This window comes from Paroedura picta, chromosome 2, assembly GCF_049243985.1.
Source record: "Paroedura picta isolate Pp20150507F chromosome 2, Ppicta_v3.0, whole genome shotgun sequence".
Lineage (NCBI taxonomy): Eukaryota > Metazoa > Chordata > Lepidosauria > Squamata > Gekkonidae > Paroedura > Paroedura picta.
In genome coordinates this window covers 62,059,073-62,180,968 of record NC_135370.1, presented here as the reverse complement: position 1 = coordinate 62,180,968, position 121,896 = coordinate 62,059,073, and the positions used below count along the sequence as shown (strand labels likewise).

The window sequence follows — 121,896 nt, the reverse complement described above, 5'->3', positions numbered from 1 at the left end:
TTACCAAGGAACCCAGGGCAAAGGAAAGCCCACCAGCCCCAGACTGCGTACAATCCCTCCCCCCCTGCCCAGAAAACTCTTCTGACTCCAACAAACACCCAACAAAAGACACGTAGAATTCTCTTGGATTTACACAACATCTAAGTCCCATTGTGATGAGTGGAAGTCCTGTAATTGACAGGCAGCAGGACCCATCAAACCTTTGGAGAATGCCTCTTGGTGTTTCCACTCCACCTCTGCTGTTGTCTAGCAGTTCCATGCCGGCTTTAATCTGCTTTGTTTTTCTGAACTGCACCCCAAAGCTCAGAGATTTTTTCAGACACAACATGCGTGCTGGACATCACGTCCCAAGTCTTGGTGTGGTTCATGCCCAAGACATTCGGCTGAATGCAGCATGAGGCTGGCTTCAGGGGCCCTCCACTTGACATGAGCCGCTCAAATTGTGTCCTTCCAATCCCCAGCGTCAGCAGCTCTGGCTGTAGCCTGTGAAATACTGTGGGAAGCTTTGTCACCTTCCCACATAAGTGACCCACATAATATAGAGTTTAAGGCAGTGACCATAAAAACAACAGTACAGATGAAAGCAACAAAAGAGTATAACGTCTTATCTGAATTTTATTTGAAAGCAATCATGTTCTCTGTACATAAAAGGATATAAAAATAATCCTATACAGTGTACATGTATAGACATGCAAGCTAAGTAGTAAACATGTATATATAAAACATATATACATATCTACAGAAGAGATCATCAGGAATAACTTCATCACATATGAAATATTAAGATATAGGCAATCAGTGACATTTATGGGTCACTCTGGATTTTTTTTCACCCAGTAACCATCCTTCCCAATCCTTTTGGGCAAAGTTGACCCCCCCCCCCCAACCTGCTGATCCATAAACAAATTTCTGAATTTCTCCCAACTGCATAGTTACATGGGGGGATGCAGATCCAAGTTCCTGCAGAGTGGATCTTCCTTCCCACAAAGTTCTCTTATCACACCCCCTCCCTCCACTGTCGGGTAACACAAATGGTGGTATATTTGAGTGGCATATGAAAAACGTTACACAAAGCTACCAGAGATACAGCACTTAATCCAGAATTAGATGTTTCTGAATGGCTTTTTCTTTCAGTTTCTCCAGGTTTTCTTGCATCCTTTGACCATATAAGTCATTCTGAGTTTGAAAATACCACTCCAGAACCTCTCTCACGTCTCTGAAAAAGGATAAAGAAAAAGTTCAGCACTAGTTTCTGGATTAGCCTGAGGAAAGAGGGTTCTCTTTGCATAAATGGACATGACCTAAATGGGTAGCATTACTTTACTTCCACTGATTTTTTCCTAATATATAGGTTACAGAATTGGAATAGCCATACAGATATCTACACCTCTGGTTTTAAATACTTGGGATCTAATGCACCCTCTTGAACTATTTATAAAGACAAGAGTAGCTAACTTTTAGGGTCCTCCTATCTTTCCTTATTCTATGGGTTCTATGCCCATCCCCTATCATAAAGCCCAAATAAATGGGAACCCTGACCGTACAATCCTGAACAGAGTTGTACCCTCCCAAGGCCAGTGCCTTTAGTTTAGCATTGCACTATGAGTAAAGGTAACTGCAAAACACAAATTACTATCAATGCTATTTTGATGTCACATAATCACTTACCTGGAAACAGGTGCAGAAATAGTCAGTGACGCGCAGGAACCAGGCTTAAGGTCTGCATTTGTGTCACTAGAAAGAGAAAGTAATTTTAATTACTAATGGCCCAGTCTATTGGTCTGACTGTACATGGAGTACTGTGTGCCGTTCTCAAGATCACAGGATGTGGACAAAAATGAGAGGGTGCAGAGGAGAGCGAAGAGGATGATCTGGGGGCTGGGGACCAAGCTCTATGAAGATAGGTTGAGGGACTTGGGAATGTTCAGTCTTTATTTATTTATTATAAATTTTATAGTCTGCCTCTCCCCGTCATACATCATGACATACATCATACATCACGCTTTAAAATTACAGTTAGAACATTGAATAAAACCTTGCAGAACTCTGTTTTCCTGCCCATCACTCCAATCGGTCAATCCACCTGTCAGTAGATTTATGGGATTAATGTTATTTCTCCCTTTGAATTCACCTTTGAGTTTAGTGGTGGGAATACCCTAGGGATGAATGGAGGGAGGCTTATAGATTTTGTTAGCTATATTAGCTCATTCTGGCCACAACTATACACCTGGTGGAAGAGTGCAATTTTGTAGGCCCTCTAGAACAGTGGTCCCCAACCCGTGGGCAGGCCTTGGCGCCGGGCCGCAGCTCCTTCTTCCCTCCCTCCCCGAAGCAAGAAGCTTGCCAGGCCGCAAGCAAATCGGCCGCCAAAGCGGCCGATTAGCTCGCAGCCTGGCAAGCTTCTTGTTTCGGGAGGGGAGGGAAGAGAAGCTTGCCAAGCCGCAAGCTAATCGGGCACTTTAGTGGCGGATTTGCTGGCGGCCCAGAGGGGTCGGGAGGGGGAGCCGCGGCCGCCGGCATGGCGGCGGCGCAAACGCGCATGCGCGGACTGCCGCACACGCGCGTTTGCACCCCTGCCGGGCGCAAACGCACGTGCGCGGCAGTCTGCGCATGCGCGTTTGCGCTGGGGCTGCCACGCATGCGCGGGCCCCTGGGCCGCCCTCTCCCCCCACTCCGGGGCGGCGGTCCGCAGCGCGTGAACGCTTGCGGGCCAATGCTCTAGAATTTAGGTAGTTCTGTCAGGGCCCAGATCTCAATTGGCAGCTCGCTCCACCAGCTCGCTCCCAGATGAGTTGAGGCCAGATGCGCTTCTTTCAGGCCAAGGACCCCCAACATGTTGGTATTTGAAGATCTTAAAGTTCTTCTGGGGGCATACTAGGATGCACTGGGCCCAGACTGGATAAGAGAACGTTGAGAGGGGACATGATTGCTCTCTTTTATGTATTTGAAAAGTTGTCATTTGGAGGAGCGCCGGGAGTGGTTCAGTTTCCATCCGCAATTCAGCTACTTTATTACAGTAATCAGAGCCAGCTTTCAAAGTGCACGGACCCTTCTTCCAGCAAAGTAATCCTGTGCAACATGAAATCTTGCCTTTCCCTACCAGTAGTTCATCCACTAAATTTTCGGATTTGGATCCCAGTTGTTACTTTGCTGCAATTACAATGCTCATAATGATTATGGAGTAAATCATTCATAGGATGCTAAAGAGATGACCATTTGCAACACACAAGAAGTAGAAGCACAGGTTACCATAGAGGCTGGTGCCAGAACACAATCTGTGAGAGTATCTTAGAAGTCACAGCACAAGTTCTTTGCCTGTCTTTTGAGCATTTTCTCTTACCTTCCCTCTTTTTGCGTTTTATTTTTATCATCAGTTGAGTGGTCAGTCTGTGGAAATTCAGCTTTTATCATCTCTGGCACAAGTGACATAGCAGCCTCCCAGCCAGTATCTCTGCAAATCAATCAATCGACATCCATGTTATTTTGAAGCTTTTTTAAAAAAAGGACGCTGCAAGAGAACTTCTCCCATATACAAGTAACTTCAGGGCAAACCAAAACAATCCTGCATGCTTTTCATCCTTTGTATCATGAGGTCTCTTGTATGAGCCTCTTGTGGCGCAGAGTGGTAAGGCAGCTGTCTGAAAGCTTTGCCCATAAGGCTGGGAGTTCAGTCCCAGCAGCCGGCTCAAGGTTGACTCAGCCTTCCATCCTTCCGAGGTCGGTAAAATGAGTACCCAGCTTACTGCTGGGGGGTAAACGGTAATGACTGGGGAAGGCACTGGCAAACCACCCCATATTGAGTCTGCCATGAAAACGCTAGAGGTCATCACCCCAAGGGTCAGACATGACTCGGTGCTTGCACAGGGGATACCTTTACCTTTTATCATGAGGTCAGCTGTGCTAGTTTGTAGGAACAGAACAAATGCTGAGGTCATTAGCCCCTTAAAGAGCGTCCGCCCAGGTTCTCAGTCGTCCACCAATCCCAGAAAAAAAGCCAGGGGACGGGCGTGGGAATTGTGATACAGGTCTGAGAATCCTTTTCCATGAGGACACTACCCATTCCAACAATCCCAGGAATTGTATGTGTGGGCCTAGTGTGTTCAGCAGTGGAGAATTTGGCTATCTGTCTGTTATGCTGACTGCTTAACGCATCAGCGGATGCCCTGGCTAACTTCTTGGAGCTATTGGCCAGGTGGGAGTTGCAGTTTCTTAGACTATTAGTTTGGAAGGGGGGGGGGAGTTTCAATGTATACGTGGAGATGACTGGCTCCTCCCAGAATTCAGACCTAGCGTCACCACTGCACTGGCTCCAGATTGGAGACCAAATCAGGCTCAAGGTCTTGATCCTTGCGTTCAAAGCCCTAAACAGTCAGGGACCCCTGTATCTATGGGACCACCTCTCCTGCTACGTGCCCCCCTCCAGGAGCACAGCTTTTTCAGCCTTGGCCTGAGCTTGGTGGAACGCTCTGCCAAGTGATATCAGGGCCCTCTGGGATTTTGAACAATTCCTGAGGGTCTATAAGACGGAACTGTTTTGCCAAGCCTATAGTTGAGGCTAGGAAATCAACACCAACAAAATACTGACCTCCCTATCTGAAATATCATCTGTAAATTTAAGAACCATCAGAAAAAATCTGACTTAATACTGACCAAGCCCCTCCCCTCAAAAGGTTTTTTAATATGAGATAGCTTTTATTTAATTAATTTTAAAACCTAGTGGATGTATTTAATTTGTTTTAATGTTTGTTGACTGAAATTGTATTATAATATTTCGGTGGATTGTTACCACCCTGCTCCTACCAGGGAAGGGTGGGCTATGAGATTGAAGATTATTATTATTAAAAACCAACAATGTTTACCAAGGTAAAAATTTTCATGAGTCAACACTTACTTTGTCCAATCTGTGTGATTGTGTGTAATCAAAATGCAATAACTTCTTGTGGACAAACCCCAGAAAGCAAACTTACTCATCCATGACGTTTTCTTTATCTTGCTCCGGCAACTTATCCACAATGGGAGGCATTTCTTTTGGAAGCATGTCTGTATTATAAGGATCAGTGCTGTGAGAAACGCAAACATAACACAGGGTCAAGCAGAGAATACCACAAGGGGCACCTGCATACTTGCAATTCTGTCTCTGTTGCACTTCCTTTGTGTTGGATTAGGTCAAAAATCACCCAATACATATACATGCAAGCAACAAGGCATAAAGGACTTTTTATTATATGATGATGTCAGCAGTTTTCTAAGAACCACCATTCAGTTTTTTAACAAGAAAAGGCAAAACAAAAACAAAGATAATGACATGCCTATTCCGTTACCTTCCCAATACCCGCCCTGCATCCATCTGTGTTTCAGCCTCCATCTAAGAGTGAAATTTTTATAAAGCTCAGCAAGTGGTGATTACACCCCTTCGTCCCGAGGACCTGATTTGGTCCAATCATCTTTCAGCACAAACTGATGAGCAATGGCTTCATTCTGCTCAGCCAAGCTTTTCCTTGAGCTGCTCATCAACTATCCCCCCCTTCCCTCACCTCTATCACATTTTTACAGTTTTCATCCTTTCTCCAAGGAGCTTCAGACGGGACACATGGTGATGGCATACCCTTTTCCATGTTATCCTCACAATTCTGTGAGGCGATAAAACGAGAACAACTATGGGCCTCCCTCCACCTCCCTCATTTGAGCTTGTCTAGGTCTAGTGGTTTGCCCCGCACAGAAAGATCTCCCGCCACAGACTTGAATAACCAATACAGAATGCCAGTGGAGCTATGGAAGGGGAAAGAAGTAGACAATTTTAAATTGTAATTTAAAAAAAACAGATTAATTGATGTTACTATTCAATTTACTGTAAGCTGCACTGAGCCTGCTTGCAAGGAGATATAAACAACAACAACAGTCCAACAATAAGCTGGACATGGGTTTTCCCTACCATGAGCTAGCTGGAGAGGGGGGGGGTACAGCCATCCTGACCACCAAGCACGCTCCTGATGCCCCATGCCTAAATCACTAAGTCACTTCCAACTAATCAGCTTAAATACATTACTAAACCTAGCTTTAAACTCATAGCATCTGCCTGGGCATCTCACTGGATAACTCAGAGAAATTGCTTGCTAACAGCCAGAAACTTCTCACTAAGGTTCTTCCACTCTCCATCCGGAAGCCAGCCATTCCCAGATTTCATTTTTGCTTTGACCAAGATAATCTTTCTTTCTTACCAGAATGGTACCAGTGTGCTGTTCAGAGTGGGGACATTGGGCAAGGTGGAACGAATAACCGGTGGGAATTTTCTCCAACTAGTCACGCCACTAATGACTTCCTGGAATGACAGCAATCACACCCATCAAAATATGCTGCTGGCCATTTTTGCTGGTCTAAAGAGACATGCTTTCAAGGCCCCAGTGCCATCCTGGGCTTCAGCAGATCTTACCCTAGGATGGAGAAATTTCTTTTGTGTAGTCAGGACACTGGACTTTATTGGGTATTTCCTGGTAAGGGCATATTTTGGATGAGGACAAAGGTGATAGTCCATGCTGCTTTCTGAATAAGGGAGTGGCCGTTTGATTTCATACAGTCCTGGGCTAGGGTTCTAGAACAGAAAATAAAGAGTGAGACTGAAGCTCAATGAAGGTATCATTTATCATACGCTTGTGTAGCATACACAGTCCTCGCTTCTTTTGAGTGGAGTCAGGAAGCAAGAAACTGACAGGCCCCAAGAGATGAGCTGCAGCCCCAAGCTACATTCCATGGTGATGACAGCGGCTTCCTGTATGAAGAATCTGTAGCTGTCCACATTCAGGAATGGCAAGATCTCAGTCCAACTTCTGCCATCTAACCTCACCCTACAGGAAGCCTGGCCAAGATGCGCATCCTAGCAGGAGAAGGACCTGGCCTTGGAAAACAGAAGCCAATCACTCCTGGGTGAGATGGACCACTGAACTGATTTCCCTTAAGGCAGCTCCTTCTGCAACAATCTGTGGTACTGACAACCTTTGGTCCCAAGGGTTGACCCCAATGATCCAATCTGTGGTAGAAGTGTCTTCAAGTTGATATATCATTAGCGAGCGGGTTCCAGGAAAACACAAACGCCTTCACTCACCTGGATTTTTTTAAACTTACAAAAATCTGAAGAGGATGATCTTGTGGTGTATGAAGCAAATTTTCAGGAGCCTTAAGGTTTAGGAGGGAGGTCTCTATTTCCAAGGAGTCGTCCTCTTTGGGCTGGAACAAGGCAAGGCGCAGCCTCTCTTCTGAAGCAGGCAGGACCGGGATCAGCTCTTCCTGATGAAAGGGAGAAAACAGATGTTTTGTTTTGTATTTGTTCCATCACTTGGGGGAGCACATTGGGCATCTTTCTGTTACCTTTTTTTTATAAACCTGGGCATGGCTGGAGATGGGAGCCAAGGAGTCTTTTCGTCCATGGCTCTCAGCCTAAACTCCTGAGTGAACCAACCCAGTGGATCCGTGACTAGCTCAAGAGTCTGATGTTGCATTGTATATCTTTTCCAGCTTGTCTAAATTGTATTTGTTGTGTTTCTATTTAAGCTGCTTCAAAGTCCCCAGTGTGGGGGATTGCAGGGTATCAGTGCTTAAAGATAAAATAAATGATGAAGTAGATTTTTTTTAAAAAGCAAAGAAATTATGCTGGACCAACTAGTTACCTCTGCGCCCTTCCTCAGAATTGGAGAATACTTTGGAACTTTGTAGCTGGTTGCTGCATGATGTATGCAGAACGGTTGATATGCCATAAGCCTGAAATGCTGCGGCACCTGGGGGCAAAGGGGAAAAAATATTGCAGGAAGGTAGACATTCCTAATAATCCAATGAAATGCAATGCTCAAAAGATGCTTATCCACATTTCCAGTTCCCTAAAACTATTCAGGCTATATCTAATTGTATTATATATATATATGCTACTGAAGAGGTTGGTTCTAAAAGTTTCCTACGTATCATGTACAGATGTAAGAAAACTGAAAATCTGCCGATCCAAATCTGTGCGTCATAATAAAGTGTCGACAGCTCTCAGATACAAAGATACTGAGGCAATTCAAGCACAGGAGAGCAATGCTGTAGAGCTAAACAGGCCACAATCTGTAACCAAATTAAGACAAGGTATTAGTGTGGAGACCACTTTATTCCAATTATTCTCTGGACCAGAACTTAGTCAAATCGTATCAAGCAGGCCAATTAGCCAGGCAAAGAGGAAAACTTTCTGTACCACACCTCCACCCAAGTTTTGTCTTAAAAATAAAAAGAGATCTCGGAACAAGCCACAGTCACTAATGCTGCTACCAGCTGTGTGTTCCATCCTTTAAACTAGCGATCCCCAACCTGTGGGCCGCGGACCACATGTGGTCCCATCACTCCCAGATGGGACTATCTCGTTGCAGAGAAACAAGCTCAGGGTTCCCATTGATCTGTCGTTGTCATGAGTTAAAATTTCCATGAAAATAAAATGTTCCTTATGTTCATTGTTGTGGCGTGTCTGTATCTTATTTTGAAGGGATGTTTAAACATTACCATAGCGATCAGAGAGCGTTAGGGCAGTGGTTGAGAGTAGAGGAGTAAACTACCCCCCTCCCCACCGGGCCTCAGTAAAAGGTGTTGAGTGGTCCCCGGTGAGTGGTCTCTGGCGTTGAGTGGTCCCCAGTGATAAAAAGGTTGGGGACCACTGCTTTAAACTATGTCAAGTAAAACATTGATGGCGGGTTGGACTGAGACAGAATTTCCTCTCAGGGCAACAGAACTTTCCGGCCATCTCCCCTCCCACTGCAGCCTGCTGAGTTTCTGGGGAACAGGGAACCCTGAGGAATGACATGAGGGAAGAGGGAAGCAATGAAATTTCCAGCTGAGTCTGGATCTAGCCCAGGGATTCGAGAGCCATTGTGTCTGACCTTTAGTTCAAAGAAATGGTGAAGGTGTTTAATTTCAGCTTCAGTGCACTTGACAGGAACGGTACCAAGAGCCTCAGGTAACTGGGGGGGGGAAATACAGTATACATGTTGATAACCAATTTGTGCTGTTATTAAGGCTAGTATGCATTTTTGCACAGTTATTACCTTTGTTCGCTTTATTTACTATATATTTATTATTACTAGGCAAAATAAATCCATACGTATTGTCTAACTAGTTTACTTCTCATTGGAAAACATGGTGGGATGCGCACAGTGGCTGAGATAGTTAGGAGGTACAAACAACGGGCTACACCACATTGCATTGGCCGCTGTTTCCAACAATGCCGCGGGTTAGAGACTAGGGCCTGCAGTGGCAGATGCAGAGACCACAGTGATCTAATTCACTCCTACCAGGAATGATCCTAAATATCTAGAGTTACCCACCCATTGGTGTCCCTTTGAAGGCTGCAAAGGTGAGAGGTGAGCAATGGAGTGCCACAGGGCTTGGTACTTTTCAACATTTTTATCAGTGATCCAGATAAGGAGGAAGAGGGATTCATTTAATTTACAGAGGATGCCAAATTGGGAGGAGTAGCAAACACCCCAGAAGACAGTATTCAACGAGATCTGAACATGCTGGAAAAGTGGGCAAATAAGAAAAAGATGCAATTTAGTAAGGAGAAGGGCAGAATTCTTCATCAGACTTCTTCATGAGAAGTATGCATACTGGATGGGAGATATGCTGCTGGGTAGCCTTGTGTGTGAACGAGATGTTAGGGTACTTGTGGACTGTAAGCTAAATATGAGCAGACATTGTGATGTGATGGTAAAAATGGCAAATGCATTCTTGGGCTTTATCAACAGAGGCATCACATCAAAATCATAAGATGTCATATAATCCCACTGTATACCGCATTGGTCAGACTGCACTTGGAGTACTGTGTTCAGTTCTGGAGGCTTCGCTTCAAAAAGGGAATGCAGAGGAGAGTGACAAGGTAAAGGTAAAGGTATCCCCTGTGCAACCACCGAGTCATGTCTGACCCTTGGGGTGACACCCTCTACGTGCAGTATAGTACTGCCTATATATCAGGGAAGAAAATTCACATCAGAGTAGTTCAGCAGTCTTCTAGCAGTCTTCAAGCAATGGCTGGACAGAAACTTTTCATGGATGCTTTAGGCTGATCCTGCCTTGAGCAGGAGGTTGGACTAGATGGCCTGTGTGGCCCCTTCCAACTTTATGATCTTCCACACTTCTCTTTCCACCCTATCCTTTCTCTTGTGCCCCTTTGAGCCCTTAGTCCAGTTACTGCATCTTGTTTAGTTTTAAGTTTTTTTAGACTCAGAGAACAACCTCCCCCCCCCCAAAAAAAAATCTGGGCCTGACAATTTGGATTTGACAGTCTTGTTTATGCTAGATTTGTAACCACTGTTAGTTAAGTGAAAAGACATGCGGGACTCTGTTTCTTTATTTAGATATTTACACTTTTTCCCGTCCCCAATAGGGAATCCAGAGTGGCTTACAACAGCAGTCTCTTGTCTGCTTTGTCCTCACAACAACCCACCCTATGAAGGAAGTTAGGCTGACTGGCCCAGTGTCACCCAGTGGGCTTCCACAACAGAGCAAAGACTCAAAGTGTGACACTGTCACCGCTCTGCCATTAAAAAACCATTGGTTTTTAACTGATGACATCATGGTGGAACATACCAACTCGTCAGCCCACCGAGGGGGGCTGAAAGTGGGGAATTGAAATGGTAGGATGCGGCGTGCAGTCAACAGAAAGGGCACTCTCTTCTCCAACTCGTTGATTGCGTTACTGTTTTCTGTTGAATGGAGACAGACAAGCTGTTGGTATGAGCACTAAGGTCATGGGTAGCCAGCATGAAAGACTGATGCATCCCCCACTGAAGATGAGCCAAAGAAAACCAGCTCATCTTGATCCAACCGACTAGAGAGAAAAGGTCCCCCAACAGCAACCCTTGTAGACCTCTGCAGGAGCTAATGATTTTTTCTGGGACCACAACATATGGCTCTGCTTCCATATTGATTTATTTCACAGTACAACAAAGTTGGAGCCCAGTGGCACCTTTAAGACCAACAAAGTTTAATTCTGGGTATAAGCTTTCGTGTGCATGCATGCTTCATGAAAGCTTATACCTAGAATTAAACTCAGTTGGTCTTAAAGGTGCCACTGGACTCCAACTTTCTTCTATTTTAGGGTTGGGCGCTTCGGCCGCAAGGCCTTGGATGGCCAAATTACAGAAGCAACCTTGTGGGAGGATTTTTTGAACTATGGTAGTACAATGAATACTAAGACTTTACCAAATAAACTCCCTGCATTAAAATGGCTCTAGGTTGTGATTATTTTTCAAAATCTCAAATTACATTTGTTTATAAGGAAAATTAACATTTTCAAATACCCGAGGGTTTACCTGATATGAATGTTTCCTCTTCTTGATTTCTAGATTTCCATATTTCATCGAGTACATTTAGCTGACGTTTTAGGCGACAAGAAAACAGAATCTGAAAGATTGAAGAGAGACTGTTAAATAAGCTTTCAGCATTCGTTTGGCGCACAGAAATGCAAGTTCAAAATCTATGCAAAACTTTGGTGTCTACAAATGACAACATTTTTTCACATTCATTTCATTGATCCAAAGATTAACTATTTCTCCTATAAAGTATATTTAGAGACTTTTCAAAACAGAGGTGCTTCCCCATAAAAATTTATTTGTGGGCAGGAAAAAGTTTGAATGTAAACCAGGGCTACAGTTCCACAACAGAGGCTAGATAAAATGGATTTTGGCTTTATTTTAAAGAATGCTATGATTTACAAAAAGAAATATGACATACCCTACCCGATTAAAGAAGATCTTGGAAACGTAAACTATGCCTGCACACTGTGTATAAGCTAATATACTCCCATATATTTACCTGAGGGAATTTGTTTCAGTACCTTTCGAGCAGCTTGCTGGAACCGCCGCAGATTCCAGTGCCTGTGGTCCCAAGGGTTGTTAAGCAGGAGATCAAATGTAGGCTCAAATTTTGTGTACTGCACAGCATGCAAAAAGTGGAGGTGAGTCTTTGGAATTAACTCAGTTTCTCATTAACAGCATATTTAGACTGCTGAACACTATCAAATTGCATTTATATATACACACATACACTTCTCTGGTTTCAATGGAAGTTAATTTGACATAAGCATACCTAGGAATGCGGTTGTAATCAAATGATCAACAATATGGGTTTTTGTTTCCTCAATCAGTCAGCTCTCAATGGCAACTAGTTATGAACTCTACTTAATCTACAGCTGTGTCCCAGGCCATCATTTAAGCCAGCCTTTCTTAACCGTGACTTTGCCTTTAAATAATCTTCAGGCTTCAAGACTCCCCGGAAGTGATGTCAGCAAGCCACACCCCTAGAAGTCACTAGTCACCAGAAGTGACAGCAGGCAGACACTGCCACCGCATGCAACATCACTTTCCATCACCCTCTGCCCCCCCCCAACACCAGAAACAGCCCAGTGGTCAACTCCACTGGGCCAGGGGCAGAGGTGAGGCAGGCATCCTCCACCCTGTTGCTGCCTGCTGCTCCCCCAAAGCAGTTAAGTTCAAATGAGAGTACTTACCTCGCAGGACTCCAATCACTACAGTATATGATAAGCCTTGGCTAGCAAGGATTTTTATGATTGGGGCATCTCCCCTTTCCACCCCTTCCAGGCCCATCCTTGGCCATTTGGGGGGACCAGGTTGACATAACCATATATGATCCCAGAAACCATTCTGGGACTATCAAGAAACCCCAGGGTTTCATGAAGCCCCCTTGGTGTAGTGGTCAGGAGTGTGGACTTCAAATCTGGCAAGCTGGGTTTGATTCCCCGCTCCTCCACATGCAGCCAGCTGGGTGACCTTGGGCTCGCCACAGCACTGATAAAGCTGTTCTGACTGAGCAGTGATATCAGGGCTCTCTCAGCCTCACCCACCTCACAGGGAGTCTGTTGTGGGGAGAGGGAAGGTGAGAAAAGCAGCACATAAGAACAAACTCTTCTTCTGTTAAGAAATCCTGATTTAAGCTGTGCGCACACTTATGCTCTGCCACATGTAATTCCCTTGTGCACAGGCACACTTTCCACCTACCCTCACAACAGACAGCAGACAACTTCGTTTGGATTGCATGACAAGGATGTGAATAGCCTTCTGCTGGAGTCCCCCATCTGCCATTCAACTCTGGCACAATAACATACCTCATCGACCTTTCGGATGATACGCTTGACAGAGGTTTCCACTTTCTTCCTTTGAAACTCCATCTCCATAATGGGATCTCCTCTTTTAATCTGTCTTAGCACCAATAAAAATAGATCTGTGTTAGTATATGAATTGATCTTTAATCAAAATCTTGCACAGACTTGCAACCTTCCAGGTCCATCAAACTTAACGGGCTCAGAAAGTTCTCTTTAGGATTGCATTTTGAACATTTTATTTTATTTATTTATTATTTTATTTATTTAGATTTATATACCGCCCTCCCCGAAGGCTCAGGGCGGTGTACATTAAACTAATCAACAATACATGAAACAGTCTTCTTTTCTGGGATGCTTTACAATGCAAGTAGAACAGAGCAGTAAGATATTCTATGCCAAGGCTTATGAACGCAATTCTTTCAACCCCTAACCCTCCCACCCACACCTCCCAGAACTATTAAAGGGTATAAAAGCATGCGTGAGCTGCAGTACCAGATCTTAAGGAAGCAATTATTTAATATGCAAAGTACTTAAAAAATTTAATAGCTACTCAATAAACAATTCCAAACAGTAGTTTTGTTTTATAGAAGGGGAATTAGAGTTGAGTGCTCAGGATCTGAACAAAGCCTCTCAACTGAGTTGATAACTGAATCAAGATTTGAACAAAACACTCCTAAGATCCACAGTTCATCATTGGACTATGATTTATATTTGGCAAAGAGACTGCTACTGTCAAATAGTCAAAGGCCATGGAACTGTAACAATGAGAACCAAGTCATGAGAACGGATGAGCCATAACTGGTTCGTTTTCATCACATCGCAGGACACTTTCTCAACCGATAGTTAAGATGGCCTTAAACAGTCAACTCCCCCCTCCCATGAGCTTGTTTTCTTTAAGTATGACATGTGAACCCTTAAGGCAGGGCCTGAACTATTCAGATCATCAAAATACTGATAACGATGCATGAACCTTACTGAGTTCAAATCTCAATGCAAGTGTTTTTAAGCACCCCTCCCTCTCCAGCAGGCCTCCTGCTGCCTACCACAGGCAGATGGAGCTGTTCTCCTGAAGAGGGCCCAGCTATTGCATGACATGTACAATCCTATCTAGTAATTTAAAAAATGAAGAGCACATTCTAACCTGGTACTGCTTTTCATCTCTTTGCCGATCTTCCAGAACCTGGTTGTGAAATGCCAAAGACATGGAATCTTTCCCTAAATGAACTTGCCTGCATTCAAAACAGAGAATTAATAGTTTCATATACAGTTCAGGCAAAGTGGGGTCAGGTTTGCTCTTTAAAAAATATACTAATTATGCTTCCACATGGATGAAATCAACCCAGTACAAAACGGAGGTAGATTTTGTATCTGTAAGGCCAAAGCAGATTGAGAGATCTTTACTCAGGGACAGAGAGACAAACTGGAACAGCCATTTAATCCCTTGTCCCAGACCATTTCCTCAATTGACAGCTAGATTTAAATATGATTCTTATGAGGAAAAGGTGTGCTGAATGGCTGCTTTGCATGGGTAGCCGTCCAGTTTAAGAGAGATGTTGCGCAAACACAAAAATCCCCCATTATTGTTTTGCCCCAAGTCCCCAATGAGTTCTTTTGTCACCAGAGCTTGGAGGCTAAGCAGGGTTCACCATGGAAGGGAGATCATCCAGTTAGACTAGTGCTGCTGTGCAGAGGCTGGTAAGAGCCAATCACCTCTTCCCTTGAAAACCCCAAGGTCCTGTGGTTGCCATGAGTTGGTTGCAACTTGGCAGGATACAATTGTAGAAAATATATAAATGGTTACTTTTATAACCCTCTCTTCCTATATAGCTTAGGGTGGGTGACATGGTTTATATGACCATCAACTATTATTATTATTATTGTATCATTATAGTATGCACATGTTACAGAGTAAATATGATATGAGCAAGAGCCAGTCAAAATTAGAAATGCTTAATTCTTATAAATTTGAACAGCACAATTAAGAGTGGGTTGGATGTCACAACCGTCTCTTGCCAAGCGAGGAACCAGGCTCCAGAAGATGTAACGAGATCATCCACCAGAGTCAGATTCTCCACTTGACAGAGGGAGTCACAGGATCCAATGCCACATGCTTAACTTTTTCCTACTCAGCAAGAGTGCAGTAGAACTGCAAAAAAAATTATTCAAGCAAAGCTTTTGTGAATCAGAGCTCACTTCATCAGATGCGTGGAGTACCCTCCTGAAACCAACAGAATTTCAAACTGCTTAATTTGGGCTGGACTGCATTGTTTGCAATGGAGCCCAAAGCTATTTGTATTAGTGCATGAACAATCTGTAGATCTGGGATTCAAATGTTTTATTGTTCGGTATTTGTTGTTCAGCTGCAGAGGAAGAGAACATTTTAAAAACCCTAACCAGTGTGAACTACTTTGTACTACTCATAATCAGATACAAGCAAGATTACAAAATAATACAAAGCAGTATTCAGTGAGAAGAATGGGAGGAGAAGGGGAAGAAGAAGAGCCGTTTTTTGTACCTTGCTTTTCATTATCCAAAGGAGTCCCAAGGCAGTTTACAAACACTTTTCCCTTCCTCTTCACACAACAAAAGTGCTATGAGGTAGGTGGAGCAGAGAGAGCTCTAAGAGAGTTGCTCTGCGAGAACAGCTCTAAGAGAGCTGACTGGCTTAAGGTCACCCAAAATAAAGACTGCTGCTCTTAGCCTCTACACCAAGCTGGTTCTCCATTACACTAAGAATAGGTACATTCCACATGAATTCATTTCTCCCCTCTTGCATAAAGCAAGACATCACTTACCATTTAAGCTGATTCGTTTCTTCTTCCTGGATGTCCTGCTTGACTTTCAGTTCAAAGACGGCTTCTTTTACTTGCCTTGTTCTAGCTCCTCCATCATTCTGGCCGCCTAAGACTGCAAGAGGCAAATATCAATTGCTGTTAGATGGGACACTCAAGAGGTGGCAAGAAATAACCCCTTCTGTTATCACCAATAGGGGCAGCTGATTAATTATAAAATTTAGATTGGCCTTTAGGGGGACTTGGAAATATGGAAGCTGCAGAGATCACACTGTAAAAAAAATCCATTTAAAGAAAACAAGTTCATATCATAGGACGATGCCTCAACCAATATGGGACTGTCTAAACTGAATCACAACTCAGAACCACTAAATGGAATGAAGACTGTGGTCATCATTCCTAATGAGGGCCTGGCATTATCTGTCTTGAAAATGTTTCCAGCTTTCCCCAGTTCTTAACACAAGCTAAACCCACAGGGCAGAGCGGGGCAGGGCAGGACAGCAAAGCAGCCTTTATTGCCTTGGAAGGTATACAACAGTTTCTAGGAAGTTGGAATGGTTTTCATTACATGTCATAGAAATGAAGTGGAATGCTGGTATTTGGGGAAACAGTTAAAATTGTAAGTCATTTTTAAATTTAAAGTATTTTTATGCCACCTTTCCACTCAGTCAGAGCCTACAAGACGACAAACATAAAAACAATTAAAATACAGTCCCAGCCTCCCCCCACCGCTGTCTCTGCTAGCTGGACCAATGGGGCCAGCTTGACTTTTCCTGCAGCATGCCGCAGTAGAAGCTGATCCCAGGACCTGTGGGCAGTGTGGTAATCTCTCCAACTATTGGCTTCTGCTGCCCTGGCCAGCCCTAGACTGGTGTCTCTTGAAACTGTTTAAACCAAGCTGCAACAGGAGTCAGTTCCAGCCAAGGCAACACACGGCTCTCAGTTTCCACTAGCCTCGCTGATTGGTTTAGTGGAATATCAATGAATAAAAGCCCACCCACCCCAATTGAGCTCAGCTATATTGGTAGCCTGGGGGATCATTGTCCATAGGGTTGTGATGGGTTGGACACGACTTCGCAACTAACAACAACAACAAAATATTGGTAGTCAGATTCTCTGTCATCAGCTTAAATAATACCCCCAAAATACCAGTACAGTATTTTTCCAGTCTAGATTAAGGAAATGCTGAAAGCAGCAGGAGACCAGGAACCAGTGTAGGGGTTTCAGGAGGGATGTTAAGTGGTCAGATAGATGAGAATTAACTTTATGGCAGATGGATAGATAAAACTGAGGGAGGCCGAGGTTTGACAGTGGAAAACCAGAGAGGAGAAGTCAAGTCATTTGAGGACTAAGGATGCAACAGCACATTCACTCCCACCTTTTCATATGTAGGCTTTCCCTTGACCCTGAAAGCTGGTATTTTCCCATCTAAAACTCAAGCATTCTGCATTAAAATCATAGCAAATGTTAAGCTTGCTGCCATTTCTATCAGATCAAGAAATGACAGCCACACAATCCACACAAATACCTGGTACTCAATGTTGTTACCTTCTCTTATCTGTTTTATCTTCATTTTGCCTGGCTCCTGAATTAAAACAGTAGCCACAGCAGAGGGATTTGACAGATCTGTTGGGAACTGTAAGCTTTTATATTCAATGGTCTATGAAAGAAAAGACAACGTCAAAACAGACAATGGGTGAAATTTCAGTTCCACAAGCTTTGTTGGGTCTTCCCCCTCCCTCCCACTAGCAACCTTGTACCTTTAATTTCTGTGGGGGGCGTTTACACTTTGGTGGTGCCATCCGCTGCACTAGGCAAGTCGCTGCTTTTTCTGGAGCCATTGGTTTTTTCTGGACATGTGTCTCTTTCTTCTCAAAGTCTCGTTTTCTGGATTTTGAAAAAGCCCCACAAGCAAAAGTATTGGGGATGTAGATAACAAAAAGGTGGGCGTCTATAGCTTATCTTTGCCTGGCAAGCAAGAGACATCCATTTGCTCTTCGTCCCTTGGTTGATGCTAAACCACAGGGAACCCCAACCAACAGACTGTACCTGTAGTTATTTTATAGTTCCTTGAGCTAATGCCTCACTTCCCTATGGCTCTAATCCAAACACTGTTTTTGCACCTTCTCTTTAAATGTGTATGGCTTTCAGTAGTCCTAAGGTTGATTTTTTTAAACTTCTAAAATTTTCTTTGGACACTCTGTGATTTACATTTACTGCTGGCAGACAGCTTCATCTGACTTTTGCTACCACTGCCTCACAAAACGATTTTTTTACTCAAATATATCCTGATGTGTTTGTGTTTGTTTCCATGCCCAACTTATCTATGTTATTTAAAGACCAATTTTCTTACTAAGACTCAAGATGGATTCCAGTCAATAAAATCAATGAGACAGGACATTCAATGAACAATGTAATAGGATTAGGATGGTAAAAAAACTTGGAATGTACATCAGGATATAACTGTCTCAATGAGAAATACTTAGTAGGAATCATTATTTTTATCATGTCAGAGAAACACAAATGAGAAATGGCATTCGGTAACACCTACGTTAAACTAGGGTAGGGTGTTGATGTCCCAGTGAATACACATACATAAGGCTTCGAGTTAAACTGTGAAATCCACAACTGGATCTTGATCTGGGCTGTTCCATATTCAAATGGCACAAAGGAAATGACCACTTCTGCTTTCCCATTGGCTGGGATTATTCCTGTAATAAGTGAAACTATGAATTAAATGGTGCAATCACCAGTAATTCACACAGTCAGTGTTTTGGCCAAAAGAAATGCAGTGACAAAGATTTAGGAGTTACCTCCAACCCAATGCCATGAAGGTAATGTGATCGTGACCAGTTGCCAGAAAGCAAGGTGCGTGTAGTATATGTAGCTGAAAAGTCAGTGGCACTTACTGGCAAAAATACAGATAACTGTACAGCTCATTCTTTTTGGAAAGCTTCTCACTGTAACTGCTGCAGTTATTTGTCCCAATTATATTCTCATATCTTCAAAATATTGCATTCCACCTGTATTTTCCCCTTTGACCACCTACCACTTCTGGGTAAAATCCAGAGAACCACAAGTGGAGTTCTGGTTGTAGACAAAGTCTTCCTGCCTCTTGGCACCAGCAAACTTGTACACACTTCTGAAAAGCTAACCCTGAGGGTCATGAGGCCTTTGGGAACAATGTGGAATGTGCAGGGGGCTGCAGCAGGAGGGGAGAATCAGCAGAAATCATAGAACCCCTTCCTTACATGACCCAAAGTCTCTTTTGCTCATGCAACCAGGCCTTTGAGTTCTTTCTATCACTTTGCTGGAGCATAAGAAGGCATTTTTGACACACAATAGTCACTTCTGCTACTGGAATAAGCTGCCTAAAGAGGTGGTGAGCTCCCCCTCACTGGCAGTCTTCAAGCAAAGGTTGGATACACACTTTTCTTGGATGCTTTAGGATGCTTTGGGCTGATCCTGCGCTGAGCAGGGGGTTGGACTAGATGGCCTGTGTGGCCCCTTCCAACTCTATGATTCTATGATTCTATGATTCTATGATCAACAGTACAAGCAAACTTGCACACTAACCTTGAAATAAGTCCCACTGCATCTGGTGAAACTTACTCCCGAGTCACCATGTTTAGAAGCAGGCTGCCACAGAAAGAGAACTGGGCAGCTTGTAGCTGTAGCCATGGATCTACCTTGATGATTAGATCTGCTGAACATAGTGCTATTTCTCAATTTGTTTTCACACAAAATGTTTTCGTACAAAGGTACTAGATAGATAATCTTAAAGAGTAATGAACCAATGCTTGCAGTTTTAGTCATACCGGTGGTGGGATGAACGGTAAAGGCTTTGTGAGCCTGAAGATACTCAATGTGGAACTCAAAATCGATGGGACAGCTGCACTGCAAAGGGATCACATATTCCTTACTGGGGGGAAAAGGATGAAATGAAAGAATTAGAACAAATTCAGTTTGTATGTGTTGACATATTTATTATAAAGGTAAAGGTAAAGGTATCCCCTGTGCAAGCACCGAGTCATGTCTGACCCTTGGGGTGATGCCCTCTAGCGTTTTCATGGCAGACTCAATACGGGGTGGTTTGCCAGTGCCTTCCCCAGTCATTACCGTTTACCCCCCAGCAAGCTGGGTACTCATTTTACCGACCTCGGAAGGATGGAAGGCTGAGTCAACCTTGAGCTGGCTGCTGGGATTGAACTCCCAGCCTCATGGGCAAAGCTGTCAGACGGGTGCCTTACCACTCTGCGCCACAAGAGGCTCATATTTATTATTTATATTTATTATACTTATTCTTATATTTCTAGGCCGCCCCTCTCCAGGGGCAGCCTTGGGGAGGCTAACAACAGTTTAAAATGCCATACCAAAAATAAGCATTTACCTTTAAAATCCATATCAAAAATAACGATCTAAGAATATGCTCTCTCACTGTGACCTGGGGGCAGATGGGTTGGATTAATCAACCAGGCTTAGATGGTGGAGGTGGAGAGGGTGTGGGCCATCTGCCCCGTGGAAGAGTGCCACTTTACAAGCCCTTCAGCACTTTGACAGTTCCGAAAGGGCCTGGATCTCTGCTGGCAACTCATTCCACCAGGCTGGCACCAGGGCTGAGAAGGCCCTGTCTTGGATTGAGTCCAGGCACACTTCTCTGGCTCTGGGGGCCACCAATAAGTTGGAAGTAGCTGAGCAAAGTGCTCTTTAGGAAGTGTAATCGAAGAGACGGTCCCAGCTACATCACCACAGAAGGATACTGAATAGGCAGCTTAAAACCTTATATCCTGAAGCAACAATTGTGCAGTCTCTTCCGGTATTTAGAATTCTGCACAGCTATACTAGACCTATGGCAATAACAACCAAAACACAAATGTATGTTCTGTCCCCTTCATATCCACTTTCATTGTGGAAGACCTGATCTACATGTGCAGCAAAATCAGGTGGCAGAACAGTGCAAGTTGCAGGTGGTTATGGTTTTGAAATGCTCCCTCCCATTTAAAAACACAAAAAAATGACAACTTATCACATGTCGAAATAGCCTGTAAAGAGAAGACAGCTCCCTGATGTCTAAATTCAGACGTTTTCTATACTCCAGAGCACTCAAATGCACATTGCCTCGCATGCAGTCTGAAGGAGGAGGATCTAGGCAAGGTTCTTCAATGTAATGCTGAACATCAGCTCTTATTTGGGAACCGCAATCAATACAGCATCAGAACTGTACTCCTTAGTACACAATATGTTTGACTCTCCAACTATCTCATCCTTATTGGACACCCTAATGCATTTTCCAAAATCTCTGTGATGGGAGCAATCTGCCTGTGTCTGGATCTAGCTAGTCAAAACAGAACAGCTTAAAAAAACACTGCATATTCCTGAACATGATAAAAAATACAATTTATTCAAATGACTCCTGCATTTTATAAACTGTTTGACTGTAATCCCATCCAGCCTGATTAGCAAGGAATGTTGTTTATGTACATCATTTCTTTGAAATGTATTTTGAAAAATGTAGACAACATGGAACAGAAACAAGGAGGTCCACTGGGTGTGTTTTTTAAACATTTCCAATTTGGGGGTAGCCACTGTGTTCTTGATGGGAGAGGGATGTGTGGATGGGGTGAGATTGCTGACAGGGTGAGATTGAAAGGTTAATCAATGGAAAATGGGATTCAGAAATGTAAAAAAATAATATACGTATCCTGAGAATAAAGGCAACATTTGTGAAAAGACAGGTTGGATCCAAGCAGCTTTTTAATGCCATTGTGGCTGATTCTCCATTACGGTCCCGTCCCACATGTCTTTTGAGCATGCATATCCCTTGATCCATGGCACAACCTTTTGGGCAGCTAAAAAGATTTTAGCCTCCCTTTTCACCAGTTGAAAAGTTGTTTGGATCCAGCCCACAATTCTAAAAGCAAAGGTGGTTCTATGAAATCCCTGCTCAAGGCTTCCTTTGTAGTAGCTTTTCGTGATGTTAACAAAAGGAGCTTTAGAAGAATGATAGGCCTGGATCTCATAGGCTGCTCAAGCCTGCTGTAAATTTCAGCTCTGACTCCCACCCCATCAAGACATATCTACAGTCTTTTAGCATAAATTGAAAATCCATTCAGGTCTCATAGATCTTTGCTTCTATTATAATAGCAGGAAAATTCAGCAAACTAAGGCTAGCATTGTGTACTGGAGACAAATCAGCTGCTATCATCAAGTAGGTGACCATTTTTATGTCTTCCCAGTGCCAACAAATGTCCAGCCTTCAATCTGTCATTGTCATCATCATCATCATCATTTATTTAGCTTGTATGCTACTGCTCCTGTCCAGCCAACTTGCGGTGGCTCACAACAATAAAATTACAATAAGTAAAAACACCAGCATTCAACTACCCCAGCTAAAAACCACCCCCAACCTACCAACCTCACCTAATCCCAACTACCCATCTCCAGGTTGTTAATACTAAAGAGGGGCATCGGAGGAGAGGCAAGATCTTCTGTCAGCTCAGCCTCAATCAAATGTCTGATGGAAGAACTCCGTCTTCCAGGCCCTGCGGAACTGAGTTAGGCTCTGGCTTTGGTCACAGCTAGGCAGACTTCACATGGGCCAGGGATCACCAATCTATTAAAATTCATAGAGTGAAGAGCACTGCAAAGGTCATAAGGAGTTAGATAGTCTTCCAAATACACTGGGCCCAGACCGCACAAGGCCTCAAAGGTCAAAACCAAAGCCTTGAACTTGATTGGTATTCAATTGGCAACCAAGTCAGGTGCCTTAGCCCTTCCTGGCAACTAACCCCCTACCCTTCCTCCACCTGCATCTAAAGGCTTGAGAAAAACTGTTTGTATATGTGCATGTACATGAGAGCTTATACCCATAATTAAATTTTGTTGGTCCCAAAGGTGCCATTGGACTCAAACTTTGTCCTATGACTTCAGACCAACCCAGCTACCCCCTGAATTTATTAAAATAATTTATTAAAATATATAATGTGAGCACTTAACCGTGAAGATAAAATAATATCTAACCTACACATATTTTACAGTCACTGTTTCTAAATCCAGATGTTACCAGGCAGATTGAGTCCAACACAATGTCAAAGTCCAAAGAGCCAGCACAGCCCTCCCAGAATCAAGAAGAGGCGTCCTCAAGTTAGTTGTAATCCAAAAGACGATCTCATCAGACTGAGCTTGCACTCAAAAGCTCACACCTTGCAGAAATCTTTGTTGGTCTTAAAGGTGCTACTAGACTCTGATTTTATTGTGCTACTTCAGACCAACACGGCTACTCATTTGAGTCTAGCAAGTGACAACTGTAGATAATCTTGCAGGATGACCTAATGTCACACTGGGCATTGGGATGAAAAGTGTATCTATTCTATGCCAAAGCCAGATCAAATTTTATATCCTGATTGAATAACTTAATATTTTCAGCAGAATTACATGATCCTTATATATTTTTCTCCAAGTTCTTATTATGCAGATTGTTTTAGCAATGCATGAGGAACACCTTCTAATAAGAAATCATTGTTGTAATAATGGCTTACCACTCTCCCAGTGAAACATCAGAGAAACTAATATAGGATGGAAATTCTACAGCATTCATCACAGGATAGGCATGTATGGGAACCAGTAAAGTATCATCTCCCTGGGTGGAAAATAAGAAGAAAATTACATAGTTGCTCAAAAGATGGATAGTGTTCCACATGCAAGGAGTAGCTCCCTGTTCCTTCCCATACAAGCAAAGGGCAATGGCTGAAATGAATTGAATTTTAGACTTTGGACAGATGCCCTCCCCCTTAGATGGTAATGTATACTCAAAAAGAGAAGGTACAGCCTGCTTAGGGGGACTCCCAAACAAATTATTTGTGAATATTGTGAACTAGGACATATTTTCCTGCCCAGATGCAGAAGGTAAGCATACAAGCTCTTCTTTTGGGGTGCCTCACCTCAGAATGGATTCGGATGCAGTCATAATAGTATCGCCACTCATCAGGACAGAAGATGACTGTAATTGTAAAAGACAAGCCAGGTACAAGTCGTTGCTGTAAAACAGAGCAGAATGTTTCCCGGACAATGCTCCAAAGTCACTGGCATGTAATAGGATGACAGTCAAAAAGGAAGCAAAGAATGAAAGGTGAACAACTTCAAAGGCTGTTGCTGACACTTACTGTTTTGTTGTATTTGATCTGGAAGTACTTTGTTTGGGGCGGAATAATGTGAACATTTATAAGATTGCCAGAAATATTCACAAGTTTCTGTAGAATGAGAGAGGATTTTTCAAAGAAAGTCAGAACGTACTTATGGCCTGTTTTTAATTTGAATTGGCCTTTTCATACTGAACAAGACCTACACATAAATGTACCTAGTCAAGCAAGAACAGTCAGTGGGTACTTGTCTTATTATGCCAACTAACTAATAACAGCTTAATTACCTACCAGAGTTTGTTGGTGATGTTTTTCAATTTCATAACCTCCATAATGCATTATGGCAGGCTTAGCCTGTATCACATTATTTCTTAAGAGCTTTGAATAAATTTCTGAAATTATAAGAAAAAACAAAAAAGGCACATTAATGACCTTCATTCAGCTAAAGCATGTTGCAATTAATTCCCACACTAAGTAAAGGGAATATTGGCATGACTCACTTATTCTGTTGATTTTAATTGTACCGTACTTAGCCCTGACCAACATTAGCCAGTTTTAGAGTCATGTCAATTTAGCCAACTCTCTTCTGTGCACAAGAGGTTACTACCTATTGCACAAACATTGTAACAAAAACCAATCCCTAATTCTCAATTGTTTATATTATTTCTTCTACCAATAAAATGTTACTGTCATATATAATATATAATACTAATGCTGTATTCATTGAACTTCTACACTGATAGGCCTCATCTCCAATCATTTGCATGCCTGGTTTCCAAGTACAGACAGATAAAACTCTTTCTACTCTCTTTCAAAATAAATGCTGAGCATGCCAAGACAGACTGAAGTAGGAGCATGAATGTGAATCAGAAGGGGGAGACTTGGATTCAAATCCTCATAAACATGATCTTCATTGTGGGAAAGTGAACCAGTCTTCTCTGTTCGTTCAGTTTTCCTCAAATTGTTGTGAGAATAAAATGGAAGAGGAAAGAACTACTTATGCTGCTCGGAGCTTCTTGGAGGAAGGGTGGGCACAAACGAGGCAGACAGACAGGATAAAGATATGGACAGTCTTCCAGCAAGACATGGTCCTTTAAAGAATATACATAGAGTTGAGTTGCCATGTTCAGCTGCAACTAAGATCATCTGTAGGTTATAGACTTTGAAAGGGGTTAACCTTTTTCCCTGGGGGGGCACACAGTTAAGCCCTCCAAAAGCCTAAAATCAACAGCTCTTTTTGCCAAGTCACTTAATCACTTACTGGACTCCAGGAGGTAATTAGGGACATCAGCTCTTCTCTTAGGCTCTTCCACCAGGCTGTCCAAACGAAGGGATGATAGTTCCTTGAAAGAGCCCTTAGTGTTATTGAAATCAGAACCAACTGCATTCACCACTTCCATCTTCTTGTGGGAAATACAGCTTTTTGGGCATCAAAATGGTCAATCCCTGTTGTCAAATAAAATACAAAACATAGCAGGAGATATGGAAATTCTCGCTTGCACAAACATACCTGCTGTGTAGAATTATTTGAAAGGTCAAATAATTGCAGTGGATGACATGGTGTTGTGCATGAATTGATCAGGAATGCCAAGAGAATGATTGCTATCTAAAGCACAGATGGACTCTCATCACTACAATTCAATCAATAGGTCAGTAAAAGAGATATCAGGAGATATAGTGATTTGTACAGGAATTCTTTCAGTCTTCTAGAAATAGACTAAAACTTACTTGTCAGTCCACTCTCTGACACATCAGCTTACCTCCAAGTTTATCTTAGATCCTAACAGTAAAGTTGAATTCTTAAGAATTTCAAAACAGCCAGAATGCTCACCCAGGCAATGTTACACATTTTTGTTATAGAAATGTAACTATGGATCATAGTTCAGCCTAAGTCTTACTAAATTTATGTCTAGGAAAAACGACTAAATAAATGCACACAGAGAATTTTCTTTCCCCAATTTTAGAAGAAGAAGAGTTGGTTCTTGTATGTCACTTTTCTCTACCTGAAGGAGTCTCAAAGCAGCTTACAATCGCCTTTCTCTCCCCACAACAGACACCCTGGGAGGTGGGTGAGGCTGAAAGAGCCCTGATAGTACTGCTTGGTCAGAACAGCTTTATCAGTGGTGTGGTGAGCCGAAGGTCACCCAGCTGGCTGCACGTAGGGGAGTGGTGAATCAAGCCCGACTCGCCAGATTAGAAGTCGGCGCTAACCACCTCACCAAGCAGGCTTTGGGAAACAGAATATGACCACATTTTCTCAGAATCTGGTAAACTAGCCTTCTCTGGCAGTCATCAAAGTTATCTTTCCAACTTCTTTAACTACTAAATATTAATGGATGCAGTGACAGCCACAGCATTTCAATTCTTTGCTCCGAATAATTTTAGGATAGCTTGTTTATTTAATAAAGACAAATGCATAACACAGCTGGGCTAAGAGGGATTACTGGGCCAACTGAAGCACGGTTATCTAAATGTAAATACATCTTGAAGCTTGTCACAAAATACTAAGCAACAGACTGCACTATTTACAAAACCTAGTCAGTTGGATTCTGTCACAATTGTCTCCTTCACAATGTCAAAAAGGACTAAGACAAGCAAAGATTACCGAAAAGGACCAAGACAAATCCTGTGGCAAAAGCAAGGAAGAGAAGACCAACAAACCTGTGAAATGGTCTTAGATGGTACAACCAGTAGGATTGTCAACAAGCGTGGAGTAAAATGAAACCTTGCATATAGACATAGGCAGCCAAAGCTTTTTCTGGCAAGGTCAATAACATCTCATTAAACCAACTTTTTCTCCAGGCAGCTGGCAACTCTAACCACTCATTGTACTTAACACAGACCGTTTACGCACTGGGAACTTCACTGCCCCAGCTTCCATGCAGGAGCCCAAATTGGGGGCGGATGAGGTGCACCAGGTCAAATGCTCCCCCATGTGGGTGCAGGAAGAGGTGGGGCAACCTGCCACGACTAAAACTCCAGCCTGCAGCCTGGCATGAAACCTCCAGCGCGTAAATGGTTATGGAGCTGCTGTTTAAAGTGGGATCGCATATAGTTTTCCTCCCCACCCCCCGCCATGTAGCCATCACTCTCCCTGGTTCTTGATGGATTTCTGTTTTGCCCTATTCCTGTTCAAGATTGTTGGTTGCTGCTGGCAAGAACTGGGTAATTCAAAAATTGATAATATTATAAAAGACCATGCGGGGAAAATGTTCCTGTTGTTGGGGAAATTCAACATGGGGGTGCAGCTATTGGCAGCAGCTTTATGCAAATGGCACTGCTGAACTATCCCCCCCTCTAATATTCAGCTGGCATGTTTAAACCCATTATTTCAAGTCTTATCCTCTGTTGTGCACCTATGCACAAGGAAAGTAAATCAGGGAAGGCCTCAGCCTCTATGCCCTGTTGCTGGCCTTCCAGAGGAACTGGTTGGCCACTGTGTGTGACAGGATGCTGGACTACATAGACCACCGATCTGATCCAGCAGGGCCCTTATGTTAGAGTTTTGGACCTCAGAAATTCAAAAACTTACTAAATGACCTGGTAATCTTATGAAGCCACTTATATCTGACATAGTTTAGGGCATCTGTATTTCTTAATCCAGTCCTGAGGATGACAACAAAAACTATTGTAGACCATATGACTTCGAAAAAGACACAACTGCATGGCTGGGAATTACATCCACATCAAAATGCAAGGAGAGGTAATTCCTGAAGTGGCATTAACATGGCATTTCTCGAAAAAGGTCAAACATAGATGATCTTCCTGTTGTGATTCTAGAAGGGTCATAGCGAGCCATTTGGGAGATGCATATCAATGAAAATTCAAAGTATGATGAGGGAACCAGCCAAGAATAGATGAATTCAAGAATAATTCCGGTCCTGTGCCTGTCCCTGTCTAGGATATTACAAATGCTTATTCATGCACCATGTGGGTCACTCTCACCACAGTTTGGCCATTCATGCTCTAGAAATGGTTGTCTAAAAGCAGCATTGGCATTCTCTTTACACCTGTCTAAAAGTACAAAGCCCAAGCATTTGAATATGCTTTTTAATTTTTTAAATAATTTGGGTTGTGTTACATAAAGTTGGCTTGCCACAGAAATGTCCTTTCTATAGATTTAAACACAGATGCCATGGCACAAATGCTGCACACAATCTACGCTTCCCCCAATCTGCTTCAAAGTGACCTCCCCTTTCCTACCCTACAGAGAGACATAGTAACAGGTTCTCCAGTGGAACCACAACATATTCCTTCCTAGGGTTGTCAGCTGCCCCCTGGCCACAGGCCGCGGATGGTTGCCAGATCCAGGTTGGAAAACTCCTGGAGATCTGGGGATGGAGGCTGTCAAGGTCTGAGACCTCAGTGGAGTCCAATGCCACAAAGTTCGCTCCATAAAGCATCCATTCTCCCCCCCCCCCCGCCGCCCGGGGAATCAATCTTTGCAGTCTGGAGATGAGCCATAATTCCTGGGGATCCCCAGGTCTCACCTGGAGGCTGGCATCTCTATTCCCCCCTCCCTTTTGCCTTACTCGCAAACAAACCTACCGTGTGTGGTCTGTGTGCAGTTTACTCCACACAGACTTGCGTGAGCCGATGCAGTTTGGGAGGTTGGGGAGCTAAGAAGAAAGGGTGTAAACGGGGCTGGGGTGAAGTGTCTGTGCGTGTGTGTGTGTGTGTGGGGGGGGGGGGGGGTAAGAGCAGTAGCCACGCTGCTCCCTCCGCCCGCTGCCTCGGTTGCTAGGAGAGCGCTCAACTCACAGTTCCAAGGCACAAAGCAGGCATTGGACCGTACCATTCTGGGCACTTTGGTGGTGGGAGCTGCAAAGTGTTAACTGTCCAGAAAGACCGGTTTTTCCTCCTCTCGCGGGCAATATGGAAACACAGATTACCATTTCAAATCGAGGTGTATGCTCTGGTAGCTTTAAAAAAGGTTTTATGGGGCAGGTAGAATAATCCCAATGGGACTGTTCCATTAGTTAACTGGGAGAGGGGCGAATTCCTTGTTGGACAAGTTAGGAGCGTGGTTGTCAAGGAAGAGGGTAAAAGCCGGAGCGGATAAGACGGGCATTAAACAAACAAGAGAACTGCAAAAAATGGGACATACCAAAACTAGGGACAGCAACTGTCCATAGACAATAATGGATTGCCCATAGAGAATACATACCTGCCCATAGGGAATAAGGGAATAATGGAAAACACGCCTGCCCATATGAAACAAGGCAAAGCACGCCTGCTCATGGGGGATATTGGAAAGCTTGCCTGAGGAAATGTGAGGAAGAGTGCTTGCACTCAAAAGCTCACGCCTTGAATAAATCTTTGTTGGTCTAAAGTTGGCACTGGACTCTGATTTTGTTTTGTTGTGCTTCTTCAGACCAACACAGCTACCCACTTGAATATGCCCATAGGGAATAATGGGAAGCGCGCCTGGCCATAGAAAGAAGGGAAAGCATGCCTTCCCATACAGAATAATGGAATGCACGCTTGCCCTTAAGCAGTAACAGTCATCATGCTTTAGAATAGGACAAATGCTAATAAGGTTGCTTATTGTAGTAGAGATGAATATGTGTTTTTATTGATGATGAAAACAAGGAATCAAGAGTCTTGAACAATTTGAAATTATTGTTCCGTATTGTCAGCCTTTCAGTTGATAAATTTCCCAGTAGTCACTACTTTTGTCTTCTCAATGTTCAGCTGTAGTTATGCTTTGGTGATCTCTGCACTGATTTCAAATCTTCAGTTGTTTCTCACAATAGTGTAGTATCATCAGCATATATGACTAGTTCCTTCCGCCAACTTTTTATGTAATCCAGTTTTCCTTATCATATAATCTGCATATAGTTTGAAGAGATAAAGATATAAAATACATCCTTGTCTGACATCTTTGCCAATACCATTTTGTTTCTCCCTATTCTGAACTAACTGTACCCTCTTGTCAAGAGTACAGGTTGCTCATTAAAACAATCAGATCCTGTGGCACATCTATTTCCTTTAAAACCAATCATAGATTTTCATGATCAACATATCAAAAACTTCTGCTACAATCTCTGATTTACTGATTTCTTCTGAAACTCTTTGTATGTTCCAGCATCTAGTGTAGATTTGTAGTATAATCTCTAGTTCATAGAATCGTAGAATCATAGAGTTGGAAGGGGCCATACAGGCCATCTAGTCCAACCCCCTGCTCAACGCAGGATCAGCCCTAAGCATCCTAAAGCAACCAATAAAAGTGTGTATCCAACCTTTGCTTGAAGACTGCCAGTGAGGGGGAGTTCACCACCTCCTTAGGCAGCCTATTCCACTGTTGAATTACTCTGACTGTGAATTTTTCCCCCCTGATATCTAGCCTATATTGTTGTACTTGAAGTTTAAACCCATTACTGCGTGTCCTCTCCTCTGCAGCCAACAGAAACAGCATCCTGCCCTCCTCCAAGTGACAACCTTTCAAATACTTAAAGAGGGCTATCATGTCCCTTCTCAACTTCCTTTTCTCCAGGCTGAACATTCCCAAGTCCCTCCACCTATCTTCATAGGGCTTGGTCCCTTGGCCCCAGATCATCTTTGTCGCTCTCCTCTGTACCCTTTCAATTTTATCTACGTCCTACTTGAAGTGAGGCTTCCAGAACTGCACACAGTACTCCAGGTGTGGTCTGACCAGTGCCGAATACAATGGGACTATGACATCTTGTGATTTTGATGTGATGCCCCTGTTGATACAGCCCAAAATGGCATTTGCCTCTTTTACCGCTGCATCACACTGCCTGCTCATGTTTAGTTTACAATCCACAAGTACCCCAAGGTCTCATTCACACACCATGTTGCCTAGAAGCGTATCCCCCATCCAGTAGGTATGCTTTTCATTTTTCTGACCCAGATGCAGAACTTTACACTTATCTTTATTAAATTGCATATTGTTCTCATTTGCCCATTTTTCCATTGTGTTCAGATCTCATTGAACTCTGTCTCTATCTTCCTGAGTATTTGCCAGTCCTCCCAATTTGGTGTCATCTGCAAACTTGATGAGTAGTCCCTCCACCCCCTCATCTAGATCATTAATAAATATGTTAAAAAGTACCGGACCGAGCACCGAGCCCTGAGGTACCCCGCTACTCACCTCCCTCCAGTCTGATGAAACATCATTGCAGTGGAATAGACTGCCTAAGGAGGTGGTGAGCTCCCCCTCACTGGCAGTCTTCAAGCAAAGTTTGGATACACACTTTTCTTGGATGCTTTAGGATGTTATGGGCTGACCCTGCATTGAGCAGGGGGTTGAACTAGATGGCCTGTATGGCCCCTTCCAACTCTGTGATTCTATTATTCTATGATTCTACATCCATGGGTAGAATTTTGAGAATTGATTTTTGAATTATTTAAACTGTATTTTAATATATTGTATTAAAACATTTTAATGTATTGTGGGACTTATGAGTGTGTTCAAGCACAGAAGGGGGTCTATAAATTTAAATAAATAAAAGCTTGAGGGACCATATCAAAACATCAGTGCATTACAATAAGGGGATATAACCAAATTCATAATAGTATATAACAAATTTACCATGATACAACTCCAAAAGACCCACTAGGTTCTAAAGAAAACTCTGCTGAAAAGGAATAGTGGAGGATCACAGAACAATAGAGATTTTCAGAGGGTTACTTTTGTTAATTTCTCCAAAAGATGTCTCACAGTTTTTCAGTCAAATGTGGTTCATATAATGTTCGAAGAGCAAGAATGCTCTGAATCATTCTCTTTCAGAAAGCTTGATTTATTCCCTATGGACAGGCATGCTTCCCATTATTCCCTATGGTCAGGTATGCTTTCCATTATTCCCTATGGGTAAGTGTGCTATCCCTTCTTTCCTATGGGCAGGCATACTTTGCCTTGTTTCCTATGGGCAGGCATGCATCCCATTATTCCCTATGGGCAGCTGTGGTTTGCATTATTCCCTATGGGCAGGCGTGCTTTGCCTTGTTACCTGTGGGGAAGTATTTCTTCCATTGTTTCCTATAGGCAATTGTGCTTCCCATTATTCCCTATAGGCAAGTATGTATTCCCTATGGCCAAATATGTATTGTCTATAGGCAGCCACCATCCTTAATTTTAGTATGTCCCCGGAATTTGGGACAATCAGCTCAAATTGCTTGCAGACAATTTACTCCCTACCTGATTGGTCCCCTCATAAATATTCCCCCAATAGAAGATGGCCCTCAGCTATAACTGATCCACCCTGGTAGTATAACCCCAGTCAAGAGGGATCATCTCTCTGCTTCCAACTTCCTGCCAGTTTCAGAAGTTTGATGGATAGAAGAGGAGGAACAGAGCATGCCCTGTTACCGGTAAGTTGCCCTGGCCTCCTGCAAATCAGAGGACATGGGGGAAAGCAAGTTGTTTCCAATGTGCCTTCTGGAGGGGGAGGATGTGGGAGGCTCAGAAACGGCTCCCTACTGACCCTCTAGAACCCAGGGCGGCCAGGAAAAGCCTCTGCCCTGGGAATGTTTATTCATGAGTAAGTCATGTGAGAAGGGTGGAATACTTTGGGGGTAACCATCACAGGCAATTGCAGCAGGGAAATTAATGCTGATGTGGGTGGAACTGGGAAGATGTAGACTTTCCCTTTCAATATGGATACCACCTTGGTCTTGCTGTGGTCTTTCTAAGACCACCACAACAAAGCAAATTTGAGATAAATGGCATGAAAGGTGGGGAAACTATAAACAGGGCAAAGAAATGCCATGAGGTCATGTGGATGGGGGGAGATACTGTTTTCCAGTAGTACCTTCCCAGTAGAAGAAGAGTTGGTTTTTATACCCTGGTTTTCGTTGCCCAAAGGTGTCTCAGAGTGGCTTAGAATACCCTTCCCATCCTCTCCCTACAACAGACACTCTGTGAGGTAGGTGAGGCTGAGAGAGCTCTGAGAGCAACTGCTCAGTGAGAACAGTTTCTAATAGGACTGTGGCTAGCCCAAGGTCACCCAGCATGTGGAGGAGAAGGTAATCAAATCCAGGTTACCACATTAGAAGCTGTTGCTCTTAACCACTCCACCAAGTTGTACAAATTGCCATTGCTTGAAAGAGATGTAGCTAGAGCACAGGCAGAAGAAGCTATTACAGGAGGATGGTGTAAGTCTTTTTTGACTTGCTCACTGACTGCTATGGAATTCTTTCCCTTTAAATACAGACCTTCTAGCCATGGCTTCTCAAAGCAATCCAAGGTGATTTTGTGGTTAATAAGGTTTGCTATTTGAGAAGGAAGGAATGCTTTTTTCTTCTGTATTCTCTGTGTGTGTGTTTGTCTGTAGAAGGGAGTGCTACACAGCTCCACCCCACCCCATCCCCAGCAGCCCTTTCCTCCAGAGGAACTGATATCTGTAGTCTGGAGAGGAGGTTTCATATTAGGGATTCTCCAGGTCCCACCAAGAGATTGGCATCCCTGGAGATCCCACTTCTGGGGTTTGTCAAAGCCTGAAGGATATTTCAGGATAAAATATTTCAATGGTAAAAAGTTGAGAAAAGTTGTCATAGAGGCGGATCTAAAAGTGAGGCCTGGCCCAAGGAGAGCTGGGGCACTACTTAATGTCCATGGGGGATGTTTAGAGAAGCTACCAATATTCCCTTTTGCAAAATTACAATGTGAAGTCCCCACTTTCCCTGTTTCTACAAATCTAAACATCCTGTTCAGTCACCTTTAACACTAGTTGACTTGCAGGAAATCATTTTGGGCTCAAGGAAGACACGCACACATTTCCATTGGCTTAAACAAGGCCACAGCTTTATTAATACTCCACAGGAGTGCTGGCACAGCATGGGAGAGGGAGCCTGACTTGCAAGCAGAAGACCTCAAGAACCCAGATCCCAGCAGCACCCTGGAGCCCATCCAGATCCTCACTGCTAACATAGGTCTCCTTGCTGCTGGGATCCCACCCACGGGAAGAGCCAGCAGCTCCCTGGGGCCCACCCGGTTCCCCCACTGGGAACATGGGTCGCCTTGCCGCTGGATTCCCACCATAGGGAAATGTCCATCTGGGGTGCCAAGAGGAATTGCACACTTCCCTTGGCCCCCACCCCAGGCCACCCGCACTGTAAGCCCTAGGGTGCCAAGGAGAGGCCCCACCTCCCTCTTGGTCCCACCCCAGGCAACTTGGCACTGCGAGCCCCAAGCCTCTTTGCCACCCAGCAAGCCCTTTCATTTTATGCATGAGCGCATTTCTCATAACAATTTGACTACTGAGGAAGACCCCCTCGGAGTTGAAACGTGTTTGGTCCATTCTATGTTGGTCTATTCCATGTGTACAACAAGGTCACAGTCCAATAGTACCTTTAAGATCAACAAAGGTTTATTCAAGGCGTGAGCTTTCAAGTGCATGCATTCTTCCTCAGACTAATGAACTACCATCATAACAGTGGAAATATAAGACAAAAGCTAATTATGGTAAATTAGTAAACTCTGTCACAACATCCAAATTCAGCCATATGATGCCATATGATAATTCTTTGCTAAAACAGCCAATCCCTTGATTTCAGTTGTAGTTCACAAAAACATGGAAGAACTAAAACTGTCGTCATAATCACTAACGTAGACCAGGTAGTGTTATCAGGGCTCTCAGCTTCACCAATCTCACAGGGTGTCTGTTGTGGGGAGAGGAAAGGGAAGGCAACTGTAAGCTGCTTTGAGCCTCCTTCGGGTAGAGAAAAGCGGCATATAAGAACCAACTCTCCTCTAACTGAACTGAGAAACCCCGCAAAAAAACCAATTTATATGCAATCATGAACAATGTATCTTCACATCACTGTTCAGTTTCTGTTTGATTACTGTGAAAGAACACTTGTATAATTCTATGGTTGGGGGTCACCACTGTTGGACTTTGGAAGAGATAGAATTCTACTTCCTCCCGATGTTTGAATGCTTTCTGCTTTAGGCAGAGAACACCATGGAACAGCTAAGGTATAAAGCTCCTGAATGAGCTGTAGCTAGCAATGTATTTTTCTTGTTTTAACTTCCAGTTCCCTTACCCTGTTTAGCTAGTACAGTTTGTCTTTTTATACAGTAAATCTGCCTTGTCTGGTTTCATTATTTATACAGTAACTCTGCTAATCTTTACTACAGTAACTCTGCTAAGGGAATAGATTTTTCCCGATAATAGGTTATGTTGGCCCATATGTTCCTGTGCATGTTTGACTTTTGAGACCTGGCAGAGAAGTTTAAAAGGTAGATCAGGATAGGAAGGAAAAAGTATTTTTTGCATTTTTCTTATTGGAGATCATCTTGAGTTTTTTTGCAAGAAGATGGAGGATTAATTTTTTCTTTTGCGCCAGAGCTAAGAGTTTCAGAAAAGCCTCTGATAGCTGTACAGAAAGAAAGACCCGCGCTGACCTTCTGCAAAGGAAACAGGAGCTGAGCCTGATGTGTGCTGGGCTGAAGCTGTGAATACAGCAACTTACTTGTACAATATATCACATTCAAAGGTGATTGGCAATACACCATATGAGGCTTGGAATGGCAGAAAACCTAGCCTGGGACATTTGAAAACTTTTGGAGATAAAGTTTATGATGTGCCAAAGCAAAAGCGTGGAAAAAAAATTTTGTAGGTTACAATCCATACAACAAAGGATTTAGAGTCATGAATCCTCAAGCTTTAAAAATTTTTTTTTATTAATACAGATAAAAATTACATACAAATTACAGAACAACAAATACATACAGGGAGAAAAATAGTAAGAAAGAAAAAAAATAAAAGAAAAATATCATGTAATTTAAAAAGACTTCCAGCTCTACTTACAAAGAAAAAAAATTCTTAACCTTTTTTGCCCATATATACACTTTTGTTGTATCACAATATCAAATATCTTGAGTTATTCTATGAAATATAGAGGCATTCTTAATATTTATAATAACTTTGTTTTGAATTTTTTTCAATGTAAATTTTCCATTGCTTCCATTCAACATCAAAGTCTGAGGTATATTTGTCTTCTACATTGTTAGTTAATTTTGCAAAACTGGCTAACTCCATCACTTTACATTGCCATTCATGAATTGTGGGTATTTCTTCTGACTTCTATTTTCTTTCCTATATAATTCTCGCTGCAATAGAGAGGTATCCAAAAATTTTTCCTAGCTCAATTTTTAAAGAATCCTCTAAAATGCCTAATAAATAGGCTTCTCGTTTAAATTTAATCTTTTTCCCTAATTTTTTTTGAAATTCCCTCATGAATTCCCCTCCAAAATTGTTTTGTTTTCTGACAAGTCCACCATTGATGGTAAAATGTACCTGGCTTTTTGTGGCATTTTCAGCATGTATTGTTTGACTTCTTACTCATCTTTGAGATTTTAGATGGTGTCAAATACTAATGCATTTTGTAAATATTTTCTTTTATGTAATATCTATTTGAGAATTTAGAACCATTTTTTCATACAAAATTGCCAGTCATCGTATTGAACCCCATGTCCTACATTCTTGGCCCAAGTTAACATAAAATCCTTAATAATTTTGGACTCAGAATCCAAAATTAGACATTCTTCATATGCTCTACTTATCAGATGTTCATTACCTTTCATTAGCTGACTTAACAATAGAGCAGGTTTACTTTCAAATCCACATTCTTTATTGTCTCTAATGAATCTGTCTTTTAATTGAGCAAAAAGCCATCAGTCTTTTAATTTACCTTCCTTGCGTAATTGATCTAATTATTTTAGTTTAAATTCAGTCTTTCCATCTTCTATCTGTTCATTTAATAGTTCTTTGTATGTGAGCCATACTTCCTCAGAGCCAACCTGTCTCCTGGATAATGCTTCGTGCAGTGATAGCCATCACTGTTATTTGTCTAATAACTTTCCTTTGTTCTTATTCCATATTCTATTTAGTGCAAATCTTAATAAATGATGACCAAACGGTTTGTTTATTTTTCCTTTTCCATACTACATATAGGCATGCACACCGTAAATGGTCCCTTCTCCTTCTAATGATAACTATGGTTTTTTTTAGTGATATCTTTATTTTTTCCAAGCCTTCTCATAATTATTTTGAAAAAGATTTAAATTAGAGTTAGTTATTGTTTAAAATATCTTCTCCCAGGCTCAATCATGATTCATCTTCATCCCTAACCATTAGTGGCTCTAACAAGTATTTTACTTTACTGACTATTTGAAAACCTTATTTTTCTTCCAAGAGCTTTTGGTCTTTTAATAGGATATTTTTAACAATGATTTTAGATTTACCCTTATTAACTTTTAAGACTGATTCTCTACCAAATTCTTCTAGTTTTGCATTTAAGTTCTCAATGCTATCTTCTGGATCTTCTAAGATAATCAATAAATCATATGAATATGCCGTAACCTTGAATTCCTCTTTTCTAATCCTAAACCCTCCTATCTTTTTTTCTTCTCTTATATCATTAATCAGTATTTTCAACACGGGAATAAAAAGTAGTGGGGAGAGAGGACATCCCTGCCTTGTTCCTCTGTTTATTTTATGGGCAGGAGTTATTTCTCTGTTAATAAACTAGCGTGTTGATCTTTATATATTTGTTTAATCCAACCAATATAATTCTTCCCACAGTCCATCTTTTCCAGCACTTCCAACATCATATTCCGGTCCAAAGAATCAAAGGCTTTTTCAAAAAAAAGTAAAGCTAATAGTTTATCTGGGTGATTTTGATAATATTCAATCACACTGATTAATGTTATCATATTTTCTTTTATCTGTCTATTTGGGAGAAACCCTACTTGGTTTTCATGAATCAAATCTTTTAGGATTAATTTTAGTCTTTGTGCAATCATTGAAGTGAATATTTTATAGTCTACATTGAGGAGTCAGATAGAGTCAAATCACTAAGATTTGATACAACATTGTCAGTTTTAGGAAATAAACAATATTTGCTTCCATCCATGAGACTGGTATTCCATTGTCTTTTATATTATTCATGAGTCTAACTAATGGGTGGGACAATTCCTTGAAAAAAACATTTATAATATTTAGCAGCAATAACATCTGGGCCCAGGGCCTTCCCTGGCTTTAATACTTTCACCACTGCCTTTAATTCCTCTTATGTAAATTCCCTATTCAATTTTTTTTGTTGTGCTTCACTAAATTTACTAATCTTCTTATTATTTAAGTAATAATTTTGTGCCTTTCCTTTTATTGAAAGTTTCATGTATAATTCGGAGTAATATTCCTGAAGTTTTTTCTTTATTTCCTCACTTTCAAAAACCTCAGAGCCATCTTTGATTTTATCAATCCATTTCTTTTGATGTTGTTTCTTTAATTTCCAAGTTAGCCATTTCTCTGGCTTGTTTGCTGATTCAAAATATTTTTGTTTGCCACCTTTAGCTGCTTACCAACTTCCTCTGTTAACAGCATATCTACTTGTTGTTTTAATATATTTAGTCTTTGGGTTGCACTCTTTTCTTGGATTTATCATTAATTCTAATTCTTCCTTTCTAATCTCTTCCTGAATTTTCTGATGAGAATTATGAGCAATCATAATTCTTATATAAGCTTTACTTGTGTCCCAAACTATTCTATCAACACCTTTGTTCAGATTCTGATTTAAAATTTTGTTTACTTTCTGTTTATAGTCTTCTACCACCTCTTCATTCTGTAACAATAAATCATTTAATGACCATCTAAATTTCCCGGGGGGGCCTTGGGGGGGCCTTGGGGGGCCTTCATAGTTCTCTGTTTCAATGACCATATGCATATCACATTTAAAAAATATATTAAAAAAAATTGTGTTGCAGCTTTGCAAATAATTTATTTCTGGCATCATCTGCATGCTTGTCTGCCTATTTGTTGCTCCAGTAAGTTAGCCATTTTTAAAAAGTAATTCCGATCCCTGGGAACAAGGGAGAGAAAGGTGGATGAGAGGGCGGGATAAGGCAGGTGCCTTTAGTGTGTTTGAGCCTCCATTCCTTCCCTCTGCTGGTTGCCTTTGGGCCTTTGTTGTACCTGCCTTACTGTAGTAAGAATTAGCACAGTTACTGAGTAAATAATGAAACCAGACAACACAGATTTTTACTGTATAAAACAACAAATTTTGTCACCCTTATTACAGCATTCCATTCATTGTAATTAGGAGAGTTGACAATTCTGCTCAAGATCCCTACTGCAGCTGTAATGTCAGCTGTCAGACACATTACTCAGGTGTAACAACTTTCCAGTGGCTTCTCTGTATGCCTTGTCGTTATCCAGTGGTTGTCCATCAGGTAAGGACATGTAAGCTGCTTCTAGTGGAGTGTCAATTCCTTCTTCTTTGATGCCCATTGACTTAACAAAGTTCATTATTTTGTGTTTTTGGCTAAGTAGAAATCCACCATGTGTGGTTCCAAGATAGTTACTTATGTTGCCTAGTTGCTTGACTACAACATGTTTATTCAAGCATTCAGTAATTGTTTTGTTCCTGAGCATTAGCTCTCATGTTGTGTGATGCTACTTGTCTCATTGTTCGTGCGTTCCTCTGCCCCTGTAGAGAAATCCTGTAAAGGAAACTGCTTGGTACAATTCTCATGTACGAACACAACATGTTTTATATCAACTTCAAAAGTTATTTACCGTCCCCCACCCACCTCGAGCTTGTGAACCATGGGCGGAGGAGCTGTTTCCTGATCCCAACCCATAGAATCCTTTTGGAGAAAAGGTTTGGGAGGTTGCTCCCAATACAAAAACTAATATAAACTTTTATATTTCAACTTGAATTTGAAGCTTACTTACATTGAATGGAATGCATGTGAGAGTCAAGACCCTCGTAGCTGTGTGGGCCTCTGTGGGAGAATAAAGCCAAATTGCTGATAAGAAAAAGAAACAGAACTGTGCAGAAAAGGAATCAGCAGTGTAAAGTCATTAGCAGGAACTTCTTAAAAATTTGTGCAGAGTATGAAGGGCAGTGTTGAAAAAGATAAAGATATTGAAAAAACCTACAAAAACAGCTAGTAATGACACCACGGAAATGTAGCCAAACTCAGCTGCAAGCAACTAAAACTAATATTACTGCAACACCACATATGTAAGAATTAATAGGAAAAAATCGGCCAAATGACTGAGACAATTGTGGATTCAAACAGAAAAGTTGGAAAGAGACCAAGACCTTGCCAATATTAAGAAAGAAACAACAAATATTACAGATATGGAGCAGAGCATTAAGCAGATTGTGGAGTACTTTAAAGTCATAAATGACAAATTAAACCAACTGGAAGAATGTATTGAGGTTTTGGAAGAAGAAAGAGAGAAGGTTGACAACAAAAGACTTATGCTAGAAATTAAACAGAAGGGAAAATTCTTCAGAATTAGAGCCCTGTAAGAGACACAGAATGAAGATATTAATGGCAAGATCACTCAGCTTTCGGCCCAGAAGTTAGACAAAGAAGAGAAAGATTTTGACATTGAGATTGATGAGGTTTTTCGTGTGAACTCTAGGAGTGGCAAAAGAGAAAAATTTACCAAGGGATATTTTGGTTAGGTTTACTCGAAAGTCAATGAGAGATGCTGTTCTACATGCTCATTATGAGTCTAAGTTAAAAATAGAGGGTCAAGAAATTATCTTAATGAAACAAATGCCTATGCTGGCATTGCAGAGGAGAAAAGAATATATTGTAACTGAGGTCCTTAAAAAACATGGTATTTAATTTCGTTGGGAAGTTCCAGGGTTTTATGTTTAAGGGAGGAAAGAAGAATTTGAGAAACATCCAAATGGCTAAAGACTTTATGTCTAAGTATAAAAAGGACTTGAAGTAAGATACAGAAATTTATATACATAGGAAAGATTGAAAATGTGTGGTAAGGGTATTAATATCTTATCTTGGAATGTGAATGGGTTGAATGAGCCATGTAAAAGAAAAAAAGTTTTTCAGTATTAAAAAGAAGGAATATCATTCTTTGTTTACAGGAGACAGACATTATTAAAGAGGCAAAAAATATTTGATTTACAAGCAATTAGGTAAGGAATTTATAGCAACCTGTCAGGGTGCTAAGAAAAATGGAATTGTGATGTATGTTAAAGCGAATTTGAAACCAAAAATAATGATGGCTGACAATATGGGTAGATTTTTATTGATTTAAATAATACTTAATGAAATAAAGATTTTGTTGGTAGGAGTTTATGCTCCAAATGCAGGGAAAGGATTTTTTTTGTGTTCTAAAAAATATTATAGAAGACTTACCTAATCATGATGGGAGATATGAATGCAGTGAAAGACCCATTAATGGACAGAAAAAAGGAAGAGGAAAAGAATTTAGATAAAACTCTTGGTAAATTACCACAGAACCCGAACTTACCCGAAACTCACCACAGAACCCGAATTACCACCTGAACTTCCACAGTTCCGCGGGGCCTGCAAGAGGAGCTCTTCCACCAGGCATTTGCTTGAGGCCGACGATTTGCTTAAGGTGGTTTTGTAATCTTTTGATGTTATATTGAAAGTTGTTTTTGATGTTATAGTCTGTATAATGTTTGATGTAAGTTATAATGTTCTGTATAAACCACCCAGAGCTGCAAAGAAATGGGCAAGATAGAAATCTAAATAAAATAAAAAAATAAGATTTTTTGAGTTAGTGGAAAATTTAGGTTTAATAGATATATGAAGAAATAGAAATTAAAATTCACATGAATATCCATTTTTCTCAGCCAGACATAAATCTTGGTCTAGAATTGATTCCATGTGAGTTTCAAAACAAATTCAACTTATGACATCTAAAGCGGAAATCCTGCCAGGTGTAATTTCTGACCATAAACCTGTAATATTAAAACTTAAAAATTTCAAGGTCAGAGGGAAATTTAGATGGTCATTAAATGATTTATTGTTACAGAATGAAGAGGTGGTAGAAGACTGTAAACAGAAATTAAACAAAATTTTAAATCAGAATCTGAACAAAGGTGTTGATAGAATAGTTTGGGACACAAGTAAAGCTTATATAAGAATTATGATTGCTCATAATTCTCATCAGAAAATTATCAGGGATAAAAAGCTCCAACAAATTCAGGAAGAGATTAGAAAGGAAGAATTAGAATTAATGATAAATCCCAGAAAAGAGTGTAACCCAAAGACTAAATATATTAAAACAACAAGTAGATATGTTGTTAACAGAGGAAGTTGGTAAGCAGCTAAAGGTGGCAAACAAAAATATTTTGAATCAGCAGACAAGCCAGGGAAATGGCTAACTTGGAAGTTAAAGAAACAACATCAAAAGAAATGGATTGATAAAATCAAAGATGGCTCTGAGGTTTTTGAAAATAGTGAGGAAATAAAGAAAAAACTTCAGGAATATTACTCCGAATTATACATGAAACTTTCAATAAAAGGAAAGGCACAAAATTATTATTTAAATAATAAGAAGATTAGTAAATTTAGTGAAGCACAACAAAAAAAATTTAATAGGGAATTTACATAAGAGGAATTAAAGGCAGTGGTGAAAGTATTAAAGCCAGGGAAGGCCCTGGGCCCAGATGTTATTGCTGCTAAATATTATAAATGTTTTTTTTGAGGAATTGTCCCACCCATTAGTTAGACTCATGAATAATATAAAAGACAATGGAATACCAGACTCATGGATGGAAGCAAATATTGTTTTAATTCCTAAAACTGACAATGTTGTACCAAATATTAGTGATTTTAGACCTATCTGACTCCTCAATGTAGACTATAAAATATTCACTTCAATGATTGCACAAAGACTAAAATTAATCCTAAAAGATTTGATTCATGAAAACCAAGCAGGCTTTCTCCCAAATAGACAGATAAAAGAAAATATGAGAACATTAATAAATGTGATTGAATATTATCAAAATCACCCAGATAAACTATTAGCTTTACTTTTTTTTGGAAAAAGCCTTTGATTCTTTGGACCGGAATATGATGTTGGAAGTGCTGGAAAAGATGGACCGTGGGAAGAATTATATTGGTTGGATTAAACAAATATATAAAGATCAACACGCTAGTTTATTAACAGAGAAATAACTCCTGCCCATAAAATAAACAGAGGAACAAGGCAGGGATGTCCTCTCTCCCCACTACTTTTTATTCCCGTGTTGAAAATACTGATTAATGATATAAGAGAAGAAAAAAAGATAGGAGGGTTTAGGATTAGAAAAGAGGAATTCAAGGTTACGGCATATGCAGATGATTTATTGATTATCTTAGAAGATCCAGAAGATAGCATTGAGTACTTAAATGCAAAACTAGAAGAATTTGGTAGAGAATCAGTCTTAAAAGTTAATAAGGGTAAATCTAAAATCATTGTTAAAAATATCCTAAAAAGACCAAAAACTCTTGGAAGAAAAATCAGGTTTTCAAATAGTCAGTAAAGTAAAATACTTGTTAGAGCCCCTAATGGTTAGGGATGAAGATGAATCATGATTGAGCCTGGGAGAAGATATTTTAAACAATAACTAACTCTAATTTAAATCTTTTTCAAAATAATTATGATAAGGCTTGGAAAAAATAAAGATATTACTAAAAAAAAACATAGTTATCATTAGAAGGAGAAGGGACCATTTACGGTGTGCATGCCTATATGTAATATGGAAAAGGAAAAATAAACAAACCGTTTGGTCATCATTTATTAAGATTTGCACTAAATAGAATATGGAATAAGAACAAAGGAAAGTTATTAGACAAATAACAGTGATGGCTATCACTGCACGAAGCATTATCCAGGAGACAGGTTGGCTCTGAGGAAGTATGGCTCACATACAAAGAACTATTAAATGAACAGATAGAAGATGGAAAGACTGAATTTAAACTAAAATAATTAGATCAATTACGCAAGGAAGGTAAATTAAAAGACTGATGGCTTTTTGCTCAATTAAAAGACAGATTCATTAGAGACAATAAAGAATGTGGATTTGAAAGTAAACCTGCTCTATTGTTAAGTCAACTAATGAAAAGTAATGAACATTTGATAAGTAGAGCATATGAAGAATGTCTAATTTTGGATTCTGAGTCCAAAATTATTAAGGATTTTATGTTAACTTGGGCCAAGAATGTAGGACATGGGGTTCAATACGATGACTGGCAATTTTGTATGAAAAAACAGTTCTAAATTCTCAAATAGATATTACATAAAAAAAAATATTTACAAAATGCATTAGTATTTGACACCATCTAAAATCTCAAAGATGAGTAAGAAGTCAAACAATACATGCTGAAAATGCCACAAAAAGCCAGGTACATTTTACCATCAATGGTGGACTTGTCAGAAAACAAAACAATTTTGGAGGGGAATTCATGAGGGAATTTCAAAAAATTTAGGGAAAAAGATTAAATTTAAACGAGAAGCCTATTTATTAGGCATTTTAGAGGATTCTTTAAAAATTGAGCTAGGAAAATTTTTTGGATACCTCTCTATTGCAGCGAGAATTATATAGGAAAGAAAATAGAAGTCAGAAGAAATACCCACAATTCATGAATGGCAATGTAAAGTGATGGAGTTAGCCAGTATTGCAATATTAACTAACAATGTAGAAGACAAATATACCTCAAACTTTGATGTTGAATGGAAGCAATGGAAAATTTACATTGAAAAAAATTCAAAACAAAGATATTATAAATATTAAGAATGCCTCTGTATTTCATAGAATAACTCAAGATATTTGATATTGTGGTACAACAAAAGTGTATATATGGGCAAAAAAGGTTAAGAATTTTTTTTCTTTGTAAGTAGAGCTGGAAGTCTTTTTAAAATTACATGATATTTTTCTTTTCTTTTTTTTTCTTTCTTACTATTTTTCTCCCTGTATGTATTTGTTGTTCTGTAATTTGTATGTAATTTTTATCTTTATTAATAATTTTTTTTTTAAAGCTTGAGGATTCATGACTCTAAATCCTTTGTTGTATGGATTGTAACCTACAAAATTTTTTTTCCACGCTTTTGCTTTGGCACATCATAAACTTTATCTCCAAAAGTTTTCAAATGTCCCAGGCTAGGTTTTCTGCCATTCCAAGCCTCATATGGTGTATTGCCAATCACCTTTGAATGTGATATATTGTACAAGTAAGTTGCTGTATTCACAGCTTCAGCCCAGCACACATCAGGCTCAGCTCCTGTTTCCTTTGCAGAAGGTCAGCGCGGGTCTTTCTTTCTGTACAGCTATCAGAGGCTTTTCTGAAGCTCTTAGCTCTGGCGCAAAAGAAAAAATTAATCCTCCATCTTCTTGCAAAAAAAATCAAGATGATCTCCAATAAGAAAAATGCAAAAAATACTTTTTCCTTCCTATCCTGATCTACCTTTTAAACTTCTCTGCCAGGTCTCAAAATTCAAACATGCACAGGAACATATGGGCCAACATAACCTATTATCGGGAAAAATCTATTCCCTTAGCAGAGTTACTGTAGTAAAGATTAGCAGAGTTACTGTATAAATAATGAAACCAGACAAGGCAGATTTATCGTATAAAAAGACAAACTGTGCTAACTAAACAGGGTAAGGGAACTGGAAGTTAAAACAAGAAAAATACATTGCTAGCTACAGCTCATTAAGGAGCTTTATACCTTAGCTGTTCCATGGTGTTCCATGGCAGATGGATCTGCTTCTCTGCCTAAAGCAGAAAGCATTCAAACATCGGGAGGAAGTAGAATTCTATCTCTTCCTGCCAAACTTGTGTACATGACAAATCAGAGTCAGGCCATGGCCACAGTTAGGAAATTTACATTTGAACACAGCCCATTTGACCCACTCTGCCTGTATCACTAGTAACAAATGTAAACAAACAGTTTAACCCTTTGACTGACAGTCTGTGGCTGGCTCTTGCTAAAAGACAGAGTCCAACAGTGGTGACCCCCAACCATAGAATTATACAAGTGTTCTTTCACAGAAATCAAACAGAAACGGACCAGTGATGTGAAGATACATTGTTCATGATTGTATATAAATTGGTTTTTTTCTGGGGTTTCTCAGTTCAGTTAGAGGAGAGTTGGTTCTTATATGCCGCTTTTCTCTACCCGAAGGAGGCTCAAAACAGCTTACAGTTGCCTTCCCTTTCCTCTCCCCACAACAGACACCCTGTGAGATTGGTGAAGCTGAGAGCCCTGATAACACTGCCTGGTCTACGTTAGTGATTATGACGACAGTTTTAGTTCTTCCATGTTTTTGTGAACTACAACTGAAATCAAGGGATTGGCTGTTTTAGCAAAGAATTATCATATGGCATCATATGGCTGAATTTGGATGTTGTGACAGAGTTTACTAATTTACCATAATTAGCTTTTGTCTTATATTTCCACTGTTATGATGGTAGTTCATTAGTCTGAGGAAGAATGCATGCACTTGAAAGCTCACGCCTTGAATAAACCTTTGTTGATCTTAAAGGTACTATTGGACTGTGACCTTGTTGTACACATGGAATAGACCAACATAGAATGGACCAAACACGTTTCAACTCCGAGGGGGTCTTCCTCAGTAGTCAAATTGTTATGAGAAATGCGCTCATGCATAAAATGAAAGGGCTTGCTGGGTGGTAAAGAGGCTTGGGGCTCGCAGTGCCAGGTTGCCTGGGGTGGGACCAAGAGGGAGGTGGGGCCTCTCCTTGGCACCCTAGGGCTTACAGTGCAGGTGGCCTGGGGTGGGGGCCAAGGGAAGTATGCGATTCCTCTTGGCACCCCAGATGGACATTTCCCTATGGTGGGAATCCAGCGGCAAGGCGACCCACGTTCCCAGTGGGGGAACCGGGTGGGCCCCAGGGAGCTGCTGGCTCTTCCCGTGGGTGGGATCCCAGCGGCAAGGAGACCTGTGTTCCCAGTGAGGATCTGGATGGGCTCCAGGGTGCTGCTGGGATCTGGGTTCTTGAGGTCTTCTGCTTGCAAGTCAGGCTCCCTCTCCCATGCTGTGCCAGCACTCCTGTGGAGTATTAATAAAGCTGTGGCCTTGTTTAAGCCAATGGAAATGTGTGCGTGTCTTCCTTGAGCCCAAAATGCCTTCCTGCAAGTCAACTAGTGTTAAAGGTGACTGAACAGGATGTTTAGATTTGTAGAAACAGGGAAAGTGGGGACTTCACATTGCAAAAGGGAATATTGGTAGCTTCTCTAAACATCCCCCATGGACATTAAGTAGTGCCCCAGCTCTCCTTGGGCCAGGCCTCACTTTTAGTTCCGCCTCTATGACAACTTTTCTCAACTTTTTACCATTGAAATATTTTATCCTGAAATATCCTTCAGCCTTTGACAAACCCCAGAAGTGGGATCTCCAGGGATGCCAATCTCTTGGTGGGACCTGGAGAATCCCTAATATGAAACCTCCTCTCCAGACTACAGATATCAGTTCCTCTGGAGGAAAGGGCTGCTTGGGATGGGGTGGGGTGGAGCTGTGTAGCACTCCCTTCTACAGACAAACACACACAGAGAGAATACAGAAGAAAAAAGCATTCCTTCCTTCTCAAATAGCAAACCTTATTAACCACAAAATCACCTTTGATTGCTTTGAGAAGCCATGGCTAGAAGGTCTGTATTTAAAGGGAAAGAATTCCATAGCAGTCAGTGAGCAAGTCAAAAAAGACTTACACCATCCTCCTGTAATAGCTTCTTCTGCCTGTGCTCTAGCTACATCTCTTTCAAGCAATGGCAATTTGTACAACTTGGTGGAGTGGTTAAGAGCAACAGCTTCTAATGTGGTAACCTGGATTTGATTACCTTCTCCTCCACATGCTGGGTGACCTTGGGCTAGCCACAGTCCTATTAGAAACTGTTCTCACTGAGCAGTTGCTCTCAGAGCTCTCACAGCCTCACCTACCTCACAGAGTGTCTGTTGTAGAGAGAGGATGGGAAGGGTATGGGCAATGAAAACCAGGGTATAAAAACCAACTCTTCTTCTACTGGGAAGGTACTACTGGAAAACAGTATCTCCCCCCATCCACATGACCTCATGGCATTTCTTTGCCCTGTTTATAGTTTCCCCACCTTTCATGCCATTTATCTCAAATTTGCTTTGTTGTGTGGTCTTAGAAAGACCACAGCAAGACCAAGGTGGTATCCATATTGAAAGGGAAAGTCTACATCTTCCCAGTTCCACCCACATCAGCATTAATTTCCCTGCTGCAATTGCCTGTGATGGTTACCCCCAAAGTATTCCACCCTTCTCACATGACTTACTCATGAATAAACATTCCCAGGGCAGAGGGTTTTCCTGGCCGCCCTGGGTTCTAGAGGGTCAGTAGGGAGCCGTTTCTGAGCCTCCCACATCCTCCCCCTCCAGAAGGCACATTGGAAACAGCTTGCTTTCCCCCATGTCCTCTGAGTTGCAGGAGGCCAGGGCAACTTACCGGTAACAGGGCATGCTCTGTTCCTCCTCTTCTATCCATCAAACTTCTGAAACTGGCAGGAAGTTGGAAGCAGAGAGATGATCCCTCTTGACTGGGGTTATACTACCAGGGTGGATCAGTTCTAGCTGAGGGCCATCTTCTATTGGGGGAATATTTATGAGGGGACCAATCAGGTAGGGAGTAAATTGTCTGCAAGCAATTTGAGCTGATTGTCCCTCATTGGAAGAGTACAATTTGAACTGACTGGCCCTCATTGGCAGCTTGCAATTTGAACTGATTGGTAATCATTGGCACAGTACTCTCTCCCTATTAGCAGCATACTCCCAGGGAGGGCTAATCAGGTAGGGGATTGTCTGCATGCAATTTGAGCTGATTGGCCCTCATTGGGAGAGTGTGGTTTGAACTGACTGCCCCTTATTGCCAGAGTGCTCTCTCTCTATAGCTGGGACGACCGCAGGGAGGGCCAACCAGGTAGGGAGTGAGTTGTCAATGTGAGTTTTTATTGTGTTTAATGATGATGATGATCTGTGGAGTTCCAGTAATTCTTTTCAAGTTTTACAATACAGAGAAAGGGAAAGAGAACAAGGACCCAGGCTTCCTACTAAGTGTAGCTTCTCCACTGCTTTGTTCAACAATGCCTAAATGCTGAAATGAACTCTTACTCTTTAGTCCCTAAAGGCAGAGGCAGACACTTTATTTTTATTTTGTTTAGATTTATTTAGACTATGTACAAATGTAGGCAAGGGCCTCTGTTGTCCTACTGCATTTATATGCAGCTTTTGATTCAGTAGGGACTTTTATAGAAAGGTCTCCCATCTGTACTGTTCTAAGCTCATGGACTTCAAATGATTTGGAAGAGTGTAATTCTTCTTAGGATGGCAGTGTTTATGTACTGATGTACTAAAAGGACTAGCTTGGACCATTTTTTACCAAGAGATAAAACTGAAAATAAAATATTTGCATACTCAATTAATTTTAGAAATACAAAGAGAGAAAACAAAAGGAAAGACACAAACCATTTTAGAGCAGGAACCAAGTCATGAGTAAAGCAGTCCAAAGAGCTGCCAGATGACACCAGTTCTCAGTCTTTTTATACAGTTGTGGGTTTGTTTGTTTTTACATTGGAGTTAACTACTCATATCTAACTTAAATGGCAATGCAAAGTTTTGAGTTTCTATATTAGTATAGCACTAATATCCTGTAAGTCTCCTGTGGTAGATTTGATGTTAAGAGGTATGGTGGCTCACTCACTCATCCAAATTCCGGGGACATACTAAAATTAAGGATGGTGGCTGCCTATAGACAATACATATTTGGCCATAGGGAATGCATACTTGCCTATAGGGAATAATGGGAAGCACAATTACCTATAGGAAACAATGGAAGAAATACTTCCCCACAGGTAACAAGGCAAAGCACGCCTGCCCATAGGGAATAATAGAAAGGATGCCTGCCAACTGCCCATAGGGAATAATGGGATGCATGCCTGCCCATAGGAAACAAGGCAAAGTATGCCTGCCCATAGGAAAGAAGGGATAGCACACTTACCCATAGGGAATAATGGAAAGCATACCTGACCATAGGGAATAATGGGAAGCATGCCTGTCCATAGGGAATAAATCAAGCTTTCTGAAAGAGAATGATTCAGAGCATTCTTGCTCTTCGAACATTATATGAACCACATTTGACTGAAAAACTGTGAGACATCTTTTGGAGAAATTAACAAAAGTAACCCTCTGAAAATCTCTATTGTTCTGTGATCCTCCACTATTCCTTTTCAGCAGAGTTTTCTTTAGAACCTAGTGGGTCTTTTGGAGTTGTATCATGGTAAATTTGTTATATACTATTATGAATTTGGTTATATCCCCTTATTGTAATGCACTGATGACCAACAACAACAGCTGGACAGAGGAGGGTTGACTATGCTTGTATTGCCTGAACTTACAGCAATGTTTAATACTGTAGATCAGCCTTTCTCATCCTTTTTACCATTGAGAATTCCCTGAAACATTCTTGAGACTTTGAGAAACCCCAGAAGTGACACGTTCATGCAGAACATAGTTGGGAAGCATAGTTGTGTTTACATCCACACAGGGATCCTTCCCTTCCCAACCGCCCTCCAGGCCCATCATTCGTAATTTGGGGAGGGGGGAGAGGGTTGACATGACAATATATGGTCATATCACCTGATAAATGTTTAACAAAATTAAAATATATGAACATTAATTGACTCCCACTCAGTTCGGAAAGCCTTCCAGGGCTCTCAAACCCCCCCAGGGTTTCATGAACCCCTGGTTGAGAAAGCATGCTGCAGATCACGAGCTTCTTGCTTGCTGCCTCATTGATGCTGGGATATGGGGGACAGCCTTGAAATGGCTTTCAACACGGCTGAAGACAGAGGGAAGCTATTGAGGGGGAACAATCTTGCTACTTTAGTCTCTGGTGTGGGGTTCTACAGGGTGTAATTCTCTCCTCGGTGTTCTTCAACATCTCTATGCACACTCTAGCCCAGCTGGTTTGGGGATACAGGCTTGGGTGCCATCAATATGCAGATGACACCCAGCTCTGTTTGTTGATGAGTGGCCTGTTCAATCCCTGTGTTGTTGATTGGGTGTCTAGAGGCTGTGACAGAATGGCTCAAAGTTTCCTAAAATTCTACACTTCGAAGACAGAGGCCTTCTGGCTTGGAAGGAAAGGGCTTGATGAGGAATTCTGCCTTCCCAGTTTGGACAGGGTGCATCTTGTCAGGAATCTAGGAGTGACCATGGATTCCTCTGGGTCACAAAAGTAACTCGGCTGAAATTTTTCCATAGTTGCCAAGTAAAACTACTATCTGGCCCAGGAACAAATGCCCACCAAGATCTATGTGATGGTCAACTCCAGACTAGACTTCTGCTCTAGGCTGTTAACCTTATCCCTGATCTGGAAACTGCAATTGGTGCAAATTGCATCAGCCCAGGTTCTGAGTATGATCCCTTGGGGGGGTTCATATCCAACCTGTCCTCTGGCAACTGCACTTGTTACCAATTGTATTCCGGGTCAAGTTTAAGGTGCTGTTTTTAACCTTAAAGGCCATGCACAGCCCAGGCTCTGTGTAGCTATGGAACTGCCTAACTGAATATGTCCCTAGAAGGGCCTTGCACTCAACCAGTGTAAACAGGCCAGTGGTTCTCAACCCCAGACAAATTTGACTGGCCTCAATCACAGCCAGGGACTTTTCAGCCTTGGCTCCTGCCTGGTGGAATGAGCTCCCTGGTGGATGAGTTCCGTGGGGACTGCAAAAAAGGGTTCTTCCACCAGGCCTATGGTTGAGTCCAATAAAAACATCAAAACATCAACATTACATTGTCCCTCCTCCAGTATCACAGAACCACACTGGGTTCAGGGTTCTACACCCCTGGGCGGAATTTTGAGAATTGATTTTTGAATTATTTAAACTGTATTTTAATGTATTGCATTAGAAGAAGAAGAAGAGTTGGTTCTTATATGCCGCTTTTCCCTACCCGAAGGAGGCTCAAAGCGGCTTACAGTCGCCTTCCCATTCCTCTCCCCACAACAGACACCCTGTGGGGTGGGTGAGGCTGAGAGAGCCCTGATATCACTGCCCGGTCAGAACAGTTTTATCAGTGCTGTGGCGAGCCCAAGGTCACCCAGCTGGCTGCATGTGGGGGAGAGAGAGCGGAATCGAACCCGGCATGCCAGATTAGAAATCCGCACTCCTAACCACTACACCAAACTGGCTTACAATTAAAACATTGTAATGTATTGTGGGTCTTATGAGTGCGTTAAAGCACAGAAGGGGGTGTATAAATTTAAATAAATAAATAAAAACTTGAGGGACCATATCAAAACATCAGTACATCTCAATAATGTGATATAACCAAATTCATAATTGTTGCTGTTGTTAGGTGCGAAGTCGTGTCCAACCCATCGTGACCCCATGGACAATGATCCTCCAGGCCTTCCTGTCCTCTACCATTCCCTGGAGTCCATTTAAGTTTGCACCTACTGTTTCAGTGACTCCATCCAGCCACCTCATTCTCTGTCGTCCCCTTCTTCTTTTGCCCTCGATCGCTCCCAGCGTTAGGCTCTTCTCCAGGGAGTCCTTCCTTCTCATGAGGTGGCCAAAGTATTTGAGTTTCATCTTCAGGATCTGGCCTTCTAAGGAGCAGTCAGGGCTGATCTCTAGGACTGACCGGTTTGTTCGCCTTGCAGTCCAAGGGACTCGCAAGAGTCTTCTCCAGCACCAGAGTTCAAAAGCCTCAATTCTTTGACGTTTGGCCTTCCTTATGGTCCAACGTTCGCAGCCATACATTGCAACTGGGAAGACCATAGCCTTGACTAGATGCACTTTGGTTGGCAGGGTGATGCTCTGCTTTTTAGGACGCTGTCTAGATTTGCCATAGCTTTCCTCCCCAGGAGCAAGCGTCTTTTAATTTCTTTGCTGCAGTCCCCATCTGCAGTGATCTTGGAGCCCAGGAAAATAAAATCTGTCACTATCTCCATTTCTTCCCCATCTTTTTGCCAGCAATTCAGAGGGCCGGATGCCACGATCTTTGTTTTCTTGATGTTGAGTTTCAAGCCAACTTTTGCACTCTCCTCCTTCACCCGCATCAACACGCTCTTTAGTTCCTCTTCACTTTCTGCCATTAGAGTGGTATCATCTGCATATCTGAGGTTGTTGATATTTCTCCCTGCAATCTTGATCCTAATTTGTGACTCCTCTAATCCCGCCTTTCTCATGATGTGCTCCGCATACAAGTTAAATAGGCAAGGCGACAGTATACAGCCTTGCCGAACTCCTTTCTCAATTTTGAACCAATCAGTGATTCCATGTTCGGTTCTCACTGTTGCTTCTTGACCTGCATATAAGTTTCTCAAGAGACAAATAAGATGCTCTGGTTTTCCCATCTTTTTAAGAACTTGCCACAATTGGTTGTGCTCCACACAATCAAAGTTCTTTAGCATAGTTAATGAAGCAGAAGTAGTCGTTCTTCTGGTACTCCCTAGCTTTCCCCATGATCCAGCGTATGTTGGCAATTTGATCTCTAGTTCCTCTGCCTCTTCAAAATCCTGCCTGTACTTCTGGAAGTTCTCGGTCCACATAGTGCTGGAGCCTAGTTTGTAGGATTTTGAGCATAATTTTGCTAGCATGAGAAATGAGTGCAATGGTGCGGTAGTTTGAACATTCTTTGGCATTGCCCTTCTTTGGGATTGGAATGTAAACTGACCTTTTCCAATCCTGTGGCCACTGAGTTTTCCAAAAATTCCAACACAATCATAATAGTACACAGCAAATTTACCATGACACTCCAAAAGACACACTAGGTTCTAAAAAAAACTCTGTCTGCTGAAAAAGGAATCAGAGAACAATAGAGGTTTTCAGAGGGTTACTTTTGTTAATTTCTCCAAAAGATGTATCACAGTTTTTCAGTCAAATGTGATTCATATAATGTTCGAAGGGCAAGTATGTTCTGAATCATTCTCTTTTAGAAAGCTTTATTCCTTATGGACAGGCACACTTTCCATCTTCCCTATGGTCAGGCAAACTTTCCATTATTCCCTATGGTCAGGCATGCTTGCCATCATTCCCTATGGGTAGGTGTGCTGTGCTTTTTTCCCCCTATGGGCAGGCATGCTTTGCCTTGTTTCCTATGGGCAGGCGTGCTTCCCATTATTCCCTATGGGCAGGCATCCTTCCCATCCTTCCCAAGCCTTTGGACCTTTGGGCCTTTGGGCCTTATGTTGACACCACACATTGTACCTGCCTTACTGTAGTAAGAATTAGCAGAGTTACTGTATAAATAATGAAACCAGACAACACAGATTTTTACTGTATAAAACAACAAATTTTGTCACCCTTATTACAGCATTCCATTCATAGTGATTAGGAGAGTTGATGAGTGGGCCACCAGGGTCCGGGATGCCTGGGGGGAGGTGACTGATGCCTTGACCAGGGCGAAGGCCGACTTTAAAAAATGGGTGGACCGCAAGCGGCAAGCCCCCCCCCCGCCTATGCGGTGGGGGACGAGGTGTACATCTCCATAAAACACTTGAAAAACCGGAGGCCCTGCAAGAAGCTCAGCTACCAATATGTGGGCCCAAAGGCCCAGGATTTCCACTTTTTCAACTGCCAAAAACAAGACAAATCCTCTCTCTTGGGGAGGACCCCTAGAACCACTGCCGCTTGCCCCCTTCAGTCTTTCAGACTGCTTTTACTGCCACTGAGGGAGAATATGGTTATTCATACATTTTAAAATCTGCAGAAGGTTAGTAATTTTTCAGTAGTAAAACACTGCAAGGGGTTTAAATAACTCCTCCTGCCTGCACTTCTCTCTCTTTATTGTATCATGTGTGGTTAGGTCTGTGTTATAAAATTTTAAGAAAAATGATCACAGCACTGCATATTTATACCAGCTCTTGCAGTGTTGTATGTGGATACAGGTGAGGTTGGTAGACAGGGAGTACTTGATTCCTTACCCACACCGGATCAGATGTGATGCCTACCCACTAAAGCTTGCTCCTGCCTACACGTCTGCAGAACTGTGCCCTGATACTTCTCCCTATTTATTTGTTTCTTTCGTTGACTAGAAGCTTATACTTCTATAAACCCTGCAGAAATTAGTCTTATCAGTTTTTGCTGTCAGTTCCCATGCACTCCCATGCAGGAAAACGCAAGCTGAGCTGGCTTCAACAGATGGTCAGTTTGAACTGGCCTCTGCAAACCTCTTGTTCCTCTGCTGGAAATAAGCCATACCTGCCCCGCTCCTCCCAGGACCCATAATAATCATAACAATGGTCCTCCCCTTTATAGATTAATCTTTGCCTGAGGCAGGAGCATTCTTTGTTTCCTTATCATTGGACCATAGAGCATGTTCATTCCTCACTGAAGTGCGAGTGATAACAATGAGTAATGGAAGAGAGAGATGAAGATATCTGAGACGTGGACTGTAGAGGCACTTGTGACTTTGGGACTGGTAGAAGAGCATCTTGCTGTACAGAGGCACTGGGGGACCTGCAAGTTCTTTGAAGCAGATGCAACAGCACAAGCATGGGATGAGAGAACACCTATGGAATCAGAGAAAGAGTGAAGATGTGGATGAAAGGGAATAGAGAACCTGCTGGAGAACACTCAGAAAGCTGCTGAAGTGACCTTCAGTCCTGTGCATGAAGATGCAAGAAAGCAACCACAGCTGACCATGTGGACTATCCTAATTATTCTCTTCTCAACTTCATCACTAACTGTAAGTATCAAAACAAAATTTGAGTTCAATGGCATCTTTAAGACATAAGTAACAAAAGAGGCTTCCATTATATCCTCGGGCACAGAAATGAACATATATTCTATCAGACTGTGCAATTGGGAGGGGAAAGAAAAAGTCTCCCATAAGAAAAAGTTTGGCTTTACACTATGTAGAAATCCTGAAGATGTAGGTCTAACTTGCTTGTTAAAAAATTATGGGAGACTTAACAGGGTCTTATATTGCCATTACAGGGGAAAAAAAAGGTGAAACAAAGCATTCAGGTTGGTGATTAGATCAAAATGGGTATCTAGCACAGGGGTAGGCAATGTTTTATTTTATTTAATTCATTCATACCTTGCCACTCTCATCTCCTCCATTTTATCCCTACAAAAATCCTGCAAGATAGGTTGATTAGCCCAAGATTATCCAGCAATTTTCCATGGCAGAGTGGGAATTCAAACCTGCATTTCCCAGAGCCTAACCTCACACCACACTGTCTCTTTGTCACATCCCCCCCCCCCAATCCCTATCTACTTGTGAGGACATTGATGTGCTGACAAAGGGAATGGGATGATAGATGAGGACTGGACTTGGCCAAGTACACTGGGAACAAGCTAAGCCCTAGTGGTCCTGCCAGTGACTCCAGGACTTACCTTAGACAAGACTAGCAGGGACTATATGGGTCCATAAGGCACTGATGACCATAAGCTATTGCCCCCAGTGGTGCTACCAGGACCTCAAGGGCTCATCTTGGTTTCTTGAGCGGAAAACTTGCTGATGTGTAGGGCTGGTCACTCTGGTATGGGAAATACCTGGAGACTTTAGGGTTAGAACCTGGGAAGGGCTGGTTTAGGGAGGAGAGGGACTTCAGCAGGGTATAGGACCACAGAGTACACCATCCAAATAGCCAGTTTCTCCAGGGGAATGAATTTTGATTGTCTAGAATTCAATTGTAATAGTGTAAAATCTCTAAGTGCCCCCTGGAGGTTGGCAACCATACAGATGTGCTAAGCAGCTTGGTTAGATGTGTTGCCATTTGATACACTTCTAAGGATATGCATCAAATGGTATTTGCCCACCCTTGGCATTTGCCTACCCCTGGGCTAGCACATTTTGGCAACATCCATGTTCAGCATGTTCATGAGGGCAATGCTTTGATTTCACTAAAACATCCCCTATCTTTCCATAAAGACTCAGCTGTGCTCAAAGCTGAAAGTTAGCTGGACTTAATATTATCTACTCCCTCGACTGCCAAAATATGGTTACTGTGTGACATAGGGCCTAGTAGGCTTAAGGATCTTGGAGAATTCAGTTCATTAACATATGAAGCTGCTTTACACTGAGTCAAACCACAGGTCCATCAGCAGCAGTTCTCCAAGTGATCTACTTCCTGATCCTTTCAAGTGTTTCAAGTGATTTACTTCCTGATCCTTTTAATGGGAGGTGCCTGGGACCTTCTACATGCCCAGCAGATGCTCTTCTACTGAGCCATGGTCTGCCCAGTTTCTTGGATCAGTCTCTCACATCCTGTACAGAGTTACTGCACATTAAACACACTGAAATTAATAGGCTTACTAGAGCCAGTTTGGTGAAGGGGTTAAGAGTGGCACCCTCTAATCTGGCAAGCCAGTTTTGATTCCCCACTCCTCCACATATAGCTAGCTGGGTGACCTTGGGCTAGTCAAAGTCCTGTTAGAGTTGTTCTCTTTGCAGAGCAGTTCTATCAGAGCTCTCTCAGCCCCACCTACCTCACAGGGTGTCTGTTGTGAGAGGAAGGAAAGGTGATTTTAAGCTGCTTTGAGACTTCGGGTAGTGAAAAGCGGAGTATAAAAACCAACTCTTCTTCTAGAGTAATTTTGTATAGCATTGCATTGCCAGTTTCTTAAAATCTGTAATTGCTGTTTGTCCATCTATCTGAAGCAGATTGGGAAAGCTGTCAGTCAAAAAGAAATATTCTCTTATCTTTAACCTAATAATTATTTATTGTAATAGATAAGAGCCACTTTGCTGTCAAATTACTGACTGTGTCTGTTGATGTGCATCTGCTCTAAAACTTGTTTACTTTTCTTCATGACACAATATTGTTCAGCTTTGGTTATTAGTACAAACGGAAGAACAGAGAGCATTAACAGATGGACAAATCATTTAAAACAAACAGCAAAGATGATTAATAAATGAGTAGCATATTAAATAAACTTTAAAATTCTTCCTATTCTGATGTTTAAAAATTGACAAAATATCCTGACATTTATATAGAAGACTCTGATGAAATTAAATGATTGCACCTTCCAGACTGTTAACACGGAAACAAGAATATTTTTAACCTATGCAGAATCGTTGATAGACATTTCTGTCAGCCCATTTAGCAAAGTAAACCAGGAAGCCCATTTGTATCCTTCCCATTCCATTAATCTTGTCTAGTTCCTTTTTAAAGCCTGAGTAAAACATCCTGGGATAGCAGCCTCTTGTAGCAATGAATTCCACATGTGTGACATAAGATTTTCCTCTGTTGATAATACACATGTTGAGAGGGGGGAAAGAAGTGTGATTTTCCTAGACAAGAACACTCCTCTCCCTAGATAGATTATATCAGATATCTTATTTATTATTTATGTTATTTATTGTTCCTTTCTCACTGGGACTCAAGGTGAATTACACAGAGTGAGCCAATGAATCTTCCTAGTCTTCATCTAACACTCAAACCCCTCTGCCACAGTTTAAAATGCCATGTTAGGCTGGGCATGTATAATCCATCAGTACCCAAGGTTGCTTCAGATCCCAGAAAAGAATATGGAAGGAAAGACTTGTGTTTTCTCTCTGTATTCCACAATCCTGATATAATTTGAACTCTCACACACCTAGAATCATAGAATCATAGAGTTGGAAGGGGCCATACAGGCCATCTAGTCCAACCCCCTGCTCAACGCAGGATCAGCCCTAAGCATCCTAAAGCATCCAAGAAAAGTGTGTATCCAACCTTTGCTTGCTGTAACCTGATACCCCTTTGAACCTTCATAGAATCAGCCTCTCCGTCAGATGGCTATCCAGCCTCTGCTTAAACATTTACAAAGATGGAGAACTCACCACCTCCCAAGGAAGCCTGTTCCACTGAGAAACTGCTCTGACTGTCAGGAACTTCTTCCGAATGTTTAGATGGAATTTCATCCCATTGGTTCTGGTCCATCCCTCCTAACATCCTTCAGGGGTAGGTTAGGCTAAGAAAGTTTGATTAGACCAAGATCACTGTTTAGCCAAGAAGTTACTTTTGTGGCAGAGTAGGGATTTGAACCGGCATCCCCTCAAACCCAGTCCAACACATGAGCAAAACTGAACATGGCTTAGTTCTAACCCCTAGTGATTTCTCGTTCCAACTAAGTTCAGAAAGGCAAGCATAATATTTAAAAACATGATCTCATGGTAAAACTGCCCTTTAAGGGTCACGTATTATAATCAAATGTGTCACAGACAACTTTATGTTACATTTTGTAGATAATATGTTAACCTAATGGCAAATAATAAAATAGCTACTTTCTAAAAAATAACTAGATTGGAGCCATGATGACAACATGTGAAATACTGGAAATTATGAAAAGTGAAGAAGAACTCTGCATGTCGATCCTCTCCCAGGAAGAAGTGAATAGAACAGTTGAAAATGAGTGGCTTGGAAGTTCAGGTAAAATGCCAATTCTGCGGGAAAAATAATCCCATACTCAGGCCCATTCCGCACCAGGATCAATGTTGCAAATTGGTTTCGGAACGAAAAAACGCCATTTTAAATAGTGGAATTCGTCGTTATGCATACCTGCCTTTGTAGTGGAATCCAGTTGCTTTTCAATCGTTTCCCACAGGTTTCTGGTCTCGGCAAAAATCGCTATCCAGGAAGTGATATTTGCCGAGCTTTGTCCCGCCCCTGGCCGTCAATCAAACGAGCAGCCAATGGGCGGCCGTTATCATGCTCCCGAAAAGCCCCTTTCCCTTTAAAGCAGGTTAAAAAAACACACACACACGTTGCAACGAATCTGCGTTGATTCGTTGCAACTGAGAGACCCATCTAGCTAGCAGGTGGCATGTGAGCTGCCGTTTCATCGTTGCCACGCTCCCCCGAGTGAAAAAAAATCCCCCCCCCCGTGCACGGGCATGATTTTCGGCTGAAAATAAAGGGAAACAACAAACGGGGCTGTGTGGTGCTTGGTGACTTAAAACCGAGGGACTGCAGCCGGGGAAGCCTCACTGGGTGAATGAAGGCTCGCCGGTTCGTTGTTCTCCGCTTGCTCCGAGAAAAAAAAATGGCACTTTCCAGAGGGTGAATCCACTTTTTGGGATTTCACTGGAAGCGCTACAATGAAGCACTTTTTGTGGATCGGTTTCAGGAGTGTGGCAGATTGTCTACGACGTTATGCATAACTGCATTTTAGTAGCGATTAGAATTTGCCACACTACTGCTACAATGAATCTGTGCAGAATGGCCCTCAGATTATTCTCTTAATTATCCTCCCCTTCTTCTGTTATTATTGTAATTCTATCCCACCACCAGTCCACAGAAAGTCTGTTTTGTTCCCTTAAATATGAAGCTCCGATGCTGCTGGTTGCTCTATGTAAACTTAGGTGCTGGTGAATGTCTGTGTGTACATTTGTCAGTCAGTCAAACTTTATTACAGTCGTTCAGACCAAGTTATATGAAGTTAATACATAAAAGACCCAAAGAATATGGTCATTTACATTTGTCTATACATCAGGCTTCTCATGCACGTTCATATGAATGTGCAGAATCTGGTGGTGGGATCAGTTTGTGCAAGCCAACTTTTCATTATATGCTCTTGGTTTCCTACCCAGTGCTAGTTAAATGTGAATGAATCCTAGAGACCTTTCTGCATATGAAGGGTAAGGGGAAGAATTATCCACTCCCTTTCTCTTTACTACTTACAGAGCTCTTCTCACAATGATGTTGTCATCTCTGCCCTGAGATAAATGGGAACAGGAAGTGCTCAGACAAAGAAGCCTATGATCTTCCTATGGGTTTGGGGGCCAGTGGTACATTATCTTTCTTATCCTTGATCACATTGAATCTTCTGATATCCACACTTTATCTACAGCAGCCTTTCTCAACTTTTTTTTTTTTACCATTGAGAAACCTCTGAAACATTCTTCAGGCTTTGAGAAACCCTAGAAGTGGCAGGATTGTGGCTGGGAAGCATAGCTGTGTACACACCCACCTGAGGCCCTTCCCCTCCCCTTCCCACCCACTCCAAGCCCATCATTGGCCATTGTGGAGGGGGGGGGGGAATGAGTCAACATGGCCATATATGGTCATATGACCTGATACATGCTTAGCAAATTTTTTATTTATATAATTCCCTTTGGAAAATGAATGAGGTGAATTAACTCTCCTTCCAATATCACTGCATTTTTTCTTTCCCATCACTTCTTAATATTAACATCCTACATATTACCAAAACCTCTCCATGAATATCTACCCCATAAAATTGTTACAGAACCTCATTTTAATAGTATTCTGGGGGTGTTCCTATTAGCACTTAAAATCAGTTTAATTTTATGACTAGCTTTTCTGTTTTTGCAGCTGTTTGGTAATGTTTGAAAAAAATGACACACACAAGTACCACACACAAAGTACCACACACAAAATGTCTCCTGTTTCCTCCATTACAGAAGAAACCCTGCATGTGGTAATCACATCTGGTGATTTATGCCTCTCTTTATGGTATTTTTAGGTAAATTATTGTGGGTGACATATGTTCCTGGGGTCTGGGAAGGGTTTGCCTTCTGGGAAAGAGATTTCAGAACAATGGTTGATTGAGGGGTAATATTTGCTGTTTGCTGGACTTGATTAATGACATTTTATTGATACACTACTGTCTTATATAAACAAAACACCGTGGCTTTGCCCATCCTGTTTATCAGTGAGTTGAATCCAGATTATAAACCCATAATGTGCAACTCTTGGTCTGTGGGAACCTTTGACAGTAATGGCACTGTATGTTGTGTATCTGCTCCCCGCTATCCCTGGGCCCACCACACTCTTGTTCTCAGGAACACTCAGTTATGAATAGTCAATAAACTTGGAATGGGTAAGCATTTGGGGGGGGGGGAGGAAAGAGAAGTAGGCTGTACAAGGTCAGCTGCTCTCCCTTTCCCAGCACATTTATCATGGTTTCTTTAACAAGCACTCCTAGAAGTACATGATTAATATCCATCAAGATTAGTTAATGGAGGCTTGTATACAGCTAATTCTTCAGATGTTTGGGTTGTGTAGGAATCAGGCCTAAATTATCTAAACCAAAGCATATTATTGTATGACACAGGGTAAATAAAAGAAGCCCTTTGTATTTTACCAGCATCTGGGAAATACCAGTACCATTAGAGGGGAAATATAAGTGGTTATGTAATATAAAGGCCAGTGTACACAACTGCCCTGAGCTTGACAATCACATTTTTGTGTGGCTGTTATAGCTCTCCAGTAGCACCTAGATGGCCTTGGGCAGAAAATGCTATTTTATTTAGCAATTTTATGCCACCTTCTATCCAATTTAGACCCCTTAAGGTGGCAAAAAGTAAAAAAAATTAAAACTTCCTCATCCTAGAATTCACCTTAATGATTCAGTGGTTGTGACCGCACTCCTTCTGTGAGTTGGAACCTGACTGTGAACATGTAGCCAGCAAAAAAAAATGTGTGTATGAGGACGGTAAACCATCTAGCCTCAGACACAGAGCACTTCAGTAGATGGGTCCTCATTCTTTCTCTATGTCAGTGGTCCCCAACCTTTTTATCACCAGGGACCGGTCAACGCTTGACAATTTTACTGAGGCCCGGGGAAGGGTAGTCTTTTGCCGAGGGACGTTGCTGCCGCTGCCTGAGCCCCTGCTCCACTTGCCTTCCTGACAGTGCCCCTGACTTCCCGCCTCCCGCTGGGGGGCCCTGCCAGCAGCAGCTGCATAGTGCCACGCCAAGGGGGAGCCCCAGCCATGGCAGCCGCTGGAAAGTACCAAAGGTGAAACAGTGGCAGAGTGGCAGGGCAGCCCCTGAGGCAGCAGCCAGGGAGGAGGATGAGAAGGAGCTGCAGCCTGGTACTGACTGATCTATGGACCGCTACTGGTCCCCGGACCGGGGGTTGGGGACCACTGCTCTATGCAACACAGGAGGTTACTATCTTTGTTCTTTTGTTTTTGCCTGTTTTCCCAAGAGACTCTGGTGATCTTTCTACTTTTAATCTGAGATACACTTAATGTGGGCAGCCATAACCTCTGTTGGCAGAGTCATTAAGACAGCAGCAGTGTAGATTAAAGTGTAGCTCAAGGTTCCTTTAGAAAATAATATACTTGATAGCAAAAAGGAGAGACAGAGATATGGGTCCTAACTACACCTCTAGCTGGGATGTCTACTGCGTGGAGGGAGTTATGCCATGCTGCCACCTGTTTTTTTTGGCCCAGGGATAGTAGCCCCAATTCTTCCCACTACTGCACAGGGAGCCTTTGGCCTGCTTCCCTCATGTCCACACTGGATTTTTGCTCCTGCATGAAGTTTCTTAGAAGGTTTGCAGCAGGCCAGGCTGGGGGGCAGCGGTGGCAGTGGGTTCAGCACCAGCTTCCCTCCTTGGGCAGCTGCGGATAATGCCAGGGTGTCTGCCCTCCTCCTCCTCCTCAGCTTACCTTGTACTCTTAGCTCCCCTTGCTCTGTCCCCACTACGCACCTCCCCCTTATTTTTAAGAAGCGGTTATTGTGTTATTATGCAATAACTCTTAAAAAAAAAAAAAAAAACCTCCAAGCCGCTCAGCCATGCAACAGGAAGCATTAATTTCATCTTTTTTGAAGGAGTTTTAGCAGGCAAAGGCAAAGGTCAATCAGTGGTGGCAGAATGGGAGGACTAGGTGGCCTGAGTGGACAGCCTAGTGAGCAAAGAAGAGCCAGTGGAAGTGGGTGCAAGGGCGGGGAAAACACGTCAGGACAGCCTGAGTTTTCCCTGAAACGTGGCCCACCACTGACTTCAACCTTATTGTGTTACACGGTAAAAAAAGGGATCGTGGATTTCTCTGGTCCATTCCGCACAAGTTTAATCTTGCAGGAGTGTGGCAAATTGTAATCACTACTAATATGCAGTTATACACGACGTCGTACACAATCTGCCCCTGGCTCTCTCCTCTGAACTTCCGGCGAAGCGATCGCCATTTTTTTTCTCAGAGAGCGTGGAGAGCAATGAACCGGCGAGCCTTCATTCACCCAGAGAGGCTGCAGTCCCTCCACAGAGCTGCTTTAAAGCTTGCCTCAAGTCACCAAGCACAACACAGTCCTGTTTGCAAGTTCTCTTTATTTTCGGCCAAAAATCACGCCTGTGCACGGGGGGGGGGGGGGGATTTTTTTTTCACTCAGAGGAGCGTGGCAATGATGAATCGGCAGCTCACAGGCCAGCTGCCAGCTAGATGGGTCTCTACGTTAGGAGGAAGCAAGGAATCAAGGAATCAAGGCATATTCGTTGCAACATGTGTTTTTCTTTTTTTTTTTAAACCTGTTCTTAAAGGCAAAGGGGCTTTTCTGGAGCATGATAACAACCGCCCATTGGCTGCTCGCTTGATTGATGGCCAGGGGCGGGACAAAGCACGGAAAAAAATTGCTTCCTGGATAGCAATTTTTGCCAAGACCGGAAACCTGTGGGAAACGATTGAAACGCAACTGGATTCCACTACAAAGGCAGGTATGCGTTACGCCGAATTACACTATTTAAAATTCCGTTTTTTCTCTCCGAAAGCAATTTGCCACATTGAACTTTGTGCAGAATGGACCTCTGTGTTCCCTTGCTGCGGCACATTGAGGGCCTGAGTTGGGCCAGGCCCCATTCCGTCTGGAAGCAGGAATTAGAATCGTGCCCCCAAAAACGATGATCATAGCCAGCTTCCTTGTGTGGAAACCTTCTGAAAGAGAGAAACTTCGTGTGAAACTTCCAAGAAGCAGAATATTGCTCTTACAGTAGCAATATGAAGACAGACAAGGAATGACATTTAACAGGAGAGAAAGTGCTGACTTCACTATCCTATCTAATTGTCTTCTTGCCCTCCCCCTTCAGAGTCTTCTTCTCTTCCTCTTTGTTACCCCAGACATTGTCTATTCCAATATTCTTTCAGAGTTGTTGGTGGCAGCAGTAACAACCTAGACAGAGGTTTGATATTCACTTGCAGTAGGGAAAAGAGGCAGCATCTCTGAGGCTGATTCTGCACCAGTGGTGCCGCTCTGAGCTGCTGCCAGTGTGCTGCTGTGGAGCTGCATGCTCTTCAGCTTGCTGTGCCCCCCCCGGGAAACACAGTGGTGGCAGGAGTGGTCGCGGTTTTTTAATTTTAATTTTTAACTCCACCATGTGGAGTGGTGGCGGTTTTTTAATTTTTTTGCCAAAGGTGGGATTGCGTTCCACACAATCCCACCTTCCTGCAAAATAAAATGAAAATGCCCTGGTCTGTCCCATGGCACCATGAAGCCCGCAAAGCTGTCCAGGGTATTTTTTTTGCCCCCTGCAGGACTCTGTAGGGCAGGGAGGAGCCAGGCTCTTCCCATCTAGATGGGCCTGCCACGGGACAGTCCCTGTTGGTCCCCACAGTGCTAAAAGAGAACATGGAGGAATCTGTGTTTCCTTAGCTTGGGGCTTCTAGGGCCCAATCCGCACCAGCCCCAGAAGGGTAGCGGCCTGGCGGTGACATCATGTAGAAACAGGTATTAACCCCAGGTCCATACAGACGCTGCCCTGGCCTTTCCCACCCATGTAGAATCGGTCTGAGCAGAGATTTATAGTGGTTGTGGGTTTTTTTCCAATCTCCTGGAATCAAAGGGGCCAAGGCTTGCAAGTCTCTTGCTTCCAATCAACAATTAACCAAAAGGAATCAACACATAAACAGGAAGAAAGGTCAGTGAGGGAACAGGAACAAAACAGAAAAGTCTTTATTTGATAGCGGGACAGATGCATCTCTCTGGGAAGTTTCAGGAAAAGGCCCATTCTCGGGTTGCCTTTATTGCTTTAAATAAACAAACAAACCAATATTCAGAGTGATATTGTACTTTAATCAGAGGAAATGACCCGTTGACAATTTAATGCTTTAATTTTTGCTTTCCATCTTCACATTCATAAGGTTATGATGCAATCTAACTTTTTCACTCTAGCATTATTATTATAACTTGCTGTTAGCTGTTATTAGCAGTTACTATTATCTTATATCCTTCATCCAATCTGAAGATTTCAGAAGGATATAGAAATAAGCTTTCAATCTGGGATATTGTATATTATTCTGCAGATTTCATTGTACCTGTTTACATTAATTGCGGAACATCAGTTACTCTTTTGCTACTCAATTGTAAATAGATCTGGTAATTTTACACTTGAGTCTATGGTTCAGATTTCACTATAGTTTTCCACCTGAGATCATGATATTCCAGTGGATTATTGTTTAGCTTTCCTCCTTTTTGTATATTCTAATTGGTTCTTGTCTTGCCTTTAATTTTCTGGAATACCATTCTCCTTTCTTTACTTTGTTAAGAATTATAGGTCTCCTCTCTCCTCCACTTTCTTTTCCCAGCCTGTTTGCCACAAACCTGGAATATGGAACTTTAAACTAGGTCTTTTACTGATACTTTGCTGGATACTGTTGGATACAAGTGGCAAATATGTGTGATCAGTTTTGTGGAGGTTGATGCTTTAATATTTTGGACTGGCCCATTTTTAAATTACTGAATATTATTGATTCTGTGATCAATTATTTTTAGCCACTCTGAGCTCATGGAAGAATGGGGTTAAAATGTTTAAATTTAAAAAGTTGCAAGAATCTGATCTATGTGAAATTGTCATTGGGGGTGGGGGTGGATGCAAATACTTGTGTGCCCCCATTCCCCCTCCCTCCGTGCCACCTTGAGTTAAGTTGTGAATGGAGCCCTCCCTTTACCTTCTACGGCATTTTAAAATGCTGTTCTAATAAGTAGAAATAAAAAACACAAAATGCAACAACAACATAACTTTCTTTATACCATAGCCACAATATGCATTTTTCTCCTAGCTTCTGGAATTTAAACAATTGTGTTTCTATTCTTGAATTGTAGGTAGTTGCCTTGGAATGTGGGATAATATAACCTGTTGGCTGTCCTCCTCAGTTGGACAAACTGTTAGAGCTCCTTGCTCCAGAGTCTTCCAGATCATAACTGGGGAAAAAGGTAAAGCTAAAAATGAATTTTTTATGAAAGACATGAGCCAGAGTTCAGTTCCAGGGTCTAAAGAAGCATTCTATTTTAATGTATGAAAAACGTTTATTTTGGAAGTTAGTTGTGTCATGTTCTGTTTCTTAAGGACAATCCCATGAGCAGAATATAACAGAAATCAAGACACTAGGAGAAAAATAGTGCATTACATAAACCTTACTGATCAGCACTGTAAAGTAGTCAGCCAATCCTTGCTTTGGCTGTCCTATTACTTCCATTATTTTATATTAAAACTAGCTTCAAATCCCGTTCCTAAGAACGGGCCTTGAAAGGGTCCCGTCCCCTGGCCCAGGGGAGCTTTGAAGGTCATACCCAGAATCTTGAATTGGCAAAATGGCAGCCCATGCAGCTGTTTTAAAATGGACAATTACTAGAAAATAATGACTGGCTAATTACTGAAAACAATCAAGCTGCCACATTCTGGATCAGCTGCAGTTTCCAGGTCTTCAAGACAGTTCAATTTAGAGCATGTTACAGTAATCACACCACGAGGTTAGAAAACTATGGGTCAGCAAGTCTACATTGGTTGAATTTAAGAAAGGGAAAAGTTGGGAAACCAGATGTTGCTAAAGGTGTTGGCCACTGTCCCAACCTGCTTTTCAAATAGCACAAGTGGATCCAGTAGTTCTAGAACATCACTCTTCCCAATCAGTATTTCTTCAGCTTGTTCTGCACTAGCCACCTGATCATGGCCTCCAAAGCATTGGCTCTGAAATAGGGTGAATGCATCTGTATGCTTGGATACTAAAATGTAGAGCTAGGTGTCATCTACATACTGGTAACAGCCATCTCCAAGGATCTGGAGCAGCAGCCTCCTATAGATATTAAATAGCATGCTTGAAAGAACATAACACTTCGGCATTCCACAACACAAATCCCACCCAGCTTTTTCTGCTTTTCAGATGGAGTACCTCCTTGTGTCTCATATGACAGAAAAGATTAAAACTATCAGACGGGTCCTACAGAGTATAATACATAAAACCCCAATAAAACACCCCTAAAATTTTATAAAATCACATAATCTACAGACCCAAGATGTACTGCAGCGGTAAAAGCGCCCCCCTCTACCCTAGAGGTAGTTCCAAAGGGGGGCTCCAAAGGGGGGTCAGATCTTCCTTGGCGCGCGCTGGACTCAACCATGGACCTGGTGGAAGAGCTCCGTCTTGCAGACCCTGCAGAATGCCAGAAGCTCCTACAGGGCCCGTAGCTCTTCCGGGAGCTCATTCTACCAGGTCGGGGCCAGGACCCAAAAGGCCTGGTCCTGGTCAAAGCCAAGTGCACCTCCCTGGGGGCTGGGTACGAACAGCAGATTTGCACCTGCAGAATGGAGTGGTCAACTGTGTCAAAAGCAAATGATAGACCTAACAACAGGGACAACAGGGACACCAACTCTAGCAATTGTGAGGGCAGTACTGAGCATTTGGGGAAGGGACAAAGTTCAGTGGGGATGTGATGTCATAGTCTCTGCCCTATGAAGCTGCCATTTCCTCCAGGGAAACTGATCTCTGTCGTCTAGACATTGGTTATAATCCCAAGAGAATACCAGATCCCAGCTAGAGGCTGGAATTAACAGGGATGACTGCCTCCTTTCCAGTTTTAAATGAAGATTATCCTCCAATAAAACTAAAGCCATCTTGGTTCTATACCCAAGCCCTAAACTGGATTGAAATGGGCCAAAGCAGGACTGTTTCTGCATGGAGGCGTTAAACTCGTGCCAGCTCTTGCTTGCGAATGCGCAGTTGGAAGCCGCGCCTTTGTAGGAGCCCCCTCCTGTGTTTTCCTTCTGCCTCATCATGGCTTTTTGCCTCCTGACGAGATGGCAAGGGAAAACAAAGCGAACTTATTCCCCTGCTCCTCGGGTTGTCAGTCAGGGTAAGCCACCAATCCCAGAACAATGGTTGTTTCGGGGACTCAAACTTCCTTCCCCCTGAGCCCCCAAATTATTTTTTTTTAAATGCCATTTCCGCATTGCTATGCATTCACACCACAACACAAGAGCATTTAAAAAAAAATTAACACTTCAGTGTTGCTATGGAGAAACGCCACAACAATAAAGCATTCCCCCACACTCTTTTGGGGGGATTCTTGGTGTTTTGGTCTCTATTTACATTCAGGTAGATTTGTGAAAGGCTGGTGGAAAGCCAGGAGGGTGGGAGCTTTCCTGACTTTTTCTAGCTGACCATTCCACTGGCTGATTGTCCATTTGCATGTTGACACCTCCAGAAGGTCTTGCTCAAATCAGTGAAGCTGTCATGACAGAGTACAGGAGAAAAGGTGGTCTCAAAGATAGGGGGATGGAGACCATGAAGGGCTTTGTACGTGACAGCTGATACTTTAAATTGAGATAGATAATCAGTGGGCAGCCAGTGGGATGATTCCAGAATGGGAGAATTTGCATACTCCATTAGCTTCAGGAAATTGCTTAGTTGGGGCATTCTCCACCAACAGTAGTTTCAGAACTGATTTTAAAGGGAGACCAATGGACAGCGCATTGCATAATCAAATGCTTTGTTTTGTTGCTGTCGTTGCCATCCAGGGTATATGTATCGTAACTGCACCAGGGAAGGCTGGTCAGCCCGATTCCCTAGTATACATGTTGCTTGCCACTATGATGTGAAAGAAGTGAATGCTACTTTAATTGCACAGAAGCCACGGGTGAGTTCAAATGATTCATATTTGTGGAAGTACCTCCTCAATTATGTACCTTCCCACTGAAATAATATACAAACAATAATTTAGTGGTTCCTCATTCAGTCAGGTTAAGAAGTGCTGGGGCAGGGAGAGGGAGGGCAGGAGTCTTGGGCAATTGGGAAAGGTAATGGCTGAGTGGCAGGCGGTTGGACCAATGTGGGAGGGGGGGAGAAAGGAGCAGAAGGGAAGGGGGTATGACAAACAAGAGCAGGAAGAGAAGAAGGCACTTACTAAAAACCCACTAGAGAGAACCTTAATGGAGGTTGAACTGACACAGGGGTGGGAATCGGCCTCCCTTGCTGGGCAGGAAATGGAGAGGTGAGGGTGGGAGTGAGGGCAGGACAAAGCTGTTGAGACTATAGTGCATTTCCCCCTCCATACATTCTTTTTCCTGGTTGCTCACTGATTGTTCACCGGTGGCTCATGCGTTTTTATTGCATGACAGTTTTAAAATGGTGAAATCACAAGCTGGCTACTGGGTAGCCTTGGGATACTGGTGATGTCATATGGAGGGGCCTGAATATGCTGATGCCAAAACCTTTAATTAGGAGGACTTTGTAAGACTGTATGTAAACATTATTGCCTGCTCCCAAACACAAGAAACTAAGCATGCATGAACAACCACACATATGTCAAAAACCTATCATGATTTTGGTTTGAATGAACACACAGATGCTGTCTTGACCAGTTCTGCATATCAGTATCTGCACTGGGCCACCACTGCGAGTTTGTGGCAGGCCATGTGTCCTGCTGCTCCCTGCATCACCATGGGGGACATTTTGGGTGCCACACCAGGTCTGCCCCAGGTTACTGCCTCCACTCTCTGGACTCTCAGTCAGGAAGTCAATTTTTCCCATTGGCTGCTACTGAAGACTGCTTAATCACAGAGGTTTCTCTTAATCATGGCTTCAAAACTTGAGTGCTTTTTCTTGCGGGGGTGGGGAGCTTCCATCTGATATTTCTTTGTCATCATCCTGTATGCTACCATGTCTTCTGGAAGGAATGGGATACATTTTCTTTACCCACAAAAGTCCTGCCCATTTCTGTGCATTTGCTGTAGTCACCTCTTGTGTTTCCAGCATTTCCCTTCCTGTCAAACCACTGGAAGGATTTTTTGATGATTTTAAAAGCCAGCTTTTGCTATAACATTATACTGCTGTAGGACTGTAGCCCTATTACAATATACTGCCCTTTATCTGTTTCAAATTTTCATCTGATTGTTATAGTAATATAAGGTATGCATGAAGAAAATTACCAAAAAAAGTGGGTGACAAGTTGTTACAATGACCATGTCCCTGGAGAGTTACTGCTGAATGCATGTGGAAGGGAAAAGCTGGAGAAAATTGTGCAGAAAACTCCCATCTGTGGAAGCTCCATCCCCAATGTGTGTACCTCTGCATTTACAGAAGTGATAAATGCAATGAAAATAATAATTACTGTGTGGAAGCATCCCATGATCCTTCCACTACATTCAGAATGCTAGATTCATTTTTCTTATGGTTGGAAACTTTTTAGACAGCGTGACAGAGATTTAGAAAATCAAGAGATCTAGCAGCACCTAGTGGCATAACATAGTATTGTTCAATTAGATCCAAGCCTTCTTAGAGTATGCTTTTCTAAAAAGAAAAGTGGTCAATTAAATGATAATTTTATGTTGAAGGAAAAAAAAAACCTGCAACAAAACCTCCACATGAAAGCAACCTTAAATCAAGGATATTTGGCAGGCAGGGCATAGGAAAAAGTAGATACACCAACCAAGAACCACGACTACAGAGACCAGAACTGGATCAGAAAAGGTAGAGCTGGTCCAAGGAATACACAAATCAGTACTAAATAGTTTGAGGTGATCATGGTCTTAATAGATCATTGCTTACTTTGCATCATATATTTATGCAACAGTCTAGTGAAACTAACCAAGAAATACCTTTATCTTCATGGATGTGGTCTTCTCATTGCTGAAGGACTCACAGACACTTGTGGTTAGTCACATGACCACCTAGCATGTCTTTCCAGATTTTAACAATTTTGTGCTGTAGACTTACACTGGTAGGTTGGTCCTATTTTTCAAAGACTAGTTTTTAAAGCATATCATCATCAGGATCATCATCATTTCCAATAATAATTTGTTGCTGGACTGAGAATTAGGAAGAGGTTCTTCAACTAGTTATTCTCACTGTAACCTTTCCTCCCCAAACCCACATGAAACATGATACATAATAGAAGCATACCTGTTCAGGATTACTTGTGACTGGCATTAAATTTAAATTGAGCCTGGTTCTATACATGTGACATTAGCAGTACATTACAGCATGTCTCTCCAAGCCATTGTTTCCAGTGCTACAATGTAAGTCCAGGACAGATGACCTGCTTAAAAGGAATGTTTTTTACTCCACATGGATGTATTTCCTTATCAGGCTGTGGCAAGCTTTTAGATTATATCTCTCCCAAAGATTCAATGGTGCTCACTGATTATTTATTGGTAATGGCAGCTTTAGGAGAAATAAGGGTATTGCATGTTGTAAACTAACAACAGTAACAACAAGAAGTTGAACTGGGTGAATTCCTAGGTCCATTCCGCACAATATAAATGTAGCCAAAGTCTTACCTTTTGTTAACGCTATTAATTTAACGTTCCGCATGACGTCATAAACAAACCTCAAAACTCTCACCAAACTCCAGCAACAATCGGAATTTTTTAGCGCTTAGGGGAAAATCCAGAAAAGTGGATTCCCCCTGAAAAAACTGCTACACTGCTGACCACATGCCGCAACACATCAGCGAAAGACATGTGCCTTCTCAAAATAGTGGTAGAAAGAATGTCCCTCCCTAGCTCTCATCTCCGGAAGCTCGGGGGCAATCGCCATTCCCCCCCCCTAAACTGGAGAAAGCAACGAATAAGCAAGGCTTCTCTGGCTAAAGTCTCTCCACAAGCAATTCAGAATTGCTTAACAGTAAAACAAAGCTCCCTTCTGCAATTGTCTTTAAAGTTCCCAAGCACAATACAGCTCCCTGTTCAACACTGCCCGGAATTTCGGCCAGAAATTGCATCCATGGGGGAGAGGGATTTTTTTTTTACTTGAAGAGCATGTAAACAATTAAGCGCCAGCTCCTATGCCAGCAAAACAGGTCTTGAGACATCGAATGAACAAATACTCATTGCTACTGGTGTTTTCGGGTTTAAAAAAAACCAGTTTTAAAGGGAAAGGGGCTTTTGGAGAGCATGAACCCAACAGTTCATTGGCTGTTCTGTTTGATTGGTGGCCAGGGGCGGGAAGAAGCATGGAAAAATATTGCCTCCTTTGTTGCAATTCCGGTGAGACCGGAAACCTGTGGGGATGAATAGACCGCTACTGGGACTTCAATATTCCACTAGAATTGAAGGTATACAGAATGATGAAATTCCACTATTAAATATAGCATTTCTGCATACTGCAAACATTTAGCAACATTGGTCGTTGTGCGGAATAGCCCCTAATGTATGAACACATTTCTGCCTGAACTAAGAGCCATTGGTCTTTTCACAGCAATCGTATATTATGAAGTTAAATATTGCGTACACTGTTGGATACAGTTTCTCCTTGGCAGCTCTGACAGTTGCTTTAGGCATTTTGGCTTCTTTTAGGTAAGAAAACTTATTTCTTCTTTCTTTTCATTTCTTCTCCTTCTTCGGTTAATGCTTTAAGAGACTAAATTATAGTATTTGTAGTTTGTGAATGAAATTTTGAACATACAAAAAATTAGCACTGAGTGACTATATAAATCTGGAGGATGGAATAAGCCAAAGTTGTAAAGAACCAGCTTTCCCCCCCTCTTACCATCAAGATATGCTCCCTTCTGCAAATCATTGCTGTTCCCCGTACCATACTTACTATTGGTAGGTTCTATGGATCTTTCTATCCTTTCCCATCTCTTTGCCCTTTGAAACACTATTCATTGAGGTTGGGGGGGATCTCAAGAAACATGGAAATGCAATATGGGATTCTGTGAGTTATGTGGGGTAGGGATCAGCAAAAGCCTTTCCCTTTTGTTAGCGGACATGCCATGCCATCAGCAGATGACTTAGCAGCCAGTGATGTGTTTTGTGGATTGTATTTTAATTATACTGAAGAAATAGAAAGATGAGGTAGGAAGCAAATATGGAAATCTTATATCCTTGGTGTATCAGTATTCTTAGTTAAAACAGTCTACATCCCTTTATCTTTTGAGGAAAAGGCTCATACTGATAACAAATACAGATACATATAACTAGTAAAATCACTATTTTAAAGGTATTGCTTGAAAAACAATGCATTTTTTTAGTATATGAACTATGTGGTGGTCATTACATGACTTTTAAAGGAGAATCATGTATGCCATCCTAAGAACATTGAAGGAATGGTGGGCTAAAGATACTGTAGGCAGAGACTAGATCCAAATGTTGTTAGTTTTTCTGATCTCATAGATGATAGACAAGCAGCGGCTGGACAGATATCGTACTTATTGTGGATGCTTTAGGCAGATCCTGCATTGAGCAGGGGGTTGGGCTAGATGGCTGTGGGACCCTTCCAACTCCAGGATTCTATGATTCCAGGTGACAACTGGCTCATAATAATGGAAATAGCTTTTGGAATGTTTCTGTTTTTATCATGTCATAGTATTAACTTGTAAACTGATTAGGCACTGGCTTTAGATCATTGTTGATGGAGTACTTCAGAGTACTTAAAAGTTCAGTCTGACTTGAAGGGCATAGAACAGCACTGTCTATGCATGCAGAAAGTCCCAAATTTAACCTCTGGCGACTCCAGTCAAAGGACCTGAACCCCTAGAGACAGTTTACAGCTGATGTTAAAAATCTTAAACTGGGGGGATCAATACTGGACTAGTTTTGGATATCTGTATTGGACAGGTGTACATGTTCATGAGACTGATGAGATCATGTGGAAATTTCCTGTTCAGAAACCAGAATTTTTTTTTCTTTTTTGGTATACAGAAGACTTCGCTGTACAAGGAATTACATCCATATGCATCTGTTTGTATCATTCATTTTGCGAGCCATGGCAAACTTCATCAAAGATGCTGTCCTATCTGGAGATACCGATGATTCAGTCTACTGTGGATTATCCATGGTAAGAAAGAGAAATCTGGAAACAACTTGCGGGGGGAAAAAGAGACTCAACATTATCCTAGATGTGTATGTTCAATTTGTTTATGAAAAACTGAACTAAATAATCACAATAAAGGCCATCCATGCCAGCCCCTAGCCAGAGGTTCAAAGGTCTCTTTGATTTATAAAGACAATTATACATGGAGAGGGAAGTGCTAAATTAACCAAATGAAACTACCACCACACCATACAAAGTAAGAGGAATTAAAATACCAAACAGGTGTAAACACAATTCTGTTTGATTATGTAATGTCATGAATCCAAGCCAGAGAATGAATCAAGGTACATAATGCAAAATGTATTGATTTTAGAAGGAAGTAAATTTGAAACTGGGGGAATTGGTAATAAATTTGCAGATGTAGGTGCCGTTCATGACTTATAAGATAGCATTTTATTTCAGATCTATTGACAATCTTCTAAGAAAATTAAGGTTTGTGCTTGTGAGGATGACTGTAAGAGGCAGGCAGAGAGGGATGACTCATATTCTCTTTTTATTTCTTCAGGTAAGATGTAAGATTGCCATGGTCTTCTTCCACTTCTGCATTATGGCTAATTACAGCTGGCTTCTTGTGGAAGGACTATACCTTCATACTTTACTGGTGATTTCGTTCTTCTCGGAAAGAAAGTACTTCTGGTGGTTTGTGGTTTTGGGATGGGGTAAGGATAACTTTTGTTTTCAATCAAAATATTCCGTTTGCTTATGACTTCTTGTGCATGAATTGAGAACTAATAAAAAAAAATTAACTCATTCCTACAGGCACCCCAATCCTGTTCATTATGGCATGGGCTCTAGTCAGAGAATTCCATGAAAATATTGGGTAAGCCCCAGTTTTATTAATTTCCTCCACATTTTATGTTTTATAAACACATGTTGCCTCATCTGTGTATCTACAAGTAAGCTTTTTATAGCTGCTTTCAATCAACTGTAATATCTTTCAATACGTAGACATTTTGAGGGGAAAAGGAGAATTATAAAATTAGATGAGGGAAATGAACACATAAATGCTTTTGTTCCCCTCTTTGACCCTTTACAGCCACACCGGACTGCTGCCGGCATTGCACCAGGGCAGGTTGCCCTGGCATTTCCCATGTACTCATGGGGGAGGAATCCCCCAGAGCATGTGGGCTGCTCTGGTATAGCGCAGGTGCACACATGTGCACAACGCTGTAGCTGGAAAGCCTGACAAGCTTCCTGGAGGCAGCAACAGCGAGGAGGTGAGTGGGCGGGAGTGGGAGGAATGGGGCCCCCACCACACAATGGCAGGGAGCGGCATGCTGCTCTCCCACCAAGGTGGGGGTGAGGGGACTCCCCAGTCAGCTCTGCAGCTCTGCGGAGCCTACAGGGGCGTACAGTGTCCCTCCAGGGACACAGTAGGTTGAGGGGAAGGGCCAGGCCAAAAGATCCGGCTCTTCCGCTTATGCATGGGGCTGGTCCACCCCAGCCCCTGCTGGTACCCGTGGCATCCCAGGGAACATGGAATCTTCTGCGTTGCCTTGTCATGGGTCTTCCAGGACACTGCGCTGGACCAGGGCTGGGATGGCAGCAGCAAGGTGCATAATCGGGGCTGCCCTGCTGCTGCCATCCTGGATTTTCAGCCCTGTGCATAATGGGTCTTTCTGTTTCAAATCTGTTTATCATAACTCCTAGTCAGAGAATCCTAAGAACTGTTCTGAAGGAGCTACAGGTTCCCAGTCCCCAGGATCCTCACCAAAATGCCATTTCCAAGGATCAACAGCATGGGTTAGGTACTATGAACTTTTACAACTGATGCGAGAAATCCCTTTTCACTATGGCAAAGTTTATGCCAGGGATCGTAGGAAGAAGACATACGAAAAGAAATGTGAACTAGAACTGTCGTGAGGAACTGATGTGGGTGAAATCATTCCTCCTCTGCCTTGCACCAGCAGAAAAAACGGCAAGATCCAGCCACATGCCAATACTTCTGCTTTCAGGCCACATTTCTTTCACCAGCCATGCAAGCTTTAAGTCAGGAAGTAACTTTACAATTGTCATACTCGTTTGAACAACAAAGAAACAAGATTTTTATAAAAGTCCTCCCAGACCATGAGCTCTCTGCATTCATATTGCAATTGCAGATGTATGACTGGAGTTGTCATGTTTTCCAGAATGTTATTCTGTTGTTGCATCTTAACAATTCACAAATATATTGTTGCACAAAGATTATATTTTCCCATTCATCAGATAAAGCTTTTTGCAAAAAAAAATCTTATCATCAAGCAAGAATAATATTGTGTTTCAAAAAGTTCATTAAGAGTCTCAAGTCAAAAGGGAAAGCTGTAAATTTGGGCTTAAGAACTATATGAAAATAATGTCTCAGAAGTAACCACACCTTAGCCTAGGTAAATATCTATTCTACACTAAAGAGATGAGAGAGCTGTTGAGGCCTCAGGAGAAATCACTACCATTCTTGGGAAGTGGAGACACGAATGACACTTCGTTATATCTTTATAGCAAATCTATGAGGTAGGACTTCAGAAACAGTAGCCGGTGATTAAGCAAGGATTTTGACCCAGATTTCCCAAGTCTAACACCATGTTAGCTAATAACACACCCTGGGAAACTCACAGATGAATGGGTGAACTGAAGTGGCTGGTGCAGCTCTGTCAGTGATGTTTCATCTGTGGTGGCTTTTTCACACATGCAAGTTGCTACTGCATTGCAGTGATCATCAAAAAGATGAATGTGCACATGCCTTGAGACATACATTGATTATATTTTTCAACATAATTCTGTCCAGTCTTTTCAACACAGATCTCAAAGATGGCTAACCGGGGGGGGGGGGGGGGGAATCATATAAAAATCCATATGCAAATTAAAATGACAATAACCCCCACACACACTGCACAATGAGGCTATTAAAGCACTAGATTGCCTAAAAGATTTGTGAAGAATGTGACTTCTCTTCCTGTTTCTTCCTCATACTGCTGCACCCAGCCTTGATTTAAGGATTTGCAGGGCCCGTAGCTCCAGAGCCAGTTTAAGGGTTTGCAGTGCTTTCCAGAGCACAACTGGTGCAATTTCTTGAGCTGTAACAGCGGGACGCCCTTCCCAGGGAGAGCTGGAACTTTGGAAGCAACAGACAGCTTCTTTTGTTCCCATTTTTGTGGTTCAAAAGCCACATAAGTATGAAGATCTCCTAACAATCACAGCATAAAGACCCCCTAAATGTACAGCACCATGGGTCCCTTGGAACTGCAGGGCCCATAGCATGTGCTACACGTGCCACTAGGGTAAACCACCTCTCTTTGCACCCACCAGATTTTTGTTTCTGAGGGATCAGTAATTGCTCAGAAACAGCATGGGGTAAATAAGGACCACAGTGTGAATGGGCAATCCACAAAATTATTCCCCACCTCCAATGAAATAAATATCTTTGTTATTGGAAGCAAATGGTTGGATATATGTAGAAGCCAAATATAGCTCACAGTTACAGCTCTTAATAGAGGGTTGAAAACAACCAGGACATTCCAAAAACCCTTTGGCAGAGAGAACATGCAAGTTAAAAACTGGGATGCACCAAGAGGGGACACCGTTCCCTGGTGAAGCCACCCGAAACAGGGATTTCTGGGAGGACCTTAAGGCGAGGGAAGAAAGCATATGGCAGCAGGTGGTCATGCAGAACAGCGTAGAAAATAGAAGTATGAATGGACCATTCTTAGGACTCCTTACCTCTGCTTCTTCATATAACTAGGAACTTGAAAATAACTTGAGTTCTCCTGAATCATGGCTTTTCTCTTATCAATGTGCACAGGAATTTATTATTGTGCATTCCCTGCTTGTAATGAACAACTGAGTTTCTTCTGATGGTGTAACTTCCCAAAAATTTTCATAACCATGGTGGATGCCAAATTATATCTGGCGTGGGGTGGGATTTTTCTCTACAGTATTTTTTTATTCTGAGATAATAAAATGATTTAAAATTCATGTAAGCAGGTACTATAAATTCTGTTACTCTTCACTGATCAAAACATCATAACTGATTTTTTCTCATTACAGATGTTGGGATACTAATCCTACAAACATCTGGTGGATCATTCGAGGCCCTGTACTGGTATCTATTGTTGTAAGTCAGTTTCACAATATTCTGTACTATAGATTGAAATTCAGAAAAGGCCACAACACATCTTTAAAATATAATGCCAATTTGTTATTTTTGCAGATAAATTTCATTCTCTTTATCAATACTTTAAGAATTTTGATGGGAAAGCTTAGATGGCCAGATGAAAGGAATAATGATGCAAATCAATATAGGTAAGTTAACTTCTTTACAAAAGTACAAAAAGGGCTATAATTAAGTCACAGATGAACAAAGTCTTTTCTGCACGATTTGGAATGGTCTTACCCCTCTTGTAGTGGGGGACAGGCTGTTTTTTTTCCTGCCTTGTTGGTATTTTTATGGTTTTTCACGGGGTTTTATAAGACTTTGTAACTTGCCCTGAGCCGATTCGGAAGTGGCAGGAAATAAATTGAAATATAATAATAATAATTAATAGGTTTTCTGGGGAAATGCTTGAGAGAAAACTTACCTTTCCCCAAGAGTTTATTTGTATCTTGTTTTGTTGGCATGCATGCAGTGATAGAAGCAAGTACATGCACATTTCCACTCTGGAACTGTAGTGAAAAAAATGTTTTCCTTTGCATTGTTTATTGTTAGATTTAATTTTGAGGATTTTTAGAAAAAAAAAACCCAATCCTGTCCACTGGAGCGGTCTGTTACTGTTGTTGTTGTTGTTGTTGTTATTATTATTATTATTATTGGATTTATTTCCCGCCTCTTCCTTTAGGTTCGAGGCGGGTCACAATAGTCTCAATCCCATTAAAATCCCCATTAAAAGACATCAAAAATACTAGCATGTTGCAAAAGTGTGAACAGTATATCCAGGAAGAAAATTTTATTTCTTCCAAGAAAGTAATGTCTGTAATGTCTAGGCCAAGAAAAGACCCATGAAGAGCAAGTTACAGTAATCTAGCCTGGTGGTTTCAGTTGCATGGATCACTGTGGCTAGGTGTTCTGGTGTCAGATAGGGTGCTAGTAGTTGGCATTGGTGGAAAAATGTCTACTGACTTACCATTGTGACCTGCACCTCCATTGTAAGGGAGGCTTCAAGCATCATCCCCAAGTTCCTGATAGTATGTGCAGCTTTCAACTGCACCCTGTTAAGATGGGGGGTGCGCTTCTCCTTCTGGACCTTTCTTTCTTAGTCACAGGACCTCCATCTTCACGGGATTAAGCTTCAGGAGGCTTTGCTGGAATCATTCCATCATGACTCCCAGACATCTGGCCAAGGACTCAGGTGCCATATTCAGTTGGCAGATTGAGCTGGGTGTCATTGGTGTACTTGTGACACCATATATCATATTTTATACATAATGAATCTTCAAAGTAGCGAAATACCCTTTTCAGACCTAATAAAGATCATGAATTCTGAGATGATAGTCTGTAATGTGCTTCCCTGGTATGTGGTGTAGGAGCCCCAGAAATATAGCACCTGATTTGGAGAGGCAGATATTCTCTGTTTGCCTTGTATATACCTTCTTTTTAATTGTTGAAAAAATACTCTCTGCTTGTGCTGCTGTTGCCACAGCCTGACATAAGAGGCTATTATGCATGTACTGGTTTTCACTGCAGTCAGTTCACCACCCCTTTTAAATTGTCCTTTAAAAAAAGTTTTCAAAACATGCATGTGCTATGATACTGCATTGGGGTTTTTTTGCTGCTGGAAGGGGCCCATGGGAATTGTAGTTCATGGACATGAACCACCATACCATCCCCTCCCATGTGAAGTTTTTAAAAAATTACCAGTGAGCCCAAACCGGGTCCTGCACCTATAGCCTGAAGCAGCTCTGCTTCCTCATTCTTCTGCAAGATGGAACTGGCATTTCAGACAGCTTCTAAACCAATGCAAGGCAGTTCAGGAAAGACCCCTCCACTTTGCCAGCCTGATAAACTGTCAAATAACTCCCCCCCCCCCCCGCACCACGGTCACTGATGCAAGGTAGACTGCCGCTGCAAGTAATTACTTGTGTAATATAGTTCTACAGAGAAGCAAGTTTTGTAGTCTTAAGAGCATTTGAGGAAGGCTGTTGTAGGAGTTATGCCATGCATTACAGCAGAGATATTCCATGGGCTATTGTGCAATAAAATAATAAAGTTTTCTAGGTTGCCAGGGAGACTGATTGCTAACATTGTGGTGACAGAAAATCAGCAGTAGGGACCTCGAGCTCCCACTGATGGATGAGAGACTGTGAGCAGAAAAGGGGCTATCAGGGGAGGAGACCAAAAACATACTAACATTTATGCATCAAAAAAAGAGCATCCTCAGTACCATCACACAAGAAAAGTTGTTGCAAAGCTAGTTTTTTATACTGCACTGAAAAAATGCAGTTGACGCTATGAGGAGCGGCTACCATGCATAATCAAAAATAACATGATGAGTTTCGTACAGCAAAAATGATTCCAAGCTTCTTTGGGCAGACTTTTTGCGCGGTTTCCTGCCATACACCAATATCTTATTTATATTGAGGATAACATGACCCTGTCAACATCCCTTTCCTGTTCTTTCTCCTAGGAGACTTGCAAAATCAACACTGGTCCTCATCCCTCTCTTTGGAGTCCATTATATCATCTGTGCTTTTTTCCCGGATGATGCCAACAGCAGTGTCTTGGAGATTCAGATTATATTTGAACTAGCCCTAGGATCTTTCCAGGTAATTCTCTTATTTAAAACTTTGCAACTCCTTCAGAGACTGTTTTTACTGCTGAGACCTATCTTGCTTTAGCATCATTTTGGATTTTCATTTGATGCTGCAAGTCAATGCTAGACTTTCCACATTTGGACACCGCCCCCCATTTCTCAGGCTGACATCTACCATATGTTGTCTGCATTTGTTTTGAAAGGAGGTAGTCTCCCATCATGCTTTGCTCTCATTCCCCTTTTCCAAGGATATTTTTTGTCTGCGCATGGTTCTCCCTCTCCCCCCAAGTATACTAAGCATGTTCTTTAAAAAAATTGAGAATGCCACTATTTTGTTCTTAGAAAAAGTGGTATAATGCGATCATCCCATTTAAAAAATAAAATGTTTCAGGGGGGAGGGGGGAGATGGTGATGGAAGTGATGCTGGAGTGCTAATGGTGGTCCAAATGTGAGAGCTTGTACATGGGACAGTGCTGAATTAGGACCCACCTCAAAAATGAAATTTTTGATGGGGTAAATTAGTGGGCAGTTTGGGTCTACACCTGAAAAAGCAGATTTAAGTGTGGAAATGGATGCAAATGTTGCCCCTTTAAAGAGACAAAATCAATGGCTATTGCAAGTGAAGAAATGGTTAGAGTCAAAAGCTCCTACTCTTCTTTCTCAATTGACATAAAATCAGCGAAGGAAACTGCAAATCTTTGAGGCATGAGGGCTTTTCTTCTGGTATGGGTCTTCACAACAAAAATATAGTGGAATGCAAACATATCAATTACATATAACCAAGACCAACACAGTTTTATTCAAGGTATAAACGTCTGTGTGCATGCACTTGTTTTGAGATACAGTGGCATAGATACAGTAAAACAAGATGTCCTCAACCACTATGTATCAGTAGGGGGGAGGTTTGTTGCCTGGAAGATGGACTCTTCCTGCCAACTAACCTCCACTCTCTCTCATAAAATCATGGAAGGGATCTCCAGGGTCCCAAACCCTGAAATTCACAGGACAAGGTCAGAAGATGTCATGGGATGGGGCCTGGTGATTCCATACTTTCACAGTGCATCCCAGTTAGTTCCATTCAGGGTCAGTTCTGGCTGATGTAACTTGAGTTGTGCACCTCTGCTATAAAAGGATAGAAAGATGAACAAATCCAGAAATACACCTTAGGCTGAGGCATGTAAATCTTCTCATAGGAATTTTGATTACACAACAGCCCAGAAATTCCATTTTTCTCAATAAACTTTACATGACTACCAAGGATCTGTTTCATCTTGGTTCATATTACTTTTCTTTTAAGAGTGACTATGTTGGGAGAAGAAGCTGTGGTATGGGAAACACTACATCCTTTAACAGAACTTGTATTCACCAGACTATATCACAGCATTGTTCTTTTCCCTGTGGGAAGCAGCCTTGTGTTTTTTCTCCACTGGTGCTAATATAGCACAGTGATGACAGGGTTGCCATACAGCGGGTTTCCCAGGACATTTTTCAATTGAATAGTGTTATATTGTTGTGTTTTATATCAATAGATGTACCATACTCTCTGAATTCAATTTAAAAACTTTTAAAAAGTTTAAAAGAGGTACACTTTTCAACAAATGTATTTAGCTCCTTTCCTTGTGAAGATATGTCTTTTTCCATATTTATTTGCAGTGAAAGGGTACTTGATACACGTATTGGTATAATGGTATATCAGTAAAATGGTATTCAATTGCTGATTGAAAAGGAAAGGAAAAAAGCATGAGTGATAGGAAATGGCTATTATAGGGGAAATGACTGCAGTGTGGGTAGGACTGAGAAAACGTAAACATTTCCACTCACTCAGCAGCCAAACAGGGACCCTCAAAACTTCAGAGAGAAACAGGTTTGGGAAAGGGTAAGAGAGAACCTGTGGAAACCTCAGGAGATGCATAAATGCACCATTTGCAAAAGCAAGAAAAAACATTTCATAGAGCATCAAATTGGGGGCAAGTAACTCATAACTCATATGTGCAAACTTAAATGGACTCCGGGGAATGGTAGAGGACAGGAAGGCCTGGAGGATCATTGTCCATGGGGTCGCGATGGGTCGGACACGACTTCGCACATAACAACAACAAACTCATATGGAAACATCTATGAGTCACTTGGCCTTTGGAAGGAACAGGCATATAAACAACCAACCGAAATCTGCATGTTGTTGTTGTTGTTGTTGTTGTTGTTAGATTAAATGTTATACCACCCTCTCAATATGTCTCAGGAAAGTGTTCAAAATGGGTTAAAATTAACAGTGGATTAAAAACCAACACAGACATCCATATATTAAAAATAAGACAGAATAAAACATAAGCAATGAATTGGCAGCATTAATAATGCCAGTCTCCAGACATTTCACAGCCCATAGGATTCCGGACTAGATGTAGAAAGTCTTTGTTTTGGTTATTCTGGAGTCCAGGTATCCATTTTCAATTGTATATCTGGTAATATGGGGAGGGAAGGCAGCATGGTATAGCCTGGACATGTCAAATCTTGGAAGCTAAGCAGGGTCAGTACTTTGGAAGAGAGGCCACCAAGGAAGACTCCTCAGAAAAAGGCAAGAGTGAACCACCTCTGCTTCTCACACCTTACAAGCCCCTAATGTGGCTGCGTTTTGTTTCAGGGTTTTGTTGTGGCTGTGATTTACTGCTTTCTTAATGGTGAGGTAAGCATCCTTCAAACACACATTTTCTAAAACTTAAAGTATTTGCCTTCCTTTTATCAATCGCTTGTCATGTCAACCATGCCAGGTTTTTTCTTACGCCATGGCTAGGGCATAGGGGCTGATTCATCTGGTCCTTATAATGAAGGAGGAGCCCCCCCCCCTCCGGTCCAGAGGAAGGGTGTAGCAAGTCTTATATGTCAGACTGAACCAAAAAGAGTCCTTAGCTGAGCTCAGGCACAGGATTTTTAAAGGGCGGGTTCAATGCACTCCAGAACCCCCATGGAACTTTTAAATTAGTTCCTTCTCACTTTTTTCTTGCATTTTAAAACTCTTTTTCTATTATTTTTTCCTAACTCATACCATTGTTAATAGGTTTACATCGATTCAACGAGTAGATTTTTGTATCATTTATTTTATTTATGAGGCTGGAGGTACTTAGGTGACCAACTCCATAGAGCCCACACATCCAGAAGTCCGCTGCCCCACGAGCAAATGTCTGCCCCTTTTGAGGAGTGCCGCCTGCCTGAAGTACTGTAAAACGTTTCCCTTAGGTGCAGCAGGAGATTCAGAGGAAATGGCGGCACTGGCACTTAAGGGAGTACATTCACTTGCGCAAGCCTCACAGTTCCTCATCTCATCACGAAGTAAGTGGATTCACACAGGTACTGCAGTTGATGAAGCCCAGCCCCCAGGAGCCAAGAAGAATGGATGCCTCAAGGCTGAACAAAACACACACCCCTCTGGTGCAGAAAAGAGCTAATTGCTTGCCTGGAAGTACACTCTCACTTGCCTCATCAAGCACTGTGATTACGGATATGAAAGCTAAATGGGACTCTTAATTAGCTCTGCTTGGAGCCAGGCTTCTGCCTATGGCCTGAATATTATTACCTGGAGTATTTTATGATGGAGATGCATAAACATTCCTTGCATAGAGGAAGAAGATTATTCCTCTCCCAGTCTTGCTTATTTTTCCGTCTTAAGCCACCACTAGAGATGGGCACAAACTGAACCATGAAGCACAATTTGTGATGAATTTTGCCATTTGTGGCTTGCATACTAGCAAAAACCTTTACTCAAGTTAATGGCAAAGGACAAATCCCACCTGGATGGAAACTTAGTACTGTTTTCCTCATTTACAAAAAAGGGGACAAATCTGCTCCAAAAAACTACAGGCCTATTAGTTTGCTGGACAAAAATGTGTAGCAAGTTTTTGCTGATTAAGTTGGAGGTTTGCAAACAGAAGTTCATGATGGGTCTACCATCATGGACTTTCACAATTTTAAGGCAGCTCATGGGCTTCATGTCAGTTTGTGGCCAGAGTGGAAAGCAGGGATGTAAAGGGATTCCGAGTCCCTTTAAACCCCTGCTTTATGCTCCAGCAGACTGCTGTAAAAACAATTGAGTATCTAGGAGTGTTCCCAGCAGCTTAGCTGTTAAGAGCTTTCATGTGCAGTCTCTTCAAAGTTTACAGAGACTGCACATGAAAGCCCAAAAATGGTGAACTGCTTGTCTGGAGTTGGGGCTAGGAACTGCTTCAACAGTTTGCTTAGTGAACCAAGAGAGCTGAGGTGGTCACCCATCTTTCCATGTTATGTGAGGACAACTCTGACACCTGGACCTTCAAGTGGGAATTCACCCAAGAGGCCAGTGGTGGAGAAGGGACAGAGAAGGGGCAGCCATTTGAGGTGGTGGGTGGCAAGGTACAGGAGATAGCTTTGGTGAAACATGCAGTGGTAGCAGGGATGTTGCTGTGGGCCCACTCCAGGAGACTAGGGTGGGAGTGGGGGAAGTAGTGCTGGCAGGGAAGAGGACTGCTGCAGCCCAGGGAACCATGTGGGTTTTAGTGTCTCTGTGGCCAGCCAGCTTCTGGCTGGGCCCAACCTTACTACACTGGAGGTCTCCTTCCCTGCCGCTCATTGCAGTAATCTCTTCCATCTTGTTGCCAGTCACCTCAGCTGGTTACTTCTCCACTGCTGGCCTCTCCTGCTCCGCCAGCCTCCTGGGTGGATTCCTCCTGGGAGGTTCAAGTGTCAGGAGCACCTTCAAATGCAGGGGGAGGGCGGATGATGGGGAGAGTAGATTGCCATTGACAATGGGGGCTTCTCCTGTAGAAGGACTTCTCAGCCCTAACCCTGCATAGCCCAACCCCCATTTTCTGGCCTTCTTGTAGAAGAAGAAGAGTTGGTTCTTACATGCCACTTTTCTCTACCTGAAGGAATCGCAAAGCAGCTTACAGTTGCCTTCCCTTTCCCCCCCAACAGAGACCCTGTAAGGTGGGTGAGGCTGAGAGAGCCCTGATATTACTGCTCGGTCAGAACAGCTTTATCAGTGCTGTGGTGGGTGCAAGGTTATACCCAACTGGCTGAATGTGGGGGAGGAATTCTGCACTCCTACTACACCAAGCTGGCTTGCTACAGTTCTTTTAAATTTTAAAGGGACCGCACAAGGAAGTCAAAAACATCTGAATGGTGGAGAATGCTTCCACCACTCAGCTGTTTTTGTGGCTTTCTGAAGATCCTGCTAAAAGGGACTGTTGTCCCTATAAATGAGGTTTGCTGGACCCATGAACTGAACTGGTTTGTCAGACAGTGAACCAGTTCAGTTCATTATTCGACCACCAACCACAAACTGAAGTGAATTTCTGTGGCTCGTGCCCATTCCAAGCCACCACCCTAATGATTTTTTCTCACTCCTGTTAGCAGAATTAAGTGTCAGATTATTATTATTATTAATTGGATTTCTATCCCACCACTCCCAAAAAGGCTCGTGGCAGGTTACAACATACATAAAACCCCCCAATAAAATTCCCCTAAAGCACTAACAGCCCCATAAAATACCCAAACAATATACAAGATGTCCAGAAGCGGCAGAAACTGCAAAAACTGACCTCACCCACTATCCACCATGGGGGCAAAAAGGGGTCGTTGACTGTTAACCTGCCATAAGAGTAACCCAGGGGGGTCCAGCTCTTCCTGTGCCAGCCTCACCCATAAACAAATATTGTAATGCTTTTTTTCTGTTCAATATTATATATCTTACAGTTATGTGGTCCAGGAATGACCCATGAGCTCTTGAGGAAATTTGGTGTGGCCTGGAGACACATTTTAGTAGACAAGCTCCCCCTCCTTTTTTTTTAAAGCAAGGAATGAGCCACTTAAGTATAAAGTTTATCAACATGAATAATGGGATGAAAGCTAGGAAATGTGATCTTTCAGCCATTGGTTATGCTGTAGTCTGGAAGCAAGACCATTGCCATGTACTTTGGGAAGGGTTGCCAGTGCTGTTCTTTCAATTGGGATAGAAAGCAGACAGGGTTACCTGAAGCATAGCATACCTGTGTTCCATTCTCTGTTCTGCTTTCCATATATTCAAAATACAGTTTTTGACCTGTAAAGTTTCAGGTATCTTGGGGTTTGCATACCTTACAGACTGATTTTTTTTCATTACATTTTAGCATGGTCGTTTTGATAGTTGAGAGTGCCCTACATCATATCAGAACACCAAGCACTCTTAGATATGTATTTAATAGCTCCTCCATAACTCCCTTCTCGGTGAGACATGTCAAAAATTGAGCTGAACATATTTGGGATATATAATAAGATTTGTTTGGGTCTCATGAGAAAGATTTATAGGAAACTTTTACTCTGTATAGTGCTGTTATTTCTGTATCTGTATAAACCTATTGTAAATGTGGTTGAATGCCAGTCTTGTTAGCTCAGCTAAAAGAGCATCTTATCCTGGCCAAGTGTGATAAGTGCATACGTCTAGGCTTTCCGTTGTAGGTAATCTCATCAACATCGATCTAATCCCCAAGTGAGAAAAACTCCATCACATGGGGCCACCCTGGGGTAGGGTATGTTTTTCAGAGATGTCTGAAAATGTGTAGGGTTAATCTCTTATAATAAACAGTGAGGTTTATGCATGAGCAGGTACAGGGGAGAATAGATGCTATTTCCATAGCAATCAAAATGAAACCCAAAACAGAAGAAGGTGTTAGCCATGATCTGAGCAGGGTGAGAGCACTTGTTGGGACTGCACCAGCAGGGGTGTTTTTACAACCTTCAGGATGGCCTGAAAAACTGGGGCTGTGTCAGCTATCCTTGAGCAATTTAAAAACAATTCAAGCTCTCTGGCATTTGTATCGATCTTTTCTGTTGCTGCTTTGCAAAGTGACCCTAGTAAAAACTTTGCTAGAGCTCATCTAAACTAGTTTAGTGCCCCACAGCTGTGCCTGTTCTGCCATGAAGTTCCCCTTGAACCTATCACTCTCTCAGCCAAACCTACCTCACAGAGTTGCTGTATAGACAAAATGGGATCATGAGAACATTTTATTATCCAAGGGATGCAGTTGCCCTGTTTATACTGTCAATCTTGCTATTAGCTATTCATAACCCCATGGCCATTAGCCCAAAGTGTGTTTGTTAGAGCAGTGGTCCCCAAACTTTTTCAGGGACCGGTGGGGAGGGGAGAGGGAGGCCCGGGGACTGGGGGGGGGGAAGAGGGAGGCATGGGTGTCAGTGCGCCAGTGGGTGCGCCTTCCTCCCCCAGGGCACGGTGTTCCTCCCTGCAGAGTGGCTAGGCTTGAGCACTGCACTGCCACAGCCCAGTACCGAGGGTTCAACGGACCGGTACTGGGCCGAGGGTTGGGGAACACGGTGTTAGAGGACTGACAGTTGCTTTTTTGGCTTCACATTGTAAAAATCAAACAAATAAAATCACATCTCTTCCCTATAGTTCTGGTGGTCTGTTTCATACATTTGATGAAGTGAGTTATCTGGCCCCAATAACTTTGTTACTCTTGAGATGTCAAAAAACTGTTTGTAGTTTTGCTGCAATAGATCAACACAGCCGCCTCTTCTGTATAATCTGATATAAACTGTAACTCCACAAACACTGATTTGCTTACTTAATTGCACATCTTCTACGTTCAAGTGACTGTTGCATCTACATGAGAACTTGTAAACCAGCCTTAAGGCAAAGATGGGGAAATTATCACACTCCTTAAAGTGCCAGGATTTTTAAAAATCTGACTATAAATCTGCGCAGATGGAACAGAGTCAAAAACACACAGAGCTGCCAAAGTGTAAATTAAGATCTCCATGAATTGAACATCAAAGACGTCAATATGCTTCTTTCTGTTTGTTTTTGTCATTACCAGAAATCAATAATTTACCTTCCAAACCAAAACCGGAAGATAGGTAGTGATTGCTTTGGAATATAAAAGATGAACAACATTGAAATGTAACTATAAATGGCATATGAGCATGTATATTGGTGTGTGTATTCGTGTATGTACACATACACAATTTTCTAAAAACAGGCATACTGTGAAGGAGCCTCTGACAGGTCCTGACTAAGGGGAGGGAGGCATTTTCCTTCAGAGAGCAACGCAGGGAAGCCTGAGGGCATTCCTTTTGAGGGCGGGGGGGGACAAACAATTGCCTGACAGGGAGGCAACAGAAAAGCCCCTTCTCACTTCAAATACTGCTCTGCCCGGAGGTTAGACACAACCAAGCGATGTGTCTTTCTTCTTTGCAACTCTCTGCAGATTTAAGGCCACTGCACAGCATTATTCTGCAGAAGAAACTGGTTCTTTTGTCTCCTGTTTCATCTGCACAACAGCCCTGTGCAGTAGGCCTCAAGTCTTTCAATTCAACAACAACCTCTGTGGGAGGCCTTAAATGTTTCTTCTCTACCACAACCCTGTCCAAAGTAGCCCTTTCTGCCTGGGGAGCTGATCTTTATACTCTGCAGGTGAGCTGTAATTCCAGGAGCTCTCCAGGCCCCACCTGGAGGTTTGCTACCCCTGAGTTGGAAATATTCCTGGAAGTTTGGAGGTGGGACTTCAAAATCATACAATGCCTCAGAGTCCAGCCTTCAAAGGAGCCATTTTTGCCTGCAGTTGGTAGGGAGTGGTGCAGGGGTGTCCCTCCTGGCCTATGGGTTATGGCCAGCCCTTACCAGCAGCTGTTTGTGTTCTGGGGCGCAGACAGGCAGACCAGAATCAGTCCTGTGAGTCTGGAAAGTGCAGGAAGATCTAAATAAATATTTACAGCCTGAAACTGTAAATAGAGAACAAGTAAATATCTGGAGACACATGGTAACTGAAATGACTTATTGGCCTGGCAAATAACCTTGGCCTGGCAAATAAAAAAAATCAGTATAAAAAACCTTACTAAGGACAAATTGCTGTTCACAGAGAGTCTTCCTCTTAGGGTTGCCAGCTTCCCTGTGAGGCTCGCTACCCCACCTCCCTCATGGGGAGTCCGCTATGGGGAGAGAAAGGGAAGACGATTGGAAAATGCTTTGAGACACCTGAGGCCTGCGGGGTCACTGCAGCCCATTCCCAGTTCTCTCAGATCTCTCACAACCCCACATACCTCACAGGTTGACTATTGTGGAGAGACGAATGGAAAAGGTGTTTGTAAACCTCTTTGAGACTCCTTTGGGTAGTAAGCAATAGGGTACAAAAATTTGTTCTTCTAAGGAGCAACCATGAAAGAAGCATGTGGGCACATAACATTTTATCAACAGTGAAAAAATGGAAAAGAAGGAAAAGGGTGGACACCTGTGTACTGTGACTACCCCATGTGTATTAGGGCAGAGGGGCATTTCGGTGAATGTCGCCTAATTCACACAAGAAGGGAAATGACGCAGAACTGGGAGGAATTGGTTGCCATGTAATCTTCCCCTAAGAAGAGTCTCCAGCCTGATTTTCCCTTCACATATCTGAGGACATGGCTCTGGAAAGCTCATCTGTAACCACTATGCCAAAATTCCCAAAGGTCAGTCCTCTCCCACACTCAATGAACATTCCACACCACAGGTTCTTGACACCCATATCTCCACACCCATGGCCTCATTTGCCACCATGCCACCACAACCTCCCACACCACACACACATTCAACCCCATGCCCTTACAGACTGGACAACTCCTCCCCTTCCTCTTCCCACTGTCAAGCTCTAGCGCCCGTTGTATTCTTGGAGACAACGGGCTTTGCCCCTAGTCCTACATAACATGCTGTTTCTCTACACAGGTCCTGTAGATCCAGGAATAAATATTCTTGGGGTCACAAATGGGTGCTGTGGGAAAGGAAGAGCTGGGAACACCTGCAAGTATCACAAATGTGTACAAATAATTACAGATTTGTCACTGCAGACATCAGCATTTCTACCAATTCACCTTGATCTTGTTCATTTACATAAAAAGTTTGAGTGGAGAGCTGATGTTTTATTTACTTTACCATTTTATTTACTTAACCATTTGTATCCATTTTAAGTCCTGATAAATGGGATGGGACTCAAAACAGCATGTCAAGAAAGCTGCGTGTTTTACAGAGCTTTTGAAATCTTTGCAATGTTGGGTTCTTCGTCACATCCTCAGGAGGACTATTTTACAGAACAAGAGGGGCCACTCAGAAAGCCCAGGTACTTACTGCCCTGAGTGAGACACCTGCCCTGAGTGAGACACTTACTGCCCTGAGTGAGGGAACAGCTAAAAATCTCTAGCCTGAAGATTCAAGGTGACATTGGTATTACTGGTATTCCCTCAAGATGAAGAACTGGAAATGGGAGAAAGTTGTGGGCAGGCACATGGTCGATATTATGCATGCCTGGAAACACTCCAGGCACACAAATTTCATGCTGAATCCAACTGTGTGCAGGAAGGAAAAATCTTTCAAGAGATTATCCCTTCCTGACTAAGCTTATGCAAGATGCTACTGTCTTTAGCTAAACAATTGTTTAAGAAAAACTGACTACACTGTGTCAGACTGTCTAGTACAGCATTCTTTATCCAACAGAGGCCAAATTTGGGCCTATGAGAATCTTACAAACACTCATCTTGGCTCACTCCTGGACCATTTTTTACTTCCCAGTAAAAGAAGAGACCGAAAGGAATCTCAAAGCTGCTACACTGACTCATATGGGGAAAGTGGCAATTGAATGCTTTGAGTCAACAGGCAAAAAGCCACAACACAGTCATGCCAGCCAATATTGTACTGCAACATCATTCTTGGCTAATCACTCCTTCTGGTACCCAGAATCAAGGCTAAAACCTGGGGGGGGGGGGCGTACCCTTCAAGGGTAAATGGTTATTTAGTGTTACTCCACATCTAATTTCTATTAGGGGACATTGATGCCTCCTTATATGGCTGCAGAGCACAGTGCTAATACTGGGAAACAGGGTGAAATCGGGACTGTGAAATCAGGACACGAATACTGTGAAATCAGGACATGAATCTAGACTATAAATAAGACTGTCAAAGTTCACGGCCATTAAACATGCCTTTGATTCTTTGGGACCCATGATTCAAGGACAGTGGGTCCTTTTTGCCCACAGATGACTCTATGGCATAAACCGATATGAATAACATAGGCTCCTTGAATTTATGCCACAAGGCCACAATGCTCGGGTTCTATACAATATGGCACAATGCTAATGTGTTTGCCATCTGCATTACAGGGAGCCTCAATGTGCTTGGTGCTGGCCTCTATAGCACATATATTAAACTGAGTTGCTCCAGGGAAAATTAAGCAATGATCTCAGTCACATACAAGTGTCATTACAAACATGGCTCCTTTTTTGCTACAGGAAGCGCTGTACATGGTGCTCATTTGCTGCAGGAATCAATGCAGGCTGTGTCTGGAGCATCAGCGTGTTCACAACCCACTGGCTATCCTTTCCATTTTCAATGGATGCCTTCCCCCCCCCCTCAGAGGGCTCTGACACAGTATTTGCAAATTCCCAATGGACAGTGCATTTTTGGAGCTCCCTATAAGCCAAGTGGAGTGTGGTTCCCACAGTTGGGAGACTTGTCAAGGTGCAGGTTCATTGACAAAACCGGAATTCCTGCACAGAGACTTCCACCATCACCTAGTAGTTTGGCAATCCCAACTGATGGTTTGTCTGCTACTCCTGGCTGGGGTCTAACATTTAGGGTCTGCAGGGTGTTGGTGGTAAGCCACAAACCGTCCCTTAACCATTCAGTGGAGTGTTTTCCTTTCTTCAGTACATGTTAATGCATATACTGTTTGAACCAGGCAGTTTACAGTCTGTCAGTTTCTTTTACATAGTACATCCTTTTTGAATGACCATTAGTTTGGCCTGAAGGGTGAGGAAATTTGTACCTTATCTGATGGCCCTCTTTTTTAAAGATTTCATTGGGGTGGGTGGTGTTAAAACCAAGTGTGTTTTTTTATTCCCAAATGGTATCTAAGTAATTCCCAGGTCTAGAGGTCTCCCGACTTGCCCCCCCCGCCCAAATACGTAGCTTAGAGAGAGGACTGTGTATACAGGAGAAGTTCTCAGGACCTTACCCTTTTATTTTCATGGAGTAGGCTGATCCAGGCAATATAGGAATTTCTTGATCGCCTTACTGACCCAGGAAAGGCTAAAAGGGCCTCAATTTAAACATTATCATAAGAATGAGGTTATCCATTAAATTGACTTATACAGGAGTACTTCAATCTATTTTTCCACTATCTAAGCTCACCCCCTCCTCCATGGTGTGTGATCTTGCTGTTTTCCCATGCGAGACTGTACAGAAGCCACAAATATGAAAACAAACTTGTTTGAGTTGTCTTCTGTGCAGACACACAATCCTTTCCCCACGGTGGGTTTATGCTTATGGTTTGATCCCTTCCTGCAGCAGCAGATGGAGAACTGAAGGAGGAGTGCTCGCCCCTTCCACATCACATGACTGTGGGCAGGAAAGTCAGCCTCCTCAATGAAGGGAGGAGGAACAGTCCTAGGATCTAAAAACATCATTTTAAAGCTTGCTAGTTCTTCTCCATGGCAGGCTTGCGAAAGCACAAACCCATATGTGCCTGCAGAAAAGAGTTACAGGTAAGTGAAACCTTGCTGTATTCTGTAACACTTTACACAGTCTAACTATTTGTGGTTTTAGCTTTTGTCCCTCTCAAATCTCTTCTCCAGCCCCTTCGTTTTATTTTGTGCAAAGAAACATTCAGTATATGTATGCTCCTATTAAATAAGAAATTATCCACCCCAAGTTGTGATCTCAAATGTTATAAATAACCAGAACTATCCATTCAAAGCGTAGTTTATTGAACATTTGACATTCAAGTTGTATATGTCTTAGAAAATAGTTACAGCTTAGAAAAGCTACAAGATACAAATTACACAACAAAGAATTACAGGAAGGCATCAACTCATGTGCTATGATGCTCCCCGGAATTTTCTGACAAAATAACATTTAACAAGCATTGAATCATGAGGCAACAGAAGAGTTTGCAATAGAATGCCTTTTACAACTGATCCACTCAGGCTAACACACTTCAGCCATCATGTCATAGAGGAAAAAGCTTTTCTTGAAAGGGAATGGGATGGTCCCCAGCCCATATCTAATGCACAAGAGGTAGCCGCTTAAGAAAAATGGGAAAGGACTTATTTATTTGTTTGTTTATTTATTCAATTTCTTGCCCACTCACAGCAAGCCATCTCGTGGCAGGTCGCACAACAAAACCCCCACTGGAAAATGACAGTGGCACAAGATGGCAAAAATCCCTCAAAGTGGGATTATTTGAAGGAAGTTCCTAGGATTTTACACAACTATCGAGCCCATTTGTTGTTCTGTAAGGAGATAATTTGGATAGGCTCTTAGCAAACAAGTCTTTGCTCAATTGCTCTATCATTCTTTCAAAAGGACTTCACATTTCTTAGGCACATTTAGGACGGCCTTTGAATAAAATTAATGGTGTGCTGTCTTTGTCTCCAGTTGTCAGCATTTCATTACGTTAAAGGGCTGCCCTTTACAGAAGAACATTACAGCTCCAAACATCAAAATCCCCATCTTTTATTTTAGAAGCCTGTGTCACATGCTACAATGAGCAACAGCAAAAAAACAAAAACAAACCATAATCTGCCTTGGGACTAAATAATAGACATAATTTCGCCAAATGCCAAATGCAGGTTATCTCTACTGTGAAAGGGCTTTAATTGCATTACAGCAATAGTTGAAAACATGTTCTTTTTTATAGCTATGTGATATTGGAAGAGCCTCTTGTGGCGCAGAGTGGTAAGGCAGCAGACATGCAGTCTGAAGCTCTGCCCATAAGGCTGGGAGGTCAAGCCCAGCATCCGGCTCAAGGTTGACTCAGCCTTCCATCCTTCTGAGGTTGGTAAAATGAGTACCCAGCTTTCTGGGGGGTAAACGGTAATGACTGGGGAAGGCACTGGCAAACCATCCCGTATTGAGTCTGCCATGAAAAACGCTAGAGGGTGTCACCCCAAGAGTCAGACATGACCCGGTGCTTGCACAGGGGATACCTTTACCTTTATGTGATATTGACCATTACAATAATAAGAGTGGAGCTTTTGGGGAGGGTTTGCCCAGCTACATGTAGTGTACTCCCCAAACACATAGAAGAAAGTTCTCTGGTCAAATGAGACAAAAATTGAATCCATCACTTCTCATCACCCCAAGAACACCAGTCCCACACTGAAGCATGGTGGAGACAGCATCATGCTGTGGGGATGTTCTTTATTGACAGGGACAGGACAACTGATCAGGACTGAAGGAGCAATGGATGGCATTAAATACAGAGTAATTCTTGAGGAAAACCTGTTTCAGTTTGCCAGAGATTTGAGACTGGATGGCCAATATTCCCAGACACAGAACTGCTTTTACAAATTATGGCACTACAAGGACACTCTTGCACTGTGTCAAAAAAAAGAAAAGGACAATATTTACTCCTGGTCACTGAGGTCTGCATTATTTCTATTCTGTGAAGGTTCAAGGGGGTGGCAGGTTATAGTGGATGAGTGATAGGGTTGTGAGTGTCCTGCATTGTCCAGGGGGTTGGATAGATGACCAAGGAGGTCCCTTCCAACTCTGAATCTATGATTGCTATAATAAAACACAGTATGAAGCCACTTATTCAAGGACACATGGTTGCTATGGAACAATGAAGAACAAACATGTTAACAGACATAAACTTGTTTAAATTTGGATATACAATGTATGTGCCTGTAAGACAGAGAAACAAAGAATGTTTCATGAGAGCATTCCTAGACAGTTGAGAATCTGTTTTTTCCCCCCTCTACAAACATAAAAAAACATAGAAAAACACAGAGTGGGTGGTTACTTTTAAAGTTGACATGTCACTTTTCCCTCGATTGGCTTCTACTTCACTGATGAAAGTAACTACAATGAAGACTGCTTTCTACATTATTTCTACATTTGGTCACATGATTCACACATGCTATTATTTTCCCCCAATGAATCCCAAATTTGCATGATTTGTGGACAACTGCTTAAGACATATGCAGACTAATTATGAACAAATGCCTGTCACTCACACACACTTCCGACAGCTTCCTTTATATCTTGAATGAATTCTTCCAGCTGCCCTAGAGCTATACAAAGCAAAGACCCTCTCTCAGATCTTGTATGTTACTTCTATTGGCTCCTTGGGGACTGTATAGAGAGGGCCCAATCCAAATTTCTTAGGGCCATCCTTCAATTCCCTTGTTGCATGTCAAATGTTCTAATATACCTGGAAACAGGGATGTTGAAAGTAGAAAACAGGGCCCTCATTTCTTCAGTTGTTATGTGGCTGAAATTAAATCACCACCTCAACTGCTTGACAGCATTTATTTTAAAAGATAAATTTCAATAGTCTATTGCAGGGGTAGTCAAACTGCAGCCCTCCAGATGTCCATGGACTACAATTTCCAGAAGGGAATTGTAGTCCATGGACATCTGGAGGGCCGCAGTTTGACTACCCCTGGTCTATTGGAACCAGTGTACAAAATCTGGGGATGTCAACAAATGTCTTATTAGAACTGAACCTGCATCAGATCAAATGCCTAATTAAACAAAGGATCCATAATTAAACAAAGCTCCAGGTTTTCTGACTCCAGACAGAAATAAATACTAGCTAAAGCTGGCTACTTATCTTTTCACTCTCAAGAACAATAAACAAAGACAAGCTTTAACATTGGCCAGATGCTCTGCCCTCCCCACAGCTTTTTGGAAAGTTATTACAAGAAGGTCCCTCTACCTCAGAGACTATGTCCTTGTAACAATGGACAGGTAGAAACCAGAGAGCACTTCATACTTTATTGCCCAAGATATGATATGATTTCAGGCAAACTGTTTCAGCCTATTCTAGAATGATATTCAAGAAATGTCAACAAGGGAACTGATAAAGAAGCTGCAAAGTGACAGAGGAAGCCATGCAACTGTCTATATTGCTAAATTTTCTGCTGCTGCTATTAAGATACACAGCACCATTAAAGGCTAAATAAGTACTTTCGTTTTATACAAATTTTAGACTGGACCTGATCAAATTTTATATCATTAAATCACTTAAATTTCTAATTACTATGTTTTTAAAAACACCAAATTGTACATATATATTATATATTTTATATTGGGAACTGAGATGTTTATATTATATGCTAACTGTTACACTGATCTAAATGCCTGTAAATCAAAAAATGAATTCACATGACATGGAATCTGCACCCTTGAAAAACCCTATGTTAGCAGTCTTGTGTGGGTTTTGGCCTTCTGAAATGATATTTTCTCTATAACATACTCAAAATGAGCATAGGTAAACACTGACGAATGAAAGGTGCATTAGGGGTGACATGGGTGATTCACATAGAATTATAATGATAAGAATATCAATGAACATGTATTTAGATGAATCTCAGGGATCGTTTATGCACTGGAGGGTTTCATATCAGGCTGCAGGCTGGAATTTTAGTTGTGGCAGGTTGCCCCACCTCTTCCTGCACCCACATGGGGGAGCATTTGGCCCGGTGCACTTCATCTGCCCCCGATTTGTGCTCCGACATGGGAGCTGGGGCAGTGAAGTTCCAAGTGCATAAACAGTCAGGGGGTGGGGGAAATCCTGTTAGCAGTAAATAAACATAGTATTCCAGGAAGCCTGACCAATTCTTCTCCTACAAGCATTCTTGTCTGAGCGCTTATTTTTAACAAGAATACCGAGGAGGATTTGGATCAATATTACCGAGTCAAATTGTTATAGTTATCCTTTGAGAGAACACAGGAACTTCCTGAGCTTTTTATAGCAAGGAAGTAATGCTAAGAAGGTTTTAAGCTTACCTTTCTCCACTCTACATTCAATCCTGCATACAAAGTGGCTCCTTCAAGGGGCTATCTTGCCCATGGAGGGAGGTTTTTCTTCCTTCCCATTCCAGGAAAGAAGTTCATAGGGTCTGCTAACAATTTTTTTGACCAATAGAAATAGTCACATATAATCCAAATTTGCCAAACAGCACAGAATTGTATTCCGTAGGGGCTTGAGGAACCAGGGAAAACATTTTGATTCTGTGGATTGCTGTCTTTTCAACCAGAATGATATGAAAGAATGATATGAATGATATGAAAAATGTGGATTCAAAGGGGTCTTTGTACAATTACATAAACACAATCAAATAGTACCTACATAAATTAATACTGCAAATGTTATTTCATAGTGCAACTTGTCTACCCATACTGTTAGAGTGACAATTAAAATCAGTGCAACAGCATTGCCATGATTAAAGCCAAACTGCTAGCATGAAACCTTTTTCTCTGGTTCTTTTTAAAAAGTCCATTATCTTTGCATGCTACAGCCCCTGAAGAAAACAGAATCAACAGTTATGAAAATGGTGCAAGATAAGACCATCTCCATATTAAGCAGAATCACATTACCACAGTGAAAGACTTAGATAAAGAAATGGCCCCAAAGATTATAAGTTATCCCACTGGACATGATAAAATGTTATCATTACTATGATAAGGTATTGGAATTGCATATGAAGTTTATATGTTGCCATGAAGGAACTAACGAGGCGCAAAGCTCAACTAAAGGTTTAACCTAAGCCATGGTAAAATATACAGGTTTATTATCAGAAGCTGATGATCTACCTTGTGTTTTCCAATTGTCTTTTCACAAATGTTTCTTCCAGTCCTAACTATAGCAATGAAGGAATGAACAAACCAAGATTTAGAAAAATAACAAAACAAATGTACATAATGTTTGTCTTATTTCAATGCTAATTTGTGTAAACTTCTGAAGTTAGTTGTCACAAATTTAATTGAGAGTCATTATATGTGTTAATCATAGCCAACATTACATCATTTTCAACAGGACTTAAGAGAACCCGCTGTGCAGAGTTACTTCAGTTTGTCTGTTAGCCAGAGTTAACTCTGCCTAGGTTTGTACTTCTAGTCATGGTATGCCATAGTTGGATTGGGACAGATAGGCTTATGCAATGAGACTCAAATTAATTACCCATTTCTTATTCCATATATATGTAAAAAATACCCTGCTGGTCTTAATATCCAACTTTCCGAAGTTAAATATTCATTATCAGCTGATCTTGGACACATCCTCTGAAAGTGGTACACAGCTGCAAAATGTGTGGTCTAAGAACTCCAGTGTCTTTTGCACCACATGTCCTGACATACTGTACTGAGTCGAAGTGACATCCAAAGTTCTTAATTTTTTCTCATTCTGTTCTGAGGAAATGTTATTGAGTTAAGGTGAAGCCCACTGATCCCATTAAGGAAGAAAAGGAAGGTGGCAATGAACTCACACCAGTACATTAATGTAAAGCCCATGACAGTGATGTAGTCTCTTAGAAGGATCACAAAGCTCAAAACTCCACTGGCTGAGAGCAGAAATGAGAAAAGAATGAGGACAGACCCCATTGACCACTTCTTCCTTGAGCTGATGTCTTCACACACTTGAGAGACCATGAGGAGTTCCAAGCCAAAGATGGCTACCACAATAGCAAACGACACCATACTTCTCGCAAGAGTCATTCCAATGGTGAGCCCACTGATGCTGGCCTGTGTAAGACTGGTGGTACATTTCAGGGCACTATTGTTTCCAATGGCACAGAAGTGCCACAATCCGAAGAGTTTCCCTTTGGCAAATAGCCAGTGACCATCACACACAGAAATGGATGACAGGACTATTGCTATTGCAACACAGAGGATAATGAGGCTCCTTATAAACGTCTCAAAGAACGATCTCATGGGTCTTCTGTGAGCAAATAACTGCTGCGCCTTAAAGAGAAGTTCCCAAAAGAAAACAATGTTAAAACATGCCTTCGACATTTCATTGACATATGGCTACCAAACATATAGCAGCAAGCGCTGAGGCTGATTAGAAAAGAATATTCAGAGACAGTAATTATCTTTGGAATAAATTAAATATACCTTGAAGTTTATATGCATGTTTGACAGAAAGGGGGGAAAGAAGCATTAAAGGGGTCATGTGTAACATATCTAAATGATACCAGCATATTAGCAAATACTACAACTTCCTCCAAATTAGGCAGAGTTTTGGGTGTTCTGGAATTGTGGTATCTATTCTGTGGTACTCTATGGGAACACAGGGTTCAAAAATAATGCAGAGCACAGAATGTTTTTCAAAAGAAAGGAAAGCAGCCACTGAGTGGCAGAAAATGACACAGCAGGCAAGGTGAAAGATAAGAGTTTGTAAAAGCAGTCATCTAATTTGCATACCTGAGACAAGGTACATTATTATTTGCTTTACAAAAGTGTCTGTGTAACTGATATAACTAACATTTACGGCTGTGATACCCTCGTACTCACACATGCTGAGTAATCAGACCTTATCTGGTAGGTGTAAAGGGGTATCCATTCTGGAAATGAAAAAGGAGCTTTCCTTTCGGGTGCACCCACCTAGGGCCCCTCCCCTTCCCACCCCCTCCAGACCCATCATTGGCCATTTTGGGAGGGGCAGGGTGGGTTGACATGACCATACGTGGTCATATCACTTAATAAATGTTCAACAAATTTAAATATATATATATATTAATTAAGTCCCATCCCTGGTTGGGAAAGCCTGCTTAAGTTAAGTGTTGTATCTCATGTGGTCTGTGTGCCATATGATCCACTAGCCATTCAAGGAAAGACTACTGTTTGTGGTATATACATAAACATGCCCTGAGTAATTTGTGGCTTTCAACCTGCAATGGGATATGTGTATACATACATGAGTTTAGGAGCCTATGCCCCATAGTATGAGTTAATTGAATCAAAACGATTAATACAATTAACCACTGAATTATTGTGGCTAAACAGCTGATGTATAAGGCTTTATCACACAGTTTATGACTTGGCCCATGTTTACCTCATAACTGCACAATAAATGTAGGTTAAGTTGCAGTCTAATAATAAAACCCCTATATTTAGTATTTCTCTGTTTCATTTCCTAAATGCTTCAATCATGTCTCAAACAATAACTCAGTAACCCTCACCACCACCTTATAAAGTATTCTGGCATGATGCCCATTATCCAGATGGGGAAGCTAAGGCCAAAAGATATAGGATAGTGGTTGGCCTCAAAGCTGTCCAATGGCTTTATGGTGGAGGATCTCCTAACACATCCTTGAATCACTTTCCCATACATCAGCCCAAACCAGCCCAGCAGTGCTTGAGTCACACACCCATGCCAATTGGGAAAGGCAAACTGGCCCCAAGGGGTAAGAATTACTACCTCCTAGCGTTTCTATAGACAAACAGGAATTAAACACAAAATAGTTATTGATACTTAAACAAACATGTTGGCAGGCCCAAGGGAGAAAGTCAATCTACATTCAGTCAAGCAATTCTGCTGACGATACAACACTCAGAGGTATACATTGTACTGTAGGGCAGCGACTGAAATGTGAAGCCCACAGTTCAAAATGCAACTCGGTTATGAGCTCACTAGATGGCTTTAGGCAAGCCCTTATTTCTCAGCCTTGGCCCATTAATTGCAGTAATAAATTCTGGGATACTGTACAGAGGTTCTTTGTAGACTACTTTAGAGTGCTTTTTGTGGAGATACACAGTTTAGAAAAAAGGAGAAACAGAATGAGACAAGAAAAATATACTCCCAATGAACTGTGTTAGGTTGGGAACTAACCATTTCTGGAATGGAAACCGCTAGGCATCATCTGAGGCACTTCCAACAAAATCTTATGCATTTAATAATGCAATGTTTTAAGCATTTATGTAGTACTTTAAAATGTATATTGTACTTTTCAGAGCACTTTAGATATTCTTGGACTAAAAAGTACTTTCAAGATTCTGAAGTGTTATATACATTTAAATACTAAATATATTATAAATGTCTGACTTGTTTGAAGTCCCTTAGGCAATGTTTTTTTCATGCTGCAATCTAACTGTTCATGTTGAGAGTGTCTTTCTTGTGCACCATCCTATATTTCCTCTTCTCTTGATTGGAACTCCTGCAATACATTGTATTTTTAAATACAACATTTCTGTACAAAAACCCTTCCAAGAACCAGAGAGAGACAGAATTTTGCTGAATATCAGCAGACAGGAATCAGATCTTTGCTTGATCTTTGTAAACAACTCACTGCATTCCAAGACAGAAAGGAAAACAGGCTATCTGAATTCTTTGTTGACAATATCCACAGTGACTGAGTGGAGCAAAAGCATTTTTTGCAGGCATTAATGCATTCACCCCCCCCCCAAAAAAAAAAACCTGAAATACTTCTGTATTATATCTTGTCTCTTCCAGATAATTATTGAAAGCTTGATTCTTATTGTCAGTGTGTGAATTTAAGTAAATCCTAAGAAACCAAGCAACTAAAACTGATTTCTCAGAAGGGAAACGATTTGCGTTTGCAAAAGAGGGCCTCTTCCTGCTTTCCATTACTTTTACCCTCGATAGTATATCCAGATATGGAAAAGCTGCTGAAAAGCAAAGCAAAGGCAACAAGGATTTATCGTTTGCCTTTGGAAGAACTCTTCTCTTTTTTCTTAAAGGGGGGGGAAACACAAAGAGCAACAGGTGGGGAGAAGTCAGATTAAGTGGCTGCCAGGAGCTGCTCTGCCTGTAGGGCGAATAGTAAACATGTACAGGCTGCTTACAATAGGAGAACAAAGAACAGCTCCAAGCCTGCCGGATTTCCAGCCACACTCCATCTCTCGCTCCCGAGCAACAGAGAATTTCCCCCCCGACAGCCGCTCCTGGCTCTCCTGACCCCCAATTACCTGCACTGCTATGGCTGTCATGCTGACTTCTGCTCCTTCCAGAGAGGAACTTAAGACTGCGCTTTGTTTCTGGCGCGGACAGGGAAGTCTCATCCCCTACCCCCTACTTCAGGGCCAGACGGGCCCAGCCAGGAGTCGTGGCGAAGGCAGCGGCCACTCTGTCAACATCCTCGAGGAAGAGCTGAGGGAGCCGCTGGGAGGCAGGGCGGCTCGCTCGGTGCCCTTTGAGTTTTCCCTCTGGCTGAGTCAGCAGCTCAGGGGAGGAGAAAGGCAGGCAGGCAGGCAGGCAGGCAAAAGCGGCTGGAGCTGGCAACCGGAGGAGGAGGAGGCGATGAGTAGCTCTGGGGAAATCACGGCACCGGGAAAGTGCAGCTGTGTCGTCCTCTCATGCCGCACCAAGTCACCCACAAGTGATCGGCTTGGCTCGTACAAAAGCAGAGTTCAAGAACCCTTGCCAGAAGCAGGCCTGGGTGCGGCAACCTCTTCCGGTGAAGTCGTCTGGGTGCCAGCAAGCCAAAGGAAGGAGGGCTGCCCCCCCTCCCAGGTGCTGGCCACTAAACTTGCTAAGACAGCCTGGGAGCAAGGCCACTCCAGGGCTCACTCTGGATCTGACAGGTGGCTTGGGGGACGGGAAAGAAAGCAAGGATGGGCTTTCTGCAGGTGTGTGCCAGCATGTCAGGGACAAACTTCAGCTGTGTACAGAACTGGCTCTGCAAGTCCAGCAAAAGGATCTGTTGTACTGCTGTTTGGCATTTGTGGCAGAAGCTGGTTACCTCTGGCTTAGGCTTTTTTAGCTGAGCTGGTGAAGACGTAGAACTGCTTCTGTTGTGGTATAGCATTTAACCCCCTGTGCCATTCTTCGAAGTGGCGTGTTGTGGCTGAAGAAGAACAGGTTCTTGTACACTACTGCGAGGCTGGTCCAGTCAGAAATAAGGCCTACATTATTCAGTGGGGCTCCCGAGGGAAGCATCCTTAGGATTGCAGAGCTCTCTTTTGGAATGTTTACATTGTCATCCATAAAAGTGATCCACACAGACCTTGGTATATTAGCCTCATATTTTGAGAGACAGGCTCTTAGGCTGTAGAACTGGCTTTGATTCCCCATGTCTTCACATGCAGCCAGCTGGGTGACCTTGGGCTATTCACAGTTATCTTCTGACAGAGCAGTTATATCTGAGCTATCTCAGCGCCACCTACCTCACAGGGTGTTCGTTGTGGGGAGAGGAAGGGGAATGTGTTTGTACTTTGGGACTCCTTTAGGTAGTGAAAAGCAAGGTATAAAAACCCCAGCTCTTCTTCTTCATCTTTTCCCAGCCATGTCAGTAGTGGCTAAAGGATTAGGGCCCTAGCACTACTTCACATATCATATGATTCCTAGCGGAAGCTAGGAAATAGCCACCTGGGGCCCTTCCTTGCACATACTTGGTTATATATATAAACAAACTGATTAAAAGTTAGTTAAGTGGCATAATGATTAGAACATGCATAACTGCCCCTCCCCTAAGCATTTCCTTGGCCCTGATCACCACATTTACTTAGAAGAACCTGTGGCTGGGATCCACTGATAATTTCTGCAGCTGGAAGGGATTTCCATGCACAAAGTTTTAATTCCCTCATCATCTTCTTCTACTGCAACTCCAAATGTCCCCTGAAATGTCGCTGCTGGAGGACAAGGGATACTTACGGTTGCTGACTCTGGGTTGGGAAATACCTTGGTGTAAACTGACCGGGCTTTTATTCCAATCCCAGGTCGATTCAGTCCCTGCCATCTACACAGAATGTGATTTCCGTTTTGATTTTGGGTGATTTAAATTTTCCTTCTGCAGCAAGAAGGATTGATCCGGAGTGACCCTACCTTTATTGTGCAATATCTTAGAGTGCTTTTAATGGCCAATATTTTTAGAATCTAATTGAGAAAGCAGGCTATTTTGAATCTGGGCTTTGCTCTGTGGTAGAGAACACCTGATTGGCCAAAGCTGATCATGTGACAAGCTTGCCTTAAAGGAGAATCCCTTAATTTCTCTCAACTTCTGTCGGTCTTGGATTTTTTTCTCCCTCCTCTGCTTCTTTGATCCTCTCCCCCCCTCCAAGAAAAGAAAGAGGCTTGGCTTGAAAGGCTTGAAAGGCTTGAAAGAGGCCCTTCTGAACTACCCTAACCACGCGCAGAACACTTTTTGGTTTCAGTGGGGAGGGGGGGAAAGAGGAAGACCTGAGTTCAAATCGATCTGAATTCAACAGGGTTGACAATGGAATAAACAAAGTAAGTGCAGACTCTGCCCTGGAGACTTTGAGGGCGGAGCCAGAAGTCCAGTCTGGAGATAATTCCAGGGGATACTCCAGGAACAGGGTTGGATGGAAGTCAGAGTTTTGCTGTGCAAGAGAGATCTCCCCGTTCACAGAATTCCTTCATTCCATCTAAGCCTACTATTAGAGAGGAGCTCTCTGAGTGGGTGTTGTGATATGCAAAAGTTATTTGCAGCCAGGCTTTGCCTGCCAAACCCTGGATCAAAGATTATTTACAACAAAACTTAATGATACATGTGAGATTCATGATCAGGCTTTCTTGGACTTTTTAAGGCAAAAAGTCAATATGGGGAAGAGGGGCTTCTTCCTGTGTCATAGTCTGTTTCCCAAGTTAAAATTTCCCCAGAAATTGTTTGCCCTAAGGGGATGCGGGTAGATGAGAGAGAGAGAGACATCAGATAAAGGCATAAGGGGGAATGGTAAGATCCTCCTCCCCAACCAATCCAGTCCCCCACCGACTTTTAAGTTGCAAAATGCAAGTGAACATGTTCAGGGGCGCTTTATGTATCTATAATTGAATATGGCCCCAGGGCTACAGTCCTATGTAATCCTATCTCCTATAGGAAAAATACCGGCAGTCATGTTGGTCCATTAAAAAAAAATCCAAGTGGCTACAATTTTGAAGTCTGACTAATACGTCTCAAAATAGTGAGAGAACAGTTTATTTTATTAATTTATGTGATTTATTCACTGCCCCTCCTGGCACTGACAAAGATGGGAAAGTGCTAGTTAAGCTACTCTTGTGACCTGCATTGAGAGTGAGGCAGAAAATCAGGCCCAAATTCGTAACAGATTGTGCTGCTCTCAACTGCACGGTGTCTAGGCAGGGCAGTCACACTGCCTCATAAACTTGGATAAAACAGTAAAACAATAAAAAACACAAAACTGTAAGACTGTAACCCTGAGTGCCCCAGTTAGATCACCTTTTAGGCCTTGTTCTTTAGGCCACCTTTGCCAGCATACTCGGCAGGGGGTGTATTCCGGAGAGGGGAGGCCCAATGATTTTATTTGTTTGCTCTGACCCCAACTTGTATGGCCAATGGAATAACGCCACTTTTCCAGCCCTGTGGAATGCTGACTGGCAGCATATTGCATCAGGGCTGAAAAGGCTCTGGCTCTGGTTGAGGCTAGGTACACTTCTTTTGAGCCAGGGACTGTCAACATGTTAATTCTTGATGACCTGAGTGTTCTTCTGGGGGTCATACTAGGGTTCTAGTTCATATATGTACTCCAAACAAAATGTGTTTAAACATGTCTCAGATTAGTGGATGGCTGCAGACAAGTTCTGTCAGTAATGCACGTCTTATTCTCATTAGGTTGCCTTCAAAAAACTGAAAATTGCATTGATGAGAAAAATGCAGGAAAAGTTGTGCTGAGGATTTCCCCCCATCACTACAATGCACTTACTCATTCTTCAAGAGTAGCAAGAGCAGTACTATAATTTTGTTGAGAAACTTTACCCCATTCACCCTACAGCTCTTATCTTGCCCCTTCAGATTTCTTATTGTTCCCCAAACTCAAGAACATTTAAAAGGAAGATGATTTGAGTCCCTCAAGGATGCCAAAACTGCCACTTGACATGGTATAAATTGAAGAGTGCAGAATTCTTTGGGGAAGGTTTAGAAAAAAGGAGGCACTGCCTTCAGAAATGTGTAGACCTAGATGGAGGATATGTTGAGAAACAATAGCTTCATATTTTGATATTTTTGTTTAATGAAGATTTCTATGATTTTGTAGCAATACTTTTTGACTTACCCTCATGTGTGAAGACTTGGTAACTGAAAGGCAAGGGCAGAATTCCATAGCTCTTAGCTGATGATAGAGTAGGGGGCTCATTTCTCCAATACTTATAGTTCTTCAAGCCTCTTTAGTCGCTTCCTGCAGCTGAGTATCAGATTCAGCCGGTCTCTTTGGACTATTTGTTTATACTCAGAGTGGTAAAATGCACAGTGGTTGATTTAGCACAGGGCCATTTTCTCTATCAATTGAATGTAACCAAGCTTTGACTGTAGACTAAGTTCAAATTGCATTTAAGCAAAATATAGCAAATGTCAATGGATGACAGGTATCTAGAGAGCACTCTGTATGGTACTGGATAGACAGCTGCCATAGTCATATACTGCAACAAGATATCTGCAGAAATATATATCTATGGGGGCCAAACTGTACAAATTCATCCTCAGGGATGATCCTAGTATTACTTTTTCCTAATCCTCTTCTTTCAACAACAGTACTGCAGTTTTTTATTGAAGATTTTTATCTTTTTTGACTCTAAGGCCAGCCCAGCATGTGGCTGATCTTGTTTGGTTGATCAGATTACTAAAGAGATAAGTAGGGACATGCAATACTAGACTCTGTCCCTGGAATCTGTGTGTCTTCTATACCATAATTTTATTGGATGTGAAGGACTTTACACTGCCTCTTAGCCTCAGACTTCAGAGGGGGACTATAATAGAGTCAGCCTGAATCTGCACTGGGTTTTTTATCCCTAGTGACCCTGAATTTAAAAAAGTCATCTACACATTATTCAATTACCATTTTGATATTTAGCACCTTAATGTTTTACTCTGCAATGTCTATGATTGATTTGCGGTGATACTACCTTTCCCCCACGATATCCAGGAGCAGATATAACTTGCTGCATTTGAGAAAACCGCTCCGAAAGCCCCAGTATTATGTAGATCGCTGCATCTTGCTGGATTAACGTCCTCCTGATGCTGACAGCACGGTTGTCTGCCACTGATTGGTCAGGGCACCAGTTCAAAGACTGCTGGTTCCCGGTTGCCATTCTCTCACAAGATTTATTTTTGCCCTCATTTTTTAAGTGACTGTGCTCTTCTCCAGAAGCCCACACTTCTATGTGTGGAGATTTGCTTTTCAGATTGTCTTTCTTCCCACCTTATTTTTCCTCCCCCTTGCTTGCTCAGGAAAAGAAAAATAAACAAGTAGCCTTGTGCTCCATAACCCCCCCCACACTAGCTTTGGCTGTAGTCAGATGAACAGCAGGGAATAAATCCCTCTCCAGCCTTGTGTTCCTTCAGTCCTGACAGGAACTTCACAACCACTGCTCCCTTCCCCCCTCTTAGCTTCCCTAATCAAGTGGGAAGAAGAGAGCAGCCTCACAATTAAGTGTAGAATACAACATTTGTTTCAATTCGGGAAAAACAAAGGGAGAAGACCTAGGTTCAGATTGATCTGAATTCAGCAGGATTGACAACAGGGGGGAAAAAGTAAGTGCAGAACCAGCCTCAGGGAGATAGATAGGCTCAAACACAGAACATCCTTTCACTCTCTACTCTGCAGCTATCCCTTTCCTGTGCAGATTGGTATTGTCAGGAAAACCTTTTGATACCTTCTCTCCACATTGTGCCTGTTCTCCATTCTTCTGGGAACCATGCATGTTAGCACAACATGGATTCCTGCATCTTCATCCATCCAAGATAAACTAGATATGAACTCTCTTCACTATTCTACATAGAATGGAGTGCCCTGTAATAAATGTATTAGTTTGCAAAGGTAAAGTGTGCATTTGTTATTTTAATTCTTGCCTGCACACACACAGACATCACATGGCCTCTTCTGCATTGCAAGCCTTGTGCATTCTGCTAATGCACCGGAATTTCATAATAATTCCAACAAGTTTGAGATCCCTCACTGGCAGCCTCCAGGTAGTGGCTGGACAGATACTTATCCTGGGTGCTTTAGGCTGATCCTACTTTGAGCAGGAGGCTGGACTCAATGGCCTGTATGGCCTCTTCCAACTCCATGTATCTATGAAAGTGACTGTTACCAATGCTCTTTTTATTACCAATGCTCTGTTACCAGCTGCATCGGCAGGAACACTGCCAGTAAAGCAGTACTTCTTTTTTGTTTTCATGCCTATATGCTCATTCATCAATGGACTGGTTGATATCCTGGCATTTCTGACTATTGACTTAATTTAAGGGAAGTTTTACTTGTTTTCCTGTGTTATCAAGAACAGTCCATTTCATGCCTCATTAGAGTTGCCAGCTCCTGCTGGAAAATAGCTGGAGATTTTTATGGTGGAGCCTGGGGAGAGTAGGGTTTGGGGTAGGAAGGGCTTTAACAAGAATACACCTTCCAAAGCCGCCATTTTCTTCAGGTAAATGGATGATCTGTCATCTGGAGATCCATTGTAATAACAATAACAGCCGCACAGACATTTGGCCTGCCATCCTGAGCTCAGATTTGTCACACCTGAAACTCATGAGAGATATTCACTCCAAGCTAAAGTTCCTGTTCACTGAACAGTGTTCAGGCCAATCTGACAAACTTCCTCTGCATCTTAGGAGATATATTTAAGGTTAGTCCCCCTGACCCATTCCAATAATGGAACCTTTTACTGTTATTCACTGTTGAATACATGTTGTGTACAATGAAAACAAATGTATTTAAGCCCAAGCATTGCTGTTGTGGCAACAGGAGATTCTTTTGTGATTTTGTTTTGGGATTTTTGGGGAGTTTTTTTGCATTTGCAAGACAACTGGAGCAAGTCTTGTTTTTCTTAACTGTAATACATTAAATCTCCTCACATTTGTTGTTCTGAAACCTTAAAAGTTTTACAGCATCATAACCATCTGTCTTTTGTGTCTTCTAAGTTTTGACATAGTCTTCATTTTCCCATATTGCCAGCTTGAAGAAATATTAATCCTTGCAATCAATATATGTGTTTATTCAGATAATCTTGTGGATATCACATTTCAGTTTGGTGACCTTTCTATTTTCCCACCTCCAGATGACTCTGATTTAAGCAAAGTTCAAAGGAATTGGATGCAATTGTGTGGGATGTAATATGTTGGCAGTGTTGAATGACTATTTTGAAATGTCTTTTGAGGCTCTTTTGCATTGTGCAATAAATTAGACATTGTTAGATCTCTCTCTCTCTCTGAAAGAAGCTGCTAGTTATCAGGATCAACAGAAACGGTTAAGATGGTTCTCTAATATATTTCAGAGCGTGCAATCTACAGTTTTATATAGTTCATGGAATAGACAAAAGGTCTCAAAGAATCCCCACACACTATTTTTATATTTTCTCATATAGCTTATATCAACATCACAAGAAAAACACTGTTGGGATAAGTTTTATTATTTGGTAAAGTGGCTACTGCTTCAAACAAACAAACAAAAGCTGTGATAGCGTGCAAATCTTAAGGAAAAACACTCTTCCTTATCAGGCCATGCAGTATTGTTGCTTCCAAAGTCCAAACTTTGTCCTGCAGACACAGCAGTTTGGGCTTAAGGGTGTCAGTCACAGGTCCGCAAGGGATACTCTGGTACTAATTGTTCATGTAGGGAGAGGCTGTTATCCTACAGTATCATATTAAGTCATAGGTGAGTGATAAGGTCACAACTTGGTGTGTACCAGGTCCCAGGGTCTCTAGTTATAAAAGTAGCTGGATTGGAAAAGGAGTTCATGTCGGAAGTAAGATCTGCACCCTTTAGATTCTGTAGCTGCTTCAGTGTGCTTATCACAGCATAAGCAGATAAGATAAAGTAGGTTTAAGGGCTCACAGTTTTATCTGGAGGGAACCAGACAGAGAATAGCAGACTTTCTCAAGGCCATAAAAGGAATCCATTAAAGAACTTGCAGAAGACAAACCTTGCTTTTGCCTCAAATTGTAGCTGTAAGATACGTCTCTCTCCTCTCTATTGAGGAGAGAGAGTAATAAAAAACAACAGCCAGGAAGTCCAGTGGAAGTGGTTCTGTACAAAACAAAGTGAGCGTATTGTGAAATAATATAATCTCCAGTCCAAAAACCGGAGAGGAAATGGAAATGTTTACTAGGCTCAGCTACATTCCCCTGAAAGGGCTCTGAGGGCAATGCATGATTATTACAGCTGTGGATCAGCTTTGGAATTTTGCTCTGTCAGCTCACGTGGATCTCTCAGCCACCTCACAGCATCTTGGCATTCCTGCCGTTCTGAAAGACAAAAAGCTTTTCTTCCTGAGCATGGGGAGCTTAAACAGATCCTCCCGCTAGTGTACTAGCACCCTTAAAAGAGCTATTTCCTAACACCCAGACTCTTTTTCTTCTTGTTGGAAGCTTATACACAGGTGAATAATAAGCTTACCATGTGGGAAAGTTTCCCCTTTTAAAAAATGTTTTGTAATGGAAATGCTTCCTGTGAGGAGGAGATGTTAAATCCAGGGCTGGCAGCATCACACCTTGAGGAGGAGCATCTGCCGGGGCCCCAGGTTCTTCTGGTGTGGCCCACTGCCACTGACATCCCACCAGAGCACCCCTCCTGTCACCCGTTCGTGTGCCCTTCCCTGCCCATTTGCTTGCAAGCACTCCATCACCCATGCTTCTGGCTTCCCAGCATGGAGATGGGAGGCCATGCAGGTAGTGTGCAGGGAAGGCACTCCTGAGAGCCAAAGCAGCTGCACAACAACTGTGCTGTTGGGAAAAGGACATGAATGTGTCGCCGGTGGTGGGAGGGGGGAAGGATGCAGTTGTTCAATCTGAATACAGCTGTAAGCCCTTTCCATATTAAATATACACACTGTATATACACACTGTATACACAATATACAGTTGTGGAATGCATGCTTGTTCAAACCCCCCCCCCACACACACACACAAGCCCTTCATCACAGCATACAGAGATCTCTAATATTTCTGAAGTTTCTTGTTTCTTTCTTTTTTATTCACCCAGACTGTCCACTTAGGCCTGATGAATAGCTCCCATGGTTCAACAGAGAATCTGATATGGGAGGCAGGACTCTGTCTCACTCCCGTGCACTGCCCTCTGATGGGATGATTAAGGAGGGCAGGACGCTACGGCTGCTGTTTTCCTATCAATATGGTTAGAGAATCGTTACTTTCCCCTCCTATACTTTCCTGCTGCCAATGAGATATTTTTTCATTATGCTCTAAGACTCTTTGCTTTAAAAATTAACAGTGCTATATCAGGACTCCAGTAACAGCAACCAGCTTTATTATTTCTGTGTACATTTTACTGCATCTGAACTATATGACTTTTTAAGTGCCTTCTCTTTTGCTTTATGGTGTGTGTTTACTTAGGGAGTTACTGAAACCAAACCCAGGTAAAGCCCAGTGACATTACTGCACCAAGGAGAGTCAGCCCTGACAAGCATGTCCCCATAAATTGGAATTGTTACATATTTTTTTAAAAAAATCGTCTGTAGTCACTGTCAAGCTCACTGACTTTAAATTGTGCCAGGACTGAATGTGATGTGGGACATCTGACAAGGCAGAAAGTCTCGCCACTTAACCTCTCGGGACAGGTTGCAGTTGTATGTTAAAGAGTAGGGACCTCTCTGCCTACTCAAAGAGTTCTTTATATGCCTAGAACAACCAAATTGCTTTCTGCTTCTGTCTATTTTAAACACAAAACAGTAAAAATTGGTGGGAAGGGGGTTTCTTAACCTTTTCTCCTGCAGAGTTTTTCTGCTGCTGAAAGTCATCTGACCCACTATTTTTCCTCTTCAGCTATTAAAAGATATAAATACATTCACCCCAGGCTCAATGAAGGGTCGGCTGTAGGAGCTCTAAAGAAATAAAGCATCTGGGTGTCCTGTGATTTCCAGCAGAAGATCTACCAGAGGGAAAAGGGTTACTCCCATCCATGCTGGGAAAATGAGAGGCAACTGTGCCTGGGTAGCTTGGCCCTGGGAATGAAAGCTACTGCGTTTGTTCAGAACATTTCACCCTGCCTGTCTCCTCAAACTCGAGACAACTTCATCCCTTATCTATCTTTGAAGGAGAGGTATGACCAGAGATGAGAATGGGTGCCAACTGGCCATGGTGGAACAAGGAAAAACTGGGCCACATGGACAAAGGCAAGAACATTTGCAAGGGATTTCTGTCCGTCCTCAAAGCAGATCTTTTTTGCTCCTGCAGTAAAAGTTAACATGCTATTCATGACATTCTTTCTCTGAGGAATGACCCTGGAACAGTGATCTTCTGAATTTTCCCAAAAGGAAAGTTACCAGACTTTGCTGCATTTAAATCTATTAAGTGGCAAAGTGATGCATTCCATCCCACCCCATCTATCCAAAGGGTTTAATTGCAGGGAGAATGTTTTTTATCCAGGAAACCCAACTGAAAGAGGTACATTGCCCCATAAGCAACACTGCCATTAATTGCTCTCTGATATGCTTAACCCACTTGAAGGATCTTACTGTCACAAGTCCACATTAATATACTGCAAGACTAACTGGCGGCATATATGGAACAGGATCCAGTCATTCCATTAAAATGGGCACTTGTAGCTTCTCACCTTTGTGCAGGGACAAAACGGCTGGCCTTATTTCTTAGCTCTCTATTATGCTAAGGAACCAGCCCTTCGACCCACTGCCTCCAAGCATGAGGTTTATTTATGTTATTTAGAGACCCCTTTTCTAGGTGGGCAGGTAGTTGTGAATTTCCTGCATAGTGCAGGGGGTTGGAGTAGATGACCCTGGAGGACCCTTCCAGCCCTATGATTCTATGATTAAACAGTGAGTCAGACAATCAACAAGAGCCCTGACTTGGATAGCCTAGGCCAGCCTGATCTCTCCAGAGCTTGGAAGCTAAACAGGACCAACCCTGTCTCATGTTGGATGGGAGACCTCTAAGGCAGTGGACCCCAACCTTTTTATCACCGGGAACTGGTAAATGCTTGACAGTTTTATTGAGGCTCCGGGGGGGGGGGTAGTCTTTTGCTGAGGGACGTCACAGCCACCTGAGGCCCTGCTCTGCTTGCTTTCCTGCCAGCACCCCTGACTTCTTGCCGTCCACTGGGGGTGGGGGGTGCTGCCAGCAGCAGCTGTGCAGTGTCACGCCGAGGGGGAGCCCCAGCCATGGCGGCTGCTGGAGAGCACCAAAGGTGAGCTGGCGGCTGAAGCTGGGGAGGAGGACAAGAAGAAGCGGCCCGACACTGACTGATCCACAGATCAGTCCCAGTCCCTGAACCGGGGGTTGGGGACAGCTGCTCTAAGGAATACCGGGGTCATGAGGAAGAGTCAGACAATGACTAAACCTCTTGCCTTGAAAACCCTATGAGTTGCCATAAGTCAGCTGCGACTTTGTGGTAATTTCTGCCATCACAATCCAAAAGATGGGATGTTCAATATACTGTGAATTAGAACTGTAGAGACCTGGAACCAACCAGAAAGAACTGAAGCATAGTATAAGTATGAACATGACACATTAGGTGGTACAGAAATTACACAATAGGGTCCTACTTGCAGTAAGCGATACACAGCAGTGTTGACTACAGCCCCTAATCACTTACCCAAGGAGTTTTGTGAGACATTTTTGTACAGTACAACCATATTACCTCCTTAAGTAGAAGAAGAGTTGGTTCTTATATGCTGCTTTTCTCTACCAGAAGGAGTCTCAAAGTGGCTTACAGTTGCCTTCCCTTTCCTCTCCCCACAACAGACACCCTGTGGGGTAGGTGAGGCTGAGAGAGCCCTGATGTTCCTGCTTGGTCAGAACAGCTCTATCAGTGCTGTAGTGAGCCCAAGGTCACCCAGCTGGTTGCATGTGGGGGAGCACAGAATCAAACCCGGCTCACCAGATTAGAAGTCCGCACTCCTAACCACTACATCAAGCTGCCTCAGTGTGGTGAGTTGGAGTTTTCCTGACTTTCTCAGACAGGCCATTCCACAAGGGAGGAGCCACAATGGAGATAGTATTTGTATGGCAGCCACTGATTTTGCCCATTTGCAGGTTGGTTCTCTGCAGATGGTCCTGCTGTCATGAGTGAAGCTGCTGTGGTAGGAGCACAGGGGGAGAGGTGGTCACGTAGATAAGAGGGACCAAGGCTTATATGGGGTAGACAATACCATAAATTGAGACCACCATGAGATGGGCAGCCAATGGAGCATCTGCTGAACTGGACTAATAGACATGCTCTGACTGTCTCCGATAACAGTTGTACCAAGGCTTTCTGGACCAGGCACTTTCTGAATTGATTGCAAGGGTAGAACTATGTATAGTGCATTACAGTAGTCTAGCTTGCGGTTTCTGTGGTGTACATTGATGTGGCTAGATCAGCCATTTCTAGGTAAGGGGCCATCTTGTGGGCTAGGCTGAGTTGGTAGGAAATTAAAAAAAAATTTTTTGCAGCTGCAATAACTAGCTTTTCCAGTAATAAAGCTGGATCCAGTGTAACCTCAAAGTTCAGCTGAACTCTTGTCAAGAGTGAGGACAATGCTCTTTAAGCCTCCCAATCAGTGTTACCTCTGTTTAGTGTGGTGCTAGCTTGGTGTAGTGGTTAAGAGCGGTGGCTCCTTATCTGGATAGTCGGGTTTGATTCCGCACTCCTCCCCCACATGCAGCCAGCTGGGTGAACATGGGCTTGTCACAGCCCTGATAGTGCTGTTCTGACCCAGCAGTTCTGTCAGAAGCTCTCTCAGCCCCACCTACCTCACAAGGTGTCTGTTGAGGGGAGAGGGAGGGAAGGCGATTGTAAGCCGCTTTGAGACTCCTTTGGGCAGTGAAAAGCGGGGTATAAAAAACAACTCTTCTTCTAGCTGGAAAAACAAGCAATTCTGCTGATTTTAAAGTAGCTTCCCACGCTGCCAAATGTAAAAGGCAAGATATCGTTTCACAAGGAGCAAATATATAAGCTACTGGGATAACACGTGAAAGAACCTGAGAAGCAGAATCTGTTCCCTAAGTTGGGGAATCCTGTGAAGTTAGCTGCTCCTCCATTTTTCCTAAGAAGCTCTTTCTAATTTGCCGGCTGCCTGGTGCCCTCTGGTGACTAACTGGGCTTTTGCAGCGTGCTCAATTCAGGATAGAAGTTCACTGAATCCTATCTGGAGCTGTGTCTAAATAAAAGGCATTGGTACATGGTTTTGGGTTTTGATGGTGGACCAACACAGGAGCATACGGTCTATGTCTATTCTAGGAATACCTGAATTGAGCCACTAGACCGAGATTTCTCAACTACAACAACAAAAATCTGGGAAGACTCCTGAGAGGTGTCCAGTTGTCTTCCCTTGTTTCTTTAGGGCATCAACTTAAGCTGGTTGTTTCCCCCTGTTTTTGTCTCTTTTAAGGGATTTGCTCAACTGCAGGCATTTCTATTTTTATTTAAATGGCTTCCATTTTCTTGCTTCTGCTCCCCTTAAGGCCACGGGTGCCACCTGGTACCAGCATCACCCAGAATCCATTGCAGCCAGCCCAGCATCATATACAGCATGCAAAGAAGGGGGTTGTTCTCTGAAAGCTTTTCTTCTCTTCCCCTTTTCTGTAGTTACTTTTCATACATAGACTTCTCCATATAATACATTAAACAGTATCCATAAGATTATTTAGAGAGGTGTATCTCCAGCATGGTGCGGTGGTTACAAATGGCAGATTCTAATTTGGAGAATTGGTTTGTACTGGGCGGTCATAATGTATGATCTATGGCCCAGAACCCACACTAGACAACATTTTCACAGAAAGCACTTTCCTGGGGGTGCCTTCTTTGGATCTCCCAAGGCAGGGCATGTGCGTTTGGGGGGGGGGCATCTGGGGAAGGTCCACCATGAGTTTGATGCCTCTAAGCTTGCATAGGGTCCATTCTACATTTTTCATCTCCACAAAAAGTCCTTTCCTGAAGGCACCTTGTTTGGGTGTATGTAACTTGGACCCCCAATTTCAACCCTTACCACATAGTGATCAGGTAGGAGAAAATCAGCTGGAGATGCCATGCAGTTTTGGAGCATCTATGACTCCCCCCCCCCTTGCCCTATGCCACATCATTATCTCCCACTGAAGCTCTGGCTTGAAGCCAGTGTAGGAAGGGATGGATGCAGTCATCAGTGGTCACAATGAGACCCAGGAGGCACTGTCAGGAAGGAACTGGCCTGTGCTGGTGGGTGGGCTGCAGAGCAAGTGAGGGGAGGGGGCGGTTCATGCACATGAGCAAGGAGAGAAGAGTGACCAGATAAAAGATGAGCACAACTGACCAGCTGGGGCCAGAGCTGGGGGTAGTCGCTCAACACCCATTACACCCTGGAAAGAAGCACAGCTTGCAGTCTCACCTTGACAGTGCAAAGAGAGAATGAAAATGGAAATACCAACTTCAGGATGAGTCACTGGCTAAAATTCTGGCAATATGGTCACAGCCATCATTTTGATAGGGTGGCAGTCAAAACCTGTGCTCCAGCACATTGCCACACCCCAAACACCCAAAATGAGATACAGCATGACACAACCAGAGCAAAATGAAACAAGGGGTGGCTCTGGAATGCATCCCATACTTGAATACCCTAGGTTGATTTGGTCATGCCCTGTAATTACATTTACAGCAGGCAGACTGAAAGGCCAGGTGGTCTGGATCTGGATCAGCAAGACAGAATCTCACACACAGTTGGAGACCTGGACCTAGGTGGGTTTACACTCCAGAAGGATTTAGCTGTGCCTAGTAATGTTGCTAGCAAGCACATCCTGCAACTGGAGGGCCTGAGTTGAAATGAACCCTGTGCAACAGCACGGATCCACTGCATTGTACCTGGCCCGGAGTGAGCTCTGCTTTGAAAACACCCTGGAAGAAAATTAGCAATGGCCCATAATCACATTGCCCACAAGTAGACAGAAAGGCTCTAGTAGCTCCAGATGGAGGGCCCCATGGGGTCTGGATTAATAACCAGTATTTATAACTGTGGCAATCCACAGTATTAGACCTGGCTGTGGGTTGAGTCTGTTTTAAAAACATACAGGGAGAATTTGGCCATAATTGCATTACCTGCAGGAAGATTGAAAGGCCATGATGGCTCCAGATTTTTTTTTTTGGGGGGGGGGTGGATTGGGTCTTCTGACCACCCAGTACAACCACCTGGATCCACAGTTTGGTAATTGGTCACTGGTGGGCCATGATTCTCCAACCCACCAAAAGATTTGGCCATACCCTGTGATCACGTTGCCAGCAGGCAATGAAAAGCCATGGTTAGCAGCTCCAACTGAAAAGCATACTGTAATATGACTGGACTCTCCAACAACATGGACTTATTCTTTAGCACACTCCAACACCCATTTCCAGGAATGGAAGAAAAACATGCAAGTTCACTCCAAAATAGTACTCTTTAATAGCTAGAATGAGTGCTGGTGATAACCTCACTCTCAGAATACAATTTCTTCCTCCGTGGCTTAAGGATCTGTGAATAATTTTTTTTTACAAGCATATATAGCTGTAGATGATTATCTCTGAAATTGTCTGAACCTACAATTATCACTTGGCCCCAAGGGGTCATAAATTCAACCATAGTAAACGGAGACCATGGACATAGCCTACAATGATCACCGGCACTCATTTTGGCTAAAACAGGACTATTAAAGAACAATATTTTTGTCAGCTTGCACATTTTTCTTCTACTGCTGTTTCCTCGGCTGACGGGTCTCCTTTTCTGCTTTGTGCATTACCAGGAAGGGTCCAAATGATCTCTCAAGAATGCCAGAATAAGATTAAAGCAAACAGATGTCTTTTATGAACTTGATAGTTTTATTCTATAAATCATTAAGTTCACAGAGCAAACCATTTACACAGCTATTAATTCTTAAATGGCATTACCGCTTGGCACTGTAGTCATGTGTAGTACAACATTTAGTAATCCACAGTATTAGCAAAATATGTCTTCATTTAAGGCCGCGTGTATGAGTTCATTCCATTCCGTATTTGCCTTTCAGTTCTTCCACTTTTGCTATATACGCTTTCCTTGCATCTTCTTGGGACATTCCTGAAAGAAGATCAGCCAGGTGAAGATATAGTGTCAAAGCAGCATTTGTGATTCATGCCAGGATCAACACCCCCTCTCACCCACTCCGTAATTTATACCATACCCTAGTGGGGCAACAGCAGAGTTGAGAAATCTTACTTAAGTCAGGGTTCCACTTGCACCAATTGGTTGCCAAACCTCAAACATTAAGGTGTTGACATCAATAGTAAATTCAGCCCTGTTCCAAGAACAGCTGAAATACTGCAGGTTTCAGGATGCTACAAATGGAAGGTGCATTTTGTGGGTCTGTTCTACATATAGCGTTTGTCACACAGAACCATCTTGAAACATCAGACTGATGATATCTCCGTCCAAGCTGCTCAAATAACTGTAATGCAGCCTACCTCACCAAACTTCTAGATCCCATGGAGATTGCACTACTCACTGTTGGGAAACTACAGTAACTTGTATACCAAATTACAAGGAAAAAGGTTATGCGATATTCTGGACTGGTTTAATTGGGAGAGGACAGTTTGAGGCACTATTTCAAGAAGCTGCACATGGTAAGTTGCTTAAAACTACTACCTGTTCCAGAGTTCACAAGGGCTCTTCCAGACCAACTTTAAAGGAATCTAGATTAATTTCAGCCTCATGACATGTAAGCTACAATACTGTTCATTTGACACTATTTCCTGTTAGGGAAACTGATCACTAGGATTTTAATACTCAATTCTCTGATTCTACATACAATCTTATAACGTTGTAAGAACTGAAGATTTTGAAATGCAACTTGCAAACCACCACCATACACTGCCAGGCCTTTTTTTTCTTGGTAGGCATGTGTGGAAGCCAGCAGAGGAAACAGTATAGACAAGATTTCCAAAAGCCCCCCCCCCCCCCATCCTTTCGGCATCTTCTGCTGGGGCACTGCAAACACAGAGGTTTCTACATTTACCTGCCCTCTCTCCCTCCTCCCATGAGCACATGAACCAAGCAGAAAAGTCTGTTTCTTCAAGTGCACTGTTAAGTTACATCAGCCCTTTCACACACGGTCAGCAATAGAGTCTGAGGGCTTGGTGCATTCCTGAGCAAGCTCAGCTTGTGGTTTATAGCTATTTTGCAAATACTCTGCTTCAGGCCTACGTAGTCACAGCTGCTTTTGCACTTGAGGCTTACCTTTCAATGCATTCCAGGCATCCCACTTGGCTTTCCCTTTAAAGTCGAACATCCCGGGACGCTCTGAAAAAGAAACCATTTTAACACAGCAAAACAGCTTCGGTCTCGCTTGGGCTTCTGTGGTTCTTCTTGGGCAAGGATAGTAAAACTGCGGCCCTCCATGGACTACAATTCCCAAGAGCCCCTGCCAGCGAATGCTGGCAGGGGCTCATGGGAATTGTAGTCCATGGACACCTGAAGGGCTGCAGTTTGACTACCCCTGTTCTTGGGCTTCAAACGACTGCCCACAGCTCAGATCACATGACCATAGTAGAACTTCCATCCACTGGCATCATTAGCCAATTAAGACACCAATAATGATGTAAATTAACAATAAATTGACCTAATGAACTGCCTGTTTGAATTTCATACGTTCTTTAAATTCGTGCATGGTCATTTGTTGCTCATAGGATTATAAATCTGGACTGAATCCTTTGCTGTATTTTATATAATCGACATTAAAAGGATCTAGCTACCAAATTCCATTTTAGCCTCAAGACAGTTTTCTACTTTTACTAGCTGAGAGGCTTACAAGGCAAGCGGACAAAGCTCTCTTTTGTCATCAAAAATTAAGCATAGAGATCACACTAGGAGTAAAAATCTTGTTGCATATTGAACAATGATAGTTCCAGTGATTTTTTTATGACTGGCTAAGATACACTTCCTGAAAACTAGAAGTTGCTTTAGCAGCAAACAAACTTCTCTCTGCTTCTGATCAGTGGTTTAAATGTAAACCCAAAGCAGATTCATTTATATTCTGTATGTTCATGATACCACCTGAGCTTCTGCTTTTCTCAGTATAGGATGTCTCTTGGGCATTGTCCATTGTTGAAGGATCAATTTCATTAGTGTTCCCAATAACATTTGTATTTCTCATGCTGTCAGCTCCACAGGTACTCCCTGTTAATTAGTTGCTTGCAACTGAAATATATGATTTATACATTTTGTTATGAGCATTCAATGCTCAGCAGTCTTCACAGCCACCCTGAAGGATATGCCACATCACCTGGAAGCCTGAGAGCCTGCTTGGTGTTGGGGTTAGGAGTGATGGCTTCTAATCTGGCGAGCTGGGTTTGATTCCCTGCTCCCCCACATGCAGGCAGCTGGGTGACCTTGGGCTCACCACAGCACTGATCAAGCTGTTCTGATCAGCCACTTTGAGACTCCTTCTGGGTAGAGAAAAGTAGCCTATAAGAACCAACTCCTCCTCTTCTTCCTTAGTGATATAAGCTCTGAGCTTCTTGTTTAGCTTTCAGGGCATCATTGAAAAAGAAAGCTGAGGTTTCTGTACTCTGCTTTTGCTACCTAAATGTGTCTCAAAGCGGCTTACAATCACCTTCCCTTCCTGTCCCCACAACAGACATCCGGTGAGGAAGATGGGGCTGAAAGAGCTCTGACTGGCCCAAGGGCCCCATCTGGCTGCATATGGAGGAGGAGTGGAGAATCAAACCTGGCTCTCCACATTAGAGGCTGCCGCTCTTGATGGCTGTCATTTAAGATCGGACTGGCACAGCAGCTATCCTGCCAGTATGGATTCCCTTCCTTGGTTTAGGTAATACTGCAGGATTTCTTGATCTGGCCTGATGAGTCAAAAATAGTCTTAGACACCTGTTATTTTCTCAAGTCTCAACTAAAGGACAAGCCCCAGCACTTCTGATCTACT

At 42.4% G+C, this 121,896-nt stretch overlaps 4 protein-coding genes across 7 annotated transcripts in view; 1 reads left to right on the top strand and 3 right to left on the bottom strand.

Moving 5' to 3' along the window:
* Positions 1 to 606: 606 nt before the first annotated feature.
* CFAP221 (cilia and flagella associated protein 221) lies at positions 607 to 28,757 on the bottom strand. Of its 2 annotated transcripts, XM_077320314.1 has the most exons (25): positions 28,611 to 28,757; positions 25,324 to 25,508; positions 24,354 to 24,454; positions 24,087 to 24,173; positions 23,865 to 23,960; positions 23,463 to 23,563; positions 19,743 to 19,846; positions 18,476 to 18,635; positions 17,685 to 17,811; positions 17,473 to 17,584; positions 15,928 to 16,039; positions 14,274 to 14,361; positions 13,136 to 13,225; positions 11,849 to 11,944; positions 11,325 to 11,415; positions 10,600 to 10,715; positions 8,895 to 8,975; positions 7,662 to 7,769; positions 7,120 to 7,281; positions 6,431 to 6,589; positions 6,219 to 6,319; positions 4,968 to 5,060; positions 3,341 to 3,451; positions 1,669 to 1,734; positions 607 to 1,216 (listed from the first exon to the last, which is right to left on the bottom strand). In XM_077320314.1, exons 2-25 carry the CDS (start codon positions 25,460 to 25,462, stop codon positions 1,093 to 1,095), a joined length of 2,625 nt encoding a protein of 874 aa, XP_077176429.1. In that variant the 5' UTR covers positions 25,463 to 25,508; positions 28,611 to 28,757; the 3' UTR covers positions 607 to 1,092. The 2 variants fall into 2 exon arrangements, 1 of the variants encoding a protein (XP_077176429.1); XR_013228153.1 differs by lacking the exons at positions 607 to 1,216; positions 1,669 to 1,734; positions 3,341 to 3,451 and having other exon boundaries at positions 4,981 to 5,060; positions 7,100 to 7,281.
* Positions 28,758 to 28,850: 93 nt separating this feature from the next.
* On the top strand, positions 28,851 to 84,953 carry SCTR (secretin receptor). Of its 2 annotated transcripts, none has more exons than XM_077320307.1 (14): positions 28,851 to 28,968; positions 55,111 to 55,540; positions 59,087 to 59,213; positions 66,627 to 66,737; positions 69,319 to 69,437; positions 72,998 to 73,095; positions 74,443 to 74,578; positions 75,120 to 75,273; positions 75,374 to 75,434; positions 78,635 to 78,701; positions 78,798 to 78,889; positions 81,208 to 81,346; positions 83,972 to 84,013; positions 84,565 to 84,953. In XM_077320307.1, the coding sequence occupies exons 2-14, from the start codon at positions 55,496 to 55,498 to the stop codon at positions 84,850 to 84,852; spliced, it is 1,479 nt and encodes a 492-aa protein (XP_077176422.1). In that variant the 5' UTR covers positions 28,851 to 28,968; positions 55,111 to 55,495; the 3' UTR covers positions 84,853 to 84,953. The 2 variants fall into 2 exon arrangements, with proteins under 2 accessions (XP_077176422.1, XP_077176421.1); XM_077320306.1 differs by lacking the exon at positions 28,851 to 28,968 and adding an exon at positions 64,072 to 64,245 and having other exon boundaries at positions 54,717 to 55,540.
* Positions 84,954 to 94,060: 9,107 nt separating this feature from the next.
* On the bottom strand, positions 94,061 to 103,460 carry TMEM37 (transmembrane protein 37). The gene is made up of 2 exons (XM_077320305.1): positions 103,034 to 103,460; positions 94,061 to 100,066 (listed from the first exon to the last, which is right to left on the bottom strand). The coding sequence occupies exons 1-2, from the start codon at positions 103,124 to 103,126 to the stop codon at positions 99,494 to 99,496; spliced, it is 666 nt and encodes a 221-aa protein (XP_077176420.1). The 5' UTR covers positions 103,127 to 103,460; the 3' UTR covers positions 94,061 to 99,493.
* A 15,323-nt stretch (positions 103,461 to 118,783) lies between these two features.
* The window catches only part of DBI (diazepam binding inhibitor, acyl-CoA binding protein), an 8,587-nt gene continuing 5,474 nt past the window's right edge, over positions 118,784 to 121,896 (bottom strand). For both annotated transcript variants that reach the window (XM_077320303.1, XM_077320304.1), the window contains exons 3-4: positions 120,195 to 120,257; positions 118,784 to 119,039 (exon numbers count right to left, since the gene is read on the bottom strand). In XM_077320303.1, the coding sequence (XP_077176418.1) occupies positions 118,963 to 119,039; positions 120,195 to 120,257 (140 nt within the window). In that variant the 3' untranslated portion in view covers positions 118,784 to 118,962. The remainder of the gene's footprint in view (positions 119,040 to 120,194; positions 120,258 to 121,896) is intronic.

Bases quoted from the DNA above. Each gene is read 5' to 3' on its own strand.
- CFAP221 (XM_077320314.1), bottom strand. From the start codon at position 25,462: ATGGAAGTGGTGAATGCAGTTGGTTCTGATTTCAATAACACTAAGGGC. The intron at 24,174-24,353 runs GTAGGTAATTAA...CTCATTCTACAG, and splicing joins AACATCACCAACAAACTCTG to AAACTTGTGAATATTTCTGG. The intron at 19,847-23,462 runs GTAAGCCATTAT...TTTTCCCCCCAG, and splicing joins GATGTTTCACTGGGAGAGTG to TAAGGAATATGTGATCCCTT.
- TMEM37 (XM_077320305.1), bottom strand. From the start codon at position 103,126: ATGAGACTTCCCTGTCCGCGCCAGAAACAAAGCGCAGTCTTAAGTTCC. The intron at 100,067-103,033 runs GTAATTGGGGGT...CTTCTCTTTAAG, and splicing joins TGACAGCCATAGCAGTGCAG to GCGCAGCAGTTATTTGCTCA.
- SCTR (XM_077320306.1), top strand. From the start codon at position 55,496: ATGTGGACTATCCTAATTATTCTCTTCTCAACTTCATCACTAACT. The intron at 73,096-74,442 runs GTAAGAAAACTT...TTTGGTATACAG, and splicing joins GGCATTTTGGCTTCTTTTAG to AAGACTTCGCTGTACAAGGA. The intron at 84,014-84,564 runs GTAAGCATCCTT...CGTTTCCCTTAG, and splicing joins ACTGCTTTCTTAATGGTGAG to GTGCAGCAGGAGATTCAGAG.